Source organism: Ictidomys tridecemlineatus, chromosome 6 (genome assembly GCF_052094955.1).
Source record: "Ictidomys tridecemlineatus isolate mIctTri1 chromosome 6, mIctTri1.hap1, whole genome shotgun sequence".
Taxonomy (NCBI): Eukaryota; Metazoa; Chordata; class Mammalia; order Rodentia; family Sciuridae; genus Ictidomys; species Ictidomys tridecemlineatus.
Window position 1 is genome coordinate 100,369,370 of NC_135482.1, and position 132,655 is coordinate 100,502,024.

The window sequence follows — 132,655 nt, forward strand, 5'->3', positions numbered from 1 at the left end:
AATGGAGGGAACCCTGTACCTGTTTGATAATGAAGAAAATTTTTCCTATACCCTAAGAAGAGAGAGAGAACCTGGGGTGGTCTAGCCATCTCCAGGATATTGACCCTGAATTCCTTGCCTCTGCATTCCTAGGAAGTGCCAGGCCCTGTCCTCTTAAAAATCTGGAGAATCCAGGTATTCAGCCACAGCTTCACCTAAAATAAGAGAGCTTTGCTCCATGGAAACACTTTTTCAAAGAGCATTTTTACATCCTGTTATAGTTTGGATCTGTGATGTTCCCTCAGTGCTCATATGGCAGAAGAAATTTCAAGGAGCACATCATTCAGGATGTGGCATGAATATTTCTGGCTGCATGTACCTAGTTTTACATTGAAAATCAGAACAAAGAAGTAGAGCAAAAAGATTAGAAAAACCTACAGTTTGTCCAGAATATCACATACAAAATTAAGGCTAAGGAGTCTCTGAAGAGATTAGTGCCATTACAAAGAACCCGAGCACTTTGTATCCTTCTGCCTTGAGGACACCTTGGATATTAGCAAGATCCCAACCATAGCAGGCTCAAGAGTGTACAGGTGAAAACTTGTTCAAAAAACTTTCCTTTGAGAAGAGATCACTGTTGCCACAGGGCCACCTAAGAAGTTGTTTCCACAAAGTACAGTTCACTGTGCTTCTAGGCACTCAGAGGCCACTGCATCTGTGGCCTAAGTGAGCCACACTACTGCTCAAATTGCTGCAGAATTTGGCATCATCGATTTGGTGCTGGTTTTGCAGCCATGAAGAATACAAGAGTTACAGGGACATGGAGGCTTTTACCAAGATTTCAAAAGAATTCCTGGGAGGACAGACAGTGTGTGACAGGGATGGTATCCCTGTGGGCAGCCCATGAGACAGGAATGAATGAGGTTTTGACAGTGAAATTAAAACCAAAGTGGACACCCTGGGAAGTTTGAGGTGCCAAGAATGTGGAAAGTCTGCTGAGGAAACCTGCAAGAAGTGAATAAAGTCAGCCCAAAAGAGGTCATGTGGGCTGCAACTGGCAAGGTCATACAGGCAGGAATGCCTAAACCCTAGGAGCTCACAGTCCACCACCATGTTCCCAGATGCCAGTTTATGGAGCTACCAGATTTAAAGTTTGCCCTCCTGGGTTTCAGTCTTACTTTGATTCAATCCTTCCTTTATATCACTCCCTTTCTCCCTTTCAGATAGGAATGTTTACCTGCCCCACCATTGTATGGTGGACATACATAACTTGTTATTTTTAAATTTTTGCAGCTAACAGCTGCTTTGGGTCTCAGAGGAGACTTTGGACTTGAACTTTTAAGAAATGCTGGGACTAAGACAATGGAGATTCTTGAGGATTGACTGAATGCATTGTACATTTTGAGATGTCCATGAGCTTTTGGGGATCAGGGACAAAATAGGATCTGAAGATTTCCCTCCCCCGAGAGGTTCATGTATTGAAGACATCATACCCGATTCAGCAATGCAGCCTTGTTCAGAAGTGGAGCTTTTTGGAAGTTATTAAATCATGGGGACCCTAACCTCATCAATGGATTAGTCTTTCCATAGATTTATAACTTGAATGAATTACTCAGAGTTGGTGGAAACAGTAGGAACTGGAACCTAGATGAACAGCATGGGTCCTTGGGAGTGTTCTCTTAAGGACTATATCTTGTCCCCAGCCCCTTCTCCTAACTCCCTTCCCTCTTTTCTCCCTCCTGGCAGCCATGAATTGAACATATTTCCTCTGCCATGCCTTTCCACCATGGCCCAGAGCAACTGAACAACCAAACCATACTGTAATCTCTGAAACTGTGAGCCACAATGAATCTTTCCTTCTTTAAGTTTTTTTTCAAAATATTTTGTCACAGTGATGAAAAGTTGATTAACAATGCTACTATTTCCCTGGGATGTAAATATGAAGCTGAAGCTGGATATGGTGGTGCACGCCAGTAATTCCAGAGGCTCAGGTAGCTGAGGCATGAAGATCACAGGTAGAAGCCAGCCTCAGCAAATAAGCAGGTCCCTAAGCAAATTAGTGAGACCCTATCTCAATATAAAACACTTCAAAATGGCTTGGGATGTTAAGTGTCCCTCATATCAATAAAATAAAATAAAATAAAAATAATGTAAGTAGAAACAAAGAAAAAAAATTACTAAGGGACATTTCATAATGTGGTCTATGGTATAATGGAATAACATGCAGCTCTATAAGGAAGGGAATCCTGTACCAGCTACCACATGGATTAAGTTTAAAGATCAGCTATACATTTAAAAGTGATTTTTAGATAATAAATTTCATGTGTTTCCCATAGGAACAAATAAATAAAATTGTTACATACTAACATTAAACAAAAACAAAATTAGAAACATAATAAAAATGTTATTGCAATAACCAAAAAACACTTATATATTTATATATTCAAAAAGATATATCCAAGATTTGTATGTAGAAAGATTTAAAAGGTATACAATAAATTTAAAAAGACAATGGAGAGTCATATTCCATTCCTGGATTAGAAAAATCATTAGATTTATGTGAATTTCTATCTAAAGTCTGTCAAAAAATTTTGTACATATAAACAAGCTTACTTTAAAATTTATGCAGAAAGAAAATGAAAGAGAAAATCTAAAAGTGGGGAGGAACTAATAACACAGAAGGAGTCAGTGCATGCACTATCAGGACATTTACAACTATGATAATGCAGACCAGCTGGCTTAAGTGAAGGGACTGGCATGTTAGTGGATGGAACAGAACAGAGAACACAGAAACAGACTTACATAGACAGTCAAATGAGTTTTTATAAAGGTGCAAAAACAGTTCCGTGGAGAAAAGGCAGCCTAGAGGTAGTGATGTATTTAGGCATCTATGAGCAAAGAAAATGACTGAACCTTACCTGAATTTCATTCCCTATACAAAGATTAACTGAAAATTCATCCTGGGTTTAAGAATAAAATGTAAAACCACAAAACTTTTAAAATATAATTTAAGAGAAAATCTTTGGAATGTAGGGCTGGGCAGAGAACTATTAGATGACACCAAAAGCATGATCTTATCATAAAGGTAAAAATAAATTAGACTGAATCATAATAAAAAAAAAACATGTTTCTCTCGAAAATTCCATATAAAGAGGATGGAAAGTCCAGCCCCATACTTAGAGAAAATCTTTGCAAAACAAATATCTGATAAAGTTATAGAGTACATATAAATTTCTCAAAAGTCAACACTAAAAATATCCAGATAGAAAATTGGCAATAGACATCAACAGACAATTCAATAGAGATGATATACAAATGCCAAATAAGCATGTGAAAAATGTTCAGCAAAACTAGCCATTAAAGAAACAATTTAAAACTATGACACAATATCTCTGAAATCTATTCCAGTCGATAAAATGAAAAATACCGATTACTAAATGTAAGAGAGGATGTAAAAAATTAGATCTCTCATGCATTGCTGGTGACAGTGTCAAGTTCCTTGTTTTGATACTGTACTATTGTTTTACAACATGTAAATTTTGGGTAGAAATGGATGAAGAGTATATGGGTCACCTCTAGTTTTGAAACTACCTAAAATCTATAATCATGTCAGAGTAAAATTGTTTTTAAAAGCAGTATGCAACCATGTTTCTATAAGAAATAAATTATAAATATAGTCACTGAAAATTGCAAAGAAAAAGAATAGAAAAAGATATAATGGGAAAACACTACTTATACTAAAATTGGCATAACTATATTCATATAAGAAAAAATAGACCCACATACAAAGATTATGACAATAATTAAAGACTTTTCATGATGATAAAATGTAAAGTTTGTGAAGAAAACAAAACCACCATAAATTCTTGTGCAAATAATGGCAGAGCATCAAAATCCATGAAGCCTGGATGATACAAGCAAAGGGGCAAATAGACAGAGTTGCCATCTTAAGTGGGATTTTTTAATATCCCTGACTCAGTAATTGATCAAGTAAGTAGACAACACTTCAAGAGATATGCAATACTGGGTAGAGGTTGAGCAGAGGTCAGAAGAGAATGTGAAAGTAGGCTAAGCAGTTTATATGAGAATGAAGGGAAGAAGAGAAGGTATAGAAAGAAATGCTGAAAAGGAGGACCCAGGAGCAGGGTCTAAAAGGGCATAAATACCAATAGGATGCAAAAGAAATTCTTTTAGCAGTGTCCATGAATCCCATAAAGACTGGAGTGTCAGAGGGAGGAGAACTGAATTGTAAATGAGAAGTGAACTTATAACTTATTTTCAATCTCTGATCCACCCAATCCCCAGGGAAGTACAATTTATTCCCATGTGAAATCAGTAAAAGTTCTCTGAGATAGGACTTAAGGAGAGAAAGACAGTCTTCATAAATTTAGACTGTCATCAGTAGAGTTATGGAGAGGCTTTACTTATGACTTAGAAATGAAGAGGGAGGGAAGTTAAGCCTACAGGATCCACACTCACATCCTGTGATGTCCAACTCACCTATGTTCATTCCCCCAAAGTCTTTTTATCTTTCTAATCCCCTTCTTTTTCTTCTTACAGTTAAGGACATCTTGATTTCTTGCAGCCACAACATGCTGGTCCTGTGACACTGGAATCTTAGGTCTCACTCAACAAAGGAAGTCTTCTCTTGGTTCCACTGGGTAATGGTACTGACCCCAAATCTTGCACCTGATTAATGCTAGCAACTGGGTGAAATCTGCCATTGAACCAAGCTGCTAAGTTTAAAAAAAAAATTGCTTTTCTGTATCACTCTTGAGAACAGAAAGAAATCTGATATCAAAAAGACACCTATTTTATATAAGAAGATAATTAAGATTCAGCAGCTAATTGATGTTTTAACTTCAGAAAGTTTCCTTTTCCTACAGTCTCTGAGGGCAGGGAAGATGTCAAACACAGTTTCTATTGGCTCCCAGAAGATGGCCATGTCAGAGGCTGGCACTATATAATCCCTGCTGTAGAAGCCCCATCAAAAGTTGGGAGGGCTCCCTAAATCATCTGAGGAAGCCGATGCTGTGACCAGAGGACACAGGCACAGAAGGACCATGCAAGGACACTGCCTTCTCCAGGGACTTACTTTTCTCCTCCTTACTATCATAATGGATGCTCAAGGTAAGCATAGCTTACTTTTCAAAACTAGGGAGATGCTGGATTAGCTCCAGGATTTTGGGAAATGGTCTTTGGGATCCTAAAGACAATGTCTTTTTATCATTATTGGGTTTTGACCTAATATGATCTAAAGTGACAGTAAATGCTGATTTTTCTTCTTTGGGGTCTCAGTTATTCAAGAACAACAATGGGATGTTGCAAAGATATAAAGTTTGTTCCCAGAACAAATTATGAGACTATATTTTGGATTTCTACAATGACACTTAAAAACTCACTTCCCAGGTTTCCCATAACAGTTAGAGGCTTAGGGATGACCTCAAGCTGGGCCTCTTATCTCTTACTCCTGTACTCTATATTTTACTTACCCACCCTATTGGTATTTCTGTCCTTTTAGCCAGTGAATTGGTGTGTTTGTGTATATGAAAGAGAGAGAGACAGACATAGAAAAGGAAGGAGGGAGATAGAAGGGTCATAAAAAGTGATGTACCTGAAGAGAGAAGGGTGAGAGAGAAACAAAAAGAAAAATATAGGAGAAGAGAGGAGAGAAAGATGAGAGAGAATGGAGGGAAGATTGAAAAATAGAAACAGAGACAGATACTGGATGTGGCAGGGAGAGAGAGGTGGAGGGATAGAGGGAGAGAGGGAGAAATAGTATCTGTGAAGGAACTTTGAAGTAAAAGTGTCAGCAGGAGCATGGCTGCCCACTGGAAGTCAGCTGTTTAGACAGGAGTCCATAGAAATCACTCTGAGCCATGGTGCTGGATTTGATAGTGAGGACAGTTGTGGTGATGATACATGTGTATGGGCACATGACAAGGGCAGATGCAAACCTTGGTGCCTATAAAGACCGCTCCCCCCGCCCAACATGAACTGCAATTGTACCACAGATAACCCTGCACCTGCACTCTGAGCCTGACATGAGATTCTTTTTCTTTCTCACAAACCCACAGCTAAGGCATTTCTGTCTTACTATAGTGTTTCCCCGGCCCAGGGTACTTGGCAGAACTTTGTCTTTCTGCAGGTGTTTTACTCTTCCTATCACTTGGATTGATTCTATTGTGCAGAAAAAAATATATATATCAGATGCAGAAGGCCATGGATGAACTGATGTTAGCACTGAAGGCAGAGACTTTAGGATGAGTCTCTCCTGGTCCAATTTTTTCTTTCCTCTGGGTACTTGAACTTGTTCTCTCAAATGCCAAGATTCTGCTGCTTAGAAGAACTCTGTGATTGTGAAAGTCTTCATGGTGAATTTTGTCCCTTATGGTTTCCTCAGACCTTGCCTGATATCTGTTCTCCACTGGACCTGTGGCTCAGTGGAGTTCAGATTACCAGAATTTGAGCTCCTGAAATGGGAATAATGTAGCCACATCCTCAGAGAGCTAGCTTTTCTAGTTACAGGTGTTGGCCCTGCCTGCTTCAACAATGTGCCTCACTTCTCTGTACTCAATTTTTCTTCCCCTTTTCAACCCCTCTTTCAGAAGTTTCTGTCCTTCTTTGAGAAGCTTTACCCCTCCCAACAAGAACAAGATGTTCTGCTCCTCATTCCCTTACTATATGTCTAGGAACATCCAGTTCCTTGTGTTCTAGCCAAACGCCCATGATGGTTTCCCATTTGCAAAGCTGTCTGGCTCTTAGTGGTGGAGGTGGACTCGCAAAATGAAATGTAAAATTAATGTTCTGATTCCATTATGGTCTTTATCATCACCATAAGTGAATGTATTTCTCATCAGGCTGAGAATTATACCTCCTTCAAACAAACATATTTTTCCTCAGAGAGAACATTATCCTTAGAAGATGAAAATATCAAAACACATGTTCACATATTAAAGCACTTGCTTCAGATGAATTTGCCCCATCTTCTTGCAAAATTTCAACCTTGGAATTTTGCTGCCAGAGCATTAAAAATTCCTTAATCCTAGGACATGTTACAAGAGCCTTTACTGCCAGTAGTCCAGGTGACCACAGCAGCCTGCCAGATCACAGTGGACCCTTTCTGTGGCATAGATTTAATGAATGTATTCATGATAGCTCCCACAGTGCCCCTCAAACAGTTCCAAGCCCTCAGAAGGGCTCCCCTCATAATTCATCTGAGAACTACCCAATTTCTCCTGCTGGCTTATATCTTATACATCAAGGCATACTGGTGTCAGGACCTGTTGCCTAGTTATCCTGTGGAGTATTTCCTCTGTATACTGGAGAGTTCCCTAGAGTACCTAGCACACAGCATTGTTAAATGTACTCATATTTCATTGTGCGTTAACAGGCACCAGTGCTACAAAAGTGAACACACTTCTCAGTGACACAGCATAGTAGGGAAAGTGGACAACTAAACCAGTAACAATGATCAACCATGATATGTACAATAATTAAGAAAGTAAAGACTGCTGTGGGAACAAAATAGGGAGTCAGCTAACCTACTCAGAAGTGGTCAGGAAAGGCTTCTGAAAGAAACAGAAATACAAAGTGTATTTTTTGTATTTTGGAATTGAAATTGTTTTTAGGTATTCAACTGTATATATACATCTACAACATCTACATAATGCTATAACAGAAGTCTCCAAATTTGTGTGTGTGCACACATATTTATTAATATAATAATAATTTCCATATTATTATTATTAATTTTTCTAGTTTGGGCAATAAGTAGGTAACCAATAAATAGGTAAAGAAATACACATGTTCCACTGTTCTTAGAGTTCTGTAAACTTCTCCTAGATTCAATGTTTATAATTTTTATCTTAAAACAACATTTGTGGCCAGTAAAGTTTCATCAAGATTATATTACTGAGGTAGGTTAGCATAAGAGTAGAGGGTTTGATCTCTGAAATCCGATGGCCTGGCTTTGAATTTTCATTGAAATATTAAAATATAGAAGAGTATCAAGTCTCAAGCTCTAGGAATTTTTGTGAAGTGAATATATGTAAACAACACAGAATTCAAGAAATAGAATATTAACAACTAGAAGACAACTTCATGCCTCCTTTCAGGCCAAGTTAACCAGTTCCCTGACTTTCATAATCACATATTAATTGGCCTACATGGATGCATTCATATAGTATGTGACAATTTGTTCCTCTTTGTTTGTTCAACATTATAGATGTAGGTGAGAGGATATAAATTGGCAGATAAGTAACATGAACAAGCCTGGAGCTCTAACATACAATAGGAGAACTATAGATAATAAAGTTGTGCTCTTTGAGGGATTCATGCTAAATGACTAGATTTAGCTGCTATTGCCAAAGGAAGAAAAAGCAAAAGAAAATTTGGGTAAGTATGTGGTTTGTTGGCTATGATATTTTGCTTCACTATAATAAATATATATGTGTATACATATCTATATACATGTATATAATTTACCACAGCATCATGCAATAAACATTAAATAACACAATAACATTTATTTAAAAATACTTTATTCATTTTATTACATAATAACTTTTCATTATGTGGATATATCTCCATTTCTTTATCCATTCACCTATTTTGGAACAGCTGACATCCTAGTTTTGTTACTATAAATAAAAATGTTAGGAAAATTCGTGTAATATCTTTCATAGCTTTGGAATATTATTGAAATTGTCACATCATTTTGTCAGTATATTTCTTTTAAAGTAACAGCTGGAAGTTTCCAAAGTTAATACTACCATTCCCATTTCTACAAATCCTCTCTAACACTTGCTATTTACTCTTTTAGAAATTTTTGTGAATAAGTTTAATTCTCTGTGGATATAACTTGCTCTTCCCTACTTACTAATGGTTTTCAGCTCCTTTTTTGTCTTCATTGGTTGTTCTTATATTTCACTCAGGAAGGGAAGCATAACATATGAGTTTGATTCTAGGCTCCTAGTAAGTTCCAATGACCTATATGATTATCTTTAGGCCAGTACAGTACTGTTTCAACGTGGTAGATTTACAGCAGATCTTGAAGTAAGTGGTCTGATGTACTTCTTTCAAAAAAGATTATTAACCTTTCTGACTTTTGTTGCTACAATAAGATGATTTAATTGTTATATTGTGCTCATGTTTTATAGCTTTATCAATACTGGTAGATATTTACGGATTCCTAGTTTCACATACATAATCATATTCTCTGACAATAAACAGAATTTTATTTCATATTTCATAAGCTATATACCTTTTTCTTCTTTTTCTTGACTTTTCTGGGGTCTCCAATACAAAGAATGGAATTATTAACAGAGAATGTTGTTGTAGCTTAATGAGATTCTCTTTTATTTCTATTTTCCTGAGAATTTTTATTATAAAGGGATATTAAATTTTACCAAATATTTTCTCTCCATCTATTGAAACAATCTTGCATTTTTCTCATTTACTCTACTATTATGCTAAATTACTTTCATTTACTATTTTAAAAAAAAACAACATTGCATTCCTGGGTAAACCCCATTTGGTCCTGGTGCTTCTGTTTGTGTATTATTTAGTATGACTTGCTGTGTTTTACTGAAGATTCTTTTGTCTGTATGCATGAAGAATATTGCTTTGCAGTTAACTTGTTTTCTTCTAATGCCTTGATTTTAATATTATATCTTATTGAAATGATAAAATAAATTATATAATGTGCTTTATTTTCTTTTTTGAAAAGCAAAACAAAACCTAGAACTCATATGAATTTCCTATGAAATATAATTCACCACTGAAGGCTTCTGGTTCTGGAATTTTTTGTGTGGAGGTTTCAAGTAATAATTCAATTTGGTTATAAACTTGGTATGATAGTGATTTTTTTTATATCCTCTATCTCCCTGTAGAGTTAATCTTTTGCTTCTTGGACTTATTTATGTAATTCATTGTCAAAGTGATCTTTCATTGTCTGATTTTGCTGTCTAATGTCTTCCTTGAGACTCCAGATCATCTGAAGCATGTATATCCTGAATCCTTTATCTGACATTCCATTTGCTGCAGATATTACCTCTTTTAATGTTGAGTTGACCTGCATTGTTTGTGGTCCTTTCTTTCCTTGTCTTTTCATACTGCTCATGTTTCTTTCTAGCTTTGTGAAACTGTTGTGTTAATGGTTTTCCCCTTATATATTTATATTGCTCTTGTATAGCTCCAAAATCCCTCTTTTGTGGAGATAGACAATGTTAACAGTTCCCAATATCAACAGTACATCTTCTAAGCACAAGTTTTCATTATTAATACATTTATAGTTAGAATCTAAGTCTACAGATATTGGTTTCAATTATTATTTAAAAATATAGTCATCAGATTCATAAAAAGCATATCATATCTGGTGGCATATAGAAAACTGAATTTCAGAAGAAGGATGTTATACCTAGGGGGAAAGGAGTGAGGGTACGAGGTTAATCTAACTTAGCAACTTTGGAGAACTCTAACCAATAGACTGATAATTTATGGAAGAACGTATAGATTCAACCTCCTATCTGTATTTAGAAAGTTACCCTACATATAGATAGTAAAATTTAGGGGGTTGAAAGTGGGATAGAGGGAGTAAGAATGAAGAAAAAAGAAAAAAAAACAAGGAAGAAAAGAGAAAAAAGAGAGAAGGAAAAAGAAAATAAGGAAGAAAAAAGAAAAAAGAAAAGAAAAAATTGGGGGGGAGGTGGGGCATATGAAATTCCTCTATATTATATTATTTTGGTGATTTAGTTGTTCATACACAGTTCTTGGTTTCACATATGTTGAGGTTGTGAAAGAGAGAAAAGAAAAGATAGCACACACACACACACACACACAAAAGTCTCTCAGAACTCTGTTTTCCTTTCTTCCAGTAGGTGGCATTGTCTATTCCTAGCTTGAGCCTCTGTGTTCAGGGTGGTGGATGTAGCCAGTGTGAAAGGACATGAGCTTCCACCTGTATCCTCCCCACTCTAATCTCTGAGGTGGAAACCAGGTGTCTGTACAGTGTTGTTTTGTGTTGATAGCTACAACCCCCAAAAGCTTGTGGGAAATATTTTGAGTTATTGCAGCTAAGGGTGGGGGAGTTGGAAACCAGGTACCTGGATCAGTGGCAGAACCGAGCTGGTAGCCATGCCCCTCTTGATGGGTTTTAAGGGTTGATAGGTTTCCTCCGGTCTGGCGCAGGGGCCAGGGCCGGGCTTCCTCCTCCCGTGATTTTTAACAGATATATAAAAACATAAAATGTACACATAATTCTGGGATACCAGGTGATCTATTCTGCATATATATTATACAATGTTTAAATCAGGTTAAACCTATTTATCTCCTCAAATATTTATAATTTCTTTGTGGTGAAACCATTCAAAATCCATACTTGGAGCTTTTTGAAATATGCAGCACATTAACATTATCGATAGTCACCCTGCTGTTCATAAGCACAACAGAACTTCTTTCTCCTCTCCCCATCATCCCTTCTCCCCCCTGGCCTCCAGTCTCACCTGCTGTTTCTACACTACTCTTCATTTCAGTGAGATCAACTTCTTTATAGTGCTCATCTCAGAGAGCTCACCTGGCACTTATCCTTCTGTACTCCACCTGTTCCACTAAAGTATAATGTCTACTTGCATTCATGTTTTTTGAAAATGGCAGGATTTCATGCTTTTTGGTGCTAAATAATATTCTGTTGTGCATATAAACCACACTGTCCACATCCTCACACTCGTTAGTGTTTGTATTTTGATAATAGCCATTCTTACTAGAGTAAGACAATATTCCGTTGTCCTTTAGTTTGCTTTTCCTTGAAGATTAGTGATGGTGAGCATATTTTCATACACCTGGTGGTCTGGTGTGTGTGTGTGTGTGTGGTGGTGAGGATCAAACCCAGGGCCTTGTGCATGCAGGACAAGTACTCTGCCAACTGAGCTATTCCCCAGCTCCCATTGTATATATTTTGAGAAGTATCTGTTTTGATCTACACCCTGTATTTTATCAGGTTATTTTTAAATATATCTTTTTTAAAAAAAAATATGTTCTGGGCTGGGGATGTGGCTCAAGTGGTAGCGCGCTCGCCTGGCATGCGTGCGGCGCGGGTTCGATCCTCAGCACCACATACCAACAAAGTTGTTGTGTCCGCCAAGAACTAAAAAATAAATATTAAAAATTCTCTCTCTCTCCTCTCTCACTCTCTCTTTAAAAAAAATATGTTCTGGACATTAATCCATTTTAATATGTATAATTTACAAATATTTTCTCCTGTTAGGTAGACTGTCTCTTCACTTTACTATGTGGAAGATTTTAGCTTTTTATAAATCTCATGTGCTATTTTTTTACATTGTTTCTTGTTCTTTTGGTCTTGTCCAAAAGTTTCTTGCTCATTTTCAGTATCCTGAAGAAGTTTTTTTGTGGTCATTTCATAGCTTACATTAAAGTCTTTAATCCACTTGAAGATGAGATTTGTGTCGGGTGAGAGGTAAATCTAGTTTTATTCTTTTGAATGAGGATATCCAGTATTCTCATTGGTGTTTATTGGAAAGACTGTCTTCCTCCAGTGCATGTTCTTAGCACCTGTATCAAAGTCATTTGACTGTGGAGGTATGAATTTATTTCTGGGCTATGTATTCTATTCTGTTGTTCTGTGCTTCTGTTTTTTTTTTTTTTTGCCAATAACCTGCTTTTTTGATTACTGCAGCTTAATAGTACATTTAGAAGTTGAGTACAGTAATGAGTCCCTGTTTTGGTGTTTAGGCTCAAAATGACCTTACCTATTCAAGGTTTTTTCATTATTCTATATACATTTTGAGATTGTTTTTCTCTAGATGTGTGAAGAATAGCATTGGTATTTTGACAGGGATTGGCTGGAATCTAAATTGCTTCAGATAGAAATGTTGACTCTTGATCTATAAGCATGGCATGACTTTCCACTTTGTATTTTTGTATATGTCCTCTTCAAAATCTTCATTAATGTTTTAGTTTTTATTACACAAATCTTCTCCTTTTTTGTTAAATTTTATTCCTAAGTATTTCTCATAGCTGTTATAAACAGAATGGATTCTTGATTGTGTTTTGGATATTTCACTATTGGTAAACTACAACAATATGAATTTTCATATATTGATTGTGTATCCTATAAGTTTGCTGAATTCATTTTCAAGTTTAAATTGATGTTGTGTGTTAGAGTCTTTGGGGTTTTCTGCATTCTAATTTGCTGCTAAATATCTCTTCTTTTTATGCACTATCACTCTTGATTAACTCAGTGTTGATGGTGCACTACTAATCCACTATCCCTGATGGATTAGTAACTACCCACTCTCAAAACACAGGAGGGTCAGTAGGAGTCATTGCTCTGTGTTTTCCATATTCTTGTGAATCAAATATACATTCTGGGGCCCACAGTCTCAGCTGTATGGGAAGCACATGTCTAAAGAGCAAAGGTAAATGGGAAGAATCAGGAGTTGGAAGGAAATGTGGAAGGAATGTTCTATAAGCATCAGGACCCCATTCCTCATGATTTCTCATTAGAAGCTCATCTTTTCTGTGATCTCTACAGTTTTATATATCAAATCACTTTTAGTTATGCCTATCATTTGTAAAGAATATTAACATTAAGAGACCCAGCATCAGATATTTTGTTTAATGTCAATGTCTACACAAAGGCCTCAGGCTGTAGGCTTATTATCTTTCAAAACTGCAAGCAGTACTTCCACTGTAATTGCAGTTTACAAATAAGAGGAGGAAGATGCCTGCCAACTGCTTCAGTAAGCCATGGAAAATGGCCATTACAGGTAAATGCCAATCACTGTAGGCCTTTAAGCCACTCTCATGCTATGATATATTCCACTCCCCAGTATTTGAGATAGGCTACTCTGAACATATATTTGATCATTTTGTATCTATATCATAGAGGTCTAGATGAAACAATCATAACATTCTGAAATATGTTTTTCATGATTGTAGACTGTGCAGAGTGATCAATACATAGAGTATGGTACATAACTTCTAATCATGAATACATTATTGCATGAAAAACACAGGTATGAGGAGGGCATCTCACTAAATTGGTGGTATTTTTACCTCAGCCATCTGGAAATGGAAAAGAAGATTGAATTTTTCATCTCCAGATTCCTATCAACCAGTGAAATATTACAAAAGAATATGTACTTTTGAAATTAAAACCAAGTACTGTGTTTAAGCCATTGTAACATAAGGAACACCTTTCTAATTGAAGGCTTGGGTAGGCCATAGTAATACCCATCTTTTAAAATCAGGTGATCTTGGTTTGTAGAATAGTGCACACATGCATCTGAACCACACCCTGACTGTGCACTGTTTATACTTCATCATTTGCAAAAATCTATTGATCCCTGAGAACTACAGATGAGGATCACTGAGTACAGTTGATAGCAGAATGAGATTTCTTTTTTTTAAAAAAAAATTTATTTAGTTGTAGATGAACACACAGTATCTTTATTTATTTTTATGTGGTGCTGAGGATTGAACCCAGTGCTTCAAACACATGCCAGGCAAACGCTTGACCACTGAGCTATAGCCCAGCCCCAGAATGAGATTTCAAAGTCATATATTATTCAAAGCATCTGTTCCATGACTTCTGGATAAAAGGAATTTCTTAACATAATACTGGAACATCAGAAATGATCCATAAGTACTTGAGGATTTGCTTAAAGATGAGAAAAGAATGTTCAGTTTTCACTGATGCTGCTGCTTAGGTCTCTTTCCACAACTCTGATACTCAGCCAAAGCTCTAAGAATGCTCAGTGAATGAATTTTACACTTTTCATGACCTAATCAGACTACAGGAGGATTAGGTCTCATTGATTTGTGAAGAATAGATCTCTAAAGCTGAGAGCTGCACTGCAAATGCAGATGATGTATATTCTGCAGCTGCTGGGTGGAACACTCTGTAGGTATGTTCACTTGATGTATAATGTACTCTAATCCTGTGTTTGCTTGTTGATATCTTGTCTCGATAACCAATTTATTAATGAAATATTAAGACATCATTAGCATTGCATTCAAGTTTATTTTCCCTTTAAATCCTATATTTGTTTTATAAAATTGTTCTGTTCCATATGCATTTATAATCATTATATCTTTTAGATGGTTTGTTCAACTTACCACTATGTAGATACCTTCCTTGTCTTTTCTAACAGATTTAAAGTGTGCTTTTCATATGTAATCATATATGGTCACCATCATGACTCAGAAAGAAGAAAACAAACAGCAGCAACAACAACATAAAATAAATAAGCTACATAAATACAGTAATAATCAATTATACTTTACAACAACTAAAACAACAGTAACCATAAATAAGAGGAAAAATAAATTAACAAGAAAATCAAATGTTAATAAAAGAAAGAATAACTCAAGAAGAAATAAGTAGGGAGGAAGATTGGAAACTAAAAAATATATATGCAAGAAAATGGAAAAATGAGAAAGAAAAAAGAGAAAATTTCTTTTAAGAATTTTAAAAATAAATAAATTAAGAAAATATACTGATATAAATAATTTAAAATGTGTCAAAATTGTTTTCAGGTAAAATATTTACACTGGGGACACCTCATTGCAGGTGATCTAACATTTGAATGCACCAGGTATGTGGGGTTATTAGCCTACAAAAGAAACCAATTGTATTTCTTCTCTCTTCCCACCAAATGTTCTGGGATTTGGTGTGATATGAAGGCTGCACTGTGATCCTCATTTTCTGCCATGGAGGGTAAGAGAAGGTTGATGGGGCTGGCCATCACACTATAGGGATTTTTTTAGGAAACCTGGGAAGCATTGCAAAACAGAAGTCAAAGACACTACAAGCCCTTTTTTAAGTGCTTTGTGGATCCCACTATTAGGCACACACTTGTTCCAGAGGCCTCTAGTCATTGCCCATGGAAGTGTCCTAGTCATAGCGGATCCTTGGAATGCCTGTGAAAAGTGGTTAAGCAATCAAATCATTGAGCTCCACCCTGGAGAGAGGATGTGGGAATGTGGTGAACTGTTAGATGTGTTCTCTGAGCTCTCTCCCTATGTGCAAGCACATGTGAATGGAATCACTATTCTTCACAGAGAGAAGGACCACTTCCTAATGAGGCTTCCAGGGCCTTCCCTGCCACTCAATCCTCTCAGTTTGTTTGCAACAGGCACTCTCCCTATCTGAGACAGTAGAGTGAAATGTTTTCTACCCCATCACTGTAGCAAGGTGACCCAGGGACCCTGAATTTATATATATATATATATATTTCCTACAATAGGCCCCCTCTCAAGATAGCTTCTGGTTATAGCAAGTGCTCTGAGAGCTTGCTAAGCATTGTCATGAATTCTCTAAAGCTCTGTTGTTGTGCAGGAGGAGTCCCTCTTAGAACAAGTCCCCAGAGTTGATCTGAAGCTTTAAGAATCATATGTTTCTCCCATAGCTAAGACTGCTGCTCTGACACCATCTGGGTTGTCTGCACTCTCCAGCTCACTTTATGCTAACAGGTTGCCTCCCTCACCAGGCAGCTGAAGTTGATCTTGTAAATTAAGATGTACTTTTTTCTGGGCTGCCTTCATACTTCTTTGAGTTAGTAAGAATTCTCATCATTTATTTAATTAGTTCTGAGTCCTCTCTTTCTCTTCTTACAATACAGTTTCCACTGTGTTCCCAGATTCTTTTCATTCTCAGATTCACAACAAAGGTAATTCTATTCTGCAACTTGCTTTCCCCATTAAGAACTTCTATTTTTGAATAATAACAACTCCTGACAGGAAATCCAAGCTATTATTTGATTTACTTAAAGAAAAAGTAACATTCTATGATTCCTAGTGGCATCTGAGCAATGTCAACAATTGACATCATCTTTTTGGTAGGTTGCACAGTCTATCTAAAGTGTTCCCCATGCACCCCAACTCTACCCCACTATGAATAAGCCTCCTTATATCATAGAAAACATGTGGGATTTTTTTGTTTGTTTGTTTGTTTTTTTTGGAATGGCTAACTTTACTTAGCATTGTACTCTCCAACTCCAGATTTGAAATAAAACATTTAGATCTAAACTCTAAAATGTAGAATTATCAGTGAAATATTTTGAGGTAAACCATGAACTGCCTTGTAATCCATTCATTTTCCATCTTAATATCTATATAATTACGTACTTTCCTGGATTCATAGTGGTCACCTGAGACTTCTGATGATCTCGTCCCTGTTCCTTACTCCATCCCCTATGGTCTCAGCTTCCCAAATCTCAAATCATTGACACTTGAGCATGCATGCTTTTTAAGAAACCAATTCATATGCTGGCACATGACATTGGATCTTAGGGATCATTCACAAAAAGATACTTTCAATTACTCAAGGTAGGAATCCTGACATTTCTAGACATATTTTATCACACCTTATGAACAACTCTATCAATAACAAGTTTAATTATGATAGAACCTACCTGACTTCTACTTGAGACTACTTACTAGATTACAATGAGTTTAATTCCTTTTGTTTATGTACTCTTAATTTTCCATTTTTTTTTTCATAGGAACTGAGACTTAGTGCTACCCTGGAGTAAAAACTCCATGTCTTACCCAAAAAACTCTGCATTCTGAAAGCTTAGTTTTTGGGAGACAGTAGAACACATCTCATTCTCTTTGTTTTTTAATTATTAATTTTTAAAATATATGACAGCAGAATGCATTACAATTCATATTACATATATAGAGCACAATTTTTTCATATCTCTGGTTGTACACAAAGTATATTCACATCAATTCATGTCTTCATACATGTTCTTTGGATAATGATGTCCATCACATTTCACCATCATATCTAAACCTGTTCCCCCTTTCTTCCTTCCCACCTCACTGCCTTATCTAGAGTTTGTCTATTCCTCCCATGCACCCCAACTCTACCCCACTATGAATAAGCCTCCTTATATCAGAGAAAACATGTGGAATTTGTTTTTTTGGTAATGGCTAATTTCACTTAGCATTGTATTCTCCAATTCCATTCATTTACATGCAAATGCCATGACTTTATTCTCTTTTATTGCTGAGTAATATTTCATTGTGTATATATGCCACATTTTAAAATTGAAATCTCAAAATGATTAATAAAAACAAATTATCTTCTCCACTTAACACTTGACTTTCTAACTCTACAGTAAATTGCATTGTAGAGAGTACACCTATATCTTCAGAGTGTACCTTCTTTGGATGGAATTAAGATGTAACTAGAAAATTTTAAGAGAAATAAATGGGAAGTTGGATCAACTAAGATAACAGCAGATATATTACATGCAGATGTTAATATTTTAAAATTATCTCTTTTAAAAAAGGATGCAGTTAAATTGGAGGAGAAAAAACTTATAACAGGACAAAAAAGAACCTAGACTCAATATATAAAAATGTTTCACAATAGGTTGATGGTGGTAGTAAAAATTAGAGAAAAAAGTAATCTTTCTGGAACATCATTTTTCTTTTTTTAATTTTTTAAAAATTTTGTAAATTTATATATAACAGTGAAATGCATTACAATTCTTATTACATATATAGAGCTAAATTTTTTATATCTCTGGTTGTATACATAGTTATTCACACCAATTTGTGTCCTCATACATGTACTTTGGATAATAATGATCGTCACATTCAACCATAATTAATTACCCAATGCCCCCTCCCTTTCCCTCCCACCCCTCTGCCCTATCTAGAGTTCTTCTATTCCTCTCATTTCCCCCCTCCCTATCCCACTATGAATCAGCTTCCTTATATCAAAGTAAACATTCTGCATTTGGTTTTTTAGGATTGGCTAACTTCACTTAGCATTATCTTCTCTTACTCCATCCATTTACCTGCAAATGTCATGATGTAATTCTCTTTTATTGCTGAGTAATATCCCATTGTGTATATATACTACATTTTTTAAATTTATTCATCTACTGAAGGGCATCTAGGTTGGTTACACAGTTTAGCTATTGTGAATTGTGCTGCTATAAACATTGATGTGGCTGTGTCCATATAGTATGCTGCTTTTAAGTCCTTTGGGTATGGACCCAGGAGAGGGACAGCTGGGTCAAATGGTGGTTCCATTCCCAGGTTTCCAAGGAATCTCCATACTGCTTTCCATATTGGTTGCACCAATTTGCAGTCCCACTAGCAGTGTATGAGTGTACCTTGTTCTCCACACGTTTGTTGTTTGTATTCATAGCTGCCATTCTGCCTGGAGTAGGATGAAATCTTAGAGTAGGTTTGATTTGCATTTCTCTAACTGCTACAGATGATAAACATTTTTTTCATATATTTGTTGATTAATTGTGTATTTTCTTCTGAGAAGTGTCTGTTCAGGTCCTTGGTCAATTTATTGATTGGGTTATTATTATTTTTTTTGGTGTTTAGCTTTTTGAATTTTTTATATTCCCTAGTGATTAGTACTCTATCTGATGTGTGGAAGTAAAAATTTGCTCCCAAGATGTAGGCTCTCTATTAACCTCACAGATTGTTTCTTTTGCTGAGAAGAAACTTTTAAGTTTGACTCAATTACATTTATTGATTCTTGATTTTAATTCATATGCTATAGGAGTCATATTAAGGAAATTGGGGCCTAATCTGACACGTTGGAGATTAGGGCCTACATTTTCTTCTATTAGACTCAGGGTATCTGGTTTAATTCCTAGGTCCTTGATCCAATTTGAGTTGAGTTTGTGCATGGTAAGAGATAGGAATTTAATTTCATTTTTTTGCATATGAATTTCAGTTTTCCCAGCACCATTTGTTAAAGAGAATATCTTTTCTTCAATGTATGTTTATGGTGCCTTTGTCTAATATAAGATAACTGTAGTTAGGTGGGTTAGTCTCTGTGACCTCTATTCTGTACAATTAGTCTACCAGTGTATTTTGGTGCCAACACTATGCTGTTTTTGTTACTATAGCTCTGTAATATAGTTTAAGTTCTGGTATAGTGATGCTACCTGCTTCACTCTTGCTGCTAAGGATTGCTTTAGCTCTTCTGGGTCTCTTATTTTTCCAGATGAATTTTATGACTGCTTTTTCTATTTATATGAGGAATGCCATTGGGATTTTCATCGGAGTTGCATTAAATTGGTATAGTTCTTTTGGTAATATGGTCATTTTGGTAATATTAATTCTGCCTATCCAAGAGCAAGGTAGATCTTTCCATCTTTTAGGGTCTTCTTTGATTTTTTTCTTTAATGTTCTGTAATTTTCATTGTTAGATATTTCATCTTTTTCATTAAGTTGATTCCCAAGTATTTTGTTTTACTTTTTTGAGACTATTGTAAATGTGCATGGGCTCTCTCTCTTCCAGTGAGGAAGTCCATGGAACAGAGTAGAGGAGAGTGTGGCTGCAGAGTCATTATTCAAGACCTCTGGAGACCAAGCAGAAAGTAGGTCTGACTTTATTGAGCAGTTACCATGTATATATATTTAGCCAGTAGCTAAGCAAACAGACAGCCACTGATACAATTTCTGACCAACTGTCCTTACAACAACAGATTGAGGAGCGGGCTGTGGAGCAATCACAGGGACTGCAACATATGGCCTTACACTCAGGGCTGTGCCTAGGGGGTAAGCGGTTTGCCACTCACACTCCTAGCACAGGGGAGTGCTTTGCCACTCACATGCTCCTAACATATGTCATGTATGCAGTACTCTGTGCACTTGTCCCATATAAAGGGAGCAGTTTTCCTCATTTCCCTTTCAGAGGATTTGTCACTGCTATACAGAAATGCTTTTGATATATGGGTTTGATTTTATATTCTGCTATTTTGCTAAATTCATTTACTAGTTCTAGAAGTTTTCTGGTAAAATTTTTTTGTTTTTCTAGTTATAGAATCATTTCAACAGCAGATAGTGCTAATTTGAGTTCTTCTTTTCCTGTCTATATCTCTTTAATTTCTTTTGTCTGTCTAATTGCTTGGGCCAGTGTTTCAAGAACTATGTTTAATAGAAGTGGTGAAAGAGGGCATCCCTGTGTTGTTCCATTTTTTAGAGGGAATTCTTTTAATTTTTCTTTATTTACAATGATATTGGCTTAGGGTTTAGTTTAGATTGCCTTTATGATGTTGTGATATGTTCCTGTTATCCTAATTTTTCTGGTGTTTGGAACATGAAGGGTGCTGTATTTTGTCAAATACTTCTTCTGCATTTATTGAGATGATCATATGATTCTTTAAGTCTATTGATGTGATGAATTACACATTATTTTTTATATATTGAACCAAACTTGCATCCCTGGGATGAATCCTACTTGATCATGGTGCACTATCTTTTTTTATATGTTTTTGTATTTGTTTTGCCAGAACTTTATTGAGAATTTTTATATTATGTTTATTAGAGATATTAGCCTAAAGTTTTCTTTCTTTGATGTCTGTTTGCTTGGTTTGGGGATCAGGGTGATACTGGCCTCATAGAATGAGTATGGAAGTGCTCCCTCTTTTTCTGTTTACTGAAATAAATTGAAGACTGCTGTTATTAGTTTTTATTTAAAGGCCTTGTAGAACTCAGGCCTGTGCTTTTCTTGGTTGGTAGGATTTTGATGGTGTCTTCTATTTTATTGCTTGCTGTTGGTCTGTTTAAATTGTGTATATCATCTTGATTCAATTTTGGCAAACCCGGGATGGGGCTGTAACTCAATGGTTAAGTGTCTGCCTTACATGTGTGGGGCACTGGGTTCAATCCTCAGCACCACATAAAAAAATAAAATAAAATAAAGATATTGTGTCCAACTACAACTAAAATTTTTTTTTAAAAAATCCGAATATATCAATTTGGGAAAATCATATTACTTAAGAAATTTGTCAATGCCTTCAATATTTTCTATATTATTGAAGTACAAGTTTTCAAAATTATTTCTAATTATCTTCTATATTTCGTAGTTTTTGTTATATTACTTTCTTTTCATCACATATGCTAGTAATTTGAGTTTTCTCTCTTCTTCTCTTTGTTAGTGTAGTGTATCTATTTTTTCAAAGAACAGACTTTTTGTTTTATCAATTTTTTTCAATTGTTTCTTTTGTTTTCATTTCATTGATTTCAGCTCTGATTTTAATTATTTCCTGTCTTCTACTGCTTTTAGTGTTGATTTGTTCTTCTTTTCCTAGGGCTTTGAGGTGTAATGTTAGGTCATTTATTTGTTGACTTTTTCTTCTTTTAAGGAATGAACTCCATAGAATTAACTTTCATCTTAGTACTGTTTTCATAGTGTCCCAGAGATTTTGATATGTTTGTTGTGTCTATGTTCTCATTTACTTCTAAGAATTTTTTAATCTCCTCTTTAATGTCTTCTGTAACCCATTGTTCAGTAGCATATTGTTTAATCTCCAGGTGTTGGAGTAATTTTTATTTTTATTTTGTCATTTCTAATTTTATTCCATTGTGATCTGATAAAATGCAGGGTAGTATCTCTACTTTTTGTATTTGCTAAGAGTTGCTTTGTGGCATTTTATATGTTCTATTTTAGAGAAGGATTCATGTGCTGCTGAAAAGAAAATGTATGTGCTTGCTGAAGGATGAAATAGTTTATATATGTCAGTTAATTCAAAGTTTTTGATTGTAGTTTTGAGATCTGTAGTTTGTTTGTTCATCTTTTATTTGGAATATCCAGTGGTGAGAGAGGTGTGTTAAAATTACCCAAGATGATTGTGTTGTGGTCAATTTGACTCTTGAACTTGAGAAGAATTTGTTTGATGACCATAGATGCTCTATTGTTTGGGGCATATATATTTATAATTTTTATGTCTTGTCAGTGTATGGTTCCCTTGAGCAGTATGAAATGTCTTTATTTATCCTTTTTGATTGACTTCAGCTTGAAGTCTACTTTATTTGATGGGAGGATGGAAACCCTTGCTTTCTTCCACAGTCCATGTGAGTGACATGATTTTTCCAACCTTCACCTTCAGTCTATGTATTTCTTTTCCTATCAGATTAGTTTCCTGGAGGGAGCATATTATTGGGTCTTTTTAAAAAATCCAATCTACTGGCCTATGTCTTTTGATTGGTAAGTTAATGCCATTAACATTCAGGGTTTTATTGAGACATGATTTGTATTCTAGCCATATTTGTTTATTTTTGTTATTTAACTTGACTTGTTTTCTTCTTTGATTAGTTTTTCTTTTAAGGTAATACCTCCCTCTGCTGATTGTCATTGTTGTTTCACATTCATATTTTCCCAATGATGTTTTGTAGTGCCAATTTTCTAGCTGTAAATTCTTTTAACTTTTGTTTATTATGGAAAGTTTTATTTAATCATCAAATCTAAAGCTTAATTTTGCTGGATACAAGATTCTTGGTTGGCACTAATTTTCTTTCAGAGCTTGATAAATGTTGTTACAGGATCTTCTAGATTTCAGGGTCTGTGTTGAAAAATATGCCGTTATTCTAATTGATTCCCTCTATATATAATCTGATTCCTTTCTCTCATAGCTTTTACTATTCTCTTCTTATTCTGTATTTTGTGCCTTTTCATTATAATGTGCCTTGGTGTGGATCTGTTGTGATTTTGTACTTTTGGCATTCTATAGGCTTCTCAAATTTGGTTTTCCAATTAATTCTTAATGTTTGGAAAATTTTCTGGTGTTATTTCATTGAATATATTGCTCATTCCCTTGGTTTGGAACTCTATGACTTCCTCTATCCCAATAACTCTTAAATTTGGTCTTTCTATGTTACCCCATATTTCTCGAATGTTCTGCTCATGATTTCTTACCATTTTCACTGTGTGGTATACATTCTTTTCAAGATTATATATATATATATATATATATATATATATATATATATATAGAGAGAGAGAGAGAGAGAGAGAGAGAGAGAGAGAGAAAGAGAGAGAGAGAGAGAGAATTTTTAATATTTATTTTTTAGTTATAGGTGGACACAACATCATTGTTTGTATGTGGTGCTGAGGATCGAACCCAGGCCGCATGCATGCCAGACCACTTGAGCCACATCCCCAACCCTATATTTTGTCTTCATTGTTTGATGTCCTGCCTTGCAAGTGGTCTACTATGTTGGTAATGCTTTTAATTGGACTTTTAATTTAGTTTATTGTTTCTTTCATTTCAAGGATTTCTGTTTTTTTTTGTTGTTGTTGTTTTGTTTTTAGAGCCTCTATTTCCCTGTTGAGGTGATTTTTTGCTTCCTGTATTTGTTTATGTAGCTCTTTGTCAAAATGATCTTTTACTGCCTGCATTTGCTGTATTATATCATCCTTTAATTCACAGAATATGTTAATCATGTACATCCTGAACTCCTTCTCTGTAATTTCTTCTGGCCATGAATTCTAATAATGTGGTATCATGATTTGTTTGGGGTCCTTTCTTCCCTTGTCTTTTTATCTTGCTTGTGTTTCTTCCCTTCTAGCATTGTGGGCCTAAGGTGTTATTGTTTTTACCCTATGGCTTAGAGTTCTCCTGTAGGGTTCCAATACTTCTTATTTGTAAGGAAGGACACTGTTAACAGATCCCAATATCAACAATATACCACCTATAACCAATTAATTGCTATTAAGATGTTTACAGTCTGGTCACAATTTACAGAAATGTTGAATTTGATTATTATCTATAATATAATCAATAGACTTGAAAAAGTGTCTACAGTTTCTGACATTGGACAATGAACTGGAGGTGAGGCATAGGATGATATGCTGAGGAGGCAGGATGTGAGAATATAGAGTTAATATATCTTAGGAAGTATGAAAGAGAAATCTAATAAAGAACGCTAGTAGCAAGAGAATAGGCTGGAAGTAATTTTGGGTAGACAAGTACATGGGAAGAGAGTAGAGTACATAAAACAAACACACATATGTATTCAGAAAAATAAAGGGTGTTAAAATAGTAAAAATTGGAGGAGAAAAATAAGGTATATACAACACACCTATAATATATAATATATTATTCAAACGTCCCAGTCCTCAAATTCCTAATTCATGTAAAGTACTTGGTTTCACCTATGTTAGGGATTTGAGGGTGGGAGGATAGAGAAAGAGAAGAGAAAGAAAGAAAGGGAAAAAAAAAGCCTCAAAGGAAGAAACCAGGATTATTGATTGTTTTGGAGATCAGTATCTTTCTTGCTTCCCTTCTCATCCAATAGGTGGGGTTTTCTGGTATCTCCACCCTCAGGATGGTGAAGGTAACCATGGTGGGAGGGCTGGGTACGTGGAAGTGAGGTGTGACACCTGCCTGTCTCTGCAGGGAGACTGCACCTTACGGGTCATTTTTTGGGACCACTCATATGACTTGAGCGCCCAGTTCTATCTCCCTATCTTGGCTGAAGGTTTCCCAGTTCCTGGTCTATTAGTCCATAAACTTTTGCCTAGTTTCCCTCTCCCTTAGCAGTTTCTAATTAAGAGACCTGTCTCACTGGGGCTCCTGTGTCTCATTGCATACTGTCCCACTGAAAGCTGTTTTGTGTTGGGCAGTTGCTATGCCAGGTTACCGCTGCTGGGAGAGTGGGAAGTTGGGAACTGGGTACCTGGCCAGCTGGAGTTCCAATCTGGTGGCTGCCCCCACTAAATAGGGCAAGGAAGGTGGCCCAAGTTGGAGGTGGCTCACTTCCAGCACTGGGGTTTTGTGTGGGGTGGAGGAAGTCGGGCAATGGCGCTGTGCAATGTGTTCAGACATGAGCTGTGTGATGTTTAGTACTGCAGATTTTGACTGTCTTCAGAGCTGTGAGATGTCCCCAGGTGCAGGGAGGTTGCTGTCTAGGGAACTATGTCAGTAGCTGATGAGTGGAGACAACTGGGGTAGCCCTTTGTTGATAGTTGGGGGCCCACAGGGGAGTGGCAGCCAGAGTTTCTGTGGATAGGTAGCAGCTGACTGTCCTGCATGGGAGTGAACAATGAGTTTAATTCCTTTTTTTTTTACACGATTAAGTTTTCTACTTGTTTTGATAGCAACTGAGACTTAGCTGCTACCCTAGTGTAACAACTCCATGTCTTACCCAGCAAACTCTGAATTCTGAAAGCTTAGTTTGTGGGAGGGAGTAGAACCCTTCTCATTCTCTTTGTAAATGCAAACGTTGACATGATTCTTTCTTCTCAGAGACTCCACAGCTTCGCCTGATGAATGGAGGCAGTCGCTGTGCAGGCAGAGTGGAGATTTTTTACCAGCATTCCTGGGGCACTGTGTGTGACTACAGCTGGGACCTGAACGATGCCCATGTGGTGTGTAGACAAATGGGCTGTGGAGTGGCCCTAAATGCTGTGCACGAGGCACTCTTTGGGGAAGGATCAGGGCCCATCTGGCTGGATAGCCTGAAGTGCACAGGCGAGGAGTCCCATGTGTGGAAGTGCCCTTCTCTAGGCTGGGGACAAAACTACTGCACACACAAGGAGGATGCAGGTGTCATCTGCTCAGGTATGGCCAGTGAATTCTCACTGTATTGGAGAATGAAAAGGTCTAAGGAAGTGGGGGAGTAGAAAAAGAACAGTGCATAGAGGACAGAGAGGTTCTTTCATAGAACTTGAGTGTTTGAAATACCTGCAGATGAAGGGCTTCATTTATTTCCCTTCTTGTAAACTTCAAATATTGTTTTTTCTTTTCTCAGTTCTCTTTCATGATAAGTTTGTTGTAGGATGATTCCACTTAAAATCAATCATCATAATTTTCTTTCTCTAATTTACTATTTTTAGAATTATACATAAATTACCAGGCATTCTCTGTTTGCAGCACTTTTCAAAAAACACACAAGAATGAGGCTTTGCTTTTCTCTGTTGAAATGAATGTTTATATATGTAGAGCCAGAGATAATTTTGCACTGGGTCAGTAGCTGTATGGGCACGGGGATGGGATTAAACACCCCCCACCAGGAGAATTTTGAGTTACTGGAAAGTTGCAATTCTTCTTTCCATATTTAAACACGAGAATTCTTAGCACATTGGCAGGAAGAGCTAGAGAACTGTGAATTAAATGCCCTGAGTCACAGCCTTTCCTTCCATCATACTACAGTAGATTCTTTCTACATTTCCTTTTCAAAGCAGCATCTATATAAACTCATACTTGGGATGGTTAATGGAACCCAATTGTGGCTAATGTTGAATTCCATAAAATATAAATGTATAATTTATTTATTTATTTATTTTAAGAGAGAGAGAGAGAGAAAAAATTTTATTTATTTTTCAGTTTTTCGTAGGACACAACATCTTTGTTTATATGTGGTGCTGAGTATCAAACCCAGGCATGCCAGGCGAGTGTGCCTCCATTTGAGCCACATCCCCAGTCCTTAATGTATAATTTATTATGGTAAGAGAACATGTAGTTTAGGATCAGTATATTTATTCAGTGATCTCCCACAAATACACTGAGGTAACTGCTGTTCACACACCAAACTAGCTTGATAAGAGAAAAATTAACCAGGTGAATGCCTGCTTTTAGTATATTAAAAAGAAATGACATATTCAAGAGGGAGGAAGTTTAGAAGTTTCCAGCCTCAAGCAGCCCAGCATGAAGACACATGCATCCTTCCTGGGGAATGGAAAAGAAATCAACCTTAGGCTTGAGACTTAAAACCCATGACAAGAACTGCCAGAATGAAACCTGGTGCCCTGTAGAGTCTGACAACACTGATTTCTAAACCAGTGCCCTCAGACTGAGAATCTAGAACTGCGTTTAGTCAGCAGAAAAAGACTGTCTCCACCACCATGTCTCCAAGCTGCCTTGGCAGAGAGGGAAGCGAGACTCTACTTGCTAAGGAGCAGGGCACAGGGCTGGCACAGGACTTTTTCTTGGAGCTCAGTGCCAGGCCCACCATGAGGTAGTGATACTCAGCACTCAGTGGGAATTAGAAGTCTCAACTGTAGATCAGAGACCATAGGGCGAGAAAGACCTGAGTGCTGGTGGGACATATTCAAGTAGAGCCTGTGGTTGGTTGCAGGAGTCCTAGTCTTTGAGACTAGCTCAGCAGCAGGCAGTTCATAGCACTGAGGTCTTGGTGAATTCACAGTTCTGTGTTATCCCAGATGGCTGTTTTCTAGGGTTGTGAAATAAGCATGGCAGCATTGGTGGCCACAGGACCACCCTCCTCATTCCTCGCCAAAGCCCAGACAGCACACTATGGAGAAAGTACAGAATTAAGTCTCTGCTTGGGAGGTGAAAATTTAGTGGGCCACCCAGATTTGACCTGGAGCCTTGGGATCTTTACATGTTATAACACAGCTCACAAAGATGAAAGATAAAGAGTATCACGAAATCAACTTCCTTTTATATGTAATTTTGTATGGCAATGAGGGTTTCCTTTCATTTCCATGCAATTTCCCTTCTCTCTCCCTTTCCCTCCCACCTCTCTTTCCTGCTTAATGGTGATCTTCTTCTCATGCTCTTCCTCCCTGTTCTGTTTTTAGTTGCCCTCCTTATATCAAAGAAGACATTTGGCATTCGTTTTTAAGGGATTGGCTAGCTTCACTTAGCATAATCTGCTCTAATGCCATCCATTTCCCTGCAAATGTCATGATTTTGTCATTTTTAGTGCTGAGTAATACTCCATTGTGCATAAATGCCACATTTTTTAATCCATTCATCTATTGAAGGGCATCTAGGTTGGTTCCACAGTCTAGCTATTGTGAATTGTGCTGCTATGAACATCGATGTGGCAGTATCCCTATAGTACGCTCTTTTAAGGTCTTTGGGGAATAGTCCGAGAAGAGGAATAGATGGGTCAAATGGTGGTTCCATTCCTAGCTTTCCAAGGAAACTCCATACTGCATAGGAAGGGCAGCAGAATACAACAGACACTAGTATGGCAGTATGTAAAACGTGGATGTGTAACCAATGTGATTCTGCAATATGTATACGGGGTAAAAATGGGAGTTCATAACCCACTTAAATCAAATGTATGAAATATGATATGTCAAGAGCTTTGTAATGTTTTGAACAACTAATAAAAAAAGAAAAGGAAAAAAAAAAGAAATCAAGAGAAAAGAAACAAACAACACATAGGGGTGGCCTAATTCACCTGATGGCAGGCTTCTCAACAGCAAACATAGACCAGAAGTGAGTACCATGAGATTTTCATAGAGTGAAAGAAAAATCTGCCAATCAAAAATACAGAACACGTTCACAATAGCTAAATTGTGGAACCAACCTTGATGTCCTTCAATAGATGAAGGGATAAAATAACTGTGATATATATATATATATATATATATATATATATATACACACACACACACACACACACAATGGAATATTACTCAGCATTAAAAGAGAATAAAATCATGTCATTTGCAAGTAAATGAATGTAGTTGGAGAATATTATGCTAAGTGAAGTAAGACAATCCCAAAAAACTGAAGGCTGAATGTTTTCTCTGATATTTGGATGTTTATCTATAATGTAGATGGGGTTAGGGAGAACTTGGGAGGAATGGAGGAACTTAAGTGGAGGGAGGGGAAGGAAAGGGACAGGTGGATAGGAAAGATGGTAGAATGAGAGGCACATCATTACCCTAAGTACATATATGAAGACATGAATTGTGTGACTCTACTTTGTGAACAACCAGAGACAGGAAAAATTGTGTCCTATATGTATACTATGAATTGAAATGCATTCTGCTGTCATGTATAACAAATTAGAATAAATAAATAAATGTTTAAAAATACAGAACATAGCAAAACTATCCTTTAAAAACACAGGAAATATGAGCACATATATCAGATAGTCCCCAGAAAAATTACCATGTGATATAGCAATCCACTGCTGAGCATATATCCAAAGGAAATAAAATAAAATTGGGACATTAAAGAGACATCTGTACTCCCATTCTTATGACAGCAGTACTGACATTATCTAAGAAATGTAATTGATATGAGTGTCCATCAACTGATAAATAGATAAATAAAATGAAGTAAATTTATGCAATGTAATTCACTTTAAGAAAAAAAAGAATGAAATCCTTTGACTTATTAAAGCAAGCATTGAACTGAAGATCATTAGGTTATGTGAAATAACTCAGGCAAAGAAAAAAAAGTGCTTATCTTACTATATATCAAATCTGAAAGAGTTGGCCATATCGAAGCTGAGACTGGGATTGTGATTACCATAGGCTGGAGAGTGTAGGGGATGGAAATGGAAGGGTAAGATGGTAAAGAATAAGAAGTTTTGCTTAGATAGGAGCAAGAAGAAGTTCTAGTGCACCATCGCACAGTAGTGTGACTATAGAAAACAATAATGAACTATGTTTCAAAGAGCTGTAAGAAAGCATATGGGAAGTTTTCACCAAAAAGAATTAAAGTGTTTGGAGACAAAGATAACACAATGTATATATAACAACAGCACATCTATTTACCCATTGAAATGTATACTATTTGTGTTTTTAGGTAGCAGTTCAAATAAATTTAAGGAAAAAAAGAAGGAAAATGACAAGATATGGGGAAAGATTATATAGTTTATATCTAATGGATTCAAAGAGTACAAGAAAAGTGCATTGGGAGGTTAATTTGATAACAATAGGAACAAGGAGACAAATCTAATTTTTTTGAAGAATATAGAGAAAGCTTACAGTATATGGAAGATGGTGACAAAAGGGTGACAAAGAGCACACATGAATTATCTGAGCAGCATTAAGACCCTGGGTGTATGATGAGGAAATCTGTTTACATTTGAGTGAATCCTGGTCACCATAGCTGTACAAAAGGAGAAGAACGATTTACAAATGTGACTCAAAGTCATGTCACTGAGATCAGAATGGGGGAAGAAACAATCCCATGGATGACACATTTTTTAAGAAATTTGAAACATTCCAAAGGAAGCAATGTGTCTATATAGCTAAAGATCAGACAAGGATATATCTGACTGCAATTTTTAATTTACTCCATTGATAATGATTCAATACACTTCTGCAGATGGGATTTTTCTTTCTTTTTTCATCCAGGTCACATAAATTTTTAAATTACATGAAAATTTAGTTCTCACTACTGTGCAGCTTCACAAAGATAACAACATTATTTCCTTGAAATATACGTATCCAGAACAAACAAAACAAAAACAAAAGCCAAACCCACTATAACATGGAAAGTTTGGGTATATGTTTTGAATAAGAAAACATGGAAGGAGACTCTCAAAATTGCCTTCATAACATATTTCCTATATTAGAACTGGACAGAAAGTTTAGATTGCGTCTTTTTTGAAGACCTCTTTACCTCATTTTTACCCTTTCCCAGTGAAAGGCATTTTAAACCATACTGGGCCTCTAATGACCACTCACCTCATCCCCTGCCTTGATGGACAGGTCATGCTGACACCTCTGCCTTTCAAAGGTAACTTGGAAGCCCAATGGTACAGGGCAAGTTTGCTCTTTGAGGCAGACCCTTGACCTTTGTGGACCACTGCCTGGGCAAACATCTGATGGAGACAATCCCATGTACTCAGGTGACACAGTTCTGTTACCTCAAAAGAATAGTAGGATTGTGGAGTGATGGACATGGAGACAAATGGACACAAAAATGAGGTTTATGGACCCAACCTGGAATATTATATTTAATGTTTATGCTTCAGTAAAGCCTCAGGTAGTAGGTTTACTTCATATTATGACTCAAACTCAAAGAAGAAACACAACTCAGAGGGAGAAATGTATGTCAATTCTTTCTAGACTTGACAAATTACTATTCTGGGTAAATTGTACCAATTTAAGCCTCTTCAGTAATGCTGAAGCCTTCATAGTTTTTCCTCATGATTTAAGACTACTCTGAATGTATAATTGATGATTATACATTTTTAATGAAACCAACCTCAACATCCAGACCTCTGGGATTTTGTGACTGTTGACTGGTCGAACCGAGTGAATAGGTTCAACAGAGCTCCTTACTTTTTTTTTTTTTTTTGAGGGGGGGATTTATTTATTTATTTATTTATTGTTACTGGAGATGAAACTAAAACAGAGCCACATCCCAAGCCTTTTTTTTTTTTTTTTTTTACATTTTATTTAGAGACAGGATCTCTCACTGATTTGCTTAGCATTTGGCTATTGCTAGAGGGTGGCTTTGAACTCACAATTCTCCTGCCTCAGCCTCCTGAGAGGGATTACAGGCATGTGCCAGAGCACCTGTTTCACCTTACTTTAATTTGAGAATATAGTTTTGTATAAGCAAAACAGATGCATGAAAGAGTAAACAATAAAATGTTTTTTTTTAAATTTATTTTTATTTATTTATTTATCTCAACCATCTGGTAATGCAGATGAGTAAGGAAAATCATTTTTTATCTCCAAATCCCTTTATACCATTGATATTTTACCAAAACTGATATATATATATTTTTGCCAAAAGTATTAATGAGGATTTCTAAACCACTATGATATAAAAAATGCCTACTTAGCTAAAGAACTATGTAGACCATAGTAATACCTACCTCTGGAATCAGGAGATCTAGGTTTGCAGAAAAATGTATACACCTGAACACCTGAACTTGAATCACTCTTTGACTGTTCTATTTATATTTCATTAAATAAACAGAGTAATTCAACCCCTGAGAATAACAAGTGGTGATCATCTCTATGTAGATATTAGATGATTCTAATTTCTAAATCAAGTCATTTTGAAAAAAAAATGTTTTGATTTTCTGGATGTATGTCATTTCATTAAAAATGCCTAGATATCAATAAATAATTAATATAGCTTTAAAGATGAATAAACATATTGTTTAGTTTGCAACAACACTGCCCTCTGAACATCTTAGGATCTCTGTTGAGCACAATGATAGATACTCAGTTGATGGTCTGAGTACATGCTCATTATGAATTTTACTTTTCACCCTCTCTGGCTTATAGCTGGATTTGTTCTCTCTGATATGTGAATAGTAGAGGAGCAAAGGTGAAACCTACATTGGGTAATCTATTTTTTATATCTGAAATGCTTCTAATTTTCATTAGTGGAATTCATACAAAAGTTCTTTGTGAAGGTATTATATTGCAATAGAAAGTTTTTCTTAATCCAGTGCTGAAGAAAATGTGCCACATAACATTTCAACCTGAGAACACTGCAATTTGATATTCCATTGAATTGTCTCAGAACTCAAAAGTAATGTTATTCTACCCCAATTGAGGCATTCTATATTGAGAGCTAGAAATATACCATATACAATTAAAAAAAAAAACAACACTGCTCCTGAAGACAACTTTGTGTATCTAATTGAGCCAGAACTTTAATCAAGCATGCACAACTCATGATGGTGGTGGTGGTAGTGTTAATCCCCAGTGTAGAGATGTCCTGAATGGAAACCAGAATCCACAGAGAAAAAGACCTGGCTGCATCCACAGGCAGAGCCTGCAGTGATGATTTCTGTTCTGGAGGCTGATCTTTATTTTTTCTGTCACTAGACACCAATATTGATAGCTGATTTTTATGATGCACAGCAGGTCTCATACCCTGTAAAACATAACATCTGAAAGTATAATGATTTCAATTTGAAATTTTGTATTTTCATTGTGACTTTCCAAGTAAGGTACCATGTCATCACGCTCCTGTAAAAATGATATAAATTAAAAAGTCCTTGTAATTACAAGGTCACAAACCCATACTTGATTTTAATACATCAGTTTGAGAGAAATGAGAATATTCTAATTATAATGCTTTAAGTAAAATTTTTAATAAAGTAGATTAATACTTTTGATGTTAATTCCATTTTGAAGACATACTTTGGAAAAATAATCACTAATCATATTATTCTCTTCAACAAGAATTCTCTGCTGAACTTCTTCATGACATAAACTTACTTTCTTTTCCATACCTGTGGCCCGAAGCCTGCCCAAAGGTCTGAACCCATACTTAAAATCTCTTCCTGATGAGCTTCGATAGATATCTAATGGCTTATTCCAACTCCACTTATTAGTAACAAAATAATCCCTTAACTAAAATAAAACAAAAAGTTAAAAACTTCGTGTGTGTGTGTGTGTGTGTGTGTGTACTTATGATCCTACTTCTAAATTCTCTTGCTGTCTTAGGAAGTATGATGTAAAAACTCTGATTATTTTAGTCAAAATAACCTGGTTTCATCTCAGTCTCACACTATTTAGTGGACTCTTTCCTCATCTCTGAATGGAAAATAAATATAAATTGTCAGTTTTTGATACATATCAATATTTTTAAATTCATTAACAAATGTTAAGTTAGTTGGAATGGCTTTAGTGAAGAAAAAGTTTTTGAGGATAAAATTGTGAAAATTAAGCCCAGTTATTTTCTACTGAGGTTCAAATTCAGTGGATTGATGTAGGTGCTATGAAAAAGGAAGTAGACTGATAGAGATAGATATACAGACAAACAGGTATCTTTTTAATATGAAGGATAGTATGTTCATATAGAAAAAAGGCAAAAATGCATACATTGCATACACAAACACACACACAATTATATAAATATACATTCATTTCTTAAATCTATCTTTCAGAATTAACCTTTTAAATTCCTCCTTCTACATTTGTCTTCACATACTTGCTTTGGAAATTCCCATTCTGATACCAACTGTTAAATATGTCCCCTACATGCTGGGAAAAGAAAAACTCTCAAGCACTGCCTGAAACATGTAGCTCTGAATTTCAAGCGAAGATACTCATTTTGTTAGTTAATTTCTTCCATAGGATTTGTGCGTTTGGAAGGAGAAGCTGGACATTGCTCTGGACGAGTGGAAGTGAATTCTGGAGGAGAGTGGATTCCACTATCTGATGGGAATTTCTCCTTCTCAATGGCCCAGATCATTTGTGAAGAGCTGGGGTGTGGCAAGGCTGCAACTGTCCTAGGGAACCTCCCATTCAGAGAGCCTGATGAACTGGTCTGGGCTGAAGAGTTCCAATGTGAGGGGCAGGAGCCTGAGCTCTGGTTCTGCCCCAGAGTACCCTGTCCTAGAGGAGGCTGCCCACACAGAGGGGCTGTGCAAGTTGTCTGCTCAGGTGAGACTCACAGCAAGATGTTAATTGCCATATACAATATATACGTATAAAAATGTGAGATGTTGCTAAAACCTGTCTTCTACCAGGATATACAGATGTTCGGCTCATGAAAAATGGCAGCTCTCGGTGTAAAGGTCAAGTGGAGATGAAGACCTCTGAAGGCTGGAGAACACTCTGTGCCTCCAACTGGAATATGGCCAATGCCAATGTAGTTTGCCGTCAGCTGGGCTGTGGAGTCGCCATCTCCATTCCAAAAGGAGAGTACTTTGTGGAAGGAGAAGATGAGATCTGGAGACAACGATTCCACTGCTCAGGGTCTGAGTCCTTCCTGTGGAATTGTCCTGTGTCTGCCCTGGGTGTTCCTGCCTGTGCCCATGGAAACACAGCCTCTGTGGTCTGCTCAGGTAAGAGAGGTCAGGGCTGGCTGGTACTTGAGTGGCATGGCTCTAGGAGCAGAGAGCATGGAGAGCTGACTTCAAAAATGAGACATTCTGTGGTGAACTGTGATTCTTCTCAATGATCATTTCTCTTTTAGGTCCTGTCAAGAGGTTTTAAGAGGTCTAGTTGTAAGTAAGCATTATTATTTATTGTAATTCATAGACAACACTGTATAACAATGAATAAAAACTCTGTGAAGTTTCTCACCCTGGACCATCAGAGAACATAAGCAGCTCCCAGAAGTCACCTGCATATATCTCCAGTCACTGTGCCCTCCTGTCCTCTGAAGATGAGCACTCTGACTTCAGCTGTCAAAGAAATTTTTTGTCAGATTTGACCATTATGTAAAATCATAATCTATCTTCTCTTGTTGTATCTACTTTGACTCTACCTTTTGCTTAGAATTTACCCATTTTGCTATTTGTAGCAGAGCTTCCTTTATTTTTATTGCTGTTGAGTTTTCTGCTGAATGACCACATGAACATGTATGGATACAGTCAGGTGATATTGAGATTTGATGCTTGTTGACTTCCCAAATAATGATCCTACATATTTTCATGGTAATAGCTTCTAGTGTAGGTATGTATGTATTTGTATCAGATTTTTAACCCTTGCCCTTTTACTTTCACTCTCTTAATGTTGTAATCTTTCAGGTGTCAAATGTAGTTCTTAATGAAACACAGCTTGTCAATATTTTTTGTAATCTAAATAGAAACTTTCTACCAACATGTTTCTCTCATCATGTCTCTTAGTTCCCCATTGTATTTCCTATTATTTTTTTTTCCTGTGTGTCACTCTGCATTTTCCCATGTTCTTCCACTTACTATTTTTATTGCATGCTAATGTACAGTGTTGTTAGTCTTATCCACTGGTTTCTTATTTTTAGTTTCTGACTTTAAAATTATACATAACTCTCAAATATTTATTGGATATTTTTTATAATTTCTCGGCCAAGATGCACATCCTATGAAACTTTTAGGAAGATATTTGGTTCATCCATACAGTTAATTTAGGGTAGATCACCTAAGTAAAAGTGATTAAGGTAGTTAGATATTGGGCATCATGTAAAAGAAAAATTCTACTTTCAGTTCACAAAATATGATATCAGTTTTCAAGATGTTTAAAAATTCCACCTCTTTGGCCCAAACTAAATCGTACTTGTGTATTCCCAGGGAAATCAGGCAAACATGCTGAGATATCAGAGTTTCTCCTACTACATTTGAATGAAAAATGCCTATAGGAGAAAATGGCTGATTCTAGTTTTTCTTTTCTCTGAATTGACTCCAAAAAATCTTGCTGTCCTGGGAGCTGTGCAATGCTCTTTAGCAGCACCAGTATTTTCCAGTTTTCAATATCGGATGTAGACATCCTCATGTACTTAGGTGACACAGTTCTATGACCTATAGAAAATAGTAGAATTTTGGAGTGATGGATGAAGAGACATGTGGATACAGAATTGAGGCTTGTGGAAATTTAGTCCTTGTCAATAAAGTCGAAACCTTCATACAGTTTTTTTTTTTCATGATTCAAGAAGAAGGTCTACTCTGAATAAATAATATATAATTATGTTTTCATATACTAGAGGCCCAGGTGATGCAACTTCAACATTCCGCCCTCTGGGATTTGGAGACTATAGATTGTTCAGACTGAGTGAATAGGTTCAATATGGCACCTTTTTTTGTCTTTTATTTTTTTGGGGGGATACGGGAAATTCAACTCAGGGTTCTTAAACATTAAAAACACTAAGCCCCTTTTTATATATTATTTAAAGAAGGCTATCACTGAGTTGCTTAGTGCCTGCTGCTGAGGCTGGCTTTGAACTCACAATCCTCCTGCCTCAGCTACCTGAGACACTGGGATTACAGGTATGTGCCACTACTCCTAGCTCACCTTAGTTTTATTTGAGAATATATTTTATATAAGTAAGCCAGTTATAAAGAGGGGCAGACAATAAAATAGTGGTACTATTTACCTCAACTCTCTGGTAATGACAATGAGTAGGGAAACCATTTTTTTTCCTCCAAATTCCTTTATAACATTGACATTTTACCAACACTGATTTTTTTTTTGACCAATAGAACTAATGAGAATTTCTAAACCACTATGATATAGGAAATGCCTATGTAGCTGAAGAACTATGTAGCCCTACATCAGAAGTTAGGGGATCTGGGTTTATAGAACAATGAATACCTGCTCCTGAACCACACTTTGAGTGTGGTCCTATTTATATTTTATTAAATACAATAGAGTAATTCAAACCCTGAGAATAACAAGTAGGGATCATCACTGTGTAAATGGTAGCTGATTCTAAATTCTATATCATGTAGTTTTGAAAAAAAAAGTTTTTGAGTTTTCTGGATGTAAGTTATTTCATTAAAAAATGCCTAGAAAGCAACAAATAATTAATATAGTTGTAAAGATGAATAAAAATATTGTTGAGTTTACAGCAATACTACCCTCTGAACACCTCAGGACCTCTGTTTAGAACAAATGACAGACACACAGTTATCTGTCTGAGTACATGTACTGTATGAATTTTTCTCTTCTCAGGCTGATAGCTGGATTAGGTCTCTCTGATCTGTTATGAGTAGATGAGCAAAGATGAAACCTGTGTTGAGTGATGTATTTCTTTATCTGAAATGCTTCCAATTTTCATTAGTGGAAATTACAAAATTCCCTGTGAATTCTGTTTGACATTGCAACAGAGTTCATTGCCTAGGAAAAACATACCCAAATAACATTTCAACTGGAGAACACTATAATCAGATATTCCACTGAATTGTCTCAGAACTCAAAAGTAATGTTATTCTACCTCAATTGAGACATTTTATATCCAAAGCTGAAAATATACTATATACAATAAAATGAAAAAGAAGTACTGCTTCTGAAGACAACTTAGTGTATCTAATTTAGCCAGAACATTAATCAGACATGCACAACTCATGATGGTGGTGATGTTAACCCCTAGTGTGGAGATGTCCTGAATGGAAACCAGAATCCACAGAGAAAAAGAACTGGCTGCATCCACAGGCAGAGCCTGCAGTGATGGTTTCTGTTCTGGAGGCTGATCATTGTTCCTGTCACTGGACACCAATACTGATAGCTGATTTTTATGATGCCCAGTAAGTCTCATACTCTGTAAAATACCCCATCTGAAAGTATAATGATTTCAGTTTGAAATTCTGTATTTTCATTGTGACTTTCAAATTAAGGTACATTGTCATCACTCCTCTGTAAAAATGATATAAATTAAAAAGTCCTTGTAGTCACAAGGTCACAAAACCATACTTGATGTTAATGGTTCAGTTTCAGAGAGAAATAAAAATATTCTAATTATAATGCTTTAAGTAAAAATTTTACTAAAGTAAATTAATGCTTTGGATATTTACTCCATTTTGAAGACTTACAATATTCTTTTCAACAGAATGCCTCGCTGAACTTCTTCATGAAATAAACTTCCTTTAACATTACTTTTCCATGCCCATGGCAAGATATTTGCCCAAAGTTCTGAACCCGTACTTGAAATCTCTTTCTGATGAGCTTCAACAGATATCTAATAGCTTCTTCCAACTCTACTTATTAGTAACAAAATAATCCCTTGAAAAAAAAATAAAACAAAAAGGCAAAAAATACTTAAAACTCTTGATAACCTCTTTTTTTAAACTTCTGATCTTATATCTAAACTCTCTTTTTGTTTTCTATACAAGGAAATATGATGTAAAGAACCCTGATTATTTTAGTAAAAATAATCTGGTTTCAGTTCAGCCTCACAAGATTTAGTGGACTCATTCTTCATCCATAAATACCCATAAATGGGAAATTGATATGACTTATCAGTTTTTGACAAACTTTGATATTTTTTATTCATTAACAAATGTCAACCTAGTTGAAATTTTTCAGTGAAGTAAAAGTTTTTGAGAATAAAATGCTAAAAATTAAGCCTAGTCTTTTAATACTTGAGTTCAAATTCAGAGATTGATGTAGATCCTACTAAAAAAAAGAAGTTGAAAATAAACTTGAGTCAATAATTTAGAACTCATCTTTTAAATTCCTTCTCCTAAATTTGTCTTCAGATGCTTGCTCCTGGAATGCCCATTCTGATACCAACTGTTGAATCCATTACCCGCACCCTGGGAAAAGAAAAGCTCTCAAGCATTGCCTGAAACATGTAGCTCCCAATTCCAAGCCAAGATACTCATTTTGTTAGTTAATTTCTTCCATAGGATTTGTGCATTTAGAAGGAGGAGCTGGACATTGCTCTGGACGAGTGGAAGTGAATTCTGGAGGAGAGTGGATTCCACTATCTGATGGGAATTTCTCCTTCTCAATGGCCCAGATCATTTGTGAAGAGCTGGGGTGTGGCAAGGCTGCATCTGTCCTAGGGAACCTCCCATTCAGAGAGTCTGGTGAACAGGTCTGGACTGAAGAGTTCCAATGTGAGGGGCAGGAGCCTGAGCTCTGGTTCTGCCCCAGAGTACCCTGTCCTAGAGGAGGCTGCCCACACAGAGGGGCTGTGCAAGTTGTCTGCTCAGGTGAGACTCACAGCAAGATGTTAATTGCCATATACAATATATATGTATAAAAATGTGAGATGTTGCTAAACCCTATCTTCTACCAGGATACACAGATGTTCGGCTCATGAAAAATGGCAGCTCTCAGTGTGAGGGTCAAGTGGAGATGAAGACCTCTGGAGGCTGGAGAACACTCTGTGCCTCCAACTGGAATATGGCCAATGCCAATGTAGTTTGCCGTCAGCTGGGCTGTGGAGTCGCCATCTCCACCCCAAAAGGAGAGTACTTTGTGGAAGGAGGAGATGAGATCTGGAGAGACCAATTCCACTGCTCAGGGTCTGAGTCCTTCCTGTGGAATTGTCCTGTGTCTGCCCTGGGTGTTCCTGCCTGTGCCCATGGAAACACAGCCTCTGTGGTCTGCTCAGGTAAGAGAGGTAGGGCTGGCTGGTACTTGAGTGGCATGGCTCTAGGAGCAGAGAGCATGGAGAGCTGAGTTCAAAAATGAGACATTCTGTGGTGAACTATGATTCTTCTCAATGATCATTTCTCTTTTAGGTCCTGTCAAGAGGTTTTAAGAGGTCTAGTTGTAAGTAAGCATTATTATTTATTGCAATTCATAGACAGCACTGTATAACAATGAATAAAAACTCTGTGAAGTTTCTCACCCTGGACCATCAGAGAACATAAGCAGCTCCCAGAAGTCACCTGCATATATCTCCAGTCACTGTGCCCTCCTGTCCTCTGAAGATGAGCACTCTGACTTCAGCTGTCAAAGAAATTTTTTGTCAGATTTGACCATTATGTAAAATCATAATCTATCTTCTCTTGTTGTATCTACTTTGACTCTACCTTTTGCTTAGAATTTACCCATTTTGCTATTTGTAGCAGAGCTTCCTTTATTTTTATTGCTGTTGAGTTTTCTGCTGAATGACCACATGAACATGTATGGATACAGTCAGGTGATATTGAGATTTGATGCTTGTTGACTTCCCAAATAATGATCCTACATATTTTCATGGTAATAGCTTCTAGTGTAGGTATGTATGTATTTGTATCAGATTTTTAACCCTTGCCCTTTTACTTTCACTCTCTTAATGTTGTAATCTTTCAAGTGTCAAATGTAGTTCTTAATGAAGCACAGCTTATCAACATTCTTTGTACCCTAAATAGAAACTTTCTACCACAACAGCATAAACATATTCTCTCAGGGTATGTTATACATGTTCCTTTTCTTTTGAATATAATTTTACAATCTTTCTGGGGTTGATATTATAAGGGTGTGTATAATGTAAGGAAAACTTACACATTATTGTTTTGGCAGGGAATTGTCTCAGCATCATTACTGAAGAGACTTTTCCCAACCATAGGGTCATCTTTGAAATAAACAGGGTGCAGATTTTTTTACTCATTCTGTACTCTGTTCCATTCAATTCTGTTGTTTATCCTTACAGCAGGTCTTATGTCTTTAATTATTATGGCTTTATAGCATGTCTCAGTAAGTTTCCTTTAAAGATTACTTCAGAGTAAATCCTCTAATTGTGTGGTTTTTCTTGCCTAATGCATTAGTTATGCTTGGTCATATGCATTTCACATATATTTTAGAAGCCACTTTATATGTTTACTACAAATAAAAGGATGATGTTATTTAGGTTGACCTTGGATTTGGACTACACATGAATATGGAGATAATTGACTTAAAAAGGATATCTCTAATTTCTCTCAGAGATCATACATATTCTTTATGATGTTTAGTCCTAGGTGTTTTTGCATTTGATGCTATTAATGTTTATTTTGGTGAAATTTTATAGGAATGACTTTAAATTGTTTTCAACTTTATTTTTCATATGTGTGTGGGAGGGTGTTTGGTGTTTCTTTTTTTCATTTAATTTTATTTATTAATGTTAAATTGATAATTCTGAAAAAGTTTCAAGGATAGTATAAAATTGCTAGATAATTCTAAACCAGATTTCCAAATGCCACTATTGTATTATGTTACCTGCTTCTGATCCATTTATGCCTAAATTTATCAAATCTTTCTTTATGAATAGTTAAGAATAGGTGGGTAATATAATGTGTACCATTACTCCTAAAGTATTTTCAAGAATTTCATATGTAAACACAGTGCCTTTGCAAATTCCATAAATCCACTTGATGTAGCATGATTATGTAGTGTATTAGCCTTGTTCATATTTTTACTAATTTTACTAAGTATGTTATTCATAGTAAAAAAAATGTATGGTAATGTGCTGCATTCAGTTCTCACGTTTATTTATGTTTCTTACTATGAAACACTTTTAATTGTTCTTTGTATCCTATTGTAATGAATTTTTTGAAGAATAGAAGCTAATAATTTTATGAAAAGTTCTCATTTTGAGCTATGGCAATAAGCAAAATAAGTAATAAGAAAACTTATAAATTGATGTTTGAGTCTCTTCTACAGAAATGAAAATTGGCTTTGACTTTTTTTTCCAAGTAGAAATTTAAATTATATATGTTAGAGAAATTAATCACAAAACACACGTCTTTCTTAACTTCATGCACAAGAATTTCTATACCAAATTGGACAAATCTAGTGATACAATTATTACCTACACCCTGTGGCAATCTCCTCTCTATTTTCTGATGGACTCCTTTGGCTTGCACATATCAGAGAGGACATGGGTTCTTGTCTTTCTGTTTCTGGCTTATTTAAGACACCATGTCTTCCAGTTCCATCCATTTTGATGCAAATGACAAGATTTCGTTCTTCTTTATGGCTATACATATAGCACTTATACTTTATGAATGTGTCTTTCAGTGAGCAGCTAGGGTGATTCCATACCATAGTTATTCTAAATTGTGCCACAACAAACATGGGAATGTAGGATTACTGAGTTTCATAGTCAGTGTAATCTTGGCAGCTATTGCTGCTTAATAAATTTTCTCCCTGAAATGTCAATTCAAGTAAAATACATTATATTTTTCTCATGATTTTAAGACTCATGAATTTGGCAAAGGCTCTTGACAGTTGCTTCTTGGGGTCTCTCATGAGGTTGTGCTTGTATATCTTTTGGAACTGAGGTTTTTTGAAGGCTTGGCCAAGATGGGAATCCAGGATATTTTATTCACATGGCTGGTATCTTCATGTTCACTTAGGCTGTCAACAGAATCACATAAAAATGTTCTCTCCCACATGATAGTCTACAGAATAGATTTCCCACAAAGCAAACATCCTACTAAGTCAAGAAGAGGAGGCATGACTTTCTTAGCTAGGTTCCTAACTCAAGCCTTGCTGGCTTCACTACATTCTGTTGCTTATAGAGAACTAACTCACCACTGTCAGCCCAGATTGGAGGGAAGGTGTAATGGACTGCACAAGTCAATGGATAGAGTATCACAGAATTTATGAATATTATTAAACACTACAGGTGTATTGAATGTTCCACTTTATGTATTTTCTAATTTCTACCTTGCATTATCAAACCAAAGTTCAAATATTTTCTCTGAATTGTGGAAGCAATAAGGGGTTTGTTAGGTGGCAGTGAGGGGAAGAAAATAGAAATATAGTAGACAATGAGAGATAGAGGGAAGAGGAGGAATAGGAAAAGGAAAGACAGTGGAATGAATCTGAATGAAAACATCACAGTGAATCCCACCATATGTAAATCAATAAGAATATAACTGCAATAAGGTATATTCCATGCTTGTATAATTATACCAAAATGGATTCTTCTGTTACATATAACTAAAAAGAGGCAAGTTTTTTTTTTAAACAAAAATAGTGGCTTTAACTAACTAAAACTTGTAGACTATTAGGAGTCTCTCACCGGGTCTCTTAGTTCCCTATCGTATTTCCTATTATTTTTTTTTCTGTGTGTCATTCTGCATTTTCCATGTTCTTCCACTTACTATTTTCATTTTGTGTTAATCTACAGTGTTGTTACTCTTATCCACTGGTTTCTTATTTTTAGTTTCTGACTTTAAAATTATACATAACTCTCAAATATTTAATGGATATTTTTTATAATTTCTTGGGCAAGATGCACATCCTATGAAACTTTTAGCAAGGTATTTTGCTACATCCATGCAGTTAATTTAGGGTAGATCACCTTAAATAAAAGTGATTGAGGTGGTTAGATATTGGGAATCATCTAAAAGAAAAACTCTACTTTCAGTTCACAAAATATGATATCAGTTATCAAGATGTTTAAAAAATTCTACCTCTTTGGCCCAAACTAAATTGTACTTGTGTATTCCCAGGGAAATCAGGCAAACATGCTAAGATTTCAGAGTTTCTCCTACTACCTTTGAATAAAAAATTCCTATAGGGCAATATAGCTGATTGTAGTTTTTCTTTTCTCTAAACTTGACTTCAAAAATCATGCTGTCCTGGGAGCTATTCAATGCTCTCAACAGCAACTGATATATTTCAAAGTATAGGCCTAAAACAAAAAAACTTTGGCATAATGAAAAGTAGAAGTCTCCATTAAAAAATCAGCTCTGAAGAAAGGAAATTGATGCTTCTTTGTCATAGCTTTTACCTCAGATGTCATCAGTAGATTATTAGGTACTTTAAATCAGTTTCCTGCTTTCTAATCCCTTTTGTAGGAAACCAGACCCAACTGCTGCCCCAGTGCAATGACTCCTGGTCTGACCCAGCAGGCTCTGCAGCCTCAGAGGACCACACTGCCAACTGCTCAGGTGAGCAAGGCCCCCAGCACCTGAGCCTTCCCATTCCCTGTGCAAATGTCCACTTACATGACCCTGTCTCTCCTCAGACAGCAGACAGCTCCGCCTGGTGGACGGGGGCAGTCACTGCGCAGGGAGAGTGGAGATCCTGCAGCAGGGCTCCTGGGGCTCCATCTGTGATGACAGCTGGGACCTGAGTGATGCCCATGTGGTGTGCAGACAGCTGGGCTGTGGAGTGGCCCTGGAGGCCACTGTCTCTGCCCACTTTGGAGAGGGATCAGGACCCATCTGGCTGGATGAAGTGAACTGCACAGGAGAGGAGGCCCATGTGTGGCAGTGCCCTTCCCAGGGCTGGGGGCAGCACAACTGCAGTCACAAGGAGGATGCAGGGGTCATCTGCTCAGGTCTGTGCTGCACACTGTGCAGAGGTGGGAGGAGAAAGGGGAGGGTCTGCAGGATGGTGTCTGAGCTCCAAGGCAGCAGTCAGGACAGGGCAGAGGAAAAGAATACTCCTTGTGCTTCCAGCAGAGAAGTTGAGGTGCTTCCATTTTCTGCTACAGCAGCTGAGCTTCTATTCCTCCCTTCTTAATCTTGTCTTCTGTCATTCTTGATAGTGTCCATTTAAAGCAGTCATCACTCTTTTATTACCTATGGGTATGACATTCTGACACACTGCATTAGTTTTCTACTTCTGTGGTAACAAGGTAGTATAGACTGAGAGACTCAAAACAACACATATATGTCATCTTACAATGTGAAGTTTAGAAGACTGACCTGGGTCTGTCTGGGCTATAAACAAAGTGTCATCAGGCTGCAACAGCTGAATCTCTCTGAAGACTCTTTTCTTGCCATTTTCATTTTCTAGAAGTTGCCTGAATTCCTTGTCTCATGACCCCTTCCTTCTTCAAACCAACAGCATTTCAACACACTGAGCAACATGTTTCTCTGATGAGGGCCAGAAATAATTATCAGCTTTTGAGGGCACAGGTCTAAGGATATGATTATGTTGCACTCACTTATTAATCCATGAAATTATCCAGGATAATCCATGAAAGATTTATTTTTAATCATGTCGGCAAGCCCTTTTATAATAAGGTAAAATATTCACAGGCTCCCAGGATCAGTGAGAGGACATATTTGGAGCTCCACTATTCTACCACCCCTCTGTCCATGTTCCTTTTCTAGAATCTATCAAGTAGTTCATCAGATAGTAAATAAAGAGTTCAGGTCAATGTTCCTAGTCAGAGTCCCAGGTCAGTGTTCCTGCCTATTGATTTGCTAATATTATATTGTTGTAGAAACAGAGAGGTACACATTAGAAAAAAGGTTTAAAGAACATAACTTCCAGTTTTCCACCTGGTGGGCACTTTTTTAGCAGAGTTATCAATGAATATTCACTGCTTAGGAATAAAGAAAAAAACATCAATAAGACTTCAATGTTCACTGAGCCCTGATGTTTCCCCTTCCATTTCAGAGTTTCTGGCCCTCAGGTTGGTGAGTGAGGACCAGGAGTGTGCTGGGTGGCTGGAGGTTTTCTACAACAACACCTGGGGCAGTGTCTGCCACAGTCCTATGGATACTATGACCTTGTCCATTATCTGCAGACAGCTTGGCTGTGGGGACACAGGGACTCTGGATTTCTTGATTCCTTCCAGAGAAGGTGCTAGACCCCACTGGGTAAATGGAATCCACTGTTGGAAAACTGATACCTCTCTCTGGCAGTGTCCTTCTGACCCCTGGAAACACCAGTCTTGCTCTGCAAAGGAGGAAGTTCATATCACATGTACAGGTGATGTACTTGCTATTTCTATGTGTTTGTCCTATGCCTATAGGTTGTTATTAGGAAAGGTTCACATATTCAAATGTAATGGATGAGGTGAAATAAGTCTACAAAATGAATACTGGATAGAGATTACCTGATCCACCTGTCGTAGTCCGGTTTCAAAGGCAGATGTAAGGAAACCATTAATAACAGCAATTTATGTGAAAAGAACCAGAGACTCTGAACTGAGAATATGGGAGCATGAAGTTTACTCTGATGAACATTCTTAGCAATTAGCTCATGTAGTCTTTTTTTAAAAAATATTTTTTAGTTTGATGTGGACACAATATCTTTATTTTATTTTTATGGGGTGTTGAGGATCAAACCCAGAGCCCCACGCATACCAGGCAAGCATGCTACCACTTGAGCCACATCCCCAGCCCTCATGCAGTCTTGTTATATTAGTTAATCTGTATTTCCTTAGTGAGAGGGTGAATGATTGGACCTGAGTTATACACGTTGTTTGCTATGTGCTCTCACTTTGTTCCCACAGACACAATCAACTTTTGGTAGGTACCATGGTGATCATTTATTTCACATGAGGAAATTGAGGTTAGGAGTAAACACTTCATCTTCCTCACAATTTCAATTGCGTGAATGGCAACTTGGGGAATCTAATAAAGTAGGATGTTTACTCTGAAATCCACCACCAGAAAACCTCTCAGTTAGTTTGTTGATGGTAAGTTAATTGAATGATTTATAGGTAGAAACTTAATTTCAGGAAGCAGGACCAATGCAAGGAGGAAATACCGCTGCAGTTTGCACTCCAGCCTAATGAAACACACCATGCCTAAATCTGAGTGTCATGAAGGTAGTGTAGGTGTTGTGGAAATATGTACATTGAGGAAGAGAGAAATCATATTTAAGTTGAAATCTAAAGAACGACTAGAGGTCCAGTGCAGAAAGAAAGCAGAACATTGGGTCAGTGTAAATATTGAGGTAAGAAGAGCATGGTGACCTTGAGGTACTGATAAAATCCCATCATGAGCAAAGCAGGAGGAGGGTAGGAAGAGAGATACATGATTACCTGGATGCATAATAAAATCTAGAGTCCTCCCCAAGGCATGGGTCGCATAAAAATCCTGTTGAAAAGCTGTTAATTTATTTTTCATCTGCACTTTATGGGGAATTGCTGTATAATAAGGGGCCTGGTCTCCCCTTATTTTTCTCTTGAATTGACCTCCTCTCAGGCCATGTCGTCTTGGTTGATACTACTGCCTCTAAGTCTTTATCCATATCCTACTGCAAACGAGTATTCCCATTCATCCCTGTCCCAGAAAACCTTCCATGGGGCTCATTGGAAATTGGAGCCTATCATCTTCTAATATTTTAAGACCTATAATGTCCCATTTAGTTTTATGTTCTGACAAACACCTGGCTGTCCTCTGAGAACAATGATGTCCTTATTATTGGGAGGGCTCTGTGCTTCCCTTTCAATGGGATATTTCTGAGTCAAATCTTAGAATAAGTCCATTCCTGTTTTACTTTGTCATTTTCAATAATTTATTTTCTTTTTTTTACCCATGTCCAGCTACTTGAAATTTGCTCCCTGAGATGGCTGGTGCCACCACTTCTGTTGTTGTCATTCTCCTGACTGATTGCTCCCCCTTATCCAGGAAGTTTGCAGTACCAGTCTCCCCAGGCTCCTCTTTCTCCTGTTCTGCTGCCAGGATAATTGAAGACAACTGAGATAACATCCTGGCCTGTCCATCCCTGACTTTCTACCCTTGAAGCATCCCTCACACCCCATCTACTTTATGGCCACACTATTGACCATCACTAACTGTCCAGCTTGAGATCTTGGTTGCATTGTTTCTTCTCTGACTATTGCTACTTCTCCTTGTGGCAAATATTCTTGATGCTCCTTTCCCAGATATTTCATTCTCATGCACCTTCCAAATGTTTTCCCCTATCAGTTTTTCAGTTTTCCACTCTCTTCATGAATGCACATGCTTTTCTTACCCTAATTAGTCAATATGATGCCCCATTATAGTCCTCCCCACTTCAAGTACACTCAACTCTGTGGTTTCCTCTGTCAGTCAAAGACAAAAATAATATTACCACTTAGTTAATCCCACCAGGGGATTAAGTCACTGATTTGGTTAAGATTCATAACCCAGTCATTTCTCTTCTAAAACTTCTTGCAGTGTCCCAACAAGAGCTTTCAGGGGACATCTGTCATCCAAACCATAACATCCACCATGGCTTGTGCCAGGCTAGGTTGTGGCTAAAATAAGGTACCATCCTCATTGTAGTGTCTGGTGGTGTAGCTCAGTGGCAAAGCACATTCAACCTGTTCAAGTTTCTTGGCTTGATCAACATCATAACTCAGAAAGAAGAAAGTGAAAAACAGCAGTATCTACCACATAAGCATAAATCAGCTATATAAATACAGTATTAATCAATTAAACTCAATAACAACTAAAATAGTAACAATAGGTTAGGCAAAGAATAAACAGAATGAGAAAGTAGATTAATAAAAGGAAATTAATTCATTATTAATTATGTTAAGAAAAGATGAGAAAGAAGAGAAAATCCATTTAAAGAATTTAAAAATGCATTAAATACAGAGTAGTAAGGGAAATATAATTTATATATATATACACATAAATGAAAATTCATAAAAAATTCCTTCTAGACAAAATACTTGCATGTAGACATCCCTTTCTTGGTCATTTAACATTTGAATCCACCAGGAATGTAGGGCTGGTTGCCTAAAAATGAAACCAATCATAGTTCCTTTGAGTTCCCATCAAAATGAACTAGGATATGGTGTGATATGCTGGCTGCACTGAGATCCTCATTTCCTGCCATGGAAGTTATGGGAATATTGATGGGGCAGGCCATATTCATGCTGGACAAATTCTATTTGCAAATCAGGGTGCTTGGCAAAAGTCAAAGTCACCACAAGCCCTTTCTTCAGTAGGTTCTGGACCCAACTGGTGGGCACACAATACTGAGATCTTGATTGCATTGTTCTAGCCATGGTGAATCCCTGGAATGCTTGTAAAAAGTGGTGTAAGCTATCAAACCAGTGAGCTCCACTCTGGAGATGGGTCATGGAAATGGGGTTAATCACCAGTTGTGGTCTCTTAGCTCTCAAATATTACTTGCATGTGAAACCACATGAGACTGGAATCACCTCTCCTCATGTAGAGAAAGACCATTTGTCAGTGAGGCCTCTAGGCCCTTCTGTACCACTAGGTCAGTGTGTTTGTGGAAGTCAGTCTTTCTATCTGAGACTGTAGGTTTTCTTCCTTCACACAATCCCTGTGGAGGGTGACCCAATTAACATATTTTATAATCCCAGTACAATTTATCCCCTACAATAGGACCCAAGATAACCCCAGGTTATAGTACTCTGACAGCTTGCTGAGCAATGTGATGGACTCCTTCTCTAAGACTGTCTTGTTGTGCAGGACGAGTCCCTCTTGGAATATCTCCTAAAACTTGTTCTAAAACTTGTAAGAACCATGTGTTTCTCCCATGGTTATCCATTACATGGTTACAGCTGGAGTTGAAGTTGTAAACTGCTTTATACTTTTATCTGGGCTGCCTTAATGATTCTCCATATCATTAACATTTCTTGTCATTTCTTTATTGGTTCCCAGTGTTTTTCCTCTTTCTCAGAATACAGTTTCCCTTGTGTTCCCTGACTCATTTCACTCACATAGTCATAAAAAGTGTACTTCTGTTCTGCTGTTTAACTCCTCATCAAGAACTCCTGGCAGGAAGTCCAAGCAGAGATTAGATATATTTGGAGGAACAAGTAGCATCCCATCATTCCTAGTGTCATTTGGACAATGTCAATATCTGACATCATCTATTCAGGGAGGTTGCCCAATCTACCTAAAGCAAATGCAAATTTAAAATTGCATACCCATATTTGAACTATGAAGGCTAGAACCATTAATGAAATATATTGCATTAACTATGGTTTGTCTTATGATCCATTTATTTTTCAGTCTTAATGTGTATATATTACTTTTTTTTTTTTTTTTTTTTACTGGAATCATGGCTGTCACCTGAGGCTTCTGATGATCTCATCCCATTTCTTATTCCATCTCCTGTGCTCTGACCCTTCCAATCTAAGGCCATGGATCCTCTAGCATATGTCTTCAAGAAGCCAATTCAGACACTGGCCCATTACAGAAACTCTTAGAAATCATTCAGAAAAGACACATTCGGCTACCTAAAGTAGGAAATCTGGCATTTCTCAAAGTTTTATTACATAATATACAGAAGTCTACCAATAACAAGTTTTATTCTGATCAAATCTACATAATAACTTCTACTGAGACTACTCACTTGAATACATTGTAGTTAATCCCCTCTTTCTTATTTTTTCACAATTAATTCTCCTACATGTGATGGTAGAAATTAAGGATGGAACCCAGTGCCTCACATGTGTGAGGCAAGTGCTGCTGCCCTAGTATAATGAATGACTCCATGTCTTACACCACAAGCACTGCATTCTGAAAGTAGATTCTCCAAGTGCTTTGTTGAGAGAAGGTGTACCACATGGCAGTAGAACCCTTCTCATTCTCTTTGACAATACGTGACATCATTGACATGATTTTTTCTCCTCAGAGAGCCCACAGCTCCGCCTGGTGGATGGTGGCAGTCGGTGTGCAGGCAGAGTGGAGATCCTTCACCAGAATTCCTGGGGCACTGTCTGTCATAACAACTGGGACTTGAAAGATGCAGATGTGGTGTGCAGACAAATGGGCTGTGGAATGGCCTTCAATGCCTTGTTCTATGCACAATTTGGAGAGGGATCTGGGCCCATCTGGCTGACGGACCTGGCGTGCACAGGAGAGGAGGATTACTTGTGGAAGTGCCCTGTCCTGGGCCAGGGAGAGAACAACTGCAGGCACTCTAAAGATGCAGGAGTCATCTGCTCAGGTATGGTCAGTGCATTTTCCACTACCTAAGAGAATGGAAAGTTCCAGGAAGTAGTGTCTGATCCCTGGGGAAATAAAGGATGAATTGTCCAGAGATGTAGGATGTTCTTCCCTGAATTAGTGGATTCAGGGAAAGCAGTGGATGATGATCTTCATTTACAGGAGTCCTGTAAATCTCTACTATTGTCCTTTCCCTTCTCAACTCTCTTACTTGAAAAGATTTTTATGTAGAGTATTTCAATTTAAAATCAATCTTCATAATTTTTTTCTCCAGTTTACTATTTTTTAGGATTACATACAAAATTAGCACACATACTCTGTTTGCAGCACTTTTCAAAGGACAGGCAAGAATGAGGCCCTACTTTTCTCAGTTGAATTCAGTGTTTGTATATGTATAGTCAGAAGTATTTTTGCACTGGGTTAGTATGTGTATGGGCACGGGGATGGGATTAAACACATCACAGGGGAGTTTATGGATTTCAGGAAAGTTGCAATTCTGCTTTCCAGATTTAGACATCAGAATTATCAGTTCATTGGCAGGAAGGGCCAGAGAACAGTGAGTGAAATGCCCTAATTCACAATTTCTCCTTTCTCTACTACAGTAGAATCTCTCTGCATTTCTTTTTTTAAGCAACTTCTGTATAGCTCATCTTGAGAGGTGAATCAAACACTGTGCTCCCAGATCAATGTAGGAAGCAATAAAATATTAATATATATATTTATCATGGTAAGACATTATGTAGTTTAGGATACAAGATCAAGGTGTTTATTCAGTGATCTACCACAAATACACCACATAAACACACAAAAAATGGCTTGATATGAGAAAATAATCAAACTGTTTGAAAATAAAAGGTCCCAGGTAAAAGCCTCCTTTTTTAAAAATATTTTTTTAGTTGTAGATGTACATAATACCTTTATTTTATTTATTTACTTTTATTTGGTGCTGAGGATGGAACCCAGTTCCTCACATGTACAAGGCAAGTGCTCCACCACTGAGCTACAACCCTAGCCCAAGTGCCAGCCCAAGTGCCTGCTTTTTTGATAATAAAAAGAAAAGGAGAAGGAGAAAGAGAAAGGAAAATAAGAGTTGCCTTTTCCCTTAATCCAAGTAGCCCAGCATGAAGGAAGATCCACCCTTCTTGGGAAATGCAAAGCTATTTGCGTCCAGGCCTTATACTTGAAACTCAGAACTAAGCTGGTGCCCAGTAGAGCCCAACAATCCTAGTTCCCATGTCAGTAACCTCAGATGGAGACTCTGGAACTGTGTTTAGTTGGGCAGCAAAGAGACTATCTCCACCACCACTCCTCCAAGCTATCTTGACAGAAGGAAAATCAAGACTTGACTTGCTAAGAAGCAGGACACAAGAGCAGAAACAGGATTTTGTTTTAGAGCAAAATGCTGGGCCCACCATGGTGATACTCAGCACTCAGTAGGAATTACAGTCCTCAAAGGTGGGACAGAGCTCATAAAGAGAGCAAGATCTGTGTGCTGGTGGGACAGACTCAAAAAGAGCCTGTGGCTGGTTGCAGGAGTCTTGGGCCATGAGTCCACGTCACCAGTAGGCAGTTCATAGCATTGAGGGCCTTGGTCCCTCCCCAGTTCTGTGTTGCCTTGACAGGCTGTGGCCTCAGTGTGTGACAGCATTGCAGCATTTGTGGCCACAGGACCACCCTCCTCATTGCTTCCCAAAGCACCAGGCAGCACACTAAGGAGAGATTTAAGTCTCTGCTTGAGGGTGAAAAGTCCAGAATTGACCTGTAAACTTTAAGCTCTTATCATTACATATTATAAGAGAGTTCTCAGGGAAGAAAGCTAAAGATTCTCAAGGAATCAAGAGGAAAAAATAAACAAACAACACATAAGGGTGAACTTATTCACCTGATAGTGAACTTCCCAACAGGAATCATGTAGACCAGAAGTGAGTGCCATGAGATTTTCATAGAACTGAAGAAAAAAAATCTGTCAATCAAAAATATAGAACACAGCAAAGCTGTACTGTACAAACAAAGGAAATACAAAAACATTAAGTCGGGGCTGGGGGTGTGGCTTTATATGTGATGGATGTAGTTTATATGTGATGGATTCAGTAATACAAGAGAGGTGCACTGAGAAGTAAATTTGATAAGAATGAGAAGGGAACAAATAGAACATTCTGAGGAAGACAGAGGAAGCTTACAGTGCCTGGGCTTAAGACCCTGGTTTAGGGTTCTGACTCCGTGTACATTTGTGTGAATTCTGTACACCCTCACTATATAAAAGACGAAGAATTAATTGTAAGAGTGACTCAAAGATGAGGTATTGAGGTGAGAATATGGGGAGAAAAGGCCCTGTGGATGATACTTTTTTAAGACATGAAACTTGCCCAACAAAGCAATATATCCTTTAAGCAAAGAATCAGATAAGGATATATCTAACTATAAGTTTTAATTTACTCTAGTGAGAATGATTCATGTGAATCAATGGACCTCTGCAAATGCATTATTTTTTCTTTTCCCAACCAGATCTCTCATAAAGTTCAGATGGTTTAAATGGTTGGTTTTGGTCTGCATTATTTCCTTGAAATATTCATACTCAACACCTAAAAATATTTCTGGAACATAGCAAATTCTGAAAAGAAATTAGTATTTTGAATTAAAAAACAGGGAAGCAGACTCTCAATACTCTCTTTGAGTGTCTCCTCTATCAGCCGGAAAGTTTAGATTATGTCTCCTTTGAAGATCCCTTTGCCTCATTTTACCTTTCCTGAATACACACATTTTTGCCAATTTCTGGTCCTCCAATGATCACTCTCATTATCCTCTTCCTGTCCCCCAAAGGGAAGTTCATGCTGCCACCTCTGGCTTTCAGAGATGACTGAGAAGCCCAAGAATACAGAGCAAGTTTGGTTTTCAAAGAAGATACTAGGATCTATGTGAACCTCTGCCTGGCCAATGTCTCCACATCTGATGGAGACATTCCCATCCACTCAGATGACACAGTTCTGTGCCCTAAAGAGTATAGTAAGATTGTGAAGTCATGGATGAGGAAACAGATTGATATAGAATCAAGGCTTATGATCAAAACCCTATAGAACTGGTTGTATGCAGATGAGTCCCAGCTATAGGCAGGGTAGAGGAAGCAATCTTGGTCTTAGTGGAATAATTAAAGGGTAATCTTGAAGAAAGATGTTGAAAATCAACCTGGCCACCCTGCCTCTTTCGTTTATGTGGATAAATTTGAGCCCAGTGGTGATGGGAAGTGAGAGAGGTCATTTCCACAAGCTGAAAGAGCTCTAGATTTCTAAAAGATGGGATGTGGAGAATTGGGGATCTCCCAGGAAACTACTCTTTATACAGGTACATAAATAGTAGTTTCCTGGAGCCTAGGTCCCTACAAGCCCTTCTGGGACTTGACTAAAGCATTTTTCCAAATGAATCCAGTTTCTAACGTGGAGGCCACCTCTTTGAAATAAGAGTAGAGATGAGGAACCAAGGAGCAAAGAACATGATATATTCTCGATGATGGGCTGGAGGATGGAGTAGGGGGCAGCTGGGATGTAGGGAAGTTGAAGCCAGAAGAACTGTTGCTAAGAGGCAGAAATGAGGTCATGGTGGAATGATGTGGATGATACAATGTTTCTAACCTCTAACAAGTCACTTATTCTTACCAGGTTCTGTCTTTTCTGTCAAGGCATAAGGATGTAGCATATGAGCATCTTCAACAATACATCATTTTTAGTAACTTTTAACACTTTCAGTAACTTTTAACATTTTTAATAATTTTTAACTGTTGACAGCATTTATCACTGTGGAGCTTTAAATAGCCATGAAAAGGGCCATTGTGTCAAGGAATTTAGGTTACTGGAGAATTCAGATAGAGTTTTAGGAAGAGAAATTGAGATTGAGGATGAATTTACTATAAACACCACAGTACCTTATTTATTTATACAGGAACCAACCAACACCTAGACCCTGCCTGTGAGCTGCTCATCTGTGTGTCACTATTAGAGAAGCCACCCAAAGAGTCCATTTTCTTCCATGTGCCAAACACACACTCTGCACCTTCAGTTCTTTTTAGTGCCAATCCTACAAGCTCCTTAGGCCACAGAGCAGGACCATATTCCTTGGTTGGTTGCTATGGGCTTTGATGCATCCTCCTTTTGGACTGAAGCATGAGTGTGTCTCTACCTCTTCTGATTAAGACATAATAAGCAGAAATTGTTTTTTAGTGTTCAATATGTAGCTGTCAAACCTTAAGATTTTGAAGTTACTTTTGATTTTTGCTGTGTTGGTCCTTTGGAGTTTTCATGGAATTTGGTTCCATGTATTAATTCTCCATTCAGTGGTTCTTGGTAAAATTGTTATTTCTGTGCTATCCCTCTTATATACACATAAGTCTGATATCTTTCAGGTGAAATTGGGAAGAACGATTTCCTTTAAAAGCACAAGGAGCTGGAGAGTAGCCTTCAGTGTCAGCCCAGTCTTCACCCTGAAAATTCAACCCCTGTCCTCAGATGAGTCAGGCACAAGCTGAGTGAGGATCTCAAGTCAGTCAGGCTCTGCCTTGGCCCTCCTGTGGAGAAATGTTAGGCACAAGACTCAGAAAAAAATATTGATACTGTTTCAAACAAACATATAGATGGCTCTGGTGAGCCCAAAATCTATGTACCTCACATGACAATATCTATGGAATTATTTCAACATTAAGACATGTCATGAAAATACCAGTCTCATGCAGATATTGAAATGTCCTTACCATGCCTCATGCAATTTCAATTGGTGGTCATGATTGAAACAACAGGCAATCATGGGGAAAAATAAAGAACCGTTTCCTTTTTTTCTTTTTCTTTTCACGTCATTGTTGTCAATCACTGCTTTGTCTCTAGGGACTAAGACAAACATGCCTCCTCTTACCAGTCTTACTACTCCTGGAACAGATGATTAGACTGGGATGTGGCTCTGTTCTCTAAGTGTGATGCATCAGAGGAGGAGATTCAATAGTCTTCACTGAAGCATCACAGATTTAGAAGAAGAGCCTGTTACTATAGCTGAAAGGTTGTGAGGAATTTTCATCCTGCTGTTTTGCAATGAATTCTTCAGTCATATTCTAAAGTCTGTCGTCCATATTCCTAATCCAACCTGACTCATATCCTCAGAAGAGGGAACACAGAGACAGACACAGAAAAAAGGGACAGGTAAGCACAGAGGCAGCAACTAAAGTGATGCATCTGTGAGCCAAGGGGCACCAAGGACTGTTATTGACCAGCGGAAGTGAGAGAGGGCAAGGACGGATCCCCTCCAACAGTCTTGAGAGAAGGAGCCAACCTGGCTGACACTCTCAATCCCCACTTTTGTCACCCACAACTTTAAGGTAGTGAAATTGTGTTTTAAGAAAAATAATCATCAGTAGTGATATTGATTCCTTACCCAATTCTAGACCATGAAAGGATTTGTGATATATCAGATAATTGAAAGACTTTAATCAATATGGAAAAGTCATGTTAGAGGACACACTGAAAATGTTATGTTAAAAGGAAAGCCCTAGAATGAGTCTTTTTTTTATAACCCACTCTAATATTTTCTAAAGAGCAAGTATCATTTATTTTCCATGAGTTATGACTCTTTTTAAAAAGTATTTATTTGTTAGTGTAGTCAGACCCAGTACTTTTATATCACTTATTTATTTTTATGTGGTTCTGAGGATTGAACTCAGGGTCTTGCACATGAGAGGCGAGCGCTCTACCACTGAGCCACAACCCCAGCCCATGTTATGACTCTTTTTGACATCTTCATATTTGACTACACTGGACAATACCAAACAGAGACTAATTTTCTTTTATATGTGCCTATCCCTAAAATATCTAAGAAATATTTAGATATAAATATATGTAGTCTAATAATTTAAAATATTATTATTTAAAATTAAATGTAGGTATATGAATGATTTTATAAGTACTATATTCTACATACATATACACATGTATGTGTGTATGTGTGTTTGAATCTGTTTGTATTCAACCCAATCTGCTTGAAGCCTATTATTTAATAAAAACATTATTCTTAATAATTTTTAACATATTCTATACATAATTCCTTCACACCAGCCTTCTGTCATAAATATCCTTGAATCGTGAACTCACTGAATCTTTGTCATGAAATTTCATGTCCTACGGAAAACAGAATTAACAACTTGGATATTGACCTGTATTTCAGCAAATAAGTGCATTTGCTAAAGGAAATACACTTAACCATTAAAAGGATAATATAGTTAATAAACACCATCATAAAATTGTTCTAGTTGCATTTACATAGATCCCACATGTTTGCTCATCCTAGTATTCTGCTGAGCATCTCTTCCTTTGAGAAGCCAGTCCTCATGATCATCACGGGGTGCATTTGATGTGCTCATTCATACCATTTCACTCTCCCTGGTCACAGATAATATCCATTTTCTCTAGATGGGTATTTGGGTTTATAGAACAATGTATCTAAACAATCGAAACAATGCATCTAAACTACACTTTGACTGTTGTGTTTATATTTCATTAAGTGTAACAGAGTATATTATCTTCCAAAAATACAATCTGTATTGATGGCAGCTGGCTCTAATTTCTAAATTGTATCTTTTTCAAAAAATTGTTTCTAGGATTTTGGATATATGGTACTTTATAATACAGTGCCCAGAACATAATAAATCCTCAATGTGTTTTGAAAGATGAATAAATGTATGAGTTTGTAACAATCCTGCTAGTTGAACATCTCAGGATCTCTATTCTGCACAATGACAGATGCTCAGTTGATCATCTCAGTACATGTACTGTATAAATTTTACACTTTGCCCTCTTAGGCTATGGCTAGATTAGGTCTTTACCATCAGTGAAGAATAGAAGAGTAAAGGTGAAGCCTGCATTGGGTGATCTATTTCTTTCTTTCTTTTTTTTTTAAAGAGAGAGAGAGAGAGAATTTTATTTTTAATATTTATTTTTTAGTTTTCGGCGGACACAACATCTTTGTTGGTATGTGGTGCTGAGGATCAAACCCGGGCCGCACGCACGCCACGCAAGCGCGGTACCAGTTGAGCCACATCCCCAGCCCCCTGATCTATTTCTTTATCTGATATTTTTCCAATTTTTATTAATGGAAATTATACAAAATCTCTGCAAAATGTTTGATATTGCAATAGAATTTAGTGCCCAAGACAAAGATGCCCTCTTAATATTTTATCTAGAGGACACTGTACTCAGATATCACAGTGGATTATCTTAGATAGAACCGGGATGTAATGTTATTCTATCTCAGCTGAGCAATTCTAACTCTTGGATGCTAGAAAAGGGCCATATAGAATGAAATAAAGGAAAATAAAAAGGAAATAATGCCAATGAAGGCAAGATTCCGTTTCTATCTGAGCTAAAACTACAATCAGTCATGCAAAACTGGTGGCCCTCTCTAATGGTACTGATGTTGACCTTTAATGTGAAGGTGGAACTGTGTGAAAACCAGAGTTCACAGAGAAGGAGACCTGGTGTATCCACAGGCAGAGCCTTCAGCCAGCCAGGTTTCTGTTCTGGAGGCTGATCTTTGTTGCTCCTGTCACTGGATAACTGTATTGCTGGCTGATTTTTAGAATGTACCTGCAGGTCTCATATTCTTAAAAACATAACCTCCTAAAGATTAGTGAATTCAGTTTGGCATTTTGACTCTATAAGAAAATGTTTATCATTATTCCTCTATAATAATGGTATAAATTAAAATTACCAATATTGTAAGACTTCAGGAATCCACACTTCATGTTAGTACATCAGCTTTAGAGAGCAAAATATATTCCAATTATGATGTTTTAAGTAACAATTTTAATAAGGTAGATTAATGCTTTTGATTGTCTTTCCACTTTGATGGTTTAGTTAGGGAAAAATATTGCACAAAGTATTCTCTTATGAAATGATTCCTTGCTGAACTTCCTCACTACACAAATTATTGTTATATTACAATTTTACATTGGTAATCAAATGCCCTCCCAAATGTCTGAACCTATACTTGAAATTGATCAGCTTCAATAGATGCATAATGGATTTGTCAAACTGTTTATTAGAAACAAAGTAATAACTTAAAAACACACACACAAAAAAACCAAAACCCCTTGCTCAAATCTCTGTATAAATTCACTTCCTACTTCTAAATTGTCTGTCTTCTGTAATAGGAAGTATGATATAAAGAACCCTGATTACTTTAGTTACAATAAGCTCAGTCTCACACTATTTAGTGAGCTCTTTTCTCATCCCCAAATGGGAAATAAATATAAACTGTCAGTTTTTGATACATATTGAATTTTTCATTCATTAACAAATTTTATCTTTGTTGGAATTATTATCTGAATTGAAAGTTTCAGGGCATAAAATAGCAAAAAATTAATCATAATCTTTTTGTATACGGAGTTCACATTCAGTGGATAGATATGGATCCTATTTAAAAAAAAGGAGGTAAACTGTGACAGAAAGTCATACAAACATATACTTTTATAATATGAATAATAATACATCCATATAAAAGAAAAAGGCATATTACACATTATATATATATATATATTCATTTCTTGAACACACACATATGCATGTTATGTATATGTATGCAAAGAATTCACATTTCGGCACCTGGTGAAGACGTTCCTGCACCCACTGTCTGACAGGGTCAAAGTGTGGGGGATGCTGCGGCAGGGCCACACCATCTGGAAACTGGAACTATTAGGAATATTAAGTGTTTTGTTTTATGATACTCATGATATGGATAACAGGGCATACATCAATCAATACTAAAAGCACATATTGCCCTAGATTGCGGGAAAATTCCCAGAATGAGAGTCCTTACAGCTGCCTACACAGAGGGGCTGTGCAATTGAGACATGCCATGAGATGTGTTTCAGTATCTCTCAGGATACAAACAATGGTGTTATCCCTCAAGCCTAAACAACAAGAAATATTTATCCCATGGTTAACAATTTACACTAGCCCCCCTCAACCCCATCCTAAAGCCACAACCTGTATAACAGCCTAGCTACAGAAAAACAATTGCTGTGCCAACTGTACAAGTACCACCTATGTAGCTTATGGTATTGCCCTCAAGGACAAGAGTCTAATAAAAATACATTCCCCAACCAATAGACCCTCCTTTGCCTTACACAGAAACTTTTGATGCAAATGGAAAACACATAGTTAATATAAATGACAAATGGGTTGAGGTGTAAAGCCTGCCATTTAGTTAAAGATTACAAAGACATAAGAATTGGTGTGCTTTGACCAAGTATCAAAAAAGTTCTTTAAGAAAGCAGTTGATTAGGTCATATGAAAAAAGAAAATTACCTTGGAAATTAAAAATAGAATAATGTAAAATTTACATAGATATATTTTGGAGGCACTTAAGAGTAGTAGGCTTTTAAAGAATAGACTTTCACAACTTTAAGAGTGCTTTATTGGGATTTTAGTTTACAAGTAAGAAAGCTTACCAATAATCATAAGTATGCTTTAAAGTTAAAGGTTAATGAAATAATTATAGGCATGCTTTAAAGTTAGAAGTAAATAATAGGTCAGGAGTCATGTAGTCTAGTTGTGTCATCTAGCTCCTAATGATTGAGGTAAAAACCTAAAAGCTTAATCATCATTAGCTAAGGTTACAGAAAAATATTTTGAACAATGTACTCAATATCTTAGGTAATCAATGTATGTCAGAAAAGATTGTAACTCTTGAAAATTATGTAAATGAAAAAAAGTTTCAGGCTTTGAAGCTATCCATTAACTACCTGAAAAAAAAAAACCTGTTAAAAAAGGTATAAAAATAAAGATCACTCCAGGGGCAGCAGATATGTCTTCTGGAGGCTGCTTGTAACTTGAAACCTATCCTCCAACTCCTCTACTTTCACTGTCACTGCTCCTCCTTCAGGACTCCTGGAACCCCACTCTCCCCAACCCACCCCCGGGGCTGGACCTCAGCAGGCACCCTCTGTTAAATCCACTCCCTGAAACTAACCATGGAAAATGAAAGATTTCACAGCATTACCTGTGACTTGCAATTTCCTGTTCTATTCCCTGATATTCTTGTTGTTTTTTCTCCCACAGGATTTGTGCATCTGGTTGGAGGACATGGACCCTGCTCTGGGCGAGTGGAAGTGAATTCTGTAGGAGAGTGGATTCCAGTATCTGATAGGAATTTCACATTACCCACGGCCCAGGTCATCTGTGCAGAGCTGGGGTGTGGCAAGGCTGCATCTGTCCTGGGGAACCTGCCCTTCAGAGATCCTGGTGAACGGGTCTGGGCTGAAGAGTTCCAGTGTGAGGGGCAGGAACCTGGGCTCTGGTTCTGCCTCAGAGTGCCCTGTCCTGGAGGCAGCTGCCTACACAGAGGGGCTGTGCAAGTTGTCTGCTCAGGTGAGACTCACAGCTGGACCTTAACCTCCCTATGCACACTCTGTGGGGATAAGAAAAATATGTGATGTTGCTAAACCCTGTCTTCTACCAGGATATACAGATGTTCGGCTCATGAAAAATGGCAGCTCTCAGTGTGAGGGTCAAGTAGAGATTAAGACCTCTGGAGGCTGGAGAACACTCTGTGCCTCCAACTGGAATATGGCCAATGCCAATGTTGTTTGCCATCAGCTGGGCTGTGGAGTTGCCATCTCCACCCCAAAGGGAGCGTACTTTGTGGAAGAAGGAGATGAGATCTGGAGAGACCGATTCCACTGCTCAGGGTCTGAGTCCTTCCTGTGGAATTGCCCTGTGACTGCCCTGGGTGTTCCTGCCTGTGCCCATGGAAACACAGCCTCTGTGGTCTGTTCAGGTAAGTTGTCTGCTCAGGTGAGATTCACAGAAGGACCTTAACCTTCCTACACACTCTATGGGGGTAAGGAAAATGTGGGATGTTGATAAAACCCTGTCTTCTATCAGGATATACAGATTTTAAGCTCATGAAAAATGGGCAGGACTGATTGGTATTTGAGTAACATGTCTCTAAGAGCAGATAGTGTGACTTCAAAAGTGAGACATTCTGTTGTAAAATATGATTCTTCTCAATGATCATTCATCTTTCAGGCCCTGTCAAGGGGTATTATGAGGAAGAGTTTTAAGTAAGCATTATTAGTTGTAGTATTAGTATCGTTATTGCAATTCATAGAGAACTGTCAAGCTTCTCACCCTGGGCCATCAGAGATCATCAGCTGCTCCCAGAAGTCACCTGCAGATGCTTCAGTCACTGTACCTTCATCCCTTCCAAAGAAGACCACGCTAAATACTGCCAAAGAAAATTTTTGTCAGGATTTGAGCTTTATGTAAAGTCATAGCATGTTCTATATTTATGTCTACTTTGACTCAACGTAATATTTACAGTTTACCCATGTTTTTATTTTTAGCCTAATCTCATTTATTTTTACAACTGTAGAGTTTTCTGTCAAATAACACAGGATCATGTATTGATCCATTCAAGTTATGTGGAGATTTGAGTAGTTTGCACTTTTTGAGTACTTAAATAATGATCCTATAAATTACCATGTCAATATCTTTTGGTGCAAAAATATGGATATATTTGTATATGGTTTTTAATCCAGGACCCTCTCCTGTTATGGTGTTGTTTCTGCAGCCAAATTCTTGTTCCTGTATACTTAGTATTCTACTGCCCTTTTAAATAGAACTTTACTACCATAAGATCATAAAAATATTCTCCAAAAGTATCATATAGAAGTTTAGTTACATTTCTTTTGCATCTTTCTGCGGTTGATATTGTACATAGGGTGTGTGTGTGAAAAACCTTTCATATTATTGTTTGGACATCTAAATGTCTCAGAATCATTACTGAAAAGCCTTTTCCCCACTGCTGTGTTACCTTTGAAATACACAGTGTGCAGATATTTCTGATCATGCTCTATGTTCTGTTCTGTTCCATTCAGTCATTTTCTATGCTTGTAGCCATGCATGCCTCATTAATTATAACTTTATAGCATTTATGACTAATATTTTAAAAGATTACTTTAGAGCAACTGCTCTAATTGTGTTATTTTTTCTGCCCAGTGCATTGGTCATACTTAGTCTTATGCATTTCACATAAATTTTACAAACAGCTTGATATGTTTAATTCAATAATAGCATGATGATATTTATATTGAGTTTGGATTTAATGTAAACATCAATATAGAGCTAACTGACTTGCAAGGTATATCTCTAATTTCTCTCACAGATTGTAGATAACTCTTACTAGGCATACTTTTGGTGTTTTAGGTTTATGATGCTATTATATGTGTTTTTTAATGAAATGTTCTAGAAATTAATTCTATTAATGTTTTAGTCAGCTTTTTTTGTGTTGTGATAGAAAGACCTGACAAGACTAATTTTAGGAGAAAAAGTTTATTTTGAAGTCCAAGGTTTCAGAGGTCTCTGTCCATAGGTATCCTACTCCATTTCATGGAGCTGGAGGTAAAGCAGAATATCATGGTGGAAGAGTGAAGCAGGAGAAAGAGGAGAGCCACCAAGAAGCAGAAATAGGTAGAACTCTTCTCAAAAAGGACAAAATATAAACCCCAAAGGCCCGCCCCCAGGGACCTATATCATCCAGTTACACCCTACCTGCCTATACTCAATATCTAGTTAATACTACTAGAGTATTAATGTGCCAGTTAGATTAAGGGTCTCATAACCCAATCATTCCACTTTTAAACTTTCTTTCATTATCTCTCACATGAGATTTTAGGGGACACCCTCTCTCTAAACCATAACAACTAAGTTTCATCTTAACATTTTTGTGGCTTTGTTTTTCTTTTTTCTCATTTATTTATTTATTTGATTAGTTGAGAATTCTGACTAAACTTCAAAGATAGTATAAAATTCCCAAGTAATTCTAATGAAGATTCCCCAATGCTATTATTTTTCTATATTATCCCTTCATTCTGCCACATTTATCCCTGAATATATAAAATATTTCTGAGTGAATAGTAGGTGGATAAGATGATGTGTCCATTTACTCTTAAAATATTTTCTAGATTTTTTTTTACATAACCACAGTGCATTGCCAAATTCCATAAATTAACCTGTTGGCTTCCATATATGATGGAGAACATGTTGTACTTGTTTTTCTGTATCTTGGTTATTTAACTTAACATAATGTTCTACAATTTGATCAATTTGATGCAAATGGCAGGATTTCCTTCTTCTTTATGGCTATATTTATACCATATTTTCTTTATGAATTTCTTTTGTAATGGGCATCAGATTCCAGACTGTAGCTTCTGATTTCATACTGTAGCTATTGTGAATAATGCCACAATAAACATGGGAACATAGGATTGCTATTTCATAGTAAATATAATTGTCCTAGGTGCTACTGCTTATAATAATCTGTCCTTGCAAAAAATAGCAACACAAATAAAAAATATATTTGATTTTGTCCATCATTTCCAGATTCATAAATTTGGCAAAAGCTGTTGGAAGTTCCCTCTTGAAGTCTTTCATAAGGTTGCACTTAGATCTCATCTGGAGCTGAGGTCATTGAAGACTTAGCCAAAATGGGAATCCATCTTGGATAGTTCATTCACATGGCCAGAGGCTTGAAGTTCAACTGGGGCTGACAGAGCCACCTGCAAATGCTTTCTCCCACATGATAGTTCTCTACTGATTGTCTCTACATGTTTCCCATGAAGCAAACATCCTACTAAGTCAAACATCCATTTGCATCAAATGGTTGCAATTTCTGACCTAAATTTTACTAGGGTACACCCAGGGAAATGTGACAAAATGAGGAGGAGGCTTGACTTTCTTTGCTAGGTTCCTAAGTCAAGCTGTGCTGGCTTCACCACATTCTATTGCTTATAGACAACTCACCACTATCAGCCCAGATTGGAGGGAAGTAGGAATGAACTGCACAGGTCAATGGATAGAGTATCACAGATTTGGGGGGTATTTTTAAAAAATGACAGGTGTGTTAAATAATCCACTTTTTATGTTTTCTATTTATTTATTTATTATTATTTTTTATCAGCTACACATGACAGTACATTGATCTTGACATATACATTTGAATCAAATAGGGTATAATTTCTCATTTTTCTGAGTGTACAGTTTGCAGAATCACATTGGTCATACAGTCATGTATATACATACAGCAAAACTAGTGTCTATTTTATTCTGCTGCCCTTCCTATCCTCCCTCCCTTCCCCTCCCCTCCCATCACTTCTCTCTATCCAATCTAATGTGATACACTTCTTTTTTGTTTCCCCCTCACATCATCATACATGTATTCTGTATAACGATGAGGGTCTCCTTCCATGGGATAGGGAGGAAGAGCATGAGAAGAAGATTACTACTAAATAGCGAAGAGAGGTGGGAGGGAAAGAGAGGGAGAATGGGAAGTGCTCGGAAGATGTATTTTCTAATTTATACTTTTACACTACCACTTATGGCCTTAATAACTAAAACTTGTAAAGTATATAGGAATGTGAGGTTCTCTCATTATGGCTCTTAGTATCCTATTATATTTCCTATGTTTTTGTCTTTCTGTTTTTCACTCTACATTTTCCCATGATCTTTTCTCACCCATGTCCTGCACAGGTGATGGAAATGGGGTTCCCCTCAGTGGAATGGGCTGGCTGAGGAACAAAAACTAGGAAAAATAGAAGGATAAAGATACCACAGGACACAGAAAATATATTCAGAAAGCAGGGGCAAGATAGACTAGACAATCATATGGATCAAGCTTCTATACTAAAAAGAAAAATGGAGCCTGCACCTGCTTTGTTTATATTAGGGGACATCAAAGGTCTTCCACAGAATGTTCTTCGCCATAAAGGTTAAAAAGGTGGGCTATTCAATTCCCAGTGGGTTATGCCCATCTCTGGAGTGACCCTGAGAGATCTTCCTGGCAATGCAAAGATAAAGGTCATGTGCCTTGGGAAATCTATTGCATGAGAGGGCCATAGATATTCCCAAGGTTAAACCTAAAATTTCCCTGGCTTCCTGCCTAGAGAAGATCCACATGTGTTTTTCATAGATGGCTCACTGCATTATTCCACTTACTATTTCTACTTTGTACTAACCTGCAGTGTTGTTAGACTCATCCTCTGGCTTCTTATTTTTAGCCTCTGAATTTTATTGGTTCTATTTCATTAGTTCTTTTTATAAACGACTCCCAAAAATCCAATATTTATTGGATTTTTATTATCATTTTTCTAACAAAATGCATATCATGTCATTAAATTTACAAAATTTAATTATTATTATTTCAATTACCTATAAGGAAACACCAATACCACTCTCTGAAAATCCTTCTTTTGTCTCCTTTCTGCACTTTGTTTTCTATGTAAACCTTTTTATATGTGTGTGTGGGGTTCTTTGATGGACAAAAATTGTATTTGAAAAAAAAATCCATCCTACAAAACCTTCAGAAAAGATTTTACTTTCTTCAATGCACTTTATTTAGGGTAGATCATCTTATACAAAGAGACTGAAATGGTGAGAAACTGGGCACTCCTCTGTATGACAAAAATTCTTTTAATTCACAAGTTTTCTGGATGTTTAGGAGGATTCTCCTCTTTGGTCTGACCTAAATTTTACTAGGGTACTCCCAGGGAAATGTGGTAAACATGCTGAGATTTTCAGTCTTAACTACTACCTTTAAATGGTTAAATGTCTTCAAGGGAAACTAGTTGATTCTAGATTTTACATTTCTCTGAACTTGACTCCAAAAGTTTTCCTTCCCTGGGAGATATGCAATGCTCTCAAACAGTACTGATATATTCACACTTTCCTAAAGTAATTCTTGGGTCATGGTTTAAAAACAGAAGAGTATGTCAGAAGTAGAAGCAGAAATCTGGAATAGACAATCAGCTCTGAAGGTAGAAAATTACTGATCATACCCTAGAGCTTTCAGATGCCATTACTAGATTATTATGTACTTTATTTTTTATTTTTTTCTGTGAAATATTTTCTCAACTTTTTTAGTTTTATTGATTTTATTTTTTTAAATACATAAAAGCAGAATGCATTGCAATTCTTATTATACATATACAGTACAATTTTTCATATCTTTGTATATAGAGTATGTTCACGCTGATTCATGCCTTTATACATGTACTTTGTTTTTTTTTTGTATTACAATTCTTAATACACATATATACCACAATTTTTCATATCTGTTTATATAGAAAGTATTTTGACACTCAATTTGAGTCTTCATACATGTACTTTGGATAATGATGTCTATCACATTCCACACCCTTGCTAATCCCCTGGCCCCTCCTTTTCCCTCCCTATTTAGAATTCATCTAATCCTCCCATGCTTCCCCTACCCGAATATGAGTCAGCCTCCTTATATCAGAGAAAATATTCAGCATTTGTTTTTTGGGGATTGGCTAATTTCACTTAGCATTATCTTCTTCAAAGCCATCCATTTAATTACAAATGCTATGATTTTATTCTCTTAATGCTAAGTAAAATTTCATTGTGTATATTTGCCACATTTTTTTTTAGCCATTCATCCGCTGCAGGGCATCTAGGTTGGCTCCAAAGTTTAGCTATTGTGAATTGTACGGCTATAAACAACACCATTTGACTATAACCAAAGGACTTATTATGTACTTTAATTCAGTTTCCTGCTCTCTAATCTCTTCTGTAGGAAACCAGATCCAGCTGCTGACCCAGTGTAAGAACTCCTGGTCAGACCCAGCAGACTCTGCAGCCTCAGAGGACCACACTGCCAACTGCTCAGGTGAGCAAGGCCCCCAGCACCAGAGCCTCCCCATTCCCTGTGTAAATGCCTGACATGACCCTGTCTCTCCTCAGACAGCAGACAGCTCCGCCTGGTGGACGGGGGCAGTCACTGCGCAGGGAGAGTGGAGATCCTGCAGCAGGGCTCCTGGGGCTCCATCTGTGATGACAGCTGGGACCTGAGTGATGCCCATGTGGTGTGCAGACAGCTGTGAAGTGGCCCTGGAGGCCACCATCTCTGCTCACTTTGGAGAGGGATCAGGGCCCATCTGGCTGGATGAGCTGAACTGCACAGGAGAGGAGGCCCATGTCTGGCAGTGCCCTTCCTAGGGCTGGGGGCAGCACAACTGCAGTCACAAGGAGGATGCTGGGGTCATCTGCTCAGGTCTGTGGTGCACACTGTGCACAGGTGGGGGAGGGCAGGAGAAGGTCTGCAGGATGGTGTTGGAGTCCTAGCACAGGGGTTTAGTAGTTGCTGACAGGGAAAAGGGGGAGGCTCACAGTTCCTGTCCCTGCAGCAAAAGAGAAGATGAGGTATTTCTATTTCCTGCTGCAGAAGCTGAGCATCTGGTCCTTCCTTCTCAGCACTGTCCCTGACACAGTCATTCTCTACAGTGTCATTTAAAGCAGTCATCACTGTTCTGTGACATGTGGGTGAAACATCCTGACCCACTGAATTAGTTTTCTATTTCTGCTGTAACAAGTTACCATAGACTGAATGACTCAAATCAATACAAATTTATCATCTTACAGTGTGTAGGTGAGAACCTGACCTGGGTCTCTCTGGGATATAAACGAGGTTTCAGTAGGCTGAAACAGCTAAAACTCAGGAAGACTCACTTTCTTGCCTTTTTCACCTTCTAGAAGTTGTCTGAATTCCTTGTTTGACCCCTTCCTTCTTCAAAACCAAAACATCTCAACCCTCTCATAATTCTATATTCACATCTCCCTCTGATGAGGGCCAGAAAGGCTTATCTGTTTTTGTGGATACAGTGTAAGGATGTCACTAGATTGGACAAATCTTATTTAGGATTCACCAGGATAACCTCACAGTGAAAACATTTTTTTTTGGTACTGGGATTAAACCCAAAGGACTCAAAAACTGAGCCACAGCCACAGCCCTTTTATTTATTTTTTACTTTGAGACAGGGTCACATTAAGTTGCATAGAGCCTCACTGAGTTGCTGAGGCTAGCTTTGAACATGGGATGCTTCTGCTTCAGTTTCCAAGCAACAGGCATCTCCCACTGTGCCTAGAGAAAGGATCCTTGTCTTCATCTTGTCTGAAAAGCCCTTTTGCAATGTGAGGTAAAATATCCACAGGCTCTCAGGATTAGGAAGTGGACATATTTGGAGCTCCACTCTTCTGCCACCCTAAAGTGGCAATCCCTTTCTCCACTGAAAAGTCTTAACTGGGCCTCTCCAGAAATATTCACCCAGACTGATTTTAGAACTGTCAGCAAAAGAGTCTCGCAAAAAAGTTCAATGTAGATAAATTTCCTATTTTTGTGTTGCCCTGTTTACTTGGCCACTGGTGGAGAAGATACCAGCACTCCAGGTGCTGGACACCTCCTTACTAGTTTTTCACAAACATATCCATTATAGTTCTTTGAAGAAGTGTGCAAACATGGCCTCTGGCCTTGAGCTGGGGCTTCACAGAGATGTCTATATTTTTAAGATAAGTTACAATTGGGCTCCATGGTAACAGCTGGCAGGAGGAGAAAAGAAAGGGGAGAAGAAGATGTCCTCTTCTCAGGTATTTTCCTTGAAGTTTATCTTGCCAAAAACAGTGAAAGAAAAAGCTGCTTTTATGTGAACTTCTGAAGACTGTGAACTTCTGAGCCCCTCCCCTTACATGTTGGTTATAAAATTCTGAAACTCCCTGAACTTGGAAGCAAAAGCAGTGCCCTCTGAACCTGGCTGCAGCCAAATAAAACTGTTTCCTGATATCTTTGGTGCCTTGCCTCATTTGTCCCTACAACAAACACTCTGTTGATGCTCCTTTTCTAGGATCTGTCATATGATTAATCAGATAGTAGATGAATATAGATAGATGGCAGATAGTAGATAAAGATAGTAGATACTTTCTGCAGAATAAACACCCACATCGGTGTCCCTGCCTATGAATTTGCTAATATTACATTGTTGTAGAAACAGAAATAGAGATACAAGTTAGCAAAAAGAATTAAAGTGAAAAAAAAATTCCAGTCTTCCACCTAGTGGGCACTTGTTCATCAGAATCAGCAATGAGTACTCACTACATAGGAATGAAGAAAAAATAGCAGTTACAGTTTAATGCTCACCCATACCCTGTTTTCCTCCTCTTGCTTTTAGAGTTCCTGGACCTCAGGCTGGTGAGCGAGGACCAGGAGTGTTCTGGGTGGCTGGAGGTTTTCTACAACAACACCTGGGGCAGCATCTGCAACAGTCCTATGGAACCCATGACTTTGTCCATGATCTGCAGACTGCTTGGCTGTGGGGACACTGGGACCCTAGATTTCTTGGTTCCTCCCAGGGAAGGTTCTAGACCCCGATGGGTGGATAAAATCCACTGTCAGGAAACTGATACCTCTCTCTGGCAGTGTCCTTCTGACCCCTGGAAACACCAATCTTGCTCTGCAAAGGAGGAAGCTCATGTCACATGTACAGGTGACCTACTGTCTATATTTATGTGTTTGTCCTATGCCTGCAGGTTGTTGTTAGGAAAGTTTTATATATTCAAAAATAATGCATGAGTTGAAATAAGTCTACAAAATGAAAACTAGATGGAGATTACTTGATCCAACCTGTTGTACTTCTGTTTCAAAGGCAGACATAAGGAAACCATTGATAATAGCAATTTATGTGAAAAGAACCAGAGACTGAACTGAGAATACGGGAGCATGAAGTTATACTCTGATGACCATTGTTAGAAATTAGCTCATGCAGTATTAAGTTATATCAATTAAACTGTGTTTCCTTAGTGACAGGATGAATGATTGGGCCTCAGTTGTGCACATTGCTTGCTATGTGGTATCACTTTGTTCCCATACTCCCACCCCACCACAGGCTTAATTGCCACTATTATCTGATGATAGGTAACACAGTAAGCATTTATCTCAGATGAAGAAACAGAGGTTAGGAGTAACATTTCATCTCTCTCACACTTTCAAGTGAATGGGGGAGCAATTTGGAGAATCTGAAATCCATCTACACCATACAGACAACCTCTCAGGTCATTTTGTTGATGGAAAGAAATCAAATGATTTGTAGGTAGAAACTTAATTCCAGGCAGGAGGACAGACACAGAAAGAAAACACCACCACTGTCTTCATGGATTTTCCACTCCCAACTGACAACACAACCATGCATAAATTTGAGTGTCATGAAGGTGCTATGGAAATGTGTGAGGGGAAAAGAGAAATCATGTTTAGTTTGATAACTGAAGGAGGAGTAGAGGTCTAATGAAAGAAGGAAGTAGACTATTTATCAATGTAAATACTGAGGTGAGAGGAGTATAGTGAAGTGACCTTGAGGTATTGATAAAATCTCATCATGAGCAGAGCAAGAAGAGGGTTGGGGGAGAGATGCATGATTACCTGGATGGGTAAGAAGCGCTAGAAGTCTCTCCAAGGCATGGACCCAATAACAATCCTGTTGAAAAGCTATTTGTTAGTCTTCTCATCTCAACATTATGGAGAATTTGTATGAGATAAGGGGGTGGGGCTTCTCTTGTTTTCTTCTTGGATTTATCTCCTCATAGTTCCAGTGGTCTTTGTTGATACTACTTCCTCACCTTTATCCATATCCTACTGGAAATTGATGTGGCACTTCATCCCTCTCCCAGAAAACATTCCATGGGGTGTTTTGGAAATTGGAGGCTATTATCTTCTAATTTCTTTTTTAAATTATTATTTATACATGACAGCAGAATGTATTACAATTCTTATTACATATATAGAGCACCATTTTTTTTCATATCACTGGTGGTATACAAACTATATTCACACCAATTTGTGTCTTCATACATATACTTTGGATAATAATGATCATAATAGTCCACCATGGGCTGGGGATGTGGCTCAAGCGGTAGCGCGCTCACCTGGCATGCGTGCGGCCCGGGTTCGATCCTCAGCACCGCATACCAACAAAGATGTTGTGTCCGCCGAGAACTAAAAAATAAATATTAAAAATTCTCTCTCCTCTCTCTCTCTCTCCTCTCTCACTCTCTCTTTAAAAAAAATAAAAATAAAAAATAATAGTCCACCATCATTTATAACTCCATGCCCCTCCCTTTTCCTCCCACTTCCCTGTTTGTCTATTTGTCTAGAATTTGTCTATTTCTCCCATGCTCCCTTTCCCTATCCCACTATGAATCAGCCTCATTATATCAATTAAAACATTAGGCATTTGGGATTGGCTAACTTCACTTAGCATTATTTTCTCTAACTCCATCCATTCACCTGCAAATGCCATGATTTTATTCTCTTTTATTGCTGAGTAATATTCCATTGTTTATATATGCATATTTTTTATTCATTCATCTATTGAAGGGCATCTAGGTTGCTTCCACTGCTTAGCTATTGTGAATTGTGCTGCAATAAACATTGATGTGGCTGTGTCCCTCTATGCTATTTTTAAATCCTTTGGGTATAGACCAAGGAGAGGGTTAGCTGGGTCAAATGGTGGTTCCATTCCCAATTTTCCACGAAATCTCCTTCCTGCTTTCCATACTGGCTGTAACAATTTGCAATCTTACCAGCGGTGTATGAATGTACCCTTTTCCCCACATCTTGCCAATACTTATTGTTGTTTGTATTCATAATAGCTGCCATTCCGACTGGAGTGAGATGAAGTCTTAGAGTGGTTTTGATTTGCATTTCTCTAATTGCTAGCAATGATAAACATTTTTTCATTATTAGTTGATTGATTGTGTATCATCTTCTGAGAAGTGTCTGTTCATGTCCTTGGCCCGTTTATTGATGGGATTATTTGTAATTTTTGGTTCTTATCTTCTTGAGTTCTTTATATACTCTAGAGATTAGTGCTCTGATGTGTGAGGGGTAAAGATTTGCTCTCAAGATGTAGACTCTCTGCTCACATTACAGATTGTTTCTCTTACTGAGAAGAAACTTTTTTAGTTTGAGTTCATCCCATTTATTGATTCTTGATTTTAATTCTTGCATTATAGGAGTCTTATTAAGAAAGTTGGGGCCCCAATTTCATATGATGGAGATTAGGGCCTACTTTGTCTTCTATTAGATGCAGGTTCTCTGGTTGTATTCCTAAGTTCTTGATCCATTTTGAGTTGAGTTTTGTGCATGGTGATAGGTATGGGTTTAATTTGTTGCATATGGATTTCCAGTTTTCCCAGCACCATTTGTTGAAGAGGCTATCTTTTATCCAATGCATCTTCTTGGCAACTTTGTCTAATGTAAGATAATTGTAGTTTTGTGGGTTAGTCTCTGTGTCCTCTGTTCTGTACCATTGGTCTACCAGTCTGTTTTGGTGCCAATACTATGCTGTTTTTGTTACTGTTGCTCTGTAGTATAGTTTAAGGTCTAGTATAGTGATGTCACCTGCTTCACTCTTCCTGCTAAGGATTGCTTTATCTCTTCTGGGTCTCTTATTTTTCCACATGAATTTCATGATTGCCTTTTCTATTTCTATGAGAAATGCCATTGGAATTTTGATTGGAATTGCATTAAATCTGTATAGTGCTTTTGGAAGTATGGTGATTTTGACAATATTAATTCTGACTATACAAGAGCAAGGTAGATCTTTCCATCTTCTAAGGTCTTCTTTGATTTCTGTATTTAGGGTTCTGTAATTTTCATTATATAGATCTTTCACCTCTTTTATTGAGTTCCAAGTATTTTATTTTATTTTTTGGGGGGAGGGCTATTAAAAATGGGGTGCTTTTCCTCATTTTCCATTCTGAGGATAAGTCACTGATATACAGAAATGCCTTAGATCTATGGGTGTTGATTTTATATCCTGATACTTTGCTGAATTTATTTACTAGTTATAGAAGTTTTCTGGTAGAACTTTTAGGGTCTTTCAGGTATAGAATCCTATCATCAACAAATTGTACCAATTTAAGTTCTTCTTTTCCTGTATGTACCCCTTTAATTTATTTCCTCCATCTAAGTGCTCTGGCCAGTGTTTCAAGAACTATGTTAAATAGCAGTGCTGAAAGAGGGCATCCCTGTCTTGTTCCAGTTTTCAGAGGGAATGCCTTCATTTTTTTTCTCTATTTAGAATGGTATTGGTCTGGGGCTTAGCATAGATAGCCTTTATGATGTTTAGATATGTTCCTATGATCCCTAGTTTTTCTAGAGTTTTGAACATAAAGAGGTGCTGTATTTTGTCAAATTCTTTTTCTGCATCTATTGAGATGATTATATGATTCTTATCTTTAAATCTACTAATGTGATGAATCACATTTTTTAATTTCCATATGTTGAACCAACCTTGCATCCCTGGGATGAATCCTACTTGATTGTGGTGCATGATCTTTCTGATATGTTTTAATATTTGATTTGCCAGAATTTTATTGAGAATTTTTGTATCTATGTTCATTAGAGATATAGATTTCTTTTTTTGATGTATCTTTGCCTGGGTTTGGAATCAGAGTGGTATTGGACTCATAAAATGAGTTTGGAAGTGTTTCCTCTTTTTCTATTTCCTGAAATAAGTTGGAGAGTATTGGTATTAGTTCTTCTTTAAAAGTCTTGTAGTTTTCATCTGTGCACCCATCCAGTCTTGGGCTTTTCTTGGTTGGTAGACTTTTGATGGTGTCTGATATTTCATCACTTAAATTAATCTGTTTAAATTATGTATATCATCCTGATATTTGGGCAAATTATATGACTCTAAGAAATTTGTCGATGCCTTCAATATTTTCTATTTTATTGGAGTACAGGTTTTCACAATAATTTCTAATTATCTTCTGTTTTTTTTCTGTATTGTCTGTTGTAATATTTCCTTTTTTATCACGTTATGTTAGTGATTTGAGTTTTCTCTCTCCTTCTCTACATCAGCATAGTTAAGGGTCTGTAAGTTTTAATTATTTTTTTTTCAAAGAACCAACTTTTTGTTCTGTCAATTTTTTCAGTTGTTTGTTTTGTTTCAATTTTATTGATTTCAGATCTGATTTTAATTATTTCCTGTCTTTTACTGCTTTTGGCGCTGATTTGTTCTTCTTTTTCTAGGGCTTTGAGATGTAGTGTTAAGTCATTTATTTGTTGACTTTTTCTTCTTTTAAGGAATCAACTCCATGCAATGAACTTTCCTCTTAGAACTTCTTTTATAGTGTCCCAGAGATTTTGATATGTTATATCTGTGTTCTCATTCACCTCTAAAAACATTTTAATCTCCTTTATGTCTTCTCTAACACATTGTTCCTTCATTAGCATATTATTTGATCTCTAGGTGTTGGAGTGGATTTTATTTCTTATTTTATCACTGATTTCTAATTTCATTTCATTATGATCTGATAGAAGGCAGGGTAGTATCTCTACTTTTTTATATTTGCCAAGAGTTCCTTTGTTACATAGCATATGGTCTATTTTAGAGAAGGATCCATGTGCTGCTGAGAAGAAAGTGTATTCTCTCATTACAGGTTGGAATATTCTATATATGTCAGTTAAGCCCAAGTTATTATTGTATTATTGAGTTCTGTAATTTATTTTTTCAGCTTTTGTTTGGAAGATCTATTTAGTGATGAAAGATGTGTTTTAACATAACCCAAATTTATTACATTGTTATTTGTTTGACTCTTGAACTTGAGAAGAGTTTGTTTGATAAATGTAGGTGATCCATTATTTGGGGCATATATTTTTATATTTGTTAAGTCTTGTTGGTGTATCATTTCCTTGAGAGTATATAGTGTCCTTCTTTATCCTTTTAAATTGACTTTAGTTTGATGTCTATTTGATATGAGGATGGAAACCCCTGCTTACTTTCGCAGTCCATTAGAGTGGTATAATTTTTTGCAACCATTTACCTTTAGTCTGTGGATCTCTTTTTCTATGAGATGAATCTCTTGGAGGCAGCATATTGTTGAGTCTCTTTTTTTTTATCCAATTTGCTAGTCTATGTCTTTTGATTGGTGAGTTTAGGCCATTAATCTTCAAGGTTATTATTGAGATATGGTTTGTATTCCCAGCCATTTTTGTTTATTTTTAATATTTAATGTGACTTGGTTTCTCCTCTGATTAGATTGTCCTTTAATGTAATACCTCCCTTTGCTGATTTTCATCTTTGTTTTTCATTTCCTCTTCTTGGAATATTTTGCTGAGGATTTTCTCTAGTGCAGGCTTTCTAGTTGTAAATTATTTTAACTTTTGTTTATCATTGAAGGTTTTTATTTCATCATCAAATCTAAAGCTTAGTTTTGCTGGATATAAGATTCTTGGTTGGCATCCATTTTCTTTCAGAGCTTGGTATATGTTATTCCACAATCTCTTGGCTTCAAGGGTCTGGGTTGAAAAATCTGCTGCAATATGAATTAGTCTCCCCCTATATGTGGTCTGATTTCTCTCTCTTGTGGCTTTTAAGATTCTATCCTAATTCTGTATGGCAGGCATTTTCATTATAATTTGCCTTGGTGTAGATTTGTTGTAATTTTATATATTTGTTGTTCTGAGAACCTCTTTATTTGGTTTCCCAATTTGTTCTTCATGCTTGGGAAATTTTCTTGTATTATCTCATTGAAGAGATTGTGCATTCTTTTGATTTGAAACTCTGTGCCTTCCTCTATCCCAATATCTCTTAGATTTAGTCTTTTGATGCTGTCCCATTATTCTTGGATGCTCTGCTCATGGTTTCTAACTTTCTTCATTGTGTGATCAACTTTATTTTTCAGATTGTATACTTAGTCTATATTATCTGATGTTCTTTCTTCCAAGTGATCTAGTCTGTTGGTTATACTTTCTATTGAGTTTTTTATTTGATTTATTGTATTCTTCATTTAAAGGATTTCTGACTGTTTTTTTTCAGAGTCTCTCTCTCTCTCTCTCTCTCTCTCTCTCTCTCTCTCTCTCTCTCAGTAATCTTTTGCTACCTGTATTTGCTCTCTTATCATTGTTGTAATTATCATGTTTTGACTGTATTTGCTCATTTAGGTCGTTCTTTAATTCACAGATCATTTTACTTATGAATCTTCTGAAGTCCTTCTCTGACATTTCATCAACTTCTCTGTCCATGGATTATTATAATGTTCTGGTTTGTTTGGGGCATTTTCTCCCTGTTTTTTTTATTTGTCTTCCTTTCCTGCAGTGTGGATATGAGATACTACAGTTTCTTTTGTATATTCTTGTACTACCCATGCAGATTGTCTTACCTCACCTTGATATTGGACATCTACACCCTGATGTCATCCCTCAATGAATGCTACTGCATCCTGGATCTAGGTCCTGTGTAAGTTGGAGTGGGTGGATGTGGGCCGCTGGACTTGACCTTCCTCAGTTCTCTTTTGGTGAGAAGGGGCTTTCCTGCACCAGAGTCTAGGCTCTGGAAGGTGTCTGCCCTGCTGGGGGAAGGGTGGACTGAGCCTTCTGTGAGCCTGGGACCCACATAGGCCAGTGTGGATGGATCTGGGCCTCAAGGCTTGACCTCCCGTGGTAGTCTGCTGGTCTGAAAGGTAATTTCTTAAGACCTATAATGTCCCTTTAATTTCTTGTTCTGATAAAACCATGGCTGTCCTCTGAAAACAATAATGCCCTCATCATTTGGAGGCTCTATTCTTTCAACATGCTTTTTTTTAAAGGTCAAATCTTAAAATAAGATTGTGTTCTGTTATTAGAATATTTCTGGTGTGCCTTGAGATTTTCAACATTTTTTTTTCTTTTTCTTCATGTCCAGTTACTTGAAATTTGCCCTATGAGGTGACACCATTTACCACTTCTGTTGTTGTCGCTCTCCAGTTTAACCACTCCCCTTGTCCAGGATGGCTATAGTATCAGGCTCACCAGGCTCCTCTGTCTCCTGTTCCTGGTGCTCCAGTATCCTTGAACACAACTGAGATAACATCCTGGACTCTCTATTCCAGATTTTCTCCCTTTGAGGCACTCTACTCCCTCCCACCTGTGTATGGTCACACTATTGATCACTAACTGTCCAGCTTGAGACCTTGATTGCATTGTTCCTTCTCTGACTGTTGCCTCTTCTCCTTATATTGTACTAGTCTTAATACTCCCATTCCAGAAATTTCATCCTCATGCATATTTCAAATGTTTTCCCTTATAGGTTTTCACGTTTCCACTCTCCTCATGATTGCAGATGTTCTTCTTACCCTGATCAGACAACATGATGCCCCATTATAATCCTCCCCCTTCAAGTACACTCAATTCCTTTCTCTCTTCTTTATCTGTCAATGGCAAGAGTGGTTATTCAAATACCTAGCTCTTCCCTGCCTGCACTAGTTGAGGCAAGGACTGCTAAATCATGGACAAGTACTGTATTTTGTTATGGTATGAAATTATCCTGATAGTCTCTTTGAGTTTGTGATCAATCTCTGACAAGCCATCCACAATGGCCCTCTATTCTAGTGTGCTTCTCTCATATGTGTTCTTGCCCTCTCTGTAACATGTTATTTTACAAATTCTCAGATCTCCCTCATGCTGATATTTTAACCCCACCATACACTTAAATGATGACTTCACCTCAAATATCCCTGGAAATAGAAACCTTCAGATGTCTTCTTTGTTTTTTCCTCAAAGTCACTCTACCTTATTGGTTGTTCTTATTCTGTCTTATAGGTTTGCTATCTCTCTGTTCACCTTATAAATTTTAGACACATTCTTGGTTGAACCTCAGGCTATCTACTCTTAGAATATACTCCCCAGATGTATATTCTAAATATGTTGAATGGAATTTTCTGTAGATATATGCTAAGTACAGTTGATTTTTTTAATTTTAGTTTAACTATGATGTGTGCTTGTTGATATTTTCTGTGCATGCCAAATCTATTAGTGAGATGCGATATTAAGATACCACTAGTATTGTACTGAAGTTTGTTTTTCCATTATGTCCCATGGGTGTTTTTTTAAAATAAAATTCTGTGTTTCTTTCTTTGGAGCATATATATTTATAATTATTATATCTTATCTTCTTGATGTTTTTTTCTATTTACTAATATGTAGTGACCTTCTATGTCTCTTCTGACTGAGTTTTGGAGTGTGTTTTTCATCTATGAATACAGTTACTTCTGTTTGCTCTCAGGTTTCATTTGCTTGAAATTTCACTTTTAATAATTTTATTCTCAGTCTACATATGTCTTTGCCTAGGTGGTGAGTTTCTTGCAGGTACCAACTTATTGGTTCTTGAGTTTTAATGCAGTTACCCAGTCTGCATCTTTTAATTTGAAAATCAGACCACTGATACTCAGAGTTATATTTGAAAGGTTTTTAGAAATGGCTGTGATTTTTTTTCTGGAAGGTTTGAATAATCTGTGGTCATGTTTTTCTCCCTTATTTGTCTTGGAGCTTTAATGATTTACTGAATTGATAATGTTTGATTCTTTCCTTTTTCTCACTTTTTTATCTGCTCTTCTAGTGAGATTTATTATTTCCTATGATCTCATAGCTAGGTTGTCTTGCTTCCTATTCTGTGTGTAGGATTGCTTCATTATCTTCCTCTTTGCAGGATCAGTGGTTCAAAATTCCTTTCACTGATGCTTATCTCAAAAGACTTATTTTCCTTTGATTCTGAAGGATAACTTTTCTGAACATAGTCATGTAGGTGGCAGATATTTTCTCTCAAGATCTCAAGTACATCATCCATGCTCCCCTGGCTGCTAGTATTTCTGCTTATAAATCTGTTATGTGAGGGTCTTCTTAGTAAGCACCCTTCTCTTAATCATGTGCCTTGGGGTGTAGGTGTCCTGAAGAGTTAAGATTAATTCCAAGTGGATATTCTAGGTTGCTTATCTGTCGCTTCTTTGGCTGGTAATAATGGGTTTTGAAACTCCAAGTATTCTGTCAGAGCATGATATTTTTCTCTATATTTCTCATACAAATAGAGGTCCTTCTGGTAGTTCAGATATGTTGTTATAGACAACACAGTGTGTAGGGCATCTTTTCTGTAATTATTTTTCCAGTATTACTTTTAGTGTTTGGTCTGAGGGGATATGGCAGCAACCTGTACTGAGGTCTTTCCTTTCCCCATGATTTCTTAAGCTGGAGATTGTCCAGAAGCAGGAGTTATGTCTACTTGTGGAGCCTCATCAGCTGTGGATTTCTCTCTTCCCTATCCATTAAATTGAAATTCCAACCAACACTTCAGCAGTACTAGGTCATGGCTTCAGCAAGGTAAAACTTCTCTAGATTGGCTGGAGTTATATCTCAGTGGCAAAGCACACACCCAATATGTTTGACGTTCTCTGTTTGATCACCAACATAACTCAGCAAAAAGAAAACAACAGCAGTACCCACAACATAACAATAAACTGGCTGAGCATGGTGGCACATGCCAATAATCCCAGCCATTCAGGAGGTTGAGGCAGGCGGATTGTGAGTTCAAATCCATCCTTTGCAACTTAGCAAGACTCTAAGCAACTCTGTGAGACCTGTCTCAAAATTCAAAAAAGAAGCCAGTGCATGTCTGTAATCTCAGTGGATTGAGAGGCTGAGACAGAAGGATTGCAAATTCAAATCCAGCTTAAGCATTTAATGAGTCACTAAGCAACTCAGTGAGACCCTGTCTCTAAATACAATACAAAATAGGGCTGGGGATGTGGCTTAGTGGTCCAGTGCCCCTGAGTTCAATCCCCAGTACCCATCCCCATTAAAAAAAATTGAAAATAGGGTTGGGAATGTGTCTCAGTGGTTAAGTTCCCCTGAGTTCAATCTCTGTTGCCACGTAAAATAAATTTAAAAGCCAGCTATATAAATACGGTAATAATCAATTACATTCAACAACAACTAAAAGAGCAGTAACAATAGATAATGGGAAGAAGAAGTATAGATGAAAAAGAAAGTCAAAAATAGTAAAAGAGAAACTAATTCAAAAAATATTGAAGTTGGAAAATAAAGGGGAAGGAAGAAGGGGAATTAAAAGGGAGGACGAAAAATATTTGTAGCAAAAAAGGGAAAATATTAACCAGGCAGGGGGCATTTACCTGTGATCCTATGGGCTCTGAAGGCTGAGACAGTGTTACAAGTACAGTACTAGCTTGAGCAACTTAGAAAGAAGGTATCTCATAAATAAATAAGTAAATAAATTTTGAAAACACCTTTTCCAGGTCATCTAACATTTGAATCCACCACGTATGTGGGAGTCAGTAAACTACAAAAGAAATCAGTTTCAGTTCCTTTCACTTCCCAGCAAACATGCTGGGATCAGAGACCATAGATTGGCTATACTGTGCTCCTCATTTCCTGTCAAGGAGGTTAAGTGTTTACTAGACAGGCATACTATCCCCGCAGGGGTTTTGTCTGGAAACCTGAAGGCATGTCAAATGTCAAGTCAGCTCTCCTTTCAGTGGTTTGCAGACCCAACATGTAGGCACACATTTGCCCCAGAGGCCTCTAGAAGGTGCCCATTGAGGTATACCTTGGGTCCTAGCCATGGTGAATCCCTGGAAAGCATGTGGGAAATAGTGTAATCCCAGGATCCGTGACATGGGAATGTCATGAATTGCCAGATGCTGTCTCTGAGCTCTCAGACCTGGTCCTTATGTGCAACCACATTGCCTGGTATTGCTCTTCTTCACAGAGGAAGGGACCACTTACCAATGAGAGCTCCATCCTTCCCCTACAATTTGATACTCTCAACATGTTTGTGTCAGTCACTCTTCCTATCTGAGACTGTAGAACACTAACTTACACCCAATCACTGTGGCAGGGTGGCCCAGGGACCTAAAATTGTGATTACCACATATTGTCTAAACCCCAGAATCGTGTATTTCCTAACAATGGCCCCTTCTTAAGACAGCTCTTGGTTATATCACTGTGAGAGCTTGCTAAGCAATGTGATGGATTTTTTTCTAAAGCTTGCTTGCTGTACAAGAGTATTCCCTCTCAGAACAATGCCCCAAATTTGATCTAAATCTTGTAAGAACCATGTGTTTCTCCCACAGCTAAGACTGCTGCTCTGCTGACACCATCTGGCTTGTCTGCCCTCTCCAGTTGACCTTATGCTTGCAGGTTGCCTCCTTCACCAGGCAGCTGGGGATGAATTTGTAAATTACTTTGTACATTTCTCTGGGCTGCCTTTCTGCTTCTCCCTGTTGTTTATCAAACTGAGTTTGATAAATAGTTCTTTATATTTCCTCTATTTCTCTTCTCAAAGAACAATTATACATTTGGTCCCTAATGTTTTTAACTCACAGTCACAACAAAGTTACCTATTTTCTGCTATTTACCTCTTATTTTTGAATAATAACTCATGAAAGAAGAATATGGAAAAAGAGTAACATTCTATGATACCTAGTGAAGTTGAGCAATGTTGCTATCTGAAATTCTCTTTTTGAGGAACTTTCAAAAGTGAGTCAAATTTTGATATTACATATCCAATCTGAACTCTGAAGCCTAGAATCATTATTGAAATATTTTTAGGCAAACCATGGTCCATTCATTTTTCAGTCTTAATGACCATATGATTATGATTTCTCCTGGATTCATGGCTGTCACCTGAGGTTTCTCATGATCTCATCCCAGTTCCGTATTCTATCCCCTGTGCTCTGGTCCTCCCACATCTCGGGCCATTGACACTCAAGTGTGTGTGTGCTCTATAAGAAACAATCAGATGCTGGCCCATTAACTTTTAGAGATCATTCAGAGAAAGACACTTTTAACTACTCAAGGTAGGAAACCTGACATTTCTAGAATTATGTTACCAGATCCTGTGAAAATCTCTGCAAATAGTAAGTTTATCTCAGATAGCAACTACCTCACAACTTCTACTGAGACATATAACTAGATTGTGCTGTGTTTAATCTCATTTTTTTGTGTGTTTTACACAATTAATTCTCCTACTTATTTGGTAGGAATTGAAACTTAGCTGGTTTCCTGCTATAAATAATTCCATATCTTACACAGCAAGCTCTGCAATCTGAAAGTGAATTCTGCCAACTGATTGGTTGGGGGATCCAGTATGAGAGGACAAGAATACCCTTCTCCTTTTCTTTGTAAATATAACCATTGACGTGATTCTTTCTCCTCAGAGACTCCACAGGTCCGCCTGGTGAATGGTGGCAGTTGCTGTGCAGGCAGAGTGGAGATCCTTTACCAGTATACCTGGGGCACTGTCTGTGGAGATGGCTGGGACCTGAATGATGCCCACGTGGTGTGCAGACAAATGGGCTGTGGAATGGCCCTCGATGCCATAAACTATTCACAATTTGGGAAGGGATTAGGACCCATCTGGCTGGACGAACTGAAGTGCACAGGAGAGGAGGACCAAGTGTGGCAGTGCCCTTCTCTAGGCTGGGGACATCACTACTGTACACATGAGTGGGATGCAGGTGTCATCTGCTCAGGTATGGTCTGCACATTCTCCACTGCCTAAGGGAAAGAAAAGGACAAACAGTGTGTATTTGAGTGTAGGGAAATAAGAGACAGATGAGCCACAGAGGACTAAGAGTTCCCCTTGGACCCTGAGTGTTCAAAATAGCAGTGGCTAATGGGATTTAATTATTTCTTTTGAATCTCAAATATCATTCTTTCCCTTCTCTGCAGTCATACTTGAAAAAATAGGTTTTTGGTTTTTTTGTAGAATTATTTTACTTAAAATCATCTTATAATTTGTTTCTATAATTTACTATTTATAGATTTACCTGTAAATTAACACACATAACTACTTTTCAAAAGACAGACAAGAATGGGGCTTGCTTTTCTCAATTGAATTGAGTGTTCATGTATGTATAGCCAGAGTTAATTTTTCATTGGGTTAGTAGGTGTATGGGCCCAGGGATGGGACTAAACATATCGCAGGGTAATTTAAGAATTACCACCAAATTGCAATTCTCTTTTCCATATTCAGACATCATAATTATCAACTCATTGGCAGGAAGGGCCAGAAAACTTTGAGTTAAATGCTCTGAGTCACGGGTTTTCTTTCCATTATTACTACATAGATTGTCTCTACATTTCTTTCTTAAAGGAACATCTGTATAAACTCATATGTGGGAGCTGAATTTAGCCTTGTGCTGGCAGATTAGTGTTGGATGAAACAAAATATTAATGCATATTTATTGTGTAAGATGTTATATAATTTAGGACTCAGATCAGGTTGATTGTTCAGTGATCTCCCACAAAAACACCACATTAACTTTAATTCACACACAAAAGAGACAATAAAGCAGGTGGGTGCATGCTTTCACATAGATTTAAAAAAGGCACATTGAAAGAGGAAGGAAGATAATACTTACCCTTTCTCCAACCTCAGGGAGCCCAATATGAAGAGAAATGCATACCTTTTGGAGAATGGAAAGGGAATTAATCCCAAATCTTAGACTTGAATCCCAGGAATAGGCCTGCCACAGTGAAACCTGGGTACCAACAGAGCCCAACAACCCTGTCCCCATGCCAGTAACCTCACACTGAGACTCTGGAACTCTGTTGTGTTGGGCAGCAAAACTGTCTCCACCACCACTTCTCCAACCTCTAGTAGAAGAGGGGAAAGCAAGAATCAGATAACAGTGCTGGCACAGGACTTTGTCTTGGAGTTCAGTGCCATACCAACCATGATCATATTCAGTAGGAATTAGAGGCCTCAAATGTAGAACAAAGGTAACTGAGCAAGACCTATGTACTGGTGGAACAAACTCAAGAAGAGCCTGAAGCACCTGTGGCTGGTTTCAGGAATCTAGAGCCTTGAGTCCACCTCAGGAGTAGGCAGCTCATAGCACTGAGTGCCTCGGTCCCTCCCCACTTCCGTGTTGCTTTGGCAGGCTGTGGCCTCAGTGTGTGATATAACATTGTAGGGTTGGAGGCCACAGGACTTCCCACCTCATTCTTCCTCAACCCCTGGCAGCACAACATGGAGAGAGTTAAGTCTTGTTGTGAAGGTGAAACATTATTTGGACGATTGTGACTGGAAGCCTCTGGTTCTTATCTCTTTATATTAGGGTACAGATCTCAAAGATGAAAGATAAAGACTCTCAGGCATCAAGAGAAAAAACTATGAAATCACATGTCCCAATTCACCTGATGGCAGTGTTAACAGCAAACATATAGGTCAGAAGTGAGTGCCATGAGATTTTCATAGAAATTAAGAAAAACCTGCCAATCAAGAATACTGAATCCATCACATATATCCTTTAGACATGAAGGAGGTACAAAGACATTATCAGACATCCTGCTGCCCTAAATTACCATATGATACAGCAATCCCAATGCTGAGCATATGTCCAAAGAAGTGAAATCTGTATGTTAAAAAGACATCTGTACTCCCATGCTTATGGCAGCACTATATATTGTAGCTAACAAATGGAAATAATGCCCATCAGCTGATCAATGGATAAAGAAATGAAATACAATGGAATACTACTTAGCCATAAAATAAATTAAACATTTTCATATGACATAATACGCATGGGCCAGGAGATAATTAGGGTAAGTGAAATAAGTCAGGCAAAGAAAGACAAGTATCTTATAATCTCACTGTATGTCAAATATAAAAGAGTTGACCTCATAGAGGTTGAGAGTAGACATGTGGTTACCATAGACTAGAGAGTGTAGGAAATGGGAATGAAAAGCAACAGACTGATTGATGACTAATGGGTTTTACTTAAATAGGAGCAAAAAGTTCTGGTGCACTTTGGTACAGGAGGGTGGCTACAAAAAACAATAAGGAACTACATTTCACAGAGCTAAAAGAAAGTGTTTTGAAAGCTTTCAAAAAAAGAAATGAAAAGATTTGAAGAGACAAAGAAATGCATATATACATACATCAGCACATGAATTAATGAAATTTATATGTGTTGCAGTAATTCACTTGCAGGTCAGCATGGGAAAAGAAAGAAGAAGTAGAGCAAGCGAAGCAGCAGCAGAAAAGTCCTTTATTGTGTACAAGCAATCTTTTTATAGTATTGTGAACAAAGAAGGCAGCCTTCCAACATCAATAAATCAGGTCTTTCAGCTAATTAAACATAGCATACAGAAGTTTTACTTTCTAATCAGAAGTGACCCACTTCTCATGGCTAATCTATTCTTGGCCCGGAGTATGTTGAGCTCTGCTCTTTGTTAAGAACAGATAATAAAATTTTTCTCAGCGCCCTCCTAGCCCACTTGGCAGAACATACCATTTGCAGGCAAGTCCTCCCAAGGACAGCAGACACCTCGTTTTCAAGCATGTCCGCTGTTACGTATCTATACCTTGACAGAATATCCCGTTTGCAGGCAGAATCCATCAAGGACAGTAATAGTAACACAGTTACATCTGATTCTCTACATATATGTACATTATGTCAGTAGATATCAGTTAGTTTAAATTTACTTAGATAAAAGTGAAGGAAAATATAAAGATGATTAGATATAGGGAAAATATATTGTTTATATCTAATGGAAATAATGATACAAGAAGAGTATGTTGTCAAATAAATTTTATAAAAATGAGACAGGAAGACAAATAGAATTTTCCAAAGAAGACAGAGGAAGCTTACAGTATGTGGGGGATTACCTTCAAAGGTTGATAAAGAGCACATAAGGATTATTTCAGCAGCATTTAAGACCCTGGTGTTGGAAGGGCAATCTGTGTACATTGTGTGAATTCAGTATACCCCTCCTGTACAAAAGGAGAAAAATGATTTTCAAGAGTGACTCAAGGTTGAGGTATTAGACAAAGTCAGAATAGAAAAAGAAAAGGTCCCTTGGATGATACTTTCATAAGAAACTTGAAACATGCCCAGGGGAGCAATGTGTCTATGGAGCTAAAGATAGGACAAAGATATGTATGACTGTAATTTTTAATTTACTCCAATGAAAAAAATTCATATGAATCAATAGATTTCTGCAGATGCAATTTTTCTTTCTTTTTTCACCAAATGGTTCACAAACTTCAAATGGCTTAAAACTTGGTTTCTCCCCACTGGATGAAAAGCTCTGCAAAGATAATGACATTATTTTCTTTAAATATATATACCCAGCACCTAAAAACACATCTGGAACATGACAGATTCTGAAAACATGCTAGTGCTGTGAATAACAAAATAGGGAAGTAGACTCTCAATATTGTCTTTATATACCTCTTTCCAATATCAGGACTAGAGAGAAAGTTCAGATTGTGTCTCCTTTGAAGACCTCTCTGCTGCATTTTTATCCTTTCCTGATCAGAGGCATTTTTTATCCATACTCAGTAAATTCCATTTTAATGACTTACTTTGAATAGAAAAATTACTGAACATGTTATTTTCCAGAGAAAGGATTTCCTTCTTCAGGATACCAACCTACTATTACATTACAATTGCAAATCTGTAGTTAGATGCCACCCCAAAGATCTGAACCGATACTCAAAATCACTTCCTGATCAACTTCAATAGACGTCTAATGGCTTCTTCCAACTCTACATATTAGTAACAGAATGATCCGTTGAAACAAAACAAAAAGGCAAATATGCACGCTCAAATCTCTTCACAACTTCTGGTCCTACTTCTTTTGGGGGTGGGTAGTAAGGATTGAACTCAAGGGCACTTAATAACTGAGCAACATCCCCAAGACTTTTTTTGTATTTTTTTTAGAAGGTAGCAGACTGATCAATGAGTTATTTAGCACATTGCCATTGCTATGGCTGCTTTGAACTCAAGATCCTCTGGCCTTAGTTTCCCTACCTACTGGGATTATAGGCCTATGCCACCTCACCCAGATGATCCTACTTCTAAATTCTCTTTCTGTCTTCTTTAATGGGAAGAATGGTGTAAAGAACCCAGATTATCTTAGTCATCATAACCTACTTTTCATCTCTGTCTCACACTATTTTGTGGGCTCTTTTTTCATATCTAAATGAAAAATTAATGTAAATTGTCATTTTTGGTTACATTTCGAATTTTTTTTTATTCTTTAACAAGTTTTAACTCAGTTGGAATTACTACCTGTGAACTGGAAATTTCTGAGGCTAACATAGTAAAAAATTAATTCTAGTCTTTTTGTACGCTGGGTTCAAATTCAGGGAATAGATATAGGGCTTATTAAAAAGGAGGTAGACTGACACAGACACATAGTTAAATATATTGTAATACATAGAATAATATATCCATATTATATACACAATATATATAAATACACAATATGTATATTGTGTATATAACTTCTGGAGTCAGCCATTTAGAACTGACCTTACAAATTCCTCCTCCTAAAGTTGTCTTCAGACACTTGCTCATGCAATCTCCATTCTGACACCATTGAATTCATTTCTGGGAAAAGAAAAGATTTTACAGCTTTCCTGAGACATATATCTCCCAATTCCAACCCTAGATACTAATTGTACTGGTTATGTTCTTCCACAGGATTTGTGCGTTTGGATGGAGGAGGTGGACCCTGCTCTGGGCGAGTGGAAGTGAATTCTGGAGGAGGATGGATTCCAGTACCTTATGGGAATTTCACATTACCCACTGCCCAGGTCATCTGTGCAGAGCTGGGGTGTGGCAAGGCTGCATCTTTTCTCTTGGACCTGCCCCTCAGAGAGGCCAGTGAACAGGTCTGGGCTGAAGAGTTCCAGTGTAAGGGATGGGAACCTGAGCTCTGGTTCTGCCCCAGACTGCCCTGTCCTGCAGGCAGCTGCCAACACAGAGGAGCTGTGCAAGTTCTCTGCTCAGGTGAGACTCACAGCAGGACATCTTGCACATTCTGATGTGGTAACAAATGTGAGATGTTACTAAAATCCTGTCTTCTCCTGCCAGAGTACACAGAAGTCAGGCTCATGAAAAATGGCAGCTCTCAGTGTGAGGGTCAAGTGGAGATGAAGACCTCTGGAGGCTGGAGAACACTCTGTGCCTCCCACTGGAATATGGCCAATGCCAATGTTGTTTGCCATCAGCTGGGCTGTGGAGTCGCCATCTCCACCCCAAAGGGAGCATACTTTGTGGAAGGAGGAGATGAGATCTGGAGAGACCGATTCCACTGCTCAGGGTCTGAGTCCTTCCTGTGGAATTGCCCTGTGACTGCCCTGGGTGTTCCTGCCTGTGCCCATGGAAACACAGCCTCTGTGGTCTGCTCAGGTAAGAGAGGTCAGGGCTGACTGGCACTCAGTTTTCTCATTGAGTGACATGTCTCTAAGAGCAGCAGCATGGAGAGCAGAATAGAAATATGAGATATGCCTTGGTGAAATATGATTCTTCTCAATGATCATTTATCTTTCAGACCCTGTCAAGGGTTATTGAGAGGATTTTTTTTGATTGATAAAGTCTACAGGTTTATTATTCCCTATATAGCTGAGCAGACAGATAAACAGAGTAAGATAAAGAACACACAAAAAGAATCTGCAACATTTTCTCAAGTCTTAAACTTTTGCTACCACATTTGCTTCAAACATTTATCATTATTATTTTTATATGTTTTTACTAGATATACGTGATACTAGAATGTATGTTGATATATTATACATATCTGGAATATAAATTCTCATTCCTCAGGTTATACATGATGTAGAGTTCCAACAGTTATATAATCATAATTACACATATGGTGATAATGTCTGATTCACTCTACTATCCTTCCTACTCTTATACAACTTCCCTTCTCTTCACTTCCCTCTGTATAATACAAAGTAACTCTATTCTTTCCTAGCACCCACATACCTTATTGTGAATTAGTATCTGCATATCAGAGAAAATATTTGTCCTTTGGTTTTGTGGGATTGGTGCGTTTCACTTGGCACAGTAGTCACCAGTTCTATCGTTTACTGGCAGATGCCATAATTTTATTCTTTTTTATGGCTGAGTAATATTTCAATGTGTACATATACCATATTTTTTAGCCATTTATCTGCTGAAGGACATCTAGGTTGCTTCCATAGCTTAGCTATTGTGAATTGAGCTGCTATAAACTGTAGCTATAGCATACTGATTTTTCAGTCCTTCAGGTGTATGGTGAGTAATGGGATAACTAAGTTAAATGGTCTTTCCATTACAAGTTTCCTGATGAATCTCTATACCACTTTGCATAATGGTTGCACCAATTTGCAGTCCCATTCATATTTTATGATTGTACCTTTCCCTCCCATATACTTGCCAATATTTATTGTTACTTGTATTCTTGATAATTGCCATTCCAATTGAAAAAACGGGATCTCCATGCAGTTTTAATTTACCTGACTCTAACTACTAGAAATGTTGATAATTTTATTATATACTGAACAATTGTATTTATTCTTCTGTGAAGTGTCTGTTCAGTACCTTAGTCCATTTATCTATTGGGTTATTTGGGGTGGTGTTAAATTTCTGAGATCTTTATATACTCTGGAGATTAATGCAGGTGACAATGATTTTCTACTAATCTGTTGGCTCTCTCTGCATATTCTTGATTGTTTCCTTTGCTGTAAAGAAGCTTTTAAGTTTGAATCCATCCTATTTGTGATTTCTTGATTTTACTTCTTGCATTTAGGAGTCTTGTTAAAGGAAGTCAGTTTAGAAACTGACGTGGTGGAGATTTGGAACTACATTTACTTCTATTAGGCACAGAGTCTCTGTTCTCAAGCCTAAATCCTTCATCCACTTTGAGTTGAGTTTTGTGCAGGGTGAGAGATTTGGGCACAACTATATTTTGCTGCATATGAATTTCCAGTTTTCCCAGCACCATTTTTTTTAAGAGGCTATCTTTTCTCCAATGTGTATTTTTGGCACCTTTTTCTAGTATAAAATAACAGTATTTATGTGGGTTTATCTCTGTGTCTTCAATCTGTTCCATTGGTCTATCTGTCTTTTTGGTGCCAACACCATGCTGCTCTATAAGGTCTGGTATTTTGATGGCTTCAGCTTTATTTTTATTGCTAAGGATTGCTTTGGCTATTCTGGGTCTCTTATTTTTCCAAATGAATTTCATGACAGATTTTTATATTTAAATGAAGAATGCCATTGGAATTTTAATGGTAATTGCAATAAATCTGTATAGAGCAATTGAGAGTATGGCCATTTTGTTCAATGTTAATTCTGCTCCCCATGAACATGGGAGATCTTTACATCTTCTAAGGGAGATCTTTACATCTTTACATCTACAGTACCTAGATAAATGGACTAAGGTACTGAACAGACACTTCTTCATTTTTTTTTCTTTAATGTTCTGTAGTTTTCATTGTAGAGGTATTTCATCTTTATTTGTTAGATTGACTCCCAAATATTTTAATTTTTTAGGCTATTTGAATGGGGTATTTTTTCTAATTTCTTTCAGAGGATTCATCACTGATGTATAGGAAAGCAATTGATTTGTGTGTGTTAATTTTATTTTCAGCTTAATTTGCTTAATTCATTTATTAGTTCTAAAAGTTTTCTGGTGGAATTTTTGGGGGTTTTCTAAATATGGGTCATGTCTTCAGCAAATAGGGATTGTTTGAGTTCTTCCTTTCCTATTTGTATCCATTTAATTTCTTTATTTTGTCTTATTTCCCTGGCTAGAATTTTAAGGACAATGTTGAAGATCAGTGGTGAAAGAGTGCATTCTTGTCTTGTTACAGTTCTTTGAGGGAATGCTTTCTGTTTTTCCCCATTTAGAATAATGTTGGTTTTGGATTTAACACATATAACTTTTACAATGTTGGGGTATGTTCCTACTATCCCTAATTTGTCTAGTGTTTTGAACATGAAACCATGCTGTATTTTGTTAAGTGTTTTTTCTGCATCTGTTGAGATGATCATTTAATTTTTGTCTTTAAGTCTATCAATGTGTTGAATTATGTTTATTAATTTCTGTATGTTGAATGAAACTTGCATCCCTGGGATGAACCCCGTTTGATCATGGTGCACTATTTTTAATATTTTTGTATGAGATTTCTCAGAATTTTAATGAGAGTTTTTGTATCTAGGTTTATCAGAGATATTGGTCTGAAGTTTTCTTTCCTTGATGTGTCTTTGTCTTGTTTTGGTATCAGGGTAATATTAGCTTCATAGAATGAGTTTGGAAGGGTTTCTTTTTCCATTTCATTGAAAAGGTCTATTGGTATGGATTGTATTTGATCATAATTTGAGGTCTATTGGTATGGATTGTATTCTTGACTGATATACAATTTCTTTCAAGGTCTTGTAGAATTTGGCTGAGAATCGATCTGATCCTGAGTTTTGCTTGGTTGGTAGGCTTTTCATGGTGACTTCTATTTCAGTGCTTGAAATTGATCTGTTCATGTCCTCCTGATTCAGTTTGGTTAGGTTCATATGTCTCTAGAAATTTGTCAATGTCTTCAAGACTCTATTTAAAAAAAATAAGTATAAAATTTCAAATAGTTTCTGATTATCATCTGTATTTCAGCGATATTTCATTTTTCATCACAAACTTTTAGTAATTTCTGCTTTCTCTCTCTTTGTCTTAGTGGCTAAGGATTTATCAATTTTATTAATTTTTTTTAAAGAACCAATTTTTTTGTCAACTTTTTAAATTATTTATTTTGTTTTCATTTTATTGATTTCAACTCTAATTTTAATTTTTTCCCCTGTCTTCTATTGTATTTGGTGTTGATTTTCTCTTCTTTTGCTAGGGATTTGAGATGTAATGTTAGATTATTTATTTGTTGACTTTGTATTCTTTTAGTGAATGAGCTCAATGCAATGAACTTTCCTCTTAACACTGTCTTTATAGTGTCCCAGAGATTTTGATATGTTGTGACACTATTTTAATTTCCCCTATGTATTTTTTTTTGTTTCATCCCTGATTTCTTCTGCTATCAATTGGTCATTCAGTAGTGTATTATTTAATCTCCTGGTGTTAGAGTAACTTCTATTTTTTATTTTATCATTGATTTCTAATTTTATTTTATTATGATCTAATAGAATGCAAGGCATTATCTCTATTTTTTCGTATTTTCTAAGAGTTGTTTTGTGGCATAAGATATTGTCTATTTTAGAGAAAAATTCATGTGCTGCTGAGAAGAAAGTGTCTTTGAACATTGAGGTATGAAATACTCTATATATGTATTTAAAGTCTAAATTTTTGATTGTAATATTTAGTTCTATAGTTTCTTTAGTTTTTTGTTTGGATGATTTATCCAGTATTGACAGAGATATGTTATACTCACCTAGTATTATTGTATTGTGATCATTTTTTTTCTTGAAATTGAGAAGAATTTATTTCATGTACATAGATGCTCCATTGTTTGGGGCATAAATATTTACAATTGCTATGTCTTGCATATGTATCATTCCCTTAAGCAGTATGAAATGTCCTTCTTTGTGTCTTATGATTAGCTTTTGCTTGAAGTCCACTTTATTTTATATGAGAACAGAAATCCCTGCTACTTTACAAGATCCATGTGAGTGATATAGTTTTTCCTGTCTTTTCTCTTTTAATCTGAAAATGTCTTTGCCTATGAGGTGAGCCTCTTGAAGAAGTTATATTGTTGGGTTGTGTTATTTTAATCTAACATGCCAGTCTATGTCTTTTGATTGATGAGTTCTGGCTATTTATGTTCAAAGATATTGAGATATCATTTGTATTCCCAATCATTTTGTTTTATTTCTGGTTTTTAATTTAATTTAGTTTATCCTTTGATTGACTATTCCTTCAGTGTGGTTTCACCCTTTGCTGGTTTTCACGTATATTTTTTATTTCTTCTTCCTGGAATATTTTGCTGAATGTGTTCTGAGTGCAGGCTTTCTACTTGTAAATTATTTTAAATTTTGTTTATCATGGAATGTTTTGATTTTATTTTCAAATATGAAGATTAATTTTGCTGGGTATTGTATTCTTGGCTGGCATCCATTTTCTTTGAAGGTTTGATATATATTATTCCAAGACCTCTGACATTTGAGTGTCTGGAGTGAGAAATTAGCTGAGATGCAAATTGGTTTTCCTATAAATGCAAACTGACATTTATTTCCAGAAGCCTTAACAATTTTATCCTTATTCTGTATGTTAGGCATTTGAAAGAATGAAAGCAAGGAAGAAAGAGAAAGAATGAGCAACAGAAATGAAAAATACATTTCATTTTTCTCATCATTTCCTGACTCATAAATTTGGGAAGGGCTCTTGGCAGTTGCCTCTTGGGATCTGTCATAAGGTTACACTTGAATGCCATGTGGAACCGAGATCATTTGAATGCTTGACCCATTTGGAAATCCAGGATAGTTCATTCACATGGCTGGTAGCTTGAAGTTCAATTGGGGCTGTTGACAGAACCACCTGCAAATGTTCTCTCCCACATCATAGTCTCTATACAATGGATATGCCATAAATCAAACATCCTAAAGAGAAGGAGGCATGACTTTTTAAGCTAGATTCCTAAGTCAAGCTATGTTGGCTTCACCACATTCTATTGCTTATAGACAACCCACCATGGTCAGCCCATATTAAAGGTAAGGAGGAATGGATTCCACAGGTCAATAGAGCATAACAGATTTTGTGGATATTTTTTAAAGCTATATGTGCATTGAATATCTGAATTTGTGTATTTTCTAAGTTATATTTTTAACACTATCATAGTGGCCTTAATTACCTAAGACTTATAGATTACATAGGAATGTTAGGTTCTCTCACCATGTCTCTCAAATCCATGTTTATAGTTTCTATCCTTATCTTTCTTGCTTTATTCTATATTTTTTCTATGTTTTTGAACTTTGCAATTTCTATTCTGTGATAATCTAATATTGTTGACTCATCTTTGGGTTCTTATTTTTAGCTCTTGACTTTTTAACTCTCAAATTTTTATTAGATTTTTGTGATAATTTCTCTGCTAAGATGCACATCATGCCATTTAATAGACCATTTAATCATGATTATATAAATTTCCTATAAAGAAACACCAATACTAATATGTGAAAATATTTCCCATTTTTTTCTTATTTTTCCTCTTTGTTCTCTATTAAATTCTATTTCATGTGGTATTTTGGATCAACATGGTTTTGAGAAACTATACAAAACCTTCAGAGAGGATTTTATTTTGCCTCTTCTGGGTACTTTATTTAAGGTAGATCACGTTACACAAAAACAATTAAAGTTTTAAGAAACTGGGCACCATCCCTGTGACAAAAATTCTTTCAGTTGACAAAATACGATACAACTTTCCTGGTTGTTTAACATGATTCCTCCTTTTGTGCTTGACATAAAGCACAAAAGTGTCATAGTCAGAAACAGAAATCTCCATTAGGAGAACAGTTCTGAAGATGAAATTACTGATTTTGTACTATAGCTGTCAGATGTCATCACTAGATTATTATGTACCTTAATTAAGTTTCCTGCTCTCTACTCCCAGGTGTAGGTAGCCAGATCCAGCTGCTGACCCAGTGCAATAACTCCTGGTCTGACCCAGCAGGCTCTGTAGACACAGAAGGGCACACTCTCAACTGCTCAGGTGAGCAAGGCCCTCAGCACAAGAGCCTCCCCATTTCCTGTACAAATGCCTGACATGATCCTGTTTCTCCACAGACAGCAGACAGCTCCGCCTGGTGGATGGGGGCAGTCACTGCGCAGGGAGAGTGGAGATCCTACAGCAGGGCTCCTGGGGCTCCATCTGTGATGACAGCTGGGACCTGAGTGATGCCCATGTGGTGTGCAGACAGCTGGGCTGTGAAGTGGCCCTGGAGGCCACCATCTCTGCTCACTTTGGAGAGGGATCAGGGCCCATCTGGCTGGATGAGCTGAATTGTACAGGAGAGGAGACTCATGTGTGGCAGTGCCCTTCCCAGGGCTGGGGGCAGCACAACTGCAGACATAAGGAAGATGCTGGGGTCATCTGCTCAGGTCTGTGGTTCACACTGAGTGTAGGTGGGAGAAAGTGAGGAGGTTGTGCAGGATGGTATCTGAGCTTTAGGGCAGAGGAGGGGAAATTGGTCTCAGTGTGGATGGAGAGGAGGCTCACCCCACAGTGCCTGTCCCTCTAGCAGAAAAGATGAGGTGCTTCCATTTTCTGCTGCAGCAGCTGAGCTTCTGCTTCTTCCTAATCATCCCTGCCTCCTGACATTCATTCTCTTCAGTGTCCATTTGACTGTAGACCTCATGCTTCAGTTACTGTGTGTGCAACATCCTAAGACCCCACTGTATTAGTTTCCTAATGCCGTTATAATAAATTGCCAGAGTTAATGGCTTAAGACAACATGAGTTTAAGTCTGACCCCAGTTCAACTGAGATATAAACAAGGTGTCAGTGAGCTACATTCAGCTGAGGCTCTGGGAATACTCATTTCCTTACCTTTTCCAGCATCTAAAAGTTACCTGTATTTCCCTTCCTTATTCAAGTCAACCACCTTTTATACTTCTGACTATTTTTCATCTTTACATCTCTTTTTGTCCAGGGTCAGAAATCATTATCTGCTTGTAAGAATAAAGATCTAAGTATGTGGTTAGACTGAGCTCATATGGTTAATCCAGGATAATATAAAATAATTTCATCATTAAAAAATCCTCATATTGATCTTGTTTGCAGGCACTCTTTACCTCACAAGATAATCTATTCCCAAGCTCCAGGATCAGGAACTGACATATCTGGGACTTCACTATTCTGCCACCTCACTGTCCATACCCAATTTCCCAAGGTCTGTCATATATTTAGTCAAGTAGCTTTTCCTCCCTCCCTTCAAGAGCCCCACTTCAGTTTTCCTGACTGTTCATTTTCCACTACACCATTGTCATAGAAATAGAAAGAGACATACAAGTTATCAAAACAGGTCAAAGGATAAAAGTTTCATCTTTCCACCTGGTGGGCATTTCATCAGAAAAGTTAGCAATGAGCACTCAATAACTAGGGATAGCATAAGTGTTAAATACTCACTATGTCCTGTTTCCTTCCTCTTGGTTTCAGAGTTCCTGGCCCTCAGGTTGGTGAGCGAGGACCAGGAGTATGCTGGGTGGCTGGAGGTTTTCTACAACAACACCTGGGGCAGTGTCTGCCACAGCCCCATGGAAGCTGTGACCTTGTCCGTGATCTGCAGACAGCTTGGCTGTGGGGACAGTGGGACTCTCAACTCTTCTGTTCCTCTCAGAGAAGGTTCTAGGCCTCGTTGAGTGGATGGAATCCAGTGTAGGAAAATGGACACCTCTCTCTGGCAGTGTCCTTCTGACCCCTGGAAACAGAGATCTTGCTCTGCAAAGGAGGAAGCTTATATCATGTGCTCAGGTGACTTACTCCCTATTCCTGTGTCCTCACTCTGTAAGTTGTTAGAGAAATTTCATACTTTCAAAGCAGAAGAATGAGTTCAAATAAGTCTATGGGGCACAAGTTTGAATAGAGAATTTTAGCCTCAATTTACAATCTTGTTTCGATGACAGAATTAAATAAACCTGTTATTACATTTATGTGAAAAATGCCATGGATATTAAATTGAGCATGTAGAAGCATGAACTTACCCTCTAAAAAATGTCTAAGCAGATGGCTAGTGCAGTCTTAGGCTATAATAATTACTCTGCATTTCCATAACAGAGTGAGAAATTTGACCTCACTTATATAAGTCACTTGCTGTGTCCTGTCATAGTTTTAGATTTTTTTTCCACATGTAATGCAAGTTAAACCACTCAGCAATCTTTTCATAGGTATTATGGTGATCATTTAATCCATATGTGGAAATTAACATTAGGAATAAGCACTTCATTCACCCCATACACTCAAGAGAGTGAGGGACAACTTGGGGTAATCAGTACTAGTGGGTTATCTTTGAGATCATGGTCTTTTACTCTGAAATCCATCAACATCAGTCAGACAAACGATAAGCTCAGATTGTTGATGATAAGTAACTGAGTGAATTACATCCAGAAACTTAATATGAGGCATGAGGAGGAAAGACAAGAATAACATACTCTCTGTGTCCTCATGAAGTTTACCCTCTAGCATGACAATACACACCAGCCATAAATGTGTGTCATGAAGAAGTGGAAGGTGCTATGGAAATGCGTAATTTGAGGAAAAGAGAAATCATGTTTATGTTGAGACCAATGAAGGAAGTAGATGTCAAATGAAAAAAGTAAGAGCTTTTGTTCAGTGTAAATGCTGAAGTATGAAAAGTCTGGTGACCTTGAGGGACTGATAAAATCCCATCATGAGCAGAGTAGGAAGAAGTTGGGGAGAGTGATGCCTGATTAACTGGATGGATAAGAAGAGTTCAGATCCTTTCCAAGGCAAGGTCCTCATACCAATTTTGTTGAAAAGTTGTTTGTTAATATTTTCCTCTGCCACATTATGGGGAATTACTGTGAGATGAGGGTCCTAGTCGCCCCTTATTTTCTTCTTGAATTCATCTCCTCACAGTCTTGTGGTCTTGTTTGATATTATCTCCTCTGAGCCTTTATCCATATGCTACTGCAAATGAACCACTTCATCTGCCTCCCAGAAAACATTCTATGGAGTTTGTTGGAAATTGGAGGCTATTGTCTTCCAATTTCATAAGACCTGTAATGTGTGCTTCAGTTTTATATTTTGATAAAAACCTGGCTGTCCTCTGAAAATAATGATATCATTTGAGGGTCTGTTCTTCTCTTTCAAAAGGATATTTCTGGGCCAAATCTTAGAATAAAAGTATTCCTGTTTTCCTTTGTCATTTTCCACAATTTCTTTTCTTTTCTCTCCATGTCCATCTACTTGAAATTTGCCCATCAGATGGCACCAGCTACCACTTCAGTTGGTGTCACTGTCCAACCTGGTCACACCCTCTCATCCAGGAAAGCTGCAGTACCAGGCTCACCAGGCTCCTCTGTCTTCTGTTCCTGGTGCTGCCAGCATCCTTGAATACAACTGAGATAACACCCTGGCCTCTTTATTTCTGACTTTCTCCCTTAAAAGCTCCACTTACATCCCATCTCCCTGTATGGCCACACTATTGTCCATCACTAACTGTCCAGCTTGAGATCTTTTTTGTATCGTTCCTTCTCTGACTGTTGCTTCTTCTGCTTATGGGACTATCATGATGCTCCTTTTCCAGATATTTCATCCTCATGCAGATTCCAAGTGTTTTCCCTTATCAGGTTTTCATTTTTCCACTCTCCTCATGATTGCAGATGTTCTTCTTACCCTGATTAGACAACATGATGCTGCATTATAATCCTCCCCCTTCAAGTATACTCAATTCCCTGCTCTCTTCTTTATCTGTCAATGAGAAGAATGGTTGAGACAACTACCTAACTCTCCACTGCCTGCACTGGACTAGGCAAGGACTGCTGAATCATGGACAAGTACTGTGTCTTGTTAAAATGTGAAATTACCCTGCTAGTCTCTTTGAATTTGTGACCCAATCTCTGATGGATCCTCCACACTGGCCCCATATTGTAGTGTGCTTCTCTCTCATGTGCTCTTGCCCACTCTCTAACATGACATTTTACAAATTTCCTGATCTCTCCCTCATTTCTATTTAAACTGCACCATACACATAAATGATGATCTTCCCTCAAACTTCACTGGAAATTGAAACTCTCAGCTGTCTATCTTTTTTTTTATTTTCTAATTTATTGATTATTATTCTGCCTTAGAGTCTTGTAACTTTTCTCTTCAATATCTAAATTTTAGACTCTGTATTCTTCCTTAGCTCTTTCCCATCCCTTTTCTCATTGGGGTCCATGGCCCTAGATGATATTATTCCACCCACAGCTCCCAATATAAACCTTCATTCCTGATCTCTGCCCTTAAATTTATTTCATTGCTAATGGATACTCTTGCTTGCAAATATAATGGGCAGCTCAAATTTAGTTTTCAAAATAGAGTGTTTTATTCCACCCCTTTAAGCCCTGCCTCTAACTTTTTCTCCCTGTTTTATTTCCTTCCCAGTTAATGCCACTGTTATTACCCAGTTACTTATTCTCAGTCTACATTCATGTCTTAATGTCTTCATTTTACTCTCTCTCCAGTTCCAATGTAATAGCAAGTTCTATGCCTCTACCAGCAAATACGTCTTAAATCTTTCTTCTCCAACTTTCCCACTCTCTTCTTAGTTCAGGAAAGATCATTTGCAGCTTGGACTCTTCCAACAGTCTTCAGTGGTCTTTGACTTGTATAACATAGTGTCTATTTAATGCCAGGAAGATACTCATTTGATTACCAACTTGATTAATGTGTGCTGTGTCACAAGTGAGCTGCCCTTAGAAGTGACACTGGCACATTTCTTTGTGGCTCCCAAATGCAGAAACAACTGGGAACATATCTCAGGAGTCTGTAATTAGTCTAATTATCAGAAATGCCAAGGAAGATGTAGTCAGCTTATTGTTCTTGGACTTTGAAGGACTTTCTATGGAAGAAGGAGGAGAGTGTGAGCCACTCCAGAGGTCAGGGCTGTGACTCTCGGGTACAGATTTCTACTTGTTGGGTTTGGGTTCACTCTAAGTTTAAGTAACACTTATGAACCTCTCCATGTGAGGACCCCCAGGGAATGAGTAATGCTGTCTGTCTGGGCAAAGAGCACTGGAGGCATGAAGACATGACCATCTCACCTCCTCTTAAGCTGTCCCATCTTTTTTTTTCTTTTTCCACAGAATCAGCCACATGCTTAACACTAGGAGATTTATGTTCTTCTCTCTAGTTTGTTTTTGCTATGGAGTTAAACAATATCTTTTTTATTATACTGAATTACTGAAACCTTAATTACTCATTGAAATCAACGAAGACATATAAAAAGATAAAAGGTACATTAGTGACATTGCATAACCCTTGTCTATTCATAATCCCCTGATGTGAATAGGATTAATGGACTGGTAATTACTATTTTTTTCTAAATCCTCCATTTTCATGGAATCCTATCAAAACTCATATAGTGATAAAAGCATTTATCTTATGATATCTTTTTATTTGGTTTTACAATATTGGGATTATATCATACTTACTATTGTTACATAAGCTTTTTTTTAAAGAATTATTATGCATATTACTCAAGTAGAACTGACACTTTTGTTAAATAACTCCATAATGTTTCATTCTTAAGTGACTAGTATTCCAGTTTGCATAAAATTTTGCTATTAATTTATAATTCTTTTATATTTTTCCCTTCTACAAACAATATTGTAATATATATCCTTACACATGTAACACTGCATATTAGTAGGTTTGTTACTACAAGGTGACTGCCAATGGTTGTAAGATCACATGACATCTATTTAAAAAATATTTTCATACTTTGTAGGAGCAACTGTTTTTGATTGGCATTTCATATCTTGATAGAAAACACCAGCATTTTTTAATAACTTGACTATTCAACTAAATTAAAAAAAAACATACAGAACTTCAAAAATCAAAAAAGGAACAAAGCCCACAAACCTCTGCTAGGAACTGCCTGAAATCCAGGGAGAATGCAATGATAAATGATGGTAAATGTTTCAAAAGCAATTGCTTACTCTTTTCCCTTTCCTACTTTTCCACACCTTATTTTTTTCTTTTCCTTGTAGAGGCTGAGGGATAATAAATTATAAGAATATATATTTATAATGTTTTTCCCTACAATAGACTCTGTATATTGAAATAGTGAGACATCCAATCCTGAAATTGAGCATTCACCAAAGAGAGGTCCTGTGATCGTTTCTAGAGATGTTCTCTGCATAGGGTAGGAGATTGACAGAATAATGGGGATAATGTATACCCATAAAGGTGTTAGGACAAGTGCCATGTATGTTTTCTCTATATTGTTTTTTTCATTTTCATGTATTATTTGTTTTGCTTTACTTGGCTCTATGATACATCTATGTCCTTTCATGTATTAATTATCTTTAGTGTATTATATTTTTATGCCAATGTTTCTATCTTACCAGCTAAGTCTTGTGTACTTATTAACTTTATTCTAAATTTTACTTATTTTATTTATGTAAAAATACATTTAATTTATTTAAAAGAATACTTTCAATTAAGTTGAATGAATACTTTCAATATGTTTATAATTTTTCATTAACAATATGAGGGATATTGAGTACAAATCACTTTTTGGATTATGTAGTATTTATGTTTTAAACGTCTATTATTTATTACCACAAATCATCAATATTAACTTACATTTATCTTATTACCTTTTTGATTAGCAAAAATTCAAAAAAAATTTTTCCAGCAGAATTTACTCATCTATTTATTCAATCAGTAAATATTTATCAAGCCACTTTCATAACATTCATGGAAAGTCACCTGTACATACTTCTAATGAATGCATTCAACATGCCAGGTGCCATCCTGTTTATAGGAACAGAGGGAATGAAGCAAGGTCACCTTTCTAGTGGAGTTTTTTCTGGGTTATGCATGTCTATGTGTGTTTTAATGTACATACATGAACATATTCATGATCCTGTTAGTATTTTTTCATATACTGAGCACAGTAAGAACAAGTAAACTGAAAAATAATTTCAGCTGCTGATAGGGATATGCTCTAGGGGATGTCTCAGTAACCCATCCTGTTAGACTATTTCTGAAGCACCTTTTCTCCAGCTGTCACCCAAACTGAGCCCAGGACCTTAGAGAGCCTTGTCTTGGGGCAGGATCACCTCAGTTGCTCCTGAACCTGTGCTTCCCCACTGTCTGCTCCTGCAGGAAACAGACCCAAGAGCTGTCCAGCCACTGCGCCCTGCACAGGTACCTCATCCCCTCCCACCTTCCCCATGGCTTCCAGGGGCTCCTTTCCTCTTGCCAGGGCAATAAACGGAGGTGCTGCTGCTTTTTCAGACAAAGAGAAGCTCCGACTCAGGGGAGGAGACAGCGAGTGCTCAGGGCGAGTGGAGGTTTGGCATGAAGGCACCTGGGGCACTGTGTGTGATGACTCCTGGAGCCTGGCAGAGGCTGAGGTGGTGTGTCAGCAGCTGGGCTGTGGCTCTGCCCTGGAAGCCCCAGGGGAGGCTGCATTTGGCCCTGGAAATGGAAGCATCTGGCTGGACGAGGTGCGGTGCAGGGGCAGGGAGCCCTCCCTGTGGGCCTGTGCTGCAGCACCCTGGGGAAAGAGTGACTGCAAGCATGAGGAAGACGCTGGTGTGAGGTGCTCTGGTGAGTAGCAGGATCAGGATGGGGGGACAGGGTTGAAGGAGTGTGTTTGCATCCAAAGGGCTTCCCAGGCTGCCCTGCTTCCCTGAGCCCTGGCTCTGGAAGGCTGTGCCCAATCTCCTGGCATCTGAGAGACAACCATGTCAGTGGTGGTGGTTGGGATTGAGCAACATTCCCAGACCCACACAGTACAATAATTCCATTTTCTTTCTCTTCTCCCCAGGTGAAAGGACAACAACTCGTCCCACCCGGAGAAGTAAGTGGTTCTTTTGCTGTGACCCAGGTAATGGAGGAGATAGGCAGATTTTCAGTGTTCTGTGCACTGAAAATTTAGATTTTCCGTCTACACAGCTCTGGTCATATTACAGTAGGCCTGATGATCAGGTGTAAGAAGAAGCCATCACTTGTGTTAAGTTGTAGCAGTCAGAGAGCTCCAAAGCCATATCCACATTTACTTTATAGAAATCTCTTAAAATCAGACTCAGAAGATATTTGACACATCCCAGAGCAGGATCTAGGGTGGTAATCCTGGGATTCAGGCAGATCTATGATGACTGAGCTAGGGACTTCATGGTTCTGAGGACTCAAGTGATGACCAGGATAACTGGGTTCTCCTGAGCTTATGGTCCTCTCTAAAGACTCATGGCTCTTTTTCTTCTTCAGGCACCAGTTCAGCCTCAGCCCCTGTCCCTGGAATCTTCTCCTTACCTGGGATCCTCTGCATGATCCTGGGAGCCCTTCTATTTTTGGTTCTCATCATCCTGGGAACTCAGCTGCTCATATGGAGAGCACAGCGCCAAGGTGGGGCTAGGGAATGCTGTAACATGAAAGTATTCAGGGATAATATTGGACCAATTGTGTTTTTTTTAAACTATGCATTTTAGTCTTGTTCCAATTATATGAACAACTGCCTTATCTACCATGGACTTGGAGACTTAGAAGACATGAATTCATTCTGGGTTAAAAAGTGGAGCCCTCAAATATGATGGCTTCCCATGTGTACAGTGCTAGTGGGAACTGATTATAAGATCCAGGAGTGGCATGGTAATCTAGTTCTATCCCAGTAGATCACAAGGCTAAAGAAAAGGACCCTGGAAGCCTAGAGGAGTGTCTCCAAGAGTGTGCATTGTAGAAGATTTTGTCTAGGGGAAAGATTTCCAAGACTAATGTCTGAACTCAATCTGCTTTCCATAGCCTTATCCACTTTCAAAGACACTGTTGATGAGGTCCTGTACCAGGAGATCGATTACCCAATAAACCCAGAGATGGAGAGCCTGCTGAACATCCCAGGTGTGTCCATAGCCTCCTTTATTTGCATGAGTTCACCATCAGTGTGGGAATTATCAGTAAGCAAAGTCCACATGACTAACACAACATTCATATGGCAAATTTGGTAGCTCTCTATTACTGAAATAAATTGCCTGAGACAATCAAATTATAAAGAAGAAAGTTTTATTTTGCTTCCCACTTTCAGATGTTTTACTCCATGATAATATGGCTTGGTTGCTTTAGGCCTGTGCAAGGCACCATATCATTCTGGGAGTATATGGTGGGGCAGAGATTTTCATCTCACAATGACCAGAAAATTAAGAGAGAGGGGAAGAGATTGGCATCCTATAATCCTTTCAAGAGCATACACTCAACAACTTAATTCCTCCCACTAGTTCTCACACCTTAAAGGTTCTACGTTTTCCAATACCTCCAACCTGAGGACCAAGCATTTAGAACAAGATCTTTTAGAAATATTCCTTGACCACTAAAACAATTATCACCATCCTTCTAAGGCAGGAGTTCTAAGCCCTCTCTGTACAAGTATGAAGTTTCAAAATTTCTTCTGAACCATGACATTGACCTCCTCCTGTGTTTGTCTCTGATGTTTTCTCCCTACTAAGAGCCCTGTCTGATGATGGCTCAGCAACTAAGCTACCTTATTATATAGGGGACAATGAGGAGAATGGAGACCCTGAATCTGTCCCAGGTAGTAAAGACAAGTCTTTCCTTGGATGGTGGGGGTGAGGAGGAGGTTATCATCTGAAAAGAATTTTCTGTGATTAAGATGTGAAGGATATCTTCCTTCAGGTTCATAACTACTTTTTCTCTCCACCCAAATCTGTCATCTCAGAAAGGGAAAGATGAGATTCTAATCTGTTGGTTTCCATAGATACTATCCTATGGTCACAGACATACCTCGAATATATCATTATAAAATCCAAGGCCATAAATTGAAAAAGAACATTTGAACCTTATCATCTCACAAATTCCAAGGTGAAAGAGAACATATGGATTTGACCTGAAATACAAAGATATATAAACTATTCTGTGGTTTATGTGAATACTAAGACAAAAAAAGACATTCATAATTCCTAGAACACAAGGAGTTTGTGGTGCCTGTACTTATCAATCACTGGGAGAGCTTCTCTACAGAGAATATAAGAAAAGAGAGCATCCTGCACCTTCCTTAGTGGTAAAAGTGGAGAGTTCCAAGGATGAGGCATGTCCAGGAGTGCTCTGTTAAGAACGAATCTTAGCAGAGCACTAGAGGAGGTTGAAAACCATGCCTCCTGTGATTCAAATTGGTAGAATAGCCTATCTGGAGGAGAGAGAAAGCCAGGCTTCTTTCCCGGAAAGCACTGTGTCTCTATTGCCTCAGAGGCCATATGAACAGCCTGGGTTCTCCTTAATCTTGATGAAATCACTCTCAGTCATTGATATATACATATTTTTTTCAACCCTCCACCATATGCCTGAAACAAGTGCCTCAAACTTATAGCATATTTTTTATTGAATTTTTTGGCATAGCTTTTTAGTAAAATATTATTGAACTTTATACATTGAAATATTTCGATGATTTACATGATCTAAGAATATGGAGATCAAATGTATGCCTTTGGGACAGCCTTGAAATAGGGTACCTATATTCCTCAACTATTAGAATCTCTGCATTAGAACAGACTGAAGACATCACCTAGACTAACAAATATCTTGCGCTTCCTCCTTCTTCCCTGTTTTCAGAACCTCAAGGACAGCATGCAGTTGCCACAAGCAGTGGTTATGATGAAGTTGAAGAGGTACCTGTTCCTGAAGTTCCTTCTTCCTTTGGAATGAAAGACAAGAACTTTTTCCCAGAAGATGAAGGTGGTGCTAGGGGTTCTCAGACAGGTAAATGGATAGCTATCTCTCCAATGGTCTTGCATTATTATCATGATAAAAATGAATTTGGACATATCAATGACCAGTTTTCCTATCTAAGTAACTTTTTAAACCAAGATGATGTCATCTCTTCCCTTTTTCTGATTATTGAATCTGTTTTATTTTTTTTGAAAGGAGATACATATCGTGTCCTTTGTCTGCACACACTGCCCATGGGATGGAGACATGTCTGTATGAGCTGCAGAGATTTTGTGGCTTTGTTCCGATTTTCACACATCAAACCAAGACCTCTGTTTGAAAAACAAGTATGGTGGTCTTTAAGCCTTTGAAAAGTAATTTGGAGACCATTTTTGTCTTTTAATTAGTGCATTATAATTATTCATAATAGTGCCATTAATTTTGACATATTCATAAATACAAATAGCATAATTTGCTCCATTTGAATATCTAGTGCTTCTCCTTTCCCTCCTCCTTTCCCTGATAACCTTCTCTTAATCAACAGGTCTGCCTTCTATGTTTTTATTGTTTCTGTAGTGAGAACATTACATTCATACATAAAAGTAGAATTCTTTATGTTATATTCAAGCATACGGAGAGAAAGATATGGAGAATTTCATTTCAGAGTTCCTCCCCATTTCTCCTCCTCATGCCTCCCTTCAACCCCCTTGTAAGCCACTTTCATTACTTCTATTTTCATAATATCTCTCTTTTTATTCCTTACTTCTATGTAGCTTCTGCTTATGAGAGAAAAGTTTTAACATTTATCATAATGAGTCTTATTTCACTTAGCATGATTTTCTCCATTCCATACATTTACCAGCAAATTATATAATTTTATTTTTATGACAGAATAGATCTCTATATATGTGTTTGGGTATTGTGTGTGTGTGTGTGTGTGTGTGTGTGTGTGTGTGTGTGTGTGTACATATATGTATAGTTTTTTAATTCATTCATTTATAGAGAGACACATAGGCTGGTTCCATAACCTGGTCACTGTAAACTAAGATATTATAAGCACTGATATACCTACATCACTGTTTTATGCTTATTTCAGCTCTTTTGATGCATAGGAACAAATGGAATAGCAGGGTCATATGGTAGCTGCATTCCTATTCTTTTAAGGAATCTTCATACAGCTTTTCAAAGAAGTTATACTAACTTGTCCTCTCCACCAAGAATGTATGAGTGTTTCCTTATCCACACATCCTCACTAACATTTATTATTTACTTTTTACATTTTTGTCAGTTCATTAACTTCTGCATAATAGTAGTGTTTATTTTGAACTATTTATACATACACAGATAAAGTTTTCTCCATTTTAATGCCCCTTCTTCTGCTCCCCTTCCTCTACTTATTTCCTTTCTGTTAATTTATAGCTTATTAATAAATCAGTGATATATATATATATATATATATATATATATATATATATATCACCATGGTATATTTATGTATAACATAATTTGATTGATTTCATTCCACAGTTCCTCCTTTTTCTCATCCTTTCTCCCTTCACATCAACCCCCTTACTCTATTCCACTGATATCTCTTTTTCTTTCATTAGTCATTTTCATTCCAGAATTCTACTCCCTTTTTTCCCTTTATGCCTTATTTTGCTCCAACTTCTGCATAAAAGAGAGGAAATTCAATTTTTGACTTTCTGAGTTTGGTATATTTCCCTTGGTATGATGTTCTCCAATTCCAGCCATTTACATGTAAATGCCATAATTTAATTCTTCTTTATGGCTGAGTAGAATTCTATTGTGCATATTCACCACATTCTCTATATCCATTCATCAGCAGACAGGCACCCAGGCTGTTTCCATAATGTAGCTATTGTAAATTGTGCTTCCATCAACACTGATATGCCAATATCACTTCAGTATGGTTATTTTAGTTCGTTGGATAAAATCAAGGGGTGAGAAAGTCATGAAGTTGTTTCAGTCTTAATCTTTTGAGAACTCTTTATACTGTTTTCCAAAGTGGTTGTAGTATCACCAAAAATGAATGAGTACTTTTCCCCACATCCATACCAGCATTTATTATTATGTATATTTTTGATGGTTTCCATTCTAATAGGGGCCAGATGACATAAAAATGTAGTTTTGATCTGCATTTCCTTGATTGGTATAGATGTTAAGCAGCTTTTCATATATTTCTTGGTCATTTTATACTTCTTTTGAGAAATACCTGTTTAGCTTTATTGCCAATTTATTAGTTAGATTAATTGCTTTTTAGGTGTTAACATTTTGAAATCTTTGTATATTCTGGTTTTTAATCCTCTGTCAAAAGAATAGCTGGCAAATTTTTTTCTTCTGTTTTATAGGTGCTCTATTCATTATCCTGTTTCCTTTGCTGTGCAGAAATATTTTCATTTGATACCATCCCACTTGCTGATTCTTAGTTTTATTTCTTGAGCCTTGGGGGTCTTGATAAGGTTCCTGTGCCAATATGTTGGATTAGTGAGCCCATTTTTTTCTGTTAATCACAAATTTTCTGGTCTAATTAATAGGTCTTTCATTTATTTTAGTTATCCTTTATGCAGGATGAGAGAGCGGGAACTGGTTTCATTCTTCTACATACAAATATCCAATTTTCCAAGCACCATTTTTAAAAAAGACTCTTTTTTTCCAACGTCTTTTTTTGATAAATTTTTGCACCCATTCATGTTAAAACTATTGAATAAATTAGGGATAGAAAGAACTTACCTCAACATTATAAAGGCTATGTATAACAAATGCAAAGCCAACTTCTTATTGAATGAAGAAAAACTAAAAATATTTTCTCTGAAATCAGGAACAAGAAAAGGATGTTCACTCTCACCACTACTAGTCAATATAGTTATTGAAATTAAAGTCAGAGCAATCAGAAAAGAGAAGAAATAAAAGAGATACAAATATGAAAAGAGGCCAAATTATCTGTTTTCTGAAGAAAGGATCCTGTATGTAGTACACTCAAACTTCTCCACCAGAAGAATTCCAATACTAATATAGAAAATTAGGAAAGTAGGAAACAAAATCAGAACTCAAAAATAAATAGCTTTTTGGCCTAGGGTTGTGGCTCAGTGGTAGAGTGCTTGCCTAGCACTTGTGAGACCCTGGGTTCAATCCTTAGCACCACATATAAATAAACAAATAAAATAAAGGTATTATGTCGACTACAACTAAAAATAATAAATATTTTAAAAAATCTGTGTCTTTTCAATATTCTAATAATAAATTTGCTGAGAAAAAAATCAGGAAAACTATTCCATTCACAATAACCTAATACAAGGCACTGATTGTTATTTATCTTGAATCTTGTCATTCTAACTGGGGTAAGATGAAACCTCAGTGTAGTTTTTATTTAATTTCCTTTATTGTTAAGAATGTTGGACAGTTTTTTCATATATTTGTTGGCCATTTTCATGTCATCTTCTAAAAAATGTCTATTTAGCTCACTTACCCATTGACTGGGTTATTTGGGTTATTTTGATGTTTACATATTCTGGATATGAATTCTCTATCAGAAGAATAATTGGCAGAAGTTTCCTCCCATTTTTAGGCTCCCTTTCATCATTTTGTTTATCATCATCTTGTTTCCTTTGCTCTTTGAAGTTTTCAAATTTGAAGCTTCCCCAAATGATTCTTGGCTTTATTTCTTGATCTTTGAGAGTTTTATTAAGGTAGCCACTGTTTGTTCCTGTGTATTGGAGAGTTGGCCCTATGTTTTCTTCTAGCAATTGTAAAGATTCTTGTCAAATTACTAGGTCTCTGATCCATTTTAGTTGAAGTTTATGCAGGTGAGACAGAGGGAGCTCCTTTGATTCTTCTACATATGGATATCCTGTTTTCCCAGTGCCATTTGTTAAAAAGTCCATTTAGTCAGCCTTTTCACTGCTGTGACTAAAAAAAATCCAACCAGCACAATTGTAGAGGAGAAAGGGTTTATTCAGGGACTCACAGTTTCAAAGGTCTCTATTTATAGACAGCAAGATCCATTCATTGGGGCTGGACATATTGCTGAGCATCATGGTGGAAGAGTTTGGCAGAAGGAAGCAGCCTACATGGTGATCAGGAAGAAGAGACAGACTCCTCTCTCCGTATACACAATATATACCCCAAGGCCATGCTTTCAGGAATGCACCTCCTCAAGCCATACCCTACCAGCCTTCAGTTAACCACACAGTTAATCTCCATAAGGGGAAAAATGTAATGATTGCATTAAGGCTCTTACAATCCAGTTGTTTCTCTTCTTGCACTGCCTCACACATGAGCTTTTGGAAGACACATCACATCCAAACCATAACATCCATTTTTTCTCCAATGTATGTTTTTACTGATTTTGTCAAGTATCAGATGACTGTATCTGTGTGGGTTTATCTCCATGAGTTCTATTCCTTTGATTTTCATGTTGGTTTTTATAAAAACACTATTCTCTTATTGATGGAAGAGTTCTGCAGCACGATTTGAGCATGGGAATTGTGATGCCTCAGTCTTGTTCTTCTTGCTCAGTATTCTTTTGGCTATTCTGGATCTTTTATTCTTCCATATGAATTTTGGGAATAATTTTTATCTCTGTGAAGAAAGTCTTTAATATTTTGATTGGGACTGATTGAAACTATAGATTTCTTTTGGTTATATAGTAATTTTATCAATATTAAATCTGCTTATTGAAGAACAATAGATGCCTTTCCATCTTCTATAGTCTTCTTCAAATTCTTTCTTCAGTGTTTTATAGTTTTATTTTAGAAGTCTTTCAACTTCTCAGCTAGGTTTATTTCCATGTTTTTGGTTTGTTTAAGGTTATTTTAAATGGAATACTTTTATTCATTTTTTGTTGGTTTTACTATTGGCATATAGCAAAACTTAATTTTTGTACATTTATCCTGTATTCTGATGCTTTGCTGTGTTTATTTGATAGCTCTAAAACTCTTCTGATGGAGATTCTATGTATAGAATTATATCATCTACAAATGGAGATAATTTGATTTCTTCTTTTTCTCTTTGTATCCCTTTAATCACTTCCTCTTATATAATTAATATAGCTAATATTATAAGAACTACATCGAATAAGAATGGTGAGGGTATGAATCCTTATCTTACTCTAGATTTTAGAAGGAATGCTTTTATTTCCTCACCATTCATTATGATGTGATGTTTTTCATGTGTAGCCTTGATGAGATTGAGATAGTTTTCTTCTATCGCTAGTGTTTTCAGAACTTTTAATATGAATGGTGCTAAATTTTGTTGATTATTTTTTCTGCATCTATTGAGTTAGTTATGTAATTTTTTTCCTGGATTCTATTTATATGATGGATTACATTTATTGATCCACATATGATGATCCAAACTTTCATCTATAAAAATTTATTTTTAAGGAAGTATGTGACCAATTATTTTCAATAACATTTCTCACTTTAATTAATAATGTAAAATAGCCTTAAATAGAGATATTAAAATTTTCCATGCTAGAAGAAAAAAAATTATTTTATTGTTTGAAATAACATGTGGTGTCATATTTTGAAAATGGGCTTTTCACCTGTATATGGTCTTGCAGTCCATGGGAAAAGAAAACTATTGAATTCAGTTAAGCTGCCCTTCTTTTGCATCTTCCAAAGTACCCAAATTGTTATCATGAATCCTGTGAGGAAAAGTGTAGTGTGTTATTGAGGTACAGAGGAATTGAGGGAGGTCATCTTTTGCCTGAAGTGCTTAAGGAATCAGACCAGCCTGGTATGGAAGAGAGCACTTGCATCTCTTTGCCACTCCTCACCATTTTTAACTCATATTCCTTCTCATTGTTGAAATCAAGACATTTGCACAGGACATAGTCAATGTGATATAGCTCTATCACTCCTTCCGGAAAAATTCTGGTTCCCCATAGATATTTTGGAGCCACTCTACTATTCCTTTCATTCTTCAAGAGGACTCTGGACTTTCATTTGTGTCATCACTGAAACCAGGATTCTCTTACTGTTTCAGGCATCTCTCCTCAGTCTCTCAAAGAAGCTGACAATTCTAACATGGAAGAGACAGCATCCTTATTGATCCTGAGACAAGAAGACCTTGAATATGATGATATTGAGCCTAATACCTTTTAAGTTTTTTTTTTTTGTGTGTGTGTGTGCAAACAAGTCTTGAGAGAGAGAGAGAGAGAGAGAGAGAGAGAGAGAGAGAGAGAGAGAGAGTGAGTGAGTTAGTTCTGTCTTCTTCATTACTGGAAAGTTTCTACTTGTATCCTTTATTCACAATAAATACTCTGAGCCTCAAATACCAGTGTCATTCTCTTAATGTGAATGCATTCACCCCCAGCAACCTCTGAAAATTCAGTGTTCAAACTGAATGGATCCCACCTAGGATCCCACACACACTACACAATTGCTTCTTTTAGATGGACAGATGTTTATTCTTCTCTTGAACAGCGTAAAACTGGAATGCAGTCCTGAACTAAGAACTTGGGCTTACAAAAATTAACTTAGAAATACCTATTGTTATATTAAAAAAATTCCATTCATGCTTGACTAAAACCTACATTTAGTGATTAGAGTGTATCAGGTTGATGGAAAATAGCTATATTTTTTTTCTAATTTTGCATAAGTTTTTATAGAATATCAATAACTAAATTCTGCTACTGCCTATTAGTCTTTTACTCCAATGTCCTCTTCTTCTTTGTTGTTATTCCACAACTCTCCAAATTTCATGTTTTCCATAAAATTGTACTATTAATCATTAAATTCTGTTGTTTCCTATCATTTTTCATTGTTCTCTACTTCTTTCTCTGCTATCTTGTTTAAACAGCCAATGATTCTAGCCACCAGAATTGCAAAATATTTCTAAGTGGCTGTATTTATTGTGAATTATTCCCATCCAAGACCATTTTCACATATTTATTTGAGTTGGAAAGGATCGAGTAAGCAAGCCAAACTCTAAAATTCTCTATGCTTGAGACTCATTATTATCAATATTAAATTTTCCAAAATTCAGTTATTTACATGCAAACATCATTTTTTTTCCACATCTGCATTCTAACTGAATAAATTTAAACCAAGATTTTATTTACATATTTTTATAATTGCTTCCTTTTACTAAATGATTTTTTCTGTTTTTATTTTCTTTAATATTTTTGTGTTGTAGATGGACAACAATGCTTTATTTTCTTTATATATTTATTTGTTATGTGGTGCTAAGAATTGAACCCAGTGTCTCACACATGCTAGGCAAGTACTCTGCCACTCAGCTATAGCCCAAGCTCCTTCTGTTTTTATTAATGTGTTATAGATATTCATAATAGTGTGATAGATTTTGACATATTCACACTTACATTTCACATATTTTGCTCTATTCCCATCCCTAGTATTTCCAGTCTCCTGCTTCTCCTCCCTTCCGCCGCTTACTGGCCTCTACTCTATTGTTTGTTGTTTTTTGTTTGCTTCTTTATATTTTGTTGTTTTTTGTTTGCTTCTTTATATAAGATTGAATTTACTCTAATATATCCATATATTTACTTAGCATAATTTTGTCAGTTTCATCCTGCATTTACTCACATTTCATGTGCCTCCAATGTCCTCCTCCATTCTCTTCTTCTCCTCCACTGAACTCTCTTCTAATTTTCATGGATCCCCCATTTTGAACTTTATTTCCCTCTAGTTTTACCATAAAAGAAAAAGAATTTGACCTTTGACTACCTGAGTCTGGTTTTGTTTACTTTTATTACTTGAATATTTTATTTAAAAATAAAATGTATTTTCCTACCATAAGATACATAAAGTTATTTTAAAGATTCTGAAATTTATAAACCATAAGTACAGTTATTTTTTCAAAACTTCCCATGCACCTCTGTAATTCAGAATTGGGAATCATTTAGCTATATTAGAAAGTTCAAAGGTCTTTCTTTAGACTATGAAGTCCCCACATTTGGAGGTCTACCTTCATTGTTGGACCTCATTAGATAGACACAGTCATTTTAGGAAACTGCAATAGCAACTGTTTCCTGAACACATCAGCCTCTTACAAATTTGTGTTTTGTTTTATTTGGTAGTTGTTCTTTTCACTTTTATTCAAATAAACACAATACTTTTATATAGACTGATCATATCTCCTTTCAAGCTAATGTACCTGGATTTTCAGATGTGCAGTGCTGTGGTCAAAACATGACTATTCTATAATTTGAAACAAGCATTTTGTACATACAAAGCAAATAGCTGGGGGTTTTTGATGAAAAAAGAAAGAAAGAAAGAAAGAAAGAAAGAAAGAAAGAAAGAAAGAAAGAAGGGAAGAAAGAAAGAGAGAGAAAGAAGAGAAAGAAAGAAAGAAAGAAAGAAAGAAAGAAAGAAAGAAAGAAAGAAAGAAAGAAAGAAAGAAAGAAAAAGAAAGCGAGCTAATAAAAAACATTATAGTATCACTTGCCTACTTGAAATTGATGGAGCAAAGGACATTTTATTCTTGGGGGGAGGTAAAAATCTAATGTACCTCTAGATTTAATGCAACTGCTTCCTCTCTTTCTTTCCTAAATGAGACATTTCAGGAGTGGTCTAGCAAGTTTGTCAATTGCTATTGGATTTGATTTTATAAGATAATTTAAACAATATGGAAGAATGTTAAAGTTAGCCTTTGCCATTAGAGTTAGTAAGACCCATAATGACTAAAATATTTTCTGATGTTCTAGACCCATAATTCAGAAGTGAAGGAGTTGAAGAAATTTTATTCATTTTAAATTAATCCTGATTACCCAGAAATTCCATCTTGAAAACTAAATAATACCTTGTTTAGTTTGGTCTGATTAATATCAATTTTACTGAAGAAGCTGGTGTCCTTTCTGTGGCTTGGCCTTTGCTACTCCTACATATTAATTTAATTTAAATAAAGTTGTGGGTTTAAGTACTGAGTTATAATTTGACCTGCAAGAAATGAGTTTAGGCAGTTTTGTCACCCTTATCTGAAACCAGTTAGGGTGAATGCAACCTGGGGTCCAATTCAACTTAAAAATTGTAATTCTCTCATAGCAAATCAGCAGCCAAAGACAGAGGCCTGAGACTAGTGGGCCTATGGAACTCAGATTGGGTAATGGGGACCATGTCAGGCCATTGTCTATGTGGATAGTGTATTAGCACAAGCAGACGGGCCTGGCCCTAGCTGATTCTGGCTGTGTCTCCTTTACAGAATGGTTGTGATGTCTGGAGACAGCAGAGCCAGCACAACTAGCTGGCAGGACTATACTTTCTGTGGAGACCCTGGAGGGACACAGGCAAGTCCTGTTCTTTACCAATTTCCCACACTGCCCACTTCTGACCCCACTTCCTTTGTAAGATGTGATTTGGCTCAGCAGCAGCTTAGGAGAGTGGGAATAGGCCTGGTATATTGAGACTTGCTCCTGCCTACTGTGACAGCCAAGGCTGGAAAGATCATCTGGAAGCCTGATGACCTTTACTTTCTACAGGCAAAAAATCCCAGTCATAGCCCAGAGCAGTGCTGCATGCCTGTAATCCCAACAGTTTAAAAAAATACGGCAGGAGGAACATGAGTGCAAAGCCATCCTCAGCAAAAGAGAGGTGCTAAACAACTTAGCCAGACCATCTCTAAATAATATTCAAAAATGGCTCTGATGTGGCTCAGCAGTTAAGTAACCTTGGTACCAAAAGACAAAAAATCCCAGTCACTTTACAGCTTATCCACTAAAGCAAAAGTAAATGGCTTTGAAAAATAATACACTTCGAAACTCTGACACTTTTATAAAAAACAAAAACCAAGAAATTTCAAACAAAATTTTTAGAAGTCCTTTAAAAACATATCAATAAATTTCTTAGTAACAAATTTAAAACATTTGAGACTCTTTGTGACTTTCCTGTGGGATACATATGCAGTAAGCTTTACTATTAAAAATTATCTATTTGGTAAAATACATAGGAAAAGTTCTATCAAAAAAATTGTTTTGAAATTACTTTTTTCCAGAATGTCAAAAAGAATTAAGGTAAACACACATACTTAAAATGTTAATAAGACAATATTAATTCAGTTGAATAAATAAAAGAAAGTGGCACCAAATTTATGGCAATTTTTCAAGACTAAGATGTAACTCAAGAATATATTTTTTAAATTTTTGTTTGTTTTAGTTGTAGATGGATACAATACCATTATTTTATTTATTTATTTATTTTTATGTGGTGCTGAAGATTGAACTCAGTGCCTTGCACATGCAAGACAGGCGCTCTACCACTGAGCCACAACACAGCCTAAGCTCAAGGGTATTTTTTAAAAAATAATTTCCCTGAAAAAGATCATTCTAAGCACAAGACAACAGCATTAAAAATAAAGTACTATGAGAAAAAGTAGTTCTACAAACTTCACATTATTCATAGATGAACAGAAATGTTATCTTGATATTTAGGCCTGACATATTCATCATGAGGAGAAATTTACCTTCACAAGAGGCCTGGCTTGGGGCTCTTTTTCATTTTTCCCCACCCAAAACGTGCTTAAATATTTTCTTCAGGACTTTGTAAACTATTGGTCCATTCTCTGAATCAAAACTAACCTTAGTTAAAACCTCAATGATATGAACAAGGCAATCTTCCTCCACCTCCATGGGAATTTCTGCAGGTTAACTATGCAATGCAACACACAAAGGATAGTCTGGTGCTGTCCCTTCTCTAATAAGAACAGGGCTTCAGTGGCACCTGTGTGTCTATCAACCAACATGTCCACATCCTCTTTGGAGATTATAGGCTCCTTTAGTTGCTCCACCAAAGACCACATCAAATGACCCGGGATGAAAGGAACTCTCTCACCACATGTTCTTTCCCACGCTCCACTTTGGAAATTTAGTTCTTTCTGACACATTTCTACCTTCCTTTTCACTTAATCCTTTTCTATAAACTCATTTATATTTGTCAGAGCTTTGGCTGCCAGTATCCTCCTTGCTTTAACAGTCAGTTCAGATGGCAAGTCAGCATGTTGCACTGCTTCAGACAGACCTTTGCTCTTCTGGGTTCTTGTCCAATCAAGAGCTGTGTCTTGAATGAAGAATGAAGACACCAGATGAAGCTTCTGCCTGGAAGGCTGCAGCAGGTCCTGCCTTCCCCTTCCACAGAGCCTGGGCCCCAACCACTGTGTGGTTCACAATGACAGAGGGCCACTTGCTGCTGAGAAGGGTTTAGATCCTTATGGAGATTTGCAAAGTTGGTGTAACTGGTTCCCCAGGATTGCATGAATGTGAAATACCCACAGAGAAGGTTCTACTTCATTGTACTTTTGAATGTCTCTCCCTCAAAGAAGTGGTGTTTCATCATCCTTGGATCTTTCCAAACCTCCACACTTAGAGTGACTCAGAAAGAAAATGTGTTGCCAACCAATGCCTCCTCTGGAAATCTAGTTCTGGAGATGGTGTGTCTCCACAATGTCTGATGGGCTTCTGCTGCTGGAGGTTGTAGCCCAGCACGTCCTGGGCAGGAATGGTGTCCCCTCTTGCTCCAGGAGAGTTTTGGTCCTCTATAACTCTGAGTCACTGTACCTGAATCGCCTTTTTGGATGGGTCATTGGACATCCTGCCTCTTCCAAAGAGGGTCAAACTCTTGCTCATTGGAAAGAATCATCTCATTTCTCATACTCTGCCACCACTGCAGTAGGGTTAAATGGGTCTGATGCCTCACTCTTGTGCTTCATTAACTCTTCATCCAGCCACATTGTCATAATCTCAGTCATGGTCTTTTCAATTTCAGCAGAGTTCAGGTGCTTTCACCATGACCTGCATCACCACTGGCCTGTTTTCAGCAAGGAATTTGCAGACCAGTTGGACAATTTGGGGCACATGTTCAGAAGTCATGACTCCTAACCATGAATCAGATGATGGTGGCAAATTAGGTACTAGACTAATGTGACAGCATATGCTTTGGAATCACAGAAAGAGAAATTATTGTGTGAGAGGAGTCAGAGTGAGTAAATTGTTGTACACATAGCAGTTGTCCTCTGGTTTGTGTTGAATTGGGTCACTTAGTCTGCAGAAATATAATTGCTTGGTCAGCAGTCATTCTTGTTGCAGAAACTAAATAACATGCTATTAAAACACCTGTCTGGCTAAGCCCTGTGTGATGATAGATGACAATTTTTCCTTCCTGTAAGACAAATGTCATCATCTTCACCATATCTAAATGGTGGTAGGAGATGCTACTCCATAATCCTTCCATACAAAATTGTAGAAATAATGCCACTCTCCATGAATGCTTCAGAAAGGTATGTGTAACCTTTTTCCTTCCACAGCTGCTAGCATCCTTACCAGGGTGCTGTAGGTTGATTATTGATTTTAGACCATGACTGAGGACCTGCTCCATGATGTGGTACTTCTCCAGGAGAGCCATGACCTGGATATTGTCAGTGACCCAGGATAAATAAAAACCCTTAATGTCTTGCTTCTGCTCACTCCAGCAGGTTGCATTCTCACATTTGCATGCTCTACCATCACACTCTATGGAACACATCAGTGTCAAGGGATGTCATGTCCATACACGCTCTCCACTTTTGTGTACTTCAGTGTTGGATGTTCTGAATTTCCTTTCATGTTTGAAGCATGCCCACTTGCTGCAGTCCCACTGCAGCAGAATAACCAGGGGGTGACGAATAACTTGTGCACGTTGATACAGCAGTCAACCAATAAGGAATCTCCACTCTTAATGGCTCACTTTTGTTACTTCTCAAACCACTCCCTCTGGCATTTTGCCAGGCACCATCCAGACTTGTTTAGGAACTCTAACATTCCCCTGGCAAAATACCAGGTGTTATTTTGACTTGTTTACAGACCTTAACATTTCCCCCTTTTGTTTAATTTAAATAACGACCATAGTGGTTTTTACACAAACACCATAAATAACCTGCTACAAACAGAAAGGGAGGATACAAAATGTAACAATACCAAGCCACTTGATGGCTCCATGCAAGAAGCCCTTGGAAAAATTATACCAGCAATAACACCTTTAGCAAAGATACCGAGTTACAATTTGTGGTAGATTACAGTTTGTTGTCTCAGTGCAGGTAAAGCAGTGTCTCAATAGATTAACTCACAGTCTCGGTAAATCACAGTCCAGGTAAGTTCTGCAGGCAGCTAGCTTAAATCACAGTCCAGGTAAGTTCTGCAGGCAGCTAGCTTGATCCGAAGTCTCCTCCAGTTCTCAGCAATACTGGAAATTCTTCCACCCTGTTTTCATTGGCACTGGGATGAAGGCAGGAACTCTGGATGGCTAAAGAAAATCTTGTAGCATTCTACTAAGAAAACAACCTTCTGAACAATTTAGTACATTATCTCAAAGTTTTTTACATTTGAAATAAGCTTTAATAGTGGTCATTACTCATTAGCTTCCAGGTGTGGGAGAACCATTGTAGTTTAGTTATTGGCATTGAAAATGCCCAAACATCAGGGACACTGGTAGCGTCTTCTGCAGGCTGTAGCATCCTGGGCAGCCCCAGATGGCCCCGGGGAGTGTCCAGACTCAAACTGCTACTGGACACAGGGAGCAAGAGCCTGGTAGACTGCCTCCAGGTCAGGTCTAGATTTGGGCTCCCGGCAGGAAGAGCCGGCTGCCGCTGCTGCTTGCAAAGTACTTGCTGCACCATGACCCACTCCCGCATGTGGCAGCCGCTGCAACAATTCATGCACCCTCCGGTAACGAAAAGTATTCAGTAATAGCCTTTTGCTGCAACTTTTTTTCTGATAATCCTTCTTCTTCTGAACTTTTTTCTTCTTTCTGACTAGAGTTCCTGGGCTTCTATCAACACATGCCCTAACTATTCTTGGTTCCACTGGGGTGTTTCCTTCCCTTACTAATTTACTTCTCACCCCTTCCATATTTTCATCACAAAGACAATACAATACACTGAGACAAAACAAGACACAAACATACTGTATCAATCTTCTCCATTTTCTCGAAATGGCCATTTTTCCTCTCGCCCTATCTGCCTAGGGACGAGCAGATTGCTCCCGTCCTATCTATGGACGGGCAGCTTTTTTTCATCACTTACCCCCGAGTGTCCCAGGGCTCCCCGTAACGGGCCACCATCTGCCGCAGTCCCACTGCAGCAGAATAACCGGGGGGGGGGGTGACGAATAACTTGTGCACGTTGATACAGCAGGAGTGGGAGCCGTTTATTGTAGGACAGGAGTGGTATATATACATTCCACACAGCTTATCTTAATTAACATAAACTAGATACATCAGTCAACCAATAAGGAATCTCCACACTTAATGGCTCACTTTTGTTACTTCTCAAACCACTCCCTCTGGCATTTTGCCAGACACCATCCAGACTTGTTTAGGAACTCTAACATTCCCCTGGCAAAATACCAGGTGTTATTTTGACTTGTTTACAGATCTTAACACCCACTATTATTCACCAACATGGAATATTGTTCTTCATTTGGAGGCAAGACTCCTACAGCCATGGTAGTTTCTTTTGGAGTTTTGCTGTCACTGTCAGGATCCAGAGCCCTTTGAGCCAGTGGCTCGCTCATCATCCAGAGCCCAGTGGTGCAGGCGGACAGGCAGAGCTGGCTACCGCAGGGGTGCTACCTCTGAGGGTCTGCAGAAGCAGACCTCCCAGGCCACTCCTCACTACCCTGGGTGGACAGTGAAGTTCAGCCCAGTACATAGGCAACATACTCCTCTGTAGGCCACATACCTGCAAATCTATGTTTATACATGTTTCTGGAATGGCCCTCTGTACTCTCCAGTCCTTTTTTATATGGTGTGTCTAGGTCAGGTTTCTCAGTAGGTACAGTGTGCCGTCATCTCAAGCTCAGCTGTGAGTGAGGACCCACTGTGAGCTCCTCACCTTGTTCTTGGTGGTATTCAGTTCCTCCTTTGTGACCTCTCCGTGAACTGACAGAAAAAACTGGCCTCATTTGTGGGGATGGGCTGGAATTCTTGTGTTACCATCTTCTTAACATGTAATTGTTCCAATCTGGAAGATGCAGACATTATTAGAAGATTCAGAGGGCAAGGGTTGACCAATAGGAACAGACATACTTATCAGAGCTCCCAATAGTGGCCATAACCAAAAGCTTAGCAAGTAAACTTTAATGTTTTTATTAAAGTGTGTGTGTGTGTGTGTGTGTGTGTGTGTGTGTGTGTGTTTAAATCATGATCAAACTTAAATTAATTCAGGTAAAACATGATTTTAGCAGAGTCTCTTTTGATAGTTATTATACAACACTCATGCATCAGACTTCTTTCTCTATAGCATCTCTACTTACTTTTGGTAGGGCTGACACAAGTGTGCATCTCATGTTATATTAAAAAAAGATATTCTTAAAGAACATTCTTTCCTTTGATATGTCCATGTTGGCTGTGTTTTGGTTGTACTTTCCTGACAGGTGTTTAAGAGCAAAAATAGACCTTCTTCCTATTAAGATCTCCTGAGATTCCTCTAAGTTCTCTCTTGGGAACTTGTGAAAAGCCTTTTGGCTTCTTTATCTTCTTGACTGGTTGTGCTGTCTGCCAGGAAGTTTCAGGGTCTTGCTGACAACACCTGGCTTCCCTTGGAAGTATCAGGGACATCTTCAACAATCCTCCTCTTTGCCTAATGTATACTGATTGACTTCCTGTTGTGGAGGAACTCTGATCAGGACATCAGGTTACTCACCAGGTTTGCACAGACTTTAGAAGGGTTATGTCATTTCCTGAATCCTGGATGACTTTAGAATGCAAGGACCTAAAAATTGGTGGTCTTTCCTTAGTTCTTTTACTTCCATGGCTTTGATCGCCAACATTTGATTTAAAATATTGAGGTCACTTTCACCACTGTTGAAGTGCAAGTAATAGTTTTAGCTTTAATATCTGTAATTTTTACAGTTACCCCTTTCATTAATTGGGGTCAGTATTAGTGCTAAAGGTCAGCATTATAGTCTATCTATCCTGTAATTGAGGGTTTGTTATCTCAAACTAATCCAGGTTGTATTGTTAGTAATAGTTCTTCTGCAAAACACCAAAAGGCAATGGTAATGATATTGTATAAGGCAAGTACAAAGCAAAATTTTTACAAGCAAAACAAATCCAGTGTGTATAATAATTTCGAAAATCAGATGAAATACATAAACCATCAGTTAAATTTGCCTTGTTTTCAGATTATTGTTATTATTATTTTAGGTTATCAGTGTCCAATCTTTTAATCAGAGTAGCATGGCTTGGAAAGCCAAGTCTTTGACACATTTAATTATATTTTTTATTAAGGTGATGATCATAATGCTATTAGGATCACAGAAATATAAACCTGGAAAATTACTAATAATTTTAGTTTGGAGGACATCTGATTTGTAGTGTGATTCTTAAGCTATTGCATTTTAGTAGGCACCAATATATATACAGTAGATGTTTTAATAAGTAGAAGGAATATATTGTAAAATAATGGTGAAGCATAGTAGAGTAAATACATAAACAAGTAACAGAGTCCTTTATTATGATTTTCAAGCATTATGTACAGGACATAATATAATGTGCTCTGCTCTTATAAGACTGTCAGGAGAGTAAGTTTTATTCCTCCATTACCAGCACAGACATGAGTAATGTGCTGCACTGCGGTGTAGCTATAATGACACTTGGCAAGAGGAGATTTTAATTTCCATTGTGGGACTGCCATCATATATGCTATCCAGCGTTGGTCCAAACATCATGTGTTGTATGCCTATGTATACATTATAATTTATTTCTCTTTTTTAAACTTATCATTTCATGTTTCATACTTCTCCATGTTGTTATTCTTAAAATGTCCCTAATAGTTTCACTCTATTATGTTAAGCGAATAAACCATAATTTTGAAAATAATTCCTTTCTTGCTGAAAGTTTGGAATTATTTCTTCACTTAACAACTATCAACTGAAAATATTGCATTGGACAAAGTAGGCAAACTCTCCTGGGGCTTAAATTCTAGGGGTTCTGAGAGGGACTGATAATAATCAAATGTCAGGTGATAATAAATGCCATAAAACAGGAAAAAGTATTTAGAGGACAACAGGGTTGCTGTTTTGCATAGAATGGTTAAAAAAATAAGGTGGCAATGAGTAGATTGGTTCATAATGCTTTTTATTTTTTCAAATAATTTTGTCAACAGAGTTCCCCACAGAAAAAAACTACAGTCAAGGAATGTGAAATTATTTTTGTATCCTTAATATATATTGGTAATTACATTCCAAAGGGTTATAGCTACTATATTACCTACCACATTTAAGGTAAGATTATTAAGTATTTGTGCTATTTTATAAGCTTTGCTTATTTGAATTTCTTATTTATTTGATTAAGGATTTTTTTATTTTCTAATAGTCATACATAACAGTAGAATGCATTTTGAAACATCATACGTAAATAGAGTATAACTTCTCATTTTTCTGGGTGTACATGATGTAGAATTATAGCAATTGTTTAATCACATATGCATTCAGGGTACTAAAGTCTGATTCATTCTACTACCTTTCTTACCCTCATACACCCTCCCTTCCCTTCACTCCCCTCTGTATAATCCAAACCAACTCTATTCTTCCCTAGATCCCCTGCCACCTTATTGCAAATTGGCATCCACATATCAGAGAAAACATTTGGCCTTTGATTCTTGGTAATAGTTTTATTTCACTTAGCATGGTATTCTCTAGCTCCATCCATTTACCAGCAAATACCATAATTTTTCTTTAAAACTAAATAACATTTCACTGTTCGTGTATGCCACATTTTCTTTATCCATTCATCTGTTGAAGGGCACCTACATTGTTTCCATAGCTTAGCTATTGTGAATTGAGATATTATAAATATTGACGTGGATTAGTGCCACCCCAAATAGGCACAGGCAGCTGAAATAAGGTCGTGTGTGTGAATTTGTGGTGATATAAATAAAACACAGACAAAAATTACCTTTACACAAGCTTCAGGACGCTTCCCCAAGCTCTCAGCTTCAGGCTCCCCAAAAGGGAGAGCAAGAGAATGTCACGAGAGTCTGACAAGAAAGTGGGGGGGAGCATGTTCCTACTTCTGCTTTATATGGGGCAGGGACACTGTGCTTAGAAAGTTCTATCCATAAAAGAGCAGAAGAGGTAGAATTACAAGGGAGCAGGTGAGTGTAACTCAACCCCAGGGGTACGTTTAATCTGAAGCATGGCCGTGCTATCTGAGGTGGGTCAATGCCCAAACCACCATGAATGTAATGATTGGTCAGAGCCTCATGCTTCAGGACTGGAAGGAATGGTCATTCAGAGTGGCTCCCAACAGCTTAGTCATTACAGTATGCTGATTTTAAGTCCTTTTGGTATAAACAGAGGAGTGGGATAGTTGGGTCAAATGGTGGTTCCATTTCAAGTTTTCTTAGGAATCTCCATATTGTTTTCAAGTGTGGGTGCACCAATTTGCAGTCCCAACAATAACGTATGAGGGCACCTTTTTCCCCACATCCTCACCAACATTTACTGTTCCTAGTAGTCTTGATAATTGCCTTTCTGACTGGAGTGAGATGAAACCTCAGTGTAGTTAATTCTCATTCCTCCAACTGCTAGATATGTTAAACAGTTTTTTTTATATATATATACTTGTTGACCGATCACATTTCTTCTCCTGTGAAATTCCGGTTCAGTTTCTTTGCCAATTTATTAATTGGATTTTTTTTTAGAGTTAAATGTTTTCAGTTCTTTGTAGATCCTGGAGATTAATGCTTTATCTGAGGTACATGTGACAGTGATTTTCTCCTCTTCTTCATATTCTCTCTTCACATTCTTGTTTCCTTTGCTGTGAAAAAAGCTTTTTAGTGTGACTTCATCTCATTTAATGATTTTTTATTTCACTTCTTTTGCTTTAGGAGTATTGTTAAGAAATTTAGTTCCTAAGACAAAATGGTGGAGATTTGGGCCTACTTTTTCTTCTGTTAGGCACAGGGTCTCTGATCTAATGCCAGGGTCCTTGATCCAATTAGAGTTGAATTTTGTGCAGGGTAAGAGATCAGCATCTAATTTTATTTTGCCACAAAATGAGTTCCATTTTTTCTCAGCACAATTTGTTGACGTATCTTTTCTCCAATGTGTTTTCTTTCTTTTGTCTAGTATGTATATGCATTTGTCTCTGTATCTTCTATTCTGTACCAATGGTCTATGTGTTTGCTTTGTTGCAAATACAATGCCATTTTTGTTACTATGGCTCTGTAGCATGATTTATGGTCTAGTAGTGATGCCTCCTGCTTCACTTTTCTTGCTAAGGATTGCTTTGGCTATTCTGGGTCTCTTATTTTTCCAAATGAATTTCATGATTGCCTTTTCTAGTTCTATGAAGAATGACATTGGCATTTTATTTATTTATTTATTTATTTATTTATTTATTTTGCAAGCAGCAAAGAGGTGTTTATTGCGAGCTAGCTCAATCCTCCGTGCGCACACACAGCAACTGGTGACGCTGAGAGACCCCGAAACCAGGATTTGCAGCATTTTTATACATTCTTTGGAGAGGGCAGGGACTTCACATACATCATAGCCTCTTCTAGCAAATCATTACACACTGCAGGAAAATCAAATAACAACTCTAAAACATGATTAGCACATTCACTGGCGGGAACAAGTTGAATAGGGGTGATTGGTCAGTACAAAAGGGGTATTCATTTGAACTGATTGGTTTAAGCCAAGTGGGGTGTACATGCTGAACTACATGGTTTCCCAACTTGTTATCAACCACCATAAACAACTGGGAGTGTTATCTGGCATCCCAGATATTTCCCTGTCTCATGCTAATTGGTGGCTGCTAGGGGGCTGCTATGGATCCCCACCTAGCCTGACTGAGTCAGGGACACCTGGGGCAGCTGATCTCTCCTGTTATTTGTAGATAAACAACTTAGCAGGGTGGGAATGTGCTTAGGAGTGCTCTGTGGGTTTTTCCAAAGACAAAGGCCATGTCCCTTCCTTGGACAGGCTTTGCTCTGAGATAGAGGCTGTTTTTTCATTCCCCCCTTTGTTTGGAAACTTGGGAACCAATCATGGTTCTCTCAGTTGGGGGCCTATTTGGGAAGGCTCTACATCTTGGTAAACAGTAATCCTCAGGGGACAGTCTTCAACTTCCCAGACTCACTTAAAATTGGCCTCCTAGATCCAACCTGACTCGATTTACCTATTTACACTGCCTATCCATTTCTGGCTTTGTTCCCCCCCTAATTTTAGAAACTTTATTGCTGTAAGGGGAAGGGGCGAGAAGGGGCATCGGCTCGTTCTGGCTGCTTCAGAGCTGAAAAGGGGTGTCGAACATGAGGGTGCTCCATGACATGGGGGACGATGGACAACGTGGGGGACTATGACATGGGGGATGACGACATGGAGAACATGAGTTCCCTTTTAGAAATCAGTTCCATTTGAGGTCTGGTTTGGGAAAAACAGGTTGTCATCTGGGGATGGGTGCTTCTATGAGAGAAACAAAAACCATGAGTACTGAATAAGTGTTGCAGCAGCTGGAACATGTCACTGTACATAATTTCCCTCACCAGGCTTTAACATCTCCAGTTACCAGGACTGTAACCATAACATTTAACTTTTAGGGTTACAGATGTCCTTCCCCTTAATACACATTTTAATAATTTAATGTCATCTGATCTTGCAAAATCCTTTTACTAGCATGACCTCTGTGTTAAACGTCACTTCCAAGAATAAGTAAACTGGAGGCTACAAAAGAGATTCTTAGGAAGGAATGCCTGATAACTATCAAAAGGAACTGCCAGAGTAGTTTTTAGTTTAAGGCCTACAGATATTCCTAACCTACACAGGTAGGCATGGTGTTTGCTAGTATGAGTATCCAGCCCTAAGTGACATTGGCATTTTAATAGGAATTGCATTAAATCCGTATAACACTTTTGGTAGTATTACCAATGTTAATTCTGCCTATCCAAGAGCATGGAAGATCTTTCCATTGTCTAAGTTTTCCTTCAATTTCATTGTTTAGTGTTCTTTAGTTTACATTTTAGAGGTCTTTCACCTTTTTTGTTAGATTGATTCCCAATATTTTTTGAGGCTGTCGTGAATGGGATAGTTTTCCTAATTTCTCTTTCAGTGGATTCATCACTGATGTATAAGAATGTTTCTTATTTATGGTGTTGATTTTATGTAATTCTATATTGATGAATTCATTTATTAGCTCTAGAAGTTTTCTGGTGGAATTTTTTGGATCTTCTAATTATAGAATCTTGTCCTTGGCAAACAGTGACTGAGTGCTTCTTTTCCTATTTGTATCCCTTTAATTTCTTTCTCCTGTCTAATTGCTCTGGCTAGAGATTTAAGGACAATGTTGTATAAAAGTGGTTAAAAAAAGGCATCCTTTTCTCGTTCCAATTCATAGAGGGAATGATTTTATTTTTCTCCATTGATAATATAATGTTGGCAAGATGCTAAGCAACCCAGTGAGACCCTGTCTCTAAATAAAATACAAAATGGGGCTAAGGATATGGCTCAGTGGCCCCTAATTCCAAGAAAGAAAGAAGGAAAGAAAGAAAGAAAGAAAGAAAGAAAGAAAAGAAAAAGTCATCCAGTATTATTGTTTCATGGTATATTTTATTCTTGAAACTGAGAATGGTTTCTTTAATGTACATAGATGCTTCATTGGAGCATACATATTTACAATTGTTATTTTTTTGTTGTTATATGATTTTGTTAAGCAGTATAAAATATTCTTATTTTTCCCTTATGTTATACTTAGAATTTAGGTCCATTTTAACTTATCTGAGAGTAGAAACCCCTGATTATTTACATAATCCAGGTGAGTGATATGTTTTTATCCATCCTTTCACCTTGAGTATGTGGATGTCTTTGCCTATGAGGTGTGCCCATTCAAGACAGCATATTATTGGATCTTATTTTTAACCCAATCTGCCCATTTATGTCTTCTGATTTATTAGTCTAGGCCATAAACATTCAAGGATATTATTGATGTCTGATTTTTATTCCTGGTTATTTAGGTTTATTTCTCATTTTTAATTTGAATTAGTTTATCCTTTGGTTGACTGTTCATCTAATGTATTTTTTTCCTTTGCTGATTTTTACTTTTTTTTTTCATCTCATCTTTATTGAATATTTTGTTGAGAAGGTTCTGTAGTGCATCCTTTCTAGTTGTTTAACTTTTATTTATCATGGAGGATTTTTACTTCAATTTCAAATCTTAAGCTTAATTTTGCTGGATGTAGAATTCTAGGTTGGCATCCATTTTGTTTCAGAGCTTGGTATATATTGTTCCAGAACCTCCTAGTCTTGAGGGTCTGAGTTGAGGAAATCAGCTGAGATCCAAATAGTTTTCCACCTATACATAATATGATATTTTTCTCACACTTTTAAAATTCTATTCTTATTCTGTATGTAAAGCATTTTCATTATAATGTGCCTTGGTGTGTGTCTGTTTTATTTTGTACATTTGGGGTTCTATAGGTCTCTTGTATTTGATTTTCCATTCCATCTTTAGGTTTGAGAAGTTTTCTGATATTATTTCATTGAAAAGATTGTGCATTCCTTTGGTTTGTATATCTGTGCCTTCATCTATCCTGATAAATCTTAAACTTGATCTTTTCATGTTATCTCATAACTCTTGGAAGTTCTCTTCATGGTTTCTTACCATCTTCTCTGCATGGTCAACTTTATTTTCAACATTGTATATTTCATGTTCATTGCCTGAAACTCTGTTTGCAAGTGATCTAGTCTGTTCATGGTGCTTTCAATTGAATTTTTAATTTAGTTTATTGATTCCTATATTTTGAGAATTTCTGCTTGATTTCTTTTCGGGATCTCGTTTTATTGATATATTTGTTCATCTCTGAAATTTATCTCTGATTTCATTCCTTATATCATTCTTTATGTCACAGATCAGTTTAATTATGCACATTCCAAACTTCTTCCCTGACATTTCACATTTCTTCTACTATGTTGTCAATGGATTTTATTATTGGACTATCTTAGTTTGGGGCATACATTGTTTTTCCATGTTGTTCATGCATTTGCCCATCTAGCAGTGTAAATCTGAGGCATTACAGTTTCTTCCCTGTACACTCATACCATTCCTGAAGGTTTTCAGTACCTTGCCTTTAAAGGGGGAGACCAATACTAACAGTACCAAATGCAAACAGTATACAGCCTTAAACAAAATAGTTCCTATTAAGATATCTAGAGTTTTGTTGCAATGAACAGAAATTATGTGTTCAATTATTGTCTATAATACAAATAGTAAGTTTCAAAAAGGTTCATAATTTTATATTGTGGACAAAGAAAGAATAGAAGTGATGTAGGATGTTATGTTTATGAGGTAGGAGAAGATTAAAGTAAAAATGATAAGAATTGTGAAAGAGAAATTCATAGAGATTGGCTGTTACCAGGGGAAAATAGAATCTAGAAAAAGAGGTAAATGACATTAAATATATATATATATATGTAAATATATATAAATATATATGTAAATATATACATATATACATAAACATATATAAAGTAAAATTTTCAAAAAAAAATTAAAGGAAAAAAGAAAGTTAAAATAAAAGAATACACAACAAAACTGTAACATATGATTCAGATATACAAGTTCTCAATAAACCGAAATATGAAAAAAACTTGGTTTCAAAAATGGTAGAAATGTGACAGAAAAAAAGAAAGAAAAATAAAACAGTATGTTGAAAAATTGAACAATTGTTTTCATTGGAGTTCAGAATTTTGTCAGTTTCCCTTCTCAGCAGTTAGGTCTGGAGTTTGATTCTAGCTTTAACCTCAGATATGGTAGGAGGCTTGGTCATGGAGGCAAAACTCCTGGAGGTGCGGTGTAGGCTAGGTATGCTCTAGTCTCTTTGCTGTGTGCTAACTGGTCTGGAGATTTTATGTCAGCACATCTCCAGGGCCCAGCTATTGCCAATCCATGTTGGATGACTGCATCTCAGGAATGTCCTTTGGGTTCTGCTTGTGTGGTATAAGAGCCTGTTATTAGCCCCTTATGTCACCTGCAAACCCCACAATTTCTGGTCTCTGATTTAGTCTCCCAACTCAATCTCTCCTGCCCCCAACATTTTGAATTCCTAGTCAGGCATTTCTCTACCAGCCAGTCCTAAGGCCTGGGTGCCAGGACCCATGTACCCTTTGCACAGCTGTGTGCTGGACCTGGCATCTAAGAGGCATGTGGGGTCCAGCCACATCAGGGGTCCAGCAGTTCTGTCAGGTGAATCAAGACCAGGCAATGACACCTGTAGGCCAGTTTCAAAGTTACCAGTGATGTCTTGGTAGGTCTGGGGGCTTTGAAGGGTTTGGGAAACTGGGGACTGTGTATCTGGAGGGCCCTGTTGGATGCTGCAGTGATGCCAGGGACCTAGGGATTGGTGTGTGCTGGACTAGGAAGGGAGTCAGGGACAAGGCTTGTGCCAAGACCCACAGATTGCCAGCCTGAGTGGGCGCAGGAATCCAGTGTGTGCTGGACCAGTCTCTGAATTCAGGGTGGTAGGGAGTGCCTGGCTCTCTGCAGCCTCTCTAACCTGTCTTCCCCTGGGAAAAATGCCCTCAGTTTCTGACTTTCCCCAGGATTGCTAAGCTCTGACAGGAACACACCAACCTAGTGACAAACTCACAGATCTGGGTTTCAGTTTCCATAGACTCTGCCAAACTGTAATTTCAAAATGGCTTTTGGATTGAGGATGATTGATAAACTCTGGTGGAGAGTTTTTTTGGTTTTTGGTTTTGTTTGTTCGATTAATGAGTCATGCAGTCTTGGGTATGGAAGATATCCTCTCGAGAATCAAGATTTTTCATTCTAATCCTTGGGGAGACATGGTATTCCCTCTGTTTGAGTTCTGGGTAGCTGAGCTAAGAGAAATGCTGCCTCACACTAATCTACCATCTTCTGTATCCTCAATTCAATTTCTTTACTGAGTTTTAAGTAGGTTATTTGTCTCTATTGTTGAGTTGTAATAGGTTTTATGTATTTTGCATACAGGTTCCATATAAAATACATGATTTGGAAAATTATCTTCATAATGTAGGTTGTTATTTCTATTTTTTTGCTTATGACATTTGGGAGTATTGTCATTTGAAATATGTAACATTTTAATTTTAACGAAGTTGAGTTGATCTACTTTTCTTTTATTGCATCAGTTTTTGGTATCATATTTCTTGCTTCAGATTGCCAAACCCAAGGTTGTGAAGATTTACACCCATGTTTATTCAAGGGTTCTTATAGTCTTGGTTTGGCTCTCTCATTCACTTGGTTAATTTTTGTGTATGATGTGTAGTGTGAATCACCTTTTATATATTTTCACATGAATTGTGCATTGTGCCAGCATTACTAAAAGCAAAATTAAACTACTCATTTTCCATGAAAACAAATTGATACCTTGTCAAAAATCAAAAGATCATAAATGAAAGTATATATTCTCCTTTATTCAATTGATATTGTATGTCACATTGATTCTTGAAACTTACATTCTGGAGATAAACCTAACATGGTAAAGATGTATGTATAAAATTCTTTATGTATACAACTAGTTTCACTTTCTTAGTATTTTGTCAAAGAGACTGTGTGTGTGTGTGTGTGTGTGTGTGTGTGTGTGTGTGTACAAATATATAGAATATGTATATTTTTATTTGGTGGAGTGTTTGTCATATTTTGGTATGAGGATAATACAGGTATCATTTAAATGTAGATAAGCTACAAAATCATACCTTGTTCTATTTTCAGGTTATTCTTCTAACTAAGTTTATAAGTCACCTGAGTGAGTGACTTTTGCAAGATGGATTATCACTCCAAAATAGGACATAAGATAAAGTTCTAAAGAATTTTTCAGGATTCTTGGGCTGCCCTGTCAGTTTGGAACAGTTGAGGCACATTACAAAAGGGTACTTCACACTCATCCACAGTATCTTCCTCTTGGGGCTTCACTGACAGCTCACCACAAAGAGCAACACAGGAAACCACATGAAGACCATTTGATGTCACAGAGTGCAAGTGGAGATTGATAACTGCTGGGGAAGAATAGCAAAGTCCTGAAACTTTTTTCTTATGGGAAGCAAAATTTCTATGTCACTAAACGAAGAACTGCAAACCTTTACTTTAGGGTATAGACAAACTGAGTGCTTCTGAAGAAGTAAAAGCAAAAAAGTCTGCCTCTTGCTACATTTCTTTTTTTTTTAAATTTTTTATTTGTATATGACAGCGAAATGCATTACAATTCTTATTATACAAATAGAGCACTATTTTTTAATATCTCTAGTTGTACACAAACTATATTCACACCAATTCGTGTCTTTATACATGAACTGGGATAATAATGACCATCACATTCCACAATAATTTCTAACTTCATACCCCTGCTCATCCCCTCCAACACTTCTGCCCTATCTAAAGTTTGTCTATTCCTCCCATGCTCCCTCTCCCTACCCCACTATGAATCAGCCTTCTTATATCAGAGAAAACATGTGGCATTTGTGTTTTGGGGATTGGCTAACTCTAACTCCATCCATCTACTTGTCAATGGCATGATTCTATTTTCTTTTATGCTGAGTAATATTCCTTTTCTTGTATATGCCACATTTTAAAAAATTCATTAATCTATTGAAGGGCATCTAGGTTGGTTCCACTCTTTAGCTATTGTGAATTGTGCTGCTATAAACATTGATGTGGCTCTGTCCCTGTAGTATGCTGTTTTTAAG

General features: G+C 37.3%; 1 protein-coding gene and 1 pseudogene across 1 annotated transcript; one reads left to right on the forward strand and one right to left on the reverse strand.

Moving 5' to 3' along the window:
- Positions 1–25,110: 25,110 nt before the first annotated feature.
- On the forward strand, positions 25,111–112,112 carry LOC101974454 (antigen WC1.1). The gene is given in 26 exon segments (XM_078015878.1): positions 25,111–25,126; positions 26,016–26,330; positions 34,538–34,846; positions 34,933–35,250; positions 39,508–39,816; positions 39,903–40,220; positions 44,383–44,475; positions 44,553–44,867; positions 50,876–51,190; positions 61,278–61,586; positions 61,678–61,995; positions 67,810–67,902; positions 67,977–68,084; positions 70,235–70,549; positions 83,049–83,363; positions 88,329–88,637; positions 88,722–89,039; positions 95,213–95,311; positions 95,386–95,700; positions 96,757–97,071; positions 102,574–102,882; positions 103,103–103,162; positions 103,543–103,680; positions 104,074–104,169; positions 105,892–106,038; positions 111,994–112,112. Coding segments are annotated over 26 exon segments (5,991 nt in total).
- A 4,346-nt stretch (positions 112,113–116,458) lies between these two features.
- Positions 116,459–120,436, reverse strand: LOC101974734 (protein tyrosine phosphatase domain-containing protein 1 pseudogene; annotated as a pseudogene).
- Between the last annotated feature and the right edge of the window lie 12,219 nt (positions 120,437–132,655).